The following is a 105,709-nucleotide window of genomic DNA, read 5'->3' as shown; positions in this document are numbered from 1 at the left end:
TCATAACTAAAAGGCAGATTTTGTTCTTCTTCTTCTCAGGTAGTTCTCTGAAAGGCCGTGTACTGCTGCATCAACTCTGAGTTTCATCATGGCACCTTTTAGCAAAAAAAACATGGCCAGGGGGCAGAAAAAAAAAATGTTGCTTGGTGTTTTATATTGATCTAGTCTGGATTTTCTGGGGTGGGGAATAAAAAAATAGAAACAGTGAAAAGGTTAAAAGCACGTTAAATGAAGTTACACTATCAAGCCTTAACTTTTCACCTAATGAGCCATGTGACAGCAGCTACATCAACTCCTGCTACATCAAAGGTAATTCTCCTAATTAACCCCAGACACATGCAGGGGGAATGCAAAGTTGCGTTTACAGGCTGCTGCAGCGATCAGGCAGAGCTCATCAAAAACACTAATGAATCTGTTAAGACTTAATAATGTGAGTGACAGCCATGGAGTCAAAAATAAGCAGAGACGCACACTTTTTTTTCTTTTGTTTTTCACTTTAAACATTTTATTACAGACAAAAGAAAACGAAAAGAAGTAATTGTGACACAAAAAAAGAAAAGAAAAAAGAATCTAATGCTGGTACATTAGCACCAACAGCAGTTTTTGAAAAAATATTATTCTAATAATCATGTAGTTTGATCATTAATAATAATAATAATAATAATAATAATATTAATAATAATAATAATGATAATAATGCACCCTGATGAAAATAAGCCAAAATGTTACTTCATTTCATTTATAAATAGATGTGGAACCTGCAACCAAATTAAATAGAATGACCATATGATATTTAACAAAAACATAATGGGTTCTCTCATCACTGGCTTTAAAACTTTAAAAGTATGTTTGGCAGGTTTATACACAAAATTAAAATATCTGTCCTGACGAGCGATCCTCTGAAACAAAATCCTGCTACAGTGAAAAAAAAGAAAATCTTAAAGAATTATTTTTCTTTACAGAAAAAAAGATAAAGATGAGTTCAACACAATTCTAAAACACCTAATAAAACTAGTCAAAAACTTTAAAACCCACTGTTATGTTTTTTTTTTTTCTTTTTTTAACCTTTAGTAACATTTCACATTTAGCAACTTTTTTTTTGTTTTTTTTGTTATTCACCTGTACAAGTGGTGCTGGGACTAAGGGGTGGCTGGGCGGGGTCACAGGTGTAGGGGAGGAGGGTGTGGTCTTTACTGACCTAGTAAGTAGGAGGAGCTAAAAGGAGAGGTTTCAATCTTTGACCTCTACAGTTCTGCAGCGTCCTGAGGCCATGTGAAGAGAGTGCGACGCTCTCTACCGGAGCTCTGCCAGCTGTGGAGGAAATTGAGCATTTTGCAGTCTTTGCATTTCCCTCTTTATTTTGGAGAGATATGAGACTGGTGAACACAGTTTCAACACGAGTTTTAGTGTGTGTATTCCCTCACTGAATCCGCCTGCACAGAAAAAGAACAATTTGAAAAAAAAAAAAAAAAAAAGAAAAAGGCAAGGGACTGCAGCTAAATACACACATAAGAGGAATCCATTTTGGTGATATTTACAATCACGCTGTGATAAATAAAGGAAAGGATGAAGTCCTCTATTGAGGGCAAGGATGATTTACAAATGCGTTTGTGACTATACCTTCATTTTAAATGTCGCTTTGCTTTCACTCACTTCGGGTGTTTCAGTCTGTCCCGAAGAACATCCACCCCGATGAGGTGACTATATTCTATTTTCCTGCATTAGCTTTTCTATCCAAGACCCTACTTGGAGTATGCTTTGAGCATTTTAACTCCCCAAAACAAGGGCAGTCCATGGCAAACAGAGTAATGGAGCAAAAAGGAGTGGAATCATCTTTAAAAAAAAATCTAGACAAAATGAGAAGATGTTTTTTTCTTTCTTTTTCTTTTCTTTTTTTTTTTGGTCTTCATTTCCAGTATGTTGGCATGAGCTTAAAACTCGCTGCCCCCTCAAAAAATGGAAAGTTCACTGATAAGGAAAAAAAAAAAAAGCAAGAGAAGTGCCTCGGGCTTCTGGCCGATCTAAGTGCTTGGCAAATAGGTGAAGTTACTGTAGCAGTCTTTGGGATTTTCGAAATCCATCAGAAAAGAAAAAAAAAAAAAACGAGAGAGAGAAAGAGAAAAAATAAATGGTGTAGAAGCAGATACATCGATGATGTTGTTGTTATGTTAGAAAGCTCCCTGGAGTCTGACATTTGGAGGTCTTTCAACTTCAAGTGAGGTAGAGAGGCTTGTCTCGAGCTCCCATGCCGCTGCTGCTGAGGAAAGAAAGAAAAACAGCGTTAATGTATGGCTGGATATACGTGTGAATACGGGGGTGTTTATCCTATATTTCACTGGGAAAACGCTGCAGGATTGTTAAACGTTTGTCACGGAGGGACTGGCATTAGAGAGCGGCTTCAGAACAAACATAAAAGCTGACGATGAAGCGCGCACATCAATAAGCGTGAAGCCAAAATTTGAAGATCACTTGTTACTTGAAATGTCAAACACAAAGTCTGTTCTCCAGTTATCTCTACTGACATACTGGAGACAACTTAGCTCCCTCCAAAACTACAAACTACAATGACTTGACACTGAGAGTAAAGGTTTAAGCAAACACCCAATATTACTTCAAAGACTGTCAAACATGATTTGACCTAGGCGTGATCCCGTTTGACATCCAGATGAATCAGCTCTAAATACAGGAGGCGCCAACTTCTAGCTCAGCTGCCTCTCAAAGTAGCGACGCAGCGTTTCAGGTGTGAGACAAAACATTCTTCTCGTGCCCGCTCGGATATCTTGATTCAATAAGGCAACGTGTGCTGAGCGAAACACGGGGAAACTTAATTGGATGTCACACTTTTTTCCAAGCTTGGTAATAGCATTGTTCTACTGCTGCATTACTCATTTCAATTTCAAGGAGATGCTTTGCTTTAGCAGGGAAATTGCAGTTTATGATTAATACTGTCTGAGTCTCTGAGTGTGAAAGTGAAGTGGTTTAGAGTAACTCATTTGGAAAATGAGTAACTGTCAGACAGCTGCTTAGTATTCTCAACAATCAAATGTCTTGGATTGCACTCACAGAGGGACAGAGCTTTTTGTGTGTGTGTGTCTGACTCTGTAATCCCCGTAAGGAAAGAACTAATATCGCTAACAGCATAATATTGTAAGCGGTGCGAAGAGCTCACCTGCAATGGTTGGGTCCGCAGTCCCTGTTGCAGTACTCGCTATCCCAGTCGGGGTTCTGGCCGTGCACTGGATTGGGGGCCCCGGGAGACTGTGAGCCCCCAACACTGTTCTGGTAATCAGCTTGAATATGGGAGAAACCCTGCAGATAGCAGGAGAGGCGAGATGAGCACAGGATGTTACACGACTTCAGCTTTATGATGGCCAGCCATCAGAGTTTGCTGAGCCATGATACTGTATAAGGCTAAATATTGCCACTGGTCTATATGAGTTGCTACGCATTCACATTTGGTCCCATTGCATTGACGAAATCACCCTTCTTAGTTTGGCAAGACACCCTGCTGCTGGAATGGAAACATTATGGACTCAGAGGGAAAGGAGAAAACAGTTTGATTGCCACTAAATGGGTCTTTTATGCGTTAAAAGAGGAATTGAGAACTCTTTATTAGAGAGCGAGGCTTTACTGGAAGTTTTTCCTCTTTAGAAAACAGCAGTAACCGATGAGTAACTGTTGTTGATTTTATATTAAATCACAACGGGAAAAGCATTAGACGCTGAATATCTATGGAAGATAATTAGGAAGTAAATAAAGGTGATGATATTTGTATATTTGTATGTGAAGTGAGTCTAGAGGAGACACAAATCCCTTTGGGGTTATATATGGAAAGGGCATCTGGTGGAAAATATCTGCCAAATGAAACACATGCAGAGCTACTCGAGTGGCGACCCGGTGTAAACAATTGAGTAGCTGAAAGTAGCTCATGATGTCTGTTAGCATGTGTGTTGTTGATCATCTGCAGAAGAAGCATGCATGGTGGATTTTAATAACAGCTAGACCAACCTGTTGGCTGAGAGGAGGGGAATGCAGAGATGCCTGGAGCCCCATTTGGTGCGAGATGATTGGTTGCGACTGCTGCATTCGGATTGGCTGGTTGAGCAGGGAGCTCTGATGCAGGGAGAGCTGAGCGTGCGGATGCAGAGGTGGGCTGATTTGGAAGGGTGCTGGGGGAGAGGCACTCATGTTGGGTGGGAGCATCTGGGACTGGCCGAGGGTCTGCGCCAGTGTGTGGCGGGGTGGCCCGCCATAGCTCTGGAGGTCTGACAGGGGAAAGGAGCCCGGCGGGCCCAGGTACGGTGAGGAGGGCTGAGGGGGCACGCTGTACAGGGGCTGCTTGGGGGGCATCATGTGGGAGGACTGGCTGGTCTGCTGGGCACTTTTTGGTTCAGGGTCATTGTATGTCTGTGGATGAAAATACATCATATTAAGACAAGAAAGGCCCCATTAATGACACTGCACTCATCAGCCAATATTCATCTGATACTAACGCGTCTCCCTCATTCCTTTTAAAGGGAAACTTCTTTTTTTCGTCATGCTCTGTATTGTTGAATGGGTTTTATTTTTTTTAAACTGCATGCATTGTTATGCTACAGGAAAGTGCCAGCAAGCAAACCAGGTCGTATCTGTTTCCTAACACAGCCACAGGGATATCCTGCTATTTTCCATCATACATTTTTGTTGGACTCACAGAGAATTATTTTTTAAAGCAATAGTTTGAGATCTTTGCTTCTTTGCTTTCTTTCTAAGATTTCGATGAGAAAAATCAACAGATCCATGCAGCTGTTTCCCCTGATCTAGTATTTATGCAAAGCTGAGCTAGCTTTCTTATTAAGCATGTAGGTATGTAATAAAGGCTTTTTCATCTAATTAACCTAAACAGGCTATCTCCTAAAGCGTTACATTTACTGCTGAATTTTTTTGGGAAAGCTTGCACCCTTGCACAAATTACTTTCTTTATTGACTGAGGCTTTGTTTACTAAATCTCTACAAGGCTGCAGGCTGTGCGTAAAATATAATCTATATCAATATTCATACTGCGCAAAATATGAGAATAAACCCCTGCGGGATTTTTTCTTTTAAGCATGTGACAGTTGTCACCTCTACACTCATGTAGAGGAGCTGACAGATGGGCAAAGATTGTACAGATTAAAAACAAAAAAATCTTAAACTTCACCAAAAAAACCCTCCGAATTTGACCTTTCTCAAGCTGGACAGTACCACTCTGAGCAGGTGCAACACCCGTAAAACACCCCACCTCTATCTTCACCCCACCCTCTCCAGGCTCCTGTGATGAGCTGTCAGATTGCTCATCTCCAGCCATCAGTGTTGATTAGAAGGTAATGGAGCCCATTTGTATGAATAGAGCAAGGGGCCGAGGTAATGATCAATACACACCTTGACAGATAGATGGGAAAAGGAGAGGGACACACACCCACACATACACACCCACACACACACACCCACACACACATACATATATGCAGGACCCCGGGCAGAGAAATGAGACTGTTTGCCTGCAGAACAAATGGAATGACAAAAGGAATCTTCACCACACTACATTGTGTGTTGTTAATACAAGACGGCACTAAACAATGCAATTCGCAGCCCTCCTCCTTGCCTTTCTTTATTCCCTGTGCTGCGTTGCTGGTTTATACAAACCGGCATCATTCACGGGGCAAAAAGGATGTCATAGATCTGAATTAGCGGGAAAGTGTCAGAGGTGGGAATAGCAGCAAAGCCCACGATTGCCTCTGTTGATTTGGATGTGCTTCCAGCTCTAGATGACGAGAGGAGGAGCTAATGCAGGACAGAGGTAAATTAATGATTGCTTATTTCCAAAGATACATACAGTGCAGAGTATCTGATAGCCCACATAGCACATTAGAGTGTAATTATATTGTCCTCTCTAAGCCACATACACATTATGGCCATTATGGATGTGTGCTTTGACTGGCCGACCCCTCCCCCAACCCTTCACCCTATATCACCATACCAACTACAAACCCCTACCCCCACTGTGCACCCTATGGAAATCAAGTATTGTTCCAAATATGGCCTGCACTTTTAGCATCAGATGCCCCCCCCCCCCAACCACACTCTTTTCCACCACCACTAGCTCATGCGAAAGAAGGTCCTCCCAGCCCATTAGCAACTATTTTACATCCAATCCATCATCAGTCTTAGCCAGGGCCTGTGTGTCATAAGCGTTACCTTGGAAACCAGACTGGCTCGGTACGCGGCCAAGGCTTTCAGGTACTCTTTCTTAGCCGCCTCGGTTTTCCTCTTGTACCCCTGTGAAGAAATAAAATAAAAACAAGAGGCTTCAGGTGAGAGCAGAGTTTGACTCGCTCATAAACGTGCAGACACACACAGACACGCACATCTGTCAATAAACACACACACACACACACACACACACGACTTTTTTTAAGGCTACTTTAACACTCTCTTAAACACATCCTGCGCACATGAACATGCACACACACACACAAACATACACACACATACACATAAAAAGATGCTTAATGTTTCCCTTTCCATCAGAGCCAATGGTACAGAACACCTCTATTTCCTCATCACAGCGCTAATACTCCCTCATCTCAATGTGTCTCTCTCTATTGTAGCGACACATCATTTCCATTCCAATCCACCTAGAGAAATGAACTGGAACTTCTCTCTCTCTGTCCCTTTAGCTCCACAATAACACTATCAGTACATTAGTGATAAACCAGAATGGTTGTTGTCATTTGGCACATTACGATGTGAGTTTTGTTTGAAACTGCCTTTCATATTGTCAGAGGGATGTACAAGCCTCTGATGTCATGCAACTCCCTGCTGCTGTGTTTTCCGACGGACTGAAGTGTGTTTGCATGAAGAATGTGAGTTTGTGAGCGCACATGGACTTCCGCGTGTGTGCTGTTGCACAGGTATTTTCTGCCAGCATATATAGGTATATATATATATATATATATGTGTAATGATGAGTGTCTGTGTAGGATGCAACAGCATGATGGAAAATGGTGCTATTAACTATAAGGGCTATGAGGCAAAATGAGGCAAAATTATGTCTATTATGCAAAACAAAAAGAAAAAATAGAGAAAAATCCTTCTTAGTAGGAAAAAAATGTGTTTATATACTGTACTGTTGTTGCAGTACTGGAGCCGGTATGAACACATTTGCTGATATCAAAATGATAGTTTTCTAAATGTTTTTCCACAAGCACGTCTATTCATTTAGCAAAGGACCTGAAACTTAAATAATCTTAAAAGTTTTCTGAAAACAAGCCACAATGCAGGAACTTGAAATCTTTTTATGTGATTGATGTGCACCGGTAAAGCACTAAGCTAATCTAGAAGCTATACAGGAGCTTCGCAGAGCCCTGTCTGAACTCTTTTACATCCTTTCTTAAAATTACACTTTGTTCATCCCATGAAACAGCCTAATTAATTAACAGCTAACAACTGCGCTTTCTCTTGCAGGTGAAAACCCACAAAGACTAAAGTGATGGCCGTCTATATCTGTCATCAGTATTATTTCCCACCTATTACTGCTGAACTGAAACTAGAGATCATGTCGAATAGAGAAAAAAAACAATAGATTGCTCCTCCTGGATAGCCAAGATGCCCTTCAGCTCAATCCAAGGATGAGTCGATAGTGGAGGGAGCTCACTAATTCTGTATTCTAGGCAGGATCAAAATAGAAGGCGAGAGATATAAATAAAGAGAGTGGAAATGAGAACTTCACACATTCCAGCTTGTCAGAGGGCCAATGAAGATACATATTGTGGAGGCTGGTGGGACAGAGGAAACGGGACACTACCTTGGCCTAGCGCTTTGTGGGAGTTTTTTTTTTTTTCCTGGCAAAGACGATTTTCACTTTTTCTGTTTTATTTCTGGAAAAGCTGTTTTCACTTTCTATGGACACTACACTGCTAAGATAGATGCCTTTGATAGTTAACAGCAGAGCTGCATTCACATGTGATTGCTTGCTTTTGCAGGGGTGCGCGAGCGCGTGAGTATGTGTGTATTTACCTCCTGCATAACATTATCAGTCCTAGACTCTTTAAATCTCCCCAGGCATGTTTATATTTTTCCCATACTGACCATTTCCTGCCTATAAAATGTCCTACTTTGTTAGTCTCAGACTGTTTTATGGCTATTGTTGCAGAGAACACTCCCCCTCCCTCCGTTTCCTTCCCTTTGGTAGAATTAAATTTAGAAAGAAAATCATTTTAATGAGAGTCAGGGGAGTGGGGATAAACGGATGGATTATCTTTGGAAAGAGAAGAACTAGCTCATTAAGGTGAGCTGTATCTCACAGCAATGTTCTGGTAATTACACGGCAGATAATGCCAACGAAAGGCTGCCCGCCTCTGCCGCAGCACACGCGCCATCTACTGGAGCGACCGCAATCAAAATGTGTACGCGTGTTTGCATCATTGCACGCTGTGCCTGCTCCCATCTGGAAAGCTCATTTTGGTGCCTAGACTTTTGCACAGCATGTTGTTTTAAACCTTCCGCACCTACACAAAATAGTTTTTTACCTGCTTCTGTTCTTCGCCTAGGCTGTCCCACATGGAGGCCACGATCTTGGACACGTCCCCGAAGGTAGCATTCGGGTTTTGGCCCTTGATGGCTGCTTGGGTGTCTCTGAAGAAGAGCGCGTATGCGGACACGGGTTTCTGTGGCTCGTTGGGGTCCTTCTTCTTCTTCTTCTTTTGAGGTTTGGGTTTGGGCTTCATCATTTCTGCTGAGGGTCGCTTCTCACTGCTTATCTGAAGACAGAAGAAATGGATGGGGAGAAAGAGAGACAAGAAAACCGTCATAAATCACTTCATAATATCAGCTACCGCAGAAAGACGTTTTATGTGCCTGATGCATTGGTTGGACAAGATACTCGAGTTTTTCCAGGGCATCATGTACAGTATATGTAGGTTATGCACAACATACAATTTTGTACAATTTTAGAGAAAGTTACACTGAATTTCAGTAGCAACCAAAACATGTGCCAAAAACAGCGGTACTTTTAGTGCCCAAACTGATCTACACAGATTCTTGTGGGCAGCACAGTCAGGTGGTTAGCAGCACTGTTGCCTCACAGCATGGTCCTGGATTTGGATGCACCAACCAGCTGGGGCCTTTCTGTGTGGGGTTTGCATGTCTTCTCTCCAGGTAGACGTGGGTTAGGCTAATGAACAATTCTAGATTGGCCATAGCTGTGAATATGAGCGTCTCTTTGTGTTAACCCTGCACCTGACTGGTGACCTGCTCAGGGTGTACCCTGCTTTTCACCCTATGACAGCTGAAGTGACCCCAGATTGGATACATGAAAGAAAATGGCTGGTTAGATTCCTGTGTTATTTACTTTTCAGCATAAATAAAATACTGCCAGTGATACCTATTGATAGAAATGTGAAAATCCCATGTGACTTCCTTCTTAAACTATTAAGTCGAGCCTTTGGCCTGTCTGGCAACCCGGATGCCAGCCTACCTAATAGTGTGACGACAACACCACATCAGCTTTTTACCTCTGAGGGGTAAACAGCTGTAAAAAGATGGTTTTAGTCTCTATAGCTAATTAGCTGAGTGGGAGGATTTACAGTTCCACTCAACCTTGTAAACGTTAAGGTGTAAAGTTCAGGGTGTGTCCACTTTGACTGACAGGTGGAGGAAGGCAGACAACTTCACCTCCACTAGAGTCACTGAACTTGACCTCTTGCCTTGTTTTTTGGTGCCTTTAGGCTTTTAGATTTAAATGCAGCTATGTGATAAATACAGTAATCTTAGTTCCAGGTTTGGGAGTTTTATTTAAGCAGGTTTGGGTTATAGGGACATTTCCCAGTAAGTTTGCAAAATGTCACTAGTTGCTTAAATTAATGGCTGCAGAATTAATAGATATTTAATATTTTCCTTTTTTCCTCCTTTTAAAAAAATGCTTCTTTCAAGTATACCAGAAATAATGGCATGTTTTCAGGAAACCAGCAGAGAGGGAATTTTCCACACACTCAGTTTGTCAACAATAATACACTGCAATCTCTCGACATTTTCAGGAGGCAAAACTGTTCACATCTGTGTGATGTACTTGATCCAATACACATGAATACATTCTCATTTTCCATGCAGGGCTTTGACTGGGAGTCAAATCCAGGTCACCTGATGCTGGATGTGATTCTATATGGAAATTGCCTTCTTTACGGAGATGAACGGAGAAGGGAGAGGGAGCCAGGAGGGAGAGGGAGGGAGAGACGGTGAAGAAAAAGTGATGGCTTGATGTTGCCATTAGTAGCAGTGGAACATCAGTTAACCTGATTTCCTGGTTGCTATAAAGGCAGAAAAAAACAATCTAATTTCCATCCATATCATAGAAATAATGACATGCGGAATATATGATGATATACATTGGTATTAAGTCAAATGAAGGATGTTTATGTGCACTCTCTGCGGTTGTGGGGTTACGCCGAGTTACTCAAACGTTGTTAAGAGCTCTGAGGGAAGTGACAGCGAATTCTTCTCTATTTTGGCGAACGCACATCATCTCCAAGGCCAAGTTCCTGTTTCATCATGTTGCTTTTTAAAAAAAAATTCTAACCACCTTTGAATGTTTGCTTTCATAATCTACTCATCCAGGGGTTTCAGTGGTAAAGCTCAGTGGGGGTGCAAACCGTGAAAAAAGATTTGTCCCTGCGTGAGTATCAAACAGCAACTTTAGGACATTTAAAGACGTTCATTTCCATCCAATGCATACTTATCACTAGATTAAGCAAAGGCCGTGTTTTCCCCTTTCACCGTCGATTGGAAAACAAGAAACGACTGCCTTTGAAAACTGCATTGTTTTTAGCGAGGCATTTGCCAAACAACACACTGTATTCCACACAGCATGAAATTAACTAATCAAAATTCAAGGTCCAGGAGCACATTTGGCAGCTAAGGAAAACTTCAAAATGGCCTTTGTGGTGTGAAATGAATGAATGTTCCCCATTCAGGCTGATGTGAAAGTATTGCTTGTCTATTTCACAGCTTACAGGTAATATTCTTTTTTTTTTTCGTGCGAGTGTGTGCGGTTTCATTAAAAAATAATCATCCCTCACTTTTAGGCAATGAGGCAGAAGACAGGCATTTGAAACGACATCTGTTCCACCCAAGCCTTTGAAGTGAAAATAGAATAAACTGAAGGTAGAGCTAATGGAATGACAAAACAGAAAAAAAAGAAGAAGAAGGCTAAATAATCGCCAGGAAAATTCACATGTATTCATACAGAGGAAAGAATGATGACACACAACAGCCCACAGCAGAATGCAATCAACCAGGAGAATAAAGGGCGTATTCTTTCATTTCTTTCTTTATTTCCACGTCTTATAATCGGAGATTCATGTTCTCAGCTCAAGTATATACAGTAAAAAGCTGACAGTGACTCTGAAAGATTAATAAAGATGGCTCACATACTTCTAAAGAGACAACAGTAAGTGAAAACTGCTCACTCTGCACAGTATTAATAATTTTCTCCCAGAAAAATAAGCAGGAAAAAAAAATCACCCCCTCAGATGATTAATTTGTTCTCATCTTTCTTCAGCATGTTTCATCTAAATCTAATTGTGAAAGTGGTTTCCTTCATTTATGAGATTACCTTTATATATAAATATATATGTATTAAAAAAAACCCAACTTAATGTAAACTTCTCTGCAAAAAAGACAATTTAACATTGGATCTTTTTTCTTCCTTAACAAAGTACCACAGAGAAACACTTTGTATTAGAATATTAAACTAGGCCCACTGGCCTGTGATTTTGCCTGCTAAATAATCTTTTTGTTTTAATGCGCTCTGCCTGGTTTCTCACACTTCTGAACACCTATTAAGAGAAAACTCCACAGCTTTGACTTTATATTTAAGAAGACCATTCTCTGGTAGAGCATTAACCGACACAGCCTTCTGTAAAACTAAATATCTTTCAAATGAGAAAGTGAAAAAAGTGATCACAGCCATATTCATCACTTACTGGCCTTACAAACTATTGACGCTGGATAAACACTTACCCACCACACAGCCAACTACACAATATCAAGCTTATTTTGCCGCGTTCTCTCGTGCAGGTGCAGTGAACAGTAATGATTATGACAGCTGTTGTTGTCAGTTGAGAAAAAGAGACAGTCACATCCCTTATTCATAATGCAACATCTCGTGGCTCCAGTGCATTCTGGTCTATTTTCTGATACTGTTACTGCAAAGACTGGTATCTTGTGCTCTTGCGAGATGGACTTGTCTCCATGCAAAATGTCAAAACTTGAAACTCTTTTTATTATATGCTCACAACAGACAGATTTGAACCTGACTGATATTTGTTTCTTGTCTTGCATCACTGTTATTGTGCTAAAGCTAGCTTAACATATGATACCATGTTATTTACCAGTTTATTTAGCCATTATTTTAATTTTTTATCATTTTGAAACACAACAGGAAATTCGAGGGAAAACTCAACCCCTCATAATCTGGAGCTGTAACTTTAGTTTAAACACAGGCCTCCTTGTTTAATAAGTATTCACATTTACAGTGCTGGATGGATTCAGTGCAGCCACAACAGTTAAATTCATTGCAAAAAGTAAATCACTCACATGTTTTACATAAAAATGTACCAGGAGTAAAACTGTCAAGGATCATGTAGCCTGATGAGATTAGTACCTAAATTAAAGTCAGTAAAAAAAAGGATAAATTTCAAAAGTAAATAACAAACTGTGGAAAAAAGTACCAAAGCAAATCCACCTGTAACAATTTACCATGATGTCTTTGGCATTTACATATAAAATCAGGCATTCACATTACAGACAGGCCAGGCCAGACAGGTTTATTTAAGTATTTCAGAAACTGTTGATCTACTGGGATTTTCCCACACAACCATCTCTAACGTTCACGGTAAATAGTCCAAAAAAATATCCGGTGGGCGAAAATGCCTCGTTGATGTCAGAGGTCAGAGGAGAACGGCCAGACTGCTTCAAGCTGATAGGAAAACAACAGTAATTCAAAACAACCACTCTTTGCAACCAAGGTATGCAAAATCTCTGAAAGCACAACACAGTGAATCTTGAAGCAGACGAGACCAAACCTGGACAGCAGAAGATTGGAAGACATCTCTTGGTCTGACGAGTCTTGATTTCTGCCTTGTATCAACAGTTCAGTATGGTGGTGGTGGTGGTGTTGGGGATATTGTCTCAGCATGCTCTGGGCCTCTTAAAATCAAATGAGCATCACCTAAATGTCACTGTCAAGTATTGTTGCTGACTATGTTCTTCCCTTTATGACCACAGTGTACCCATCTGATGGCTGCTTCCAGCAGGATAATGGACAATGTCACAAAACTGGTTTGTTGAACATGAGAGTGAATTCACTGCCTTCAAGAGGCCACCACAGTCACCAGATTTCAATCCAACAGAGCATCCTTGGGATAAGGAATAAAGGTAGGCAAAGGGAAGTTCAACCTGCAGGGTGTACCTAACAGATTGGCTGATGAGTGCATTTAATAACATTTTCTAAAGTTAAGTAATTGCCTGCCAATTTTCTCCATGCAAGAGGACACAATGCACATTCACAGAGCAGACGTACACTGATGCTAACAAAAAAAAAAAAAGCTTTTAAAGACTGCAATTAGGAGGTCGACCAGAAACAGCACACGGATGTCGTAGGTAAAGACCATCGTGTCCTGTACACAGCAGCAGAGTCTAAATTTATTTCCAACACAGCTTTCTAGTTTACCAGGAAAAGATTGAACTATAGAGTCAGCCTTAGCTTGCTCATCCCATCAGCATTTCTGTTGTCTGAGAGCGAGCGAGATAGTGATGGAGAGAGAGAGAGAGATGGAAGGGGTGGTAGGTGAAGAGAGAGAGATAAGAAAAGGAGGGGTAGCTGTAATTCTGAATGGACAGCACTGCACTGGCAAGACAAGATTAGAATTGACAGCCTGGTAACTGCGTCACTATCAAAACAGCAAAGAGAGAGAGATAGACAGAGAGGGAGAGAGAGGGGGGTGGAGGTGGATTTGGGGAAGAGTGAAGAAAGTGAGATGCAAAAAAAAAGAAGAGTCGATCTAAAGAAAACAGGAGTGGAAAGATACAGAAAGAAGAGGACTCGCACCGAGGATTGTGTGCACGCGCGGTGACTGACAAAGCTTAAGACACATGAAAATTAGACAATAAAATCCGATAATAGCATGAGAGTGTATAAAAGTCTTTCTCCAATCACAGTCTTCTTATCATAGTCATTATCATATACAGTGAACAGCAAAGTGGAGAGTGCTGCATAATGTATCAGCTTTGAAAGGCCATAAAAACAAACAGGAACTACTCTAAGGTGATGCATATCCTTTCTCCTTACAATGATGACTGTTACACGAAAGCAAATACTGGGCACAACGCTAAATCAAAATGAATGCCATCCACTTCCAAAATCTACACACCTTGTTTCATAGATGCACACACACACTTGGTTTTGAGTGTGTTACACAGTTTGATCTACACAGTAGCTCAAAAAAAAGAAGAAGAAGATAAAACCTTATTTTTACATGCTTTTTTTTGCAGTGAGTGTGCAGTGGCCCGGAGAATGAGCAACAGACTATGAGAGGGTTTTTAAATCTGCAGTTTAAGAACATCAATCGAAAGCTGGTAGTGAAATAAGCTTTGGCCGAGGACTGTAAAAGCAGATTTAACAAGCCGACGTCTCAATAACAAATCATCTAACACTGTTTTCCCGATACAGATTAGCACCTTAATGTTATCTCCAGAATAAAGTACACTTTGAAAGAGGCAAGAAGTGCCGGATGAAGTGAATCTGCGGATGTGGCTATTTACTGGAAATCTGAACGTAAACTGTTTCTTCACCTATCTGCATCGCAAATTCCCACAATGGAAAGAAATGCGACATCCCTGATGTGCGCACTACTTTCTGTCGCATTTTAAAGGTTCTCCAACACTTACGCTCCACACTTCTCAGTGATGATGCAGAATGATGACATATAAATGGCTGCAATCCCCAATTCACTTTTCATTTCACAATCAACTGCTGCGTTTTTGATACACAGGGAAGGAGCAAATGATGAAGCGATTGCAGATGCAATTTGCGTAACCTGTCTGTGACTGTTGTTCAAAGTGGTTGATTGCAGAGTAATAGCAGATTAAACCCAACCTGCACTAACTATTTTTTTTTTCTTTTTTTTTGATCACATGGGGGCAGCGGACACAAGCTGTAAACACAGCGAGTCTGAAGCAAAAACGCTTTCCTCTTTCACACTTACAGGAAATGTGGCGCAGCAACATTTTTCATTACTGGTGTTGCTCTAATGTCCACCTGATGAATCTGAATCCAGCATTTCCTTGTTTTCCTCTCAGTTTGGCTCCTCACCAACTGCTATCTGGCTTTTTATTGGCTAACCTTGAATGTCTGGCTTTTGGTTTTGTGTAGGAAATGTGTGTTTTTGTTTTTTTTGATTGTTTGTTTTGGAAAACACCTGAAATATGATTCACAGACCTGATGGGAGTAGAATGTGTAGATAATTCTCATTGAGTTCATTACCATGACCGACCACTATTACACACAAGTGCTCGTAGGATCCACTGTTAATAACCACCGCCTTAAATTTAATAAACAATGAAGGAAATTCAATAATATATTTAGATTGCACTACAGTGGAATACATCTTTCAGCAAAACAAACGCGGACCTCTTCACAGCAGCTCAGTGAAGAGCAGCACAGCTTAGTGTGGTTGTTGCAGACACTTAAGCCTTTCTGGGTTAATAAATAGATAAATGGTCACAGTTAAAGCACCAGCAGTGAGAATAATGCGATTTCAAGATGCTATATATAATTTCTTTTCCTGTAATCTTCACCACAAGCTGGAACTCAGGGCAATAAGACAAAAATGAGCTCTTATAGGTGCTGTAGAAGTACAAAAATCTATTGTGCCAAACATCTGTAACAGCAATTGTGTAAAACGTACGTAAAACATAAGCAAGTCTTTGTTAAGTTTCTGTAATTTTGCTGTTTTTTTTTAAAGTTTATAACATGCTCTTAGTCATTATTTAGATATCATTTTCAGCTAGCATTTGAAAATGCACCTGTACGTGATGCAGTCAGGCCTGTTGCCTCAGAAAATGCTGGCAGGCAACATGAGAATGTAAACACATCTGAACGTTTCGGTCCTCTTTAAATTAAAAGTGACTGTAAATACCAGGACTGGCATCCAAAATTCCAGATGATCGTTAAACATTTTTTTTTTTTTTTCCCACACAGGTTGAATGATACACAACATGTCATAGTCAACTTTGGATACAGGTTAACACAAATTCCTCTTATCTTATGCTACCAAACGCCGCGTTAGCCTGGTTTCTCTGTATTCACATCCAGCTCAGGATGAAGACTTGATAGGTTAAAATATGTCTTAAAATATATGCAGTGCCCTCCTCATCTGGAAGCAATTACAGCTCCATGTCAGACTGCCCATCTGTAAGCAATGAGCAGGACTGCATGTCAAAGCCGCTGCAAAGATCTCTGAGTGGAACCAGGCACTCGTCCAGAGAGAAGCACTCATCAAATAAAAAATACAGCCCGGCCTAAACAATAATGAACCGGAAGTGCACATTCGTGATCTTGATCTAGAAGACATGAAAGGATGTTAGCAGAATCGTATAGACCTGATATATAGATATATACATATATCTATATATACATAAAGAAGCCATTATGGAATTTGTATCCAGTTTTGGTACCATGCCATTACAAATACACAGGGTCATTATGATGGAGTATTTCTACAGTTTTGGGCTGCAATGTGGATTTGAATTCAACTAACATTCCTATTGCTGATACTTTAAATCCAAAGCCATTGCTGAACTAAGCTGCATGATTTATCTGACTCGGGAGAATGACTGACAGCTCTGAGGAGCTCCTCCCTACAAGCTCTGCCTAACAGCACTGGACCTACTTAATCAGCCTAAATTGCAAAGTCGAGGCCCTTGTATTTGGTAATGTGGTGAAAACAGTGGCAAGTGAGAGCTAATTAGATTAACGGTAGTTTAACGAGCTGTTGGAGGGGCCCCCGCAGATTGGATTTTAATAAATAGTGGCAAAAGCATCTGCTATGCACTTCCTGGCTCTGCTGGCATCCTAATTGGCCCCAGTGGGTTGCTGTAGCTCAGCGCTACACAGTGCAATTTAAGAGGAGAAAAAGGCAAAAGAAAAAAAAGCTTATCTTCTGTCCAGGTAAGTCTGGGGAACGAAATAAAAAATATATCTGTATGATTGCGTGGCTTCACAAGCGAGGCTTTATCAGTGTTAATACAATGCTAATGCAGCTGCTCGACTTTTATCACCACATCCACAAAATGTCAAAGCAGGAAGAGAGTGTATCTGCAAGTCCAAATAGAGCAGATTTGAACATATTCATCTTTTCCTATTGTTTGTTTTCGAGATGATATGTTCCCATGATGAGGTCTTTGTAGAGGCAACAGCACAGAAAGGAAAAAACAATTAATCAAACATGAATGAGCGACCGTAGCAGGGTTATTTCCATAGCAACAGCCTGAGGGGACAACTTGAACCCTTTAATGTGAGCTGGTGATGTCTCTTTGTAAACATCTGCGCAGCGGGGGGAGAAAGCCAATGAGAGAGCCTGGCAACAGAGGCATCACAGGGCAGCAACCTCTTGGTATCAATCGAAGTTTCCATTATCTAGAGCTGAAAGGACCGAAAAGTGCTCTAAAACATTGCATTTGGAAGCATTTGGAGTTGATAAGTGTCTTTGTACTTGTGCTGTTAAATGCACAAAAACACCTAGGTGTTTGTTTCAGAAAAGCGTCTGGCTGATTAAAAGAAAATATCTTATGCAAATGACAAGAAAAGAGTGATGTTACAAGGAATGAGTTAATTCTTGTAGACATAATTCACCTGGTTTAGCTGCTTGAAGAATCACTTGGATGGTTATCAAAGCCATTTATACAAACAGACTTTCTCAAAGTTGTGCCTCTTACACCAGCCAGAAATCACAGTCATAATCTCTCTCATAATCTCTCTTTGCACCCTGTAAGTGGTGGCCTCCAGCTGTGACCAACAACAGGCACCGTACAAGTGCACAAACAGCTTTTATCAAGGGTTTGCTTTTTGGTGGCCGCAAAGGCACCAGACTAATTGTCATTTCACAATTCCCATTTAGAGCAGTGGGGAATTATCAAAGCAATCTGCCTTCTTTGTCCACTGGTGGAATTAAAATGCACGAACGCAGTCTTTGAATTTACAAAAGTAACAAGACTAACAAGAGTAATGCATGAAATGGAAAGAAAAAGAGAGCCTCGTGTTCTGAAAGTAACTTGATTGCAGTCTAAAAATGACTTGAGGACCATAAGTATACAGTAGCAGAATAGTAATTCAGTCAACCACAAAGCTCTCAGCTTGTAAAGGGGGTACGTGAACAGCCTATAGTTTTCAGCGGTTTATGCTTAAGTCAACAATCCTTCAACAAATCTTCAATCAGTTCTCAGTCAAATGCACAGAAGCAAAAATCACACGTTTTCAGAAGCAGCATAGTCAGTAACAGTGTTTAAAAGCTCTAGAAAAAGATATGAATAAGGAGTTTTTTCCACTCTCCCAGGGCTCAAACAACTCATCAGAGACCGGGCTAAATGCGGCGCACGACAGCGCGACTGCTGGCAGCGGCAGGTATCCGTAACCTTCTTACAAACACTCTCGTCCCAGACCTCATTGGTTCCCTGGGCGAGAGTAATGGCTTCTTTGCGCTGGGCTGCGCAGTGCTATTGTAGAATCACAGAGCGGTTAATTGAAACAAATGACTCTAATAATGGGACATTATCCCCACAGGCTGGCTTTGCGGTGGGCCTAATTAGCGTCGCGGTGGTGGCGGAGAGGACGAGTCACCACACTGATCCCCTCATAGGAAGGCCCTCTTTTAAGTGGCCAGCATGGGATTCTCTGACTTGCAACATGTAAGGGCGCCAGGCGGTAAACATAAACATGTTTAGTCAACCCTCGGGTCGCCCGAGGGCCCCACTGTGCCAGGTGCAGCTTTTTTCCCTGCGCTCTGCTAACTCTACCTTCCTGACTGAGCAAGCTCAAAAGGTTTATGATCATTTTTATTTATTTTATGACGATTAAACCCCCCAAAACACCGACTTTTCTCTCTTTATGATACACATCTAAATTAATATATCACTTTTTTTCTCTTTAGACTGGATCGTTGACCGATTAATACATCGAACCTATTCGATTCCCAAGCACAACAGGTGAAAATCAACACAATCTCACATTTGCAGCATTTTTGCGTGATAACTGATTACGATTTCATAATTGCTCCACTTAATAATTTGTTGATTACGCTCCCCGATTAATCAACGAATCATTTCAGCAATTATTATGATTATTTACAATTTTTCACACCGTCGCATGGCATCGCGCTCGCCTTCAGAGTGCCAACGGCCTGTAACTAATGTGACAACACGGGACACTGTTTCCCAGACGTATTTTCATCACCGCCGAAATCTGTTTTTGCCATTACTAATTGTTTACTCTTGTACATGATGATCCTAGAAAGTCAGATATAATGCAGTGTTCAAATCTCTGTGACCAAGCTGTTTTAAATATTCATTAGTTGTAACAGTTGCCTAAGGTTATTTGAATTAGCGGCATGAATATTCATGAGCCCCGATGAATGTGCATTTGTTTTTAAAGCTCAATCCGTTAATGCCCGTCTTCATTACTCCATTTTGAACCCTGCATAATGAGCAGCGCAAAACAAAGCTTTACTTTTTTAAAAAGCCCGATTCTATTTTGAAGCCTACTTGTCTCGGTTTAAACGAAACGGGAATGCCCCACCAATTATCTTGCCGTCATTTCTTTTGACAGCTACAAGACACATTGTTCACCCCTGTTGTGGCGTGTAGCACTGAAGGGCATCTGTCTTTTTTTCTTTCTTTTTTCCTCTCTCATTTTTTTTTTGTGAAATAGAAAGCCGCAACAGAAAATATTTCTACTGTTCCAAAAGTGATTTATCTGGGAACGTCACCAAGATGTCATATCTATTCCAGTGAAAGGCAGCAGAGCAAGCGGGTCATATGAGATATGTCTTAAAAAAAACCTACGGTGGAAAAAAAAAGATGGCTGTTTCAATTTAAAAGGAAAAAAAATCCAGCTTCACTGAGCATGTCATGTCAAACCCAACTCCAAATACTGAGAAAATATTTTAGATAAATCTACTTAAATAACAGACAAAAGAAAGACTGACACCTTGCACTTCACCCTAAGTACTCAACAAACAGATTCTGCTATGAACACTTTCTGTAAACTCACCATCTCTGAATATCCTAAATATCTCAAACATGACCGTGTGCACAGTAGATTAACTCACTTTGATGTCTTCGATATCTCGATCGGTTCATCTTACATCCACGCGCTCTCGATAACCACAGCTGTCAATACGGTTTTTATGTCACTGCCTTAAAACAGTCGTGGCCTTTTCCGCAGCCATCCTTGTCACAAATGCCAAGCGGTGTAAGTAAATTTCTTTCTCCAGATTAAACAAAATCAAATTAAGCCAAGCCAACCTAACCTTAGCTTACTTTTTTAATGTTTCTGGAAACAAAGGCAAACAAAGACACACGCACATATATCTATATATACACGCACATGGTCAACACACATATATACCGAGCACCCACATGCTGCACAAATAGTAGCAGGGTGCAAACACGATCTACTTATGATGTGAAGATACCTTCAACTGCATTCAAGTAAGACCTTTTATTGGATGCAATGCAACTTTAAATTAGTGCTTATGTTCCTTCAAGATTGGTGCATATGAACGTGAATGCTGAACTTGCTGTAGTTTTCTATGCACAAGTCACCAAAAACCAAGCGACCAACCAACCAGAACAACTCCGACTGACAACTTGTCCGTGATATCAACATCAACCTGTCAGCAGAGGGTTAAAACTGGCCTGTTAGTCACACATCGCTGTGCCAGAGATATTAAACTAGAACCACATATTTATCAAAGCTCTACACAATTCCTGGCTGGAGTCATGTGGCTGGATGTGTGTAAAAAACTTGTGAAATTGGCCACTGTTTTTTGGGGGTTTTTTTTTTTGGGTGGCAGGGGTTTTCCTGCTCTGTAACTGGCCTCATTACACTGGTAATGAGACAGGGCCTCATGCTCTGTTTGAATATTTAAACACAGTGGCCCCCCCTCAAGGCTCCACGTTGGGGCCGCTGTGCAAACTCCTCCTCGACCTCTCATTACCGCCTCCCAGCGAGGGTCCCTCTTGCTTTTATTTTTTTATTTTTTTTTTAAAGAGACTGACCTTGCCTGCAACCCCCCCGCCTCCCCAGCCCCTCCTTCTCCCCCTGCACCACTGTGCCATCAGCCAGACCTGAATGATCAGGGCGCTTGTTGAACACGAGACCCCTGGGTGCCACCTCTTCACCAAGTGCCGGGATGGCAGAAATGCTGGCAGCTGAGGATGAGACAGGGATTCTCCCTCAGCAATGAGCATTCGCACGACAGCATGTTACATTTCACAGTATCCAGTCATCCAAGACTTGGCTCGGTTCAGAGAAGCTGACAGACTAGGTCAGCGGTGTGAGGAGGAGTTTTGAGAATGTAGGAGCTTCGCTGATAGACAGCTCTGTCTTTTATAACAGCAGTGTTGATGCTGCTTCTTGTTGGAGTTCCTGTAAAAGGTGTAATTTTAAGTCTAAGAAATGGGTCAAAACTGGCAGTTGAGAACTGCTATGATGAACAACACGCAACCGCAGCAGAAAGGATCAACTTCTGGATTTCAACTAAGTGCTGGATTTGACAGATGAAAATAAAAATGGAAAAAAAACCCAAAACAAAACAAAAACATACATCAGTGTGTCACATGCACAAGCTCTGAAATATGAAACATTCAATGCATCTATTTGACAGATTTTTTTGTTCCCCCCATCCACTACGCATCTCTTTGATTCACCAGCTACTGTAATAGTTCAGCTGCCTGTGGAATCACAATTAGATGGAAAAAAGAAATTTGTCTGACTAAAGGAAAAAAAAAAAAAAACAGGGCTTTGGAAGAGAAATGACTTCCGCGCGGTCAGAAAGCTCAAGATTATTAATACAGACTACAGCTACAAGGACAAACTGATGCAAAATTACTGTATGTGCCCATGCAGCACGGTGATGGTCAATCCACTGCTCTCAATCCTGTAATGATTTAACTCTGTTTGCTGTAGGATCGATGTGAGCTGAAAAAGAGAATCCCAAAGCAGCGAGAAGTTTACAGAGCTTTAGCCTTAGGCTAAATGTTGTACAAAAAACAGCAACAACATCCCTCGAGATGAAGCGTATCTGTTGCTCCAGCTGAGCTTGTACTTGTAGGAGGTTTTAAATGTGCAGTGAAGGATAGCTGTTACTGAAGAGAAGCGTATCCTTAAGGTAATGCTGTCGACTTTTTATTTGCTTCGGCGGCGGTGGTGAAAGAAGGCTGTTGAATGATTAGCGTTTTGGTTTTTCCCACTTATCGCCTTCAATTTTGTGAGTTTATTGTAAGGCTTTTGTCAATACAATACAACAAAGGTAAAGGCTTGTCTCTTCATTGCTGCCCCTGGTTACACTGAGAGCTTATTTCTATCCACCCTTATTATTCTTTAAGCATGCAGCAGACATAAATTCAATCTTCCTTATTATACCTTTATCAGTATGAAATTAAGGTTAATTGACTTTGCTGGGGAAACATCAAATGAAACATCCCTAATGGAAGCAAAATGAAAATAACGTCATCTCCAATTGCGTTAAAATATTTCTCATATACAGCCTACTTTCCTATTCCTCAGCCTCAGAAATAAGCTCCTCTTGTCCCAGGAGATAATAAATGAATTGAATCCCCCCCCCCCGCCCTTCCCATTCCAACCCCACCACCACCACCACCCCTCCTCCTTCTTCCTTATCGGTCATCTATTTTTCCAGAGTAAGCTATTACTTGCTGGGGTTGCTAGGCAACAAGAAATATTAATAGCAGCTATTATTAGCCAGCCTCTGCTAGAGTAGTACTAAAATGTGGAAGTGGGAAACATGAATGTGTTACATAAATCTCTGGACCTTTCACAGTGTGTGCAAGTCTCTGTTTGTGGGGTGATTTATTACAATGACGGTTCATTTATGAGAAAAGGGGGTGTGAAATAAGAAAATGGAACATTACCCTGAAGGGCTATTTGAAAATAAATAATTGCAAAGGTGAAACAAAAGCTGTTTAAGAGGCAGGTACTCCCTCTTTGTTTGTTTCGAAATTGTTGCTGGCCAAAAAAAAAAAAAAAAAAAAAAAAACGGGGGGTGGAGGCTTTATTGAACATACATGTGCACGGACGTAACATAAACTTTAAACGTGCTGTGCACACGCATTAGACGCAGGGTATGCGTTCTCACGTTAAAAGCTTAATCAACACTTTGTTTCGAGCGTTCACTCGCGCTAAAAAGCAGACAGACGTACGAGCCGGCGGCATCGTCCTCCTGCACCCGAGCACATTCAGCAAAGTAGCCAGTGGATTGTGACCTAATCCTGAAGACTGGCTTTAATGGAGGCCTTAGCTACCACCCACGGAAAAAAAATAAGAGTCTGCATCTTATGCGGTTTGATTCTGAAAATCACATAAGACCTGATTAACGGGGGATAAATGCCACGGATGCTCACATTAAAGCATAAATATTCATGACGGAGGCCACGGAGAAAAAAAAAGTAATATTTATGTCAGATGAAAGTATATAACGCTGAATAATTCACCACGCGGGCCATCTATAATTCATTTGATTCGATCCTATGATTAAAGCATTTGAATGTGTTCGCCGGGGGTGTTTACATGTTCAGTCTGAAGCATGTTTAACACGGGAGAAAGTCCCTTTAACTGAGGGGAAGAATGGAGGTCCTCGGCGTCCTTTTGAAATAAAAAAGTAGCTGACAAGGGATCCCCTCCCTCCTCCCCCTCCTCCCCCACCCACTCATCCTTACCCCTCTCCTTTTTGGATTTGCTGATTGTAACGAAAGAAAACGCGCAACAATGAGTTTCTCCATCCCTTCTTGGCTCGTTTTCGAGTCAATGAAATCTTTGACTTGCGCAGCTGTGCAGATATTAAAGAAGTTCTGCTGCAGTGGTCTCGGTGTTAAGGAAGCAGCAGCTCTCTGTATTTATGCTTAGACTTTGGCCTTGCTCAGACTTCAGCGCCGCTTCCTTGGCCTCGAACCAAGTTAATTATGACTCTAATAGAAGAATGCTTTCCCATTATGAAAAAACATGAGCAGCACGCAGAAGAGTTGGTTATTTTGTGGCCTTACAGTTTATATAAGTTTATATTGTTCGATGCAGCACATAAGATCTTAAAAGGACTAGAACATGTAAAACCTTCAGACGAAATGCTCTCCATGCTGACTTGCTGGATACCTTCCAATCCTCCGACCACAAAGACTAATAGCCTGGCACAGCGCTTGACTTGCATGAGCAGAAAGGGCCGTGGCTAAAAAGGTGGACAAAAAAAAAAATGTACTCACCGAGTGCATAGGCCCAGAGAGGAGGTGAGTTTCCTGACCCAGCATGTTGGACATCATGAGCGCGGGCAGCTCGGGGTAGGAGTAGGTGTTGAGCAAGCCATTGTGTGGCAGGGAGTGAAAGGGGTAACCTGACTCGTGCTCCATGAGGTGGAGCAAAGAAGGGTCGGCGTGGTTCGGCGGTGTGATGGGGGGGATCTCGTAGTCTTCGTCCCCAGCTCCTCCTCCTCCGCCACCACTGCCGCCTCTGCCCTGACTGGAGTAGCTCTGAAAAAGCAGAAGAAAAGCAATCTGTTTTTTAGAAGAGCATGAAGAGGAAAGGGCACGACGGGATCGTTTACTTATTTTGGGAACAAAGTCGCAATAAGACTTTAGTTTCCCCCCCCAGCACACAGTCTACCAACAAACACAAAGAAAAATGCAAGGACAGGTCTTGTCTATTGGCGATCCTTCCGCCCGGAACGCTTACGTACCTGCATGTCAAAGCAGTGTCATAGTTAGTTACAATATCAATAAAACCCTTTCAGTGCTATTAGAAAGCATTTGAATGGCAAAACAAACTTGAGTAATCATCCGGGGAAGGAAACAGCTAACAAAAGACGCTCCTGAGTAAATAAAAAGCTTCATAATTAGCTTTTAAATGCACCTGCTGATTTCTGTTGTTTCCATGTTGTTTGTGCAGACACTTCCAGACACCGCTGAACTGCGGCAGTCGATTCAGTGTGTTTTGCTGAAAATAAAATTAATTAGAAATGCAAATTTTTGTCGCACTTGCAAAAGTTAAAGAAATCATTCAACGCAAATGTACGCCGCAAATTAATTAGAGTTAGACAACAGATGTTGCACAGAATAATTCAGAAATCCTGACAGCTTTGAAGAAACAAACTGTCAGCCTGCACGCCTTTAAGATACAGTTAATCAAATTCATTACGTTGAAAAACGCCACTGACAGACAGTCACTTAGAGGCTATTTTATAAGCTTGTAATTATAATGCCAATCATATTTTTAGAAATGGAAGGAAAAAAACTGGACTAGTCAAACCTCAGAGTCATTGTGAAATGTATGCAGAATATACCAAATGACCCCAGCAGTTAAAACAGCACAGATTTTACGGCACTAATAAGGTGATACATGAGAAATGTCTTTTCCAGGGCCTATCTTGACATAATATTGCGCTGAGAAATATGGTTTTGTGCTCTCAAAAAGCATACAGAGGGTATTCACCAGGGAGTGAAAAGCAATTTTGTCAGAGGCAATCTGATGCCAACTCCCCTTTATAATGACTGAAGAAAATTAATCATCACAAATAATATTCCACTGTCAGCCATTCAAGAGCTTTTTAATAGAATTTTTATTATTCATGTCTCGTGGTACACATCAACTAGTCCGTTCTGCAACATTTCAGAAATCAATTCAATATCATCTTCGTGTAGGCTGTCATCTCGCCTGCCAGTGCAGCAATTCATCTTGCAAACAAATACTTTTAGCAAACAAATGGCAAGAAATGTTGAGGAACAGCTACAATGTCCCCACTAGCAGAACTGGTGCTTGAAGATAGGATAAAAGTCTCATAATGTGAACTATCATTAGGGAGAAAATAATAATAATAAAAGGGAGTATGTTTACCATCAGGGGATGATGTGCTATTTTCTCTTTCTCACAACACTCGCTCGCATTGTTTGGTGCTTGCTTAGAAATATTATCGCTGACAATTTCTTTTCCCATGATAAAAGTTGTGCAAATGTCTGTTCCTTGTCTAACATTTATTATTGTTGTCATTTTTTATTACGGTTAACAGACAAATGCTGCAGATTTAATTTACTAACAATACAAACAAAACTCACTTGAATACACACTGATCAGCGACAGCATTAAAGCTACAGACAGGTAAAGTGAATAAAACTGACCGTCTTGTTTCAATGCAATGCTCTGCTAAGAAACCTTGGGTCTTGGCATTCATGTGGATGTTACTGTGACATATATCACCCACCTCTAAGATTAAAAAAAAAAAAAAAAAACACACCTAAGCTCAGCACCCCAGGGTAAAAGCCCTCCCTGCACAACAATCCCCAAAGTGTTGATCCAGCCTGCTCAGGACCCAACGCTGTGAGGATATGTGCAAACAAGCCCGATTCATGAGACCCCAGTGAGTCACAGCTGTTTCTGTTATTGCGCTAACCTTTATTTCACTGAAATTCCAGGATCTTTTTTTTGGCTTTTGAAGTACAGTGTTCAAGAAGAACTTTGAGAACAACAAGAGTGCATCAAGAGATCAAACAGCAGTTTTTAGTGGACGAGCCGAACCCTTTGGTGGTCTATCAGGCCAAGGGCATGACCGAGAGCGTTCTTGTTGGTTTTCTGGTTTTCAACATTCATGAAGCTGAGCAGTGCGAATTCAACTCCCAGGGTCAGACTGCCAGTGTAGCCCCCACTTCTAAAATGACTCTAGCACCTTCCACCAGAGCCTAATGCATATGGAAGTTTTAATACTGATACCGATATCTGGTGATTTAAAAAGTCGATATTCTGATACATCAGCCGATATTTTTTTCTTTCTGATACACGAAACACAAACAGATTTACCTAATATTTATTACGCATAGTTATTTATTTACTTGTTTATGCTCTGGCCAACTCTACTCGGGGCAGCTGTATATACAGTAGTCTACAAGTTGGAAGATTGGTGGATCGATTTCTCAACTCCTCTGGTTCGCAGGCCAAAGTATCCTTGAGCAAGATACCGAATCCCAAGTTTCTCCTTATGTATGCATCGGAGTGTGTGAAAATGTTAGAAAGATATTAGGCATAGATAAAAGCGCTGTGTGGATGAATATGTGACTGGAACACTGACACTTCCAGTAGAAAGACACTATATGAGTACCTCTACATTTAACAACATGCAATGGTTTGTCCAACCATAACATGGTTGAAGGGTGTTTCTCCTGTGTCTTCATTATAATGTTTAATTTTTAATTTAACAGCTGTTATAAATACAATAATCTGCAAAATAGCTAATAGCAGCACACAAATAAATCAGTTAGCCTCCATTTTGTACTCCATATAGGATAATAATCTTTTGACTTATCGGTACATATACAGCACAATGGCAATGGTCTGAGCATCCAAGCACAAAACTAAGGCTGGAGAGGTCACTAGAGAACAGGTTCTGACATGATGTGACATCTAAGAAAGAGCAGCATGGTGTTGTGGTCATTACCGTTGTTGTCTCACATAAAGAAAGTCCTGGGTTCAAATCCAGGAGGCCTTTCTGTTTGGAGTTTGCAAGTTTCCACTAAGCTTGGATTCTCTCCAGGTACTCACAGTCCAAAAACATGGGTTTGGTTGATCAGTGATTCTAAATTGTCCATGGATATTAATGCCAGCATGAATGACCTTCTACCTTTGTGTCTAAACCCTGTGACAGACTGTCCAGGGTGTATGAGAGTTGAGACTGGCACCAGCCCCACCTCCGACCCTGAGCTGGGTAAGCAGAAGAAAATAGGTGGATGAACACCAAAGTAAGTACCAGTAGCGACATTCTAATGCAAAAAGTGCAAAAACCAAACAAAGTGTCATTAACCTGTTTACTGTTGTTATTGTCCAGCCCTACCAATGTATCATTAAAGTGTCTTCATGCAAGGATGGAATTTGAGGCTTGTTTGGTATTAATGAGTAGCTGTCATCCTCAAGCACCCCCCTAAAAGGTACATAAGAGGCATAGAGGTTAAACTATCCCCAATTAATTAAGTTTTAGAAAGAAATTCAATTTACTTTACCTCATCAGTAACAAAAATATCTACTGTATGATTGTCCATATCAGGATGAGTAATACTGAATAGCCCGAATGATGCTGAATAGTTAATGCTGCTACTATACGATCTTGCATTTGGAACATTTCTTCTTCGTAAGAAGAAACATTGCTGTTGTCATTTATACTGTACGCCTGTACCAAGATTTGAATTCTGTCAGGGCTATTTTATGACTGTGCCTTCCATTGCTTTTTAAATGTTTTTTTTTTCTTTACAGCTTCTTATGATGCCCTTGGAGATAAGACACAGGACAAGGACATCACAAGTTTAACATTTTCCAACATGGATAAATAATTCATAAATATACTGTCTTTCAGGACAAGGAGAGGAGTGGATAAAAGAGAGACGGGTCAAAAAGAAACACCAAATGTTGATTCAGCCATCTCTCTCTCTAACCTTCACCCTCCTCTGTAGAGGTGAAATTTCAGCAAATCCGTCATTTTTGAAGACAAGGACATTACTTTGGATTCTATTGGTTCTTTTCTAATCTAACTTTATTCTTTGAGTTAAACATGATGGTACCAAATCTCTTTTGTACATCACTTGTGACTTGACATCAAAACACCTATTTTTCACATTCTATAACTAAGTTCACAGATGCGACTTGTGGCTCTGAAGTGCCTATCATCATGCTTAAACCACTCCTTGTTTTTTTTGGAAAACAACTAGAATTACTGCCTTGTGGTTGTATGCCTTCTCCAACCAGTTAAGTTGCAGTTTCCATTCATGTCGGTCCAGACTCTTATAATATATGTAGTGAACAGAGGCAGAATGAAACAATAATTCAAGCCAGCCATTTGACTCTATCCGTGGCCACTCTGTTCACACAAACCACCAGACCGCTAATGTTGGAGGTTAAACCTATCTGTTGATGTAACGGGTACCGGACTAGTTATAAATCTGGCCTCTACATTCATCTGGGAGGAAACTTATCCAGAATACAAAATGCAAAAAACTTAGAGTGACCATCAAGCCTAACTGATGGTAGGTTTTATGGTCTGACTTTGAAAAGGTTTGCTATGGTTATGGGTACACCCACAGAAACTCACTAGGAATACAGCAGTCGTCCAGCACACACTCATAAACAGGGTGCGATTTATGAAAAAAATGGGGGGTTTTTCCCGTTACTAAAATAATTCAGGAACCAGAATGATTCTCTATATTCTGAAGCCTGTTAGAGTGTTTATTATTGCTGCCAGTGTAACATTAACAAAGTATTTAGGAGTTCAGATCTTAAATATTTATCCACAGCATTTATAAAATGTTGTAATGTAGTTTTTAAAAAATGAAATTAATTTGTACAGTGTTACATTTTCTTCTTTAGACATATGTGATCCAATTAAACATAACAATACAAACAGTTTAGCATGCCAGTATTAAATCTTTCTTCTACTTATCTTTTTCTGGACACTTGCTGCTTAAATTCAATATTTAATACAAGATAATATGATCCATTTCTATTTTTAATAGGAAAAAAATGTTGCCAGTTGCAAATATTAAATAAATATTCCGCTATAGTAGATTCATACATATCAGCGTTAGAAAACAATGTGCTTTATTGCATTTACTGAGATCAGGAGCAGACTTTTGGATTTGGAGAGGTAATGAATATATGAAAATGGCTTGTCTTTGTAACCTGCTCTACGGCATTTTGGACCTCAGGTTCTAATCCGTGAATGATGGTCAGGTTAAGATGAATCTTTTCACTCTAAAGTGCGGCTGATACCCTCTATTAGCTCATCCCAGGAGCTGCACCACTGCGAAGACAACAAACCATGCATGTAATATCTTCAGAGATAGCCTTCATAACTGCAAGTTGTCACAGACAACAACACCTTCCCATAGCTGCAAGCTGCACAACTCAAATTTGTATGGAGTTCTGATGGAGATTTGATTTGATTTGATATACCTTTATTAATCCCACAAGGGGAAATTTCATGTTAAGGCTGCCGACCTATTGCACGCAATGGCGGCGCTATCTTACCCATCCGACCATACATACATTACACAAACATCACATGGGGAAGACAGGTCAGAGGGGTATAACATGGAAAAGCACAACATGAGGAAAGATAAGGAGAAAAAAAAATAACTCTCCCCAGACTGAGCTCCAACAGGGAGATCAGGCAAGTGGCTGACAGTACAAAAGGAATACGTCTAAAGGGTTTTTTTGTGAGTCTACGCATGCTCTGAGAATTCGGCTAACTTCTCTTTTAGTTAGCTTATGGTAGTTTTTATACTGAAACAACAGTGCTGAAGGGGCTCAATGGAAAGCTATAATCTAACAGATCCCTCCCTACAACAGCTCTCAAGGTCAAAGTGTTTTTTTTAATTTAATTTGATTCTTGCTTGTGCTGCAGACTGTTTCAAGATATCGCACTTCCCCCTTTAGAGTTAGTTGAACAGTAATGAATTATTTTTTTCAGCATAACAGTCACTACCTTATGCAATGTTTTTGAGTTTGCTCAGTTTATGCACACAGCAGATGCTGTTAAATTCTCAGTAGACTGGCACACAATCTCAACACTGAAAATTTCACTTTTATGTGTAAACTTGCAGGTTAAAAATTACGCAGCCAAACACAGTTCCAGTTTGTCAAGCAATCTTCAGTAATTAACTTATCGTTAAACATAAATGTGTTAGTTGGCTTAACTAAAAGTTTTCTTTACCCAAATGGCTGAGAAGAGGAGATGAAGTCATTAGCTCGGCGATGGAATCATTTGTAGGTGTTTAGTGGAAGACAGCTCTTGCGGGAACAATAACATGTTGATCAAAAACTGGAAAATGAAAATGTTGCACAGTATGCAGAGAGCCTGTCATGGCTGACAAGAGGTGAACTGTCCAAAGACAAGAGCGGCTTGTCTTGGATGGACTTTGCTGTTAGCATTTTAGATGTCTTTCTTTTAATATTATCCACTTTCGGCAATTGAATGAATGACATATCCAAGTTTAAGATCTTAACTGACAATGGTCAGTGGAAACCTTAATCATCAACACTTTGAGACTTGGATTCAAAATAACACCAAAAGTAAAAGTTAAAAATTGTGCGAGTGTTCCTTTATTTTTATTTTTAACAGTACATACATACATTACAAAACTCGATAACTTTGAATGAGTATAAAGCGTCCTATGGAAAGTCATTCAGCCATATGCTTCTTTGTTAAAAATGACAGAGCAGCACGGTTTTGGTGACAAACAACAGCTGGCCATGCATATATAACGGCTTTCACGTCCACCCTGTGTGGTCGAGATAGACGGGTGGCAATGCTAAATCTTTAAAATTCACCTTCAAAGATGAAACTTGCAGCACTGAGAAAGGGCAGAAATCAAACTCATCATCAATGTGTGTTTGAGCTAAAGCGTGCCACACAAGTGAACATTACAGCGGCAGTCTGCGGGGTCTACAGAGGCTATCTGACCTGGCTTTTAAACGCCAAGGAACTCCATTTGGGTGATGTATCAAGAAAAGCAGACAGCGAAGTACAATAGAAGGAGAATGGAATAGCAGACCCACCAGGTTGACTGACAGAAAGAAAGAACTGGGATAAGTGAAGTGTGTGTGTGGGGGGCTATTTCACCGCGTCCAATAGTAGCTCAGGGTCATAGGCAACGTCCGTCACTAAAGGACAGGTGGGCTGTGGTAAGCTTCAACCAATCGCTAAAGAGTGAGCTAACCTCCTCCCTGCTCCCCTATGCACTGGTAATTCTCTCAAATGTCACATCAAAATGGATCTCATTTAGGTGGGTAAAAAGGACCTGACTCTCCATTGCAGATGTGGGTGGACCTGTACTAGATTGTACGTGAACTCTAAAAACACGGCCGCAAAGGAAGTATTTTGAAAAGGTGTGAAAAAGGGCCATGCGCTGCACATTTATGTCAGTTCGATTTAAGGGAAAAAACAACTCAGTTAAAGATGAAGGGTGATCTTTGTACTGCAACAGAGAGAAGCAGAAAATTCTTTAATGTTTGGACCAGGGCTGCAGTTCTTTTTCTTCATTTTTTTTTTTCCTGACAAAGGGCACAATACAGTGGTCTCAGCCACATTTCCTATTCTTATTCATTAGAGCGAATTGTATAAATAAATAAAATATGTTGTCTCGTAGTCACTCATCTTCCCCTAGGGAACATGGAAGCCCCAGTAATCACATATGGCACAATAGCTTGCCCATAATCCCCTTTATTTTTATTTTCATGATGTCACTCTCTTTAAGCCCCTTGCTTTATGAGTCGCAAACGGAGTGGAGAGGGGAGAAGAGGAGGAGCACAGAGGAGAGGAAAAAGCAAGGGAGGGGTGAAAACAAATGATGTGGATCCCTCATTGTTCTTTCTCTATGCCCTCATTCCAGTCAGGGCAATAAGAGAACATTGTGATTTACTGTCAGTGAAGCGCAAGAGTGCATCAGAGAGAATCCACTGCGGCAGGGGCCATTAAAATAGATTTAACTTCCCACAGTATTAGGCCAGATGTCTACACTTCTATTATATTTCAATCAGCCATGACCTTGGTCTCCATATGATGAGAAAGATCACTAGGAGAAAAGGGAAGAGAGAGTGGAAATACATGCAGAAAACCAATAGAAATATCAAACTACTTAGTCCCACTAAATCCCTGTGCTCCGTTGTGCTGCATATACAGAGAGAGAGAGAGGGAGAGAGGCCGGGACCAAAATAGAGCCAAGGTTTCAAGTTCTCTTAAAAGAGTGTATGAATCATTGAGTGCACTCTTGCTGCTGATAAGTTGCTGTTTTCGGGGAGTGCTGCCTTTCTGCGGGGTATGTACTGTACTATTTGAGGGAGTACACTAAAAAGAGTGTGACAGTGGATCGTTTAGATGTGCTTTAAAGCCTCCGATATCAAAAGATGATAGATTAAACTCTTCATATTCCAACAATGAAAATGTTGACTTTCTCACATCACTTTGGACTCCTTTTCTGGAACCATTTGTCATCCTGTCATCTACTCTAGACTCTGTTTATCTTTTTTTATTATTATTCTGAATGAAAATATATATCACTTATATCCGAGGCATCCTTCCATCCATTTCAGTCCTATGACAGCAGAGTAGAGGTCACTGCCCATTCTATTTCAGAGAGCAATGGTAATTGGACTTATTGGCTGACATGTACTGACCTACATAGAGAACTAACAATTCCTGGTTCCAACTGTATCTTACAATCCCTCCTAGCATGGGTGTGGATGTTGTGAGGATGTTCCTCTGATGTTTCTCCAGCATTGTTTTCAGATATCGACGCCTCAGCGCTGGTTCATAGCTGTTTTCCGCCTGAATTCAGGATACTGAAATTGCACGCTCTCTTGAAATTTAAATACACGCCGCGCAATATGTATCTCTACTTCGTTCTGCCGACCTTGCCGGCGGCTCTGTGCAGCTTTTAAAGAAGAAGTGAGATGCGTGTTGGCGTTTCCAGACCCTCAATTTTTATTTTTTCATCCTTTGTCTCAAATGTCCCCCTGTTTTTCATCTTGCTGGGGAAGAACGCAAGGATGGACGATAGAAAGACTGAAGTATAAGGGGAAGCTTGGTGGGGAGAGTGAGCGTTGCGAAGTGAGAAGAGTTTGCAGTCATGGTGGTGGGGGTATAATGGTGCACTGTGAGTCACTATTAAGTAACGGTGCCTTTTCACATCAGCATCGCCCACATTGGGTGTTCGGTGCCAGGGTGTACTGAGGTATCTCTGACTCAGAGAGAAAGAAGGAGAGAGAGAGAGAGAGAAATATAGAGGTAGAGAAAATAGAGCGAGGGAGCGCTGGTTCTATACAGAGCAAACAACATCTGGAGCTCGACTGACTGATTGACAAAATATCATCATGTTAGATGTTTTTAAGAGAGCTATCCCCTTTTTTAATTTGGGAGAATACCGGAAATAAAATCTGGCAGCACCTCAGACTCAAAGCTCAATTAACTAATTGTTAAGATATAGTTCATTTATTTAACGTGATAATTAAAGTTATTTTAAAAAAATGTTGTTAATGGGGGTTATGTGCCAGACTACTTTTGATTTCATTTGAAAAAGCTAGACTTAGTGTCTGGCTTCACATTTACTCAGCAGAAGTTATAACGGTATCAATCTTCCCATCTGACTCTAGCCAAGAAAGTGAATGAGCACATTTGCTAAAATGTTAATCCTTTAAGCTCTCTCAGAGAAGCGATATGCATACTTCCTAGCAAGCAATGCATTTGGACTAATTTCACTCAGAAAGCCTTCCTTTGTTACTTGATGAGGTTTTGCTATTCATCATTTATACATTTATCTCAGATAATTTCCATCTTCTCCCTGATCAAAATGAAGAAATGTCCACTTTAACCGTTCCCCACACTCTGTCCTTTTACGGTACTTCAAATACTTCTTTTATTGGTCAGCGCTGATCCTGATGTGAATGTAGCTGCTGGCAATACAGCAAAAACTGCAAGTGTGCATTTTATGAGTAAGGCTAAAATGTATCCGCAAGAATAAAATCCACATATCAGACACCAAACCTCATATACATTAATATGAAAGAGAAGGTTTTAAACGGGACTATAAGTGGTCCTGTAAAAAACTAGGTACACCCCACGATTCAGTGGGTTGTAGAAAGACGTTTAGCAGCAATAACTTGAACTAATTGTTTTCTGTAAGACTTTATCACAGTCACACCTTTGTGGAGGAATTTTGGCCCACTGCTCTTTACACCGTATCTTAGTTGTATTGAGGTTTACAGGTGTTAGTTTATGCACAGCTTTCTTTATCTATTCAGTCATTCTGTTGCAGATTTGCTGCTGCGCTTGCTATCATTGTCCTATTGCATGACCCAGTTTCAGCAAAGCCTCAGGTGTCAGACAGATGGCCTCACATTTGACTTGAGAATAATTTGGTATACAGAGCAATTCATGGTTGACACATTAACTGTAAAATGCCCCAGTCCAATGACTGCAATGCAAGCCCAAATCATCACCCCTCCATCACCATGCTTGACAGTTTGCATGAGGTATTTGTGCTAATACGGTGTCTTTCGTTTTTGCCAAACGGGGAGCTGTGAACTCTGGTCAAACACCTTGACTTTGGTCTCTTCTGCCAAAAGGGTGTTGTTCCATAAGTCTCGTGATTTGTTCGGATTCAAATCTAAGCCATGCTGTGATTTTTTTTTTTACAGACAAGACGCTTTCTCCTGGCAAACCTTCCAAACAAGCCATACCTGTTCTGTTTTTTTCCAAATGTATTGAATTTTATTGTTTAACATGATAACTGCAGCATTGCTTGCTGATTATCAATTAATCAAGTGAATTTGATTTCAACATCTGGCTGCTACTTACTTTCTCACTTTAGATGAAAGCAGTAAGGGTGTACTTAGTCATCAACAGGATTGCATAGAGTCCTGTCAAAACGTTCTTTTTCACATAACTGTTAAAGTTATTCATGCACTAAACTTATGTTCTGTGCTTAGTTAAATTTACTCATTTGATTGACTTTTGCATTACAAGTAATAAACAAATGTAGCATTTAACTTAAGTTTTAAGGTAGACAAAGCACTTTTATTTTTTAAAGAAAATTCATTTCTCTAAAAAAGAAAAGTGGTTTGAAATGCGATGTATAATAACTCTGCCAAAGTGCTTTAACAAAATCCTTATTGACCAAACCATAAAGCCAACAAATCTTCACGGAGCTGAACTGAAGTGAATCCAAAGCGACTGTGGACATACCAGTTTGTGCATATGAAGCTTAGTCAAGTCCACATGTGTGAAAGCAATACAGTTTCAGGAGAAAGGCGCTGGGTGGAGTGGCAGACTTAAGAAATATACAAAAATAAACAGACTGAACTATAGCCTGAAAAAGAAGGATGAAGAGGAAAAAGAGCGAGTCTGCATCCAACAAGTTAGATTTCTATTCTGATCTCGACCATCAGCCACTGTTCTCTTAAAGTCAGCTAAATCAATAGAGACGCGCAGCTCAGCGAGACACCTTGAAGCCAAAAACGCAGTGGCATAAACAGGCTGAAACTTGCTGCTTCTCCAAGGACTAGTGGCCCCAAAGCTTTGTCTTTTGCAATGGGATACAATGCAACAAGTATGCCCCCCCCCATTCAACCCCATGCCACTGGCTCATTTTTTCCTTCTCTAATATTTCTCTAAATAAATTTTCCTTCCTTATCTTTAGATTTTGGCTTCATCTTCAGCATGCACGTATACACACATGGACTTCTTCACACAGACTCTTATTACACTTTAGGGCGAGGGGAGGTGTGCAAAAAATCTAGAGAAATATACATGAACGTAAAAGTCAGTGAAATCCTGCAGACTGATCCGGCTGATATGAATCCAAATCAAGAGCACTTCTCTTTATACAAAATTAGAATTTGTGTTGGCGTGGGTGAAGGAAGCCATTTTGGTTTGGCTGTGATCGTTCCCATGCCGCTGTTACAGTGCTGCAAAAATATACAGTGCAACCAGCATTATTTTACATATACACGGCTGATATTAGCACGCTGCCATTTTCATTATATTATTAAGACTGAAATTCGACAGTTTTTCTTTCTGAGTTGGGGTTTATTTTGCCTCCAGCAGAGATTGTCATATTTTTGTCACTTTCAGTTAACACAGAAGTTGCAGTAATTATTGTTCAAAGCAACACTTTCACATTTCTGGGAAGGAAAAAAAGTGCTGATTTAGGAATTTCTGTAAACAATATTAACTTTTTCTTTTTTTTTTTTAACCCCAGTCAGAAAATTGGCTGATTGGCTCATTGTTTTTATAGCTGGGGAGTTAGCAGTCAATAAGCGCCCACTAGATGTCCGTATGTTTAACTAAAAGAAAAAAAAAAGAAGAAATGTGACATATGGCACGCTGGAGGTCTGGAGCCAGGAAAGTGATTTAAAACTCCTTATTGCTTACACAAACATGTTTTAGTTAATTGGTATAATTGAGATATTTCATAATCTTTATTTCTACAAACTATCGACTTAGCTTTGTGTGTGTGGGCAGATACAAGCAAAGCCAGTAAACATAATAACCCACCCACACTTTTGCTTTTAAGCTGAAATCGCAACAGGAAAAACCACATGGAAAATATTAATGTCATCAAACTGCCCATGTGTGCAGTATGCATGCATATTTTGTACAGAGCGCATACAGTATTTAAAGCCTTGAAAACATCTTGCTTGAGTGGACTGTGTCCAGGCATACAGTGAGCTGCCCCATCATAACTGTTTCTGATTTGTGGTTTTCACTTTTAAAAAAGCACAGAGATGTTATATGTAATGCAATCGTCTGGCCGTGTTGGACTTTTACCTCAGTGTGTACGCCGTGGAAGACCCCAGACATGCAAACAAAGGAGTCTCTGTTCTGGCTACATGCACCTTTTTCACAGGCGCACATCATGTAAAGGCTTGGCTGGGTATCTTACTGCAGTGTTAAAACCTGCATTAAAGCTTATGGGCTTCTTTCACAAAAAGCTTTACCAATTGTTAGGGTAGAGTATTTCTGAGCATTGTCCACAAGACCAAAGAATATCAGTCTCTACTGTGCTATTCACACAGAATAAATAGAAAAGAAGTAACAGGAAGCCCATATTTTTTTTACACTCACAGCTGGGGATTGCTTAAATCTTAGAAAGTAGGGAAAGCATTTTAAAAAGTTATATACTCCTTATGATTGGTGATTATTGTTTACGAATATACTGAATATATTTATTCTGGGTTTCTTTATTACACAGTAATCACCGCTACAACCCGACGCAGAAAATCATATATATTTATCATATATATACTTGAATCTTTAATTTGCCTGATTTCACTTCAAAAGAAAACCACATGTAACAAACCGCCGCACAGCTAATGCATAAGCGTCAATTGGGAAATGATTGACTTGTATACACAGCGAGCGGTTAGAACGAATTTTGCAAAAAGAAAATGCAGACACATTCCCTGCATGTTATGGCTTTGAAGAAATACATGGGTTAACCTCTTCTGAAATGTCAGTGTACGAATAAAATACTACACAACTCAGCTAAAATATAATGATTTGGACAGCCCTCGCAAAATTGTTAAGGGAAGCTTTTATGTAGTTAGACTAAAGAAAACTTCCCTATTGAAAAATGCCAGTCAGGTAGTTCTCAGCAGGGGTTCATTTTTATCATTATTTTTGTTATTAGTAAGAAAATAGCCCCTAAAAAAGCTCAATGTATCATGTTTTTAGTGCTTGTATTACTTGATCATCAATCCAAGACCTAAAGATATTAGCTATTAGGTGACAAAAGCAGCAAATATTTAACACTAATACGGGAGTTAAGTAGTGGATGGTTGTTTAAAAAAAAAGAGAGAGTGCAAGGGAGAGAGAAAATTCACACAATGGTCACACCTTTATTGTTTTTTTAGCATAATATAGTATATTAAATGTGCTAAAAACCCCTTGCAACCATTAGCTCCTGAGCAAAAGGTGCACATCCTCTTTGAAATCTCACGTTTAATGTTCTCTATTAAAGGATCAGGCACCAAACAGTGAACTCTGTGTTCAGAGTGCTATTCAGAACTGGTGTGTAAGAGTCTATTTGACAGCACCGACAGAGCTGCAACTGACATGTTTTGAAAAGCCCAAATTGCCTTATCCACTAAGAAGGTATTTGTTGACACAACACTGCAGACCTGGAGTGGGTGTTGGTGATTGACATATGACCGCTGCAGCTGGGAAACTACAAAGCTGGACATTTATCCCAATTAGCACAAGCAAATGCATATAAGTGACATAATTAGGGCAGATTTGGAAATGCAGCTAACAGCGATGGACGTCGTGGTCTCCGATGTGTGCTGTAAGTAGACAATAAGCTGTTAAAGCTCCTGCTCGACCTCTCACTATAGTCACTCAATCCCAACATCAAAGGAAAGACAATCTTAGGGCTATAGGATGATGGCGTGTGAATGCATGTGTGAGGGGTTTTTATGGGAACATGTGTGTACGGGTTTATGGGTATATATGTGGGTGTGTTTAAGAGCACGTACATATGTTCTTCTTCATCAAAAGGCCCAATTTAAATGTTACATCGTGAGACTAAGCACATTTTTAGAAAGTGAGGGCATTTTGCTGGATCTTTACTTCTTCAAAGCGCTGTCAGAATAGAGGCATGTTTTGAGAGGGGTTGGTGTATAATTAGATTAACTTTTAAAGGGTCAGTTACACAATTTACAAAACAAGATTAGAAAAAAATTAAAAGCAAACTTTGAAAAACAGATTAAAGCACCAATCTTAGATGATCTGGAATACCCAGGAAAAAGTTTTTATATCTATCTTGAACATTTAGGCAAAGAAAGATCTGCATTCACTCATCTGTCCGTTTTCCCAGGTGTTTGGCTGCTAGTCTGTTCTTCACATCGCTTCCCCTTTCCCGTGTTGTAAAACTCAATGCTGACATCACTGCTCTAGTCCAATCATCTTTTCGCCCGCCTTCTCCAAATCAATCTGCCTCCACTCTGCGTACTATAAATCGCACTGCTCATCTTTATTATCCCATGTGGACTCTTTTGTGCACCCACTCCTCCACCTCAAGCAAGTCAGTCAGTCAGTGCTCCATTTGTATCTTCAACACCACCATCAGCTAGACTCTGGTGGGGTCCTGTCCAAGTTTCTATTGCTGGATTCCATTCTGCTGTGATGGGCCATCAGAGACTAATTGCCAAATTTGATAGTTGTATATCTTCTAGTGATCTCTCCTTATTGAATTATGTATTTTTTATCAACTTTGTTTTTGGGAGGAGGATGTAGGTTACATCTCAAAGTCTGAACAGAGAAATCATAAATCATGTCCATGGGCATGCTGCATCATGAGCTTGGCAAAAATGGGCGGGTCTCCCCTGAAATAATTGCAGACAAGCTGGTTTTTATTTCTGATGGAATTTTCAGATTTTCAATTATTAGACCTCATTGTGCCTTCCTCTTTTTAAAAATCTGGGAAAATGCCTCTCTGCATCATACAGGAATAGGCAAAAAGTTATGCTTTGCAAAGTGGGTGAACTGACCCTTAATCTTGGGATAGTGGTTTAATAGTTATGATTGTTACGCTGATACTTATGGGGGCAACGCATTATGTCAGTGTGCTTTCACAGTTACCGGCGCTATGCCCATATTAGAAAGTGCACGATTTTCACACGGCTGAAACTACACAGCTTCTTGCACGTGAGCTTATAACTTGTGAATTTGTGTCAGAAAACGTGTTACTTCCTTTTACAGTAAATGAGTATGTTTATATGAAACAGTGTGTGCCTGTGCGTGTCTACGTCTGTGTGTGATTGAAGGTGTGTATGGCTCCTGCTGTCCTTGGCCTGACTTATTTGGAAAAGCGCTAATTGACGTGGAGCTTCCACCTCATCGTGTTTTGTCAGGACATGAAGACCTTGCTGCTGGATCAACAAATCCTGGAGCTCTGACTTCTGCCATATGTCCAAGCCATGTGTTCCCATCTACCAGCTGGGAGCACTCAGCACCGATCCTGTCTTATTCACTGAGTCTATGTGCGACTGGGACCAGAGATCCAACTAGCTTGCAATTGTAAACTATTACTGCTGGTTTAGCCATAATTGTCTGGTTCAGTGGGCTGAAACTGTGAGGACAGATGGATTAATCCATCTGACGTTAAATAGATATAAAAATTTGAACTTTTAACTAGAATCAAACCTTCCGATCATATATTTAACATTTAAATCTGATCTGAAACCTTGTGAAACACACTGACTGTCACATCAAATGATGAAAACATTTCTGATGCAGGCCTATGAGAAAGAAACTGGTGGACATAATCATTTTTTTATTAATGTTCAGAATTTCCACAGAGACAAAAGCATAACTTGGAAATGTGCCCACATCAGTGGCGGTAAAAAGGCGACACATCACTTTTGACTGGTGTTTTCCTCTCATGCTAACCACATGGTTTGTTTGTCCATTTTCCACTTTTCTTCACTGAGAAATGTGTACATTTCACATTTTCCAGTCTACACCCAAACATAACAATCCATAAACTCTTCTTGTTAAAGGGTGACATCAGCTTACTCAGACATTTATTTATTTAAGTCTGCAGGGCTTACAGGAAAAGACGTGGGCGATCTTACCTGGTTTGGTGACCGAAACTCTTGGTTATTGTCATTCATGTACATGTTGTCACCATCAAACTGTGAACAGAAAAAAGAAATAAACATTGTATGTAAGAAGAGGCTTTTTTTTAAAAAGAAGGGTGGTGGGTCTGTGAAAGAGGTACTAAAGAGGAAAAGCTCTTTACGGGTGGCCTGAAGTGTGAGACTAATGACTTTGTCACTTTGGTTAAACCTCGTGGTGGCATGGCAGCATGGGTAATTACTGTTTCGTCAGCGGGCCGGTAATTAGGCTACATGAGCAAAGTGACGAGAGATGGGCTTTTCCCTCTGGGCTGTGCTGTGTGTGTGCGAGAAAGAATGAGTGCGGGTGAATCTGTGAGTGCTTAGTAAAGTGTGCCTGGCTTAGAGGGTTGCACATGTGTGTCGGTGCGTGTGTGTGTGTAGCACAATGAGGGCATGCTTCGTCTTTAGATTTGAGCTAATCAGGCAATGAAGGATCGCTTGCTGCAGGTGCCAAAACATTGCTTGTCATGGGGTTAGGACTCACATAACAACAAATTACTTTTGACCCACGGGGGTGCTGGGAAGCAACACTGGGTCACCAGTTGTTTCATGCAACATGCTAGCCTAGCCTTCATGTCTAGCATGTTACTGAGCTAAATCCCTTAAGAATTCCCCATCGAGATCAACTGCGAGTGCGCTACGAATAAAGAAAAAAACCACAGACGGATTCTGTTTTTAGCTCAAGCGGAAATGAGATTCAGCCGCCACAAACGACTCGGTAACGAACCTGTGTGGTGCCAAGGTGACTGAGAAGCTGTGACCACGTTAAGAGCAGCGTTGGTAAATGTTCTTGGCTTCCAAAGGCATCAAGGTTTGTCACCACGCACTTGCGGCAAATAGAAAAAACCTTGACTGGAGCGGGTAATGTTGCACGTGAACACATACACGTAGAAACTCAATGTGTCAAATAAAGCTCCCTCTATTTTGTTTGTTGATGGAGGTCGTTCTTGGCGATATGACTGCGCAGTCGACTCGGGAACAGACAGGAGAAAAAACACGATCAAACTACACAGCACTCCATGTCAAATTCCTCAGATGTGAAGATATGGGAGGCCCTTTTCATTTCGGGTGGTCTGCTTTGTGTCGGCAAAGAAAGCGACCAAAGCCTTGAAAAATAGACACGCACTGGATATGAGTGGACGCAAATGGATCATAACATATACCTGCTCAAAAACAGTGACCAAATAAGTAGACTAATGGACGGAAATGGGCAGAATTCCTGAGGGGGAAATCTAATATCTGCGCTGGTAGACAGGAAAAAGTCGAAGCAAATGAGCGTGTGAGTGGTGAGAAAGAGAAATTACTGTACATTATTGTAGGAGAAAGGACGGGGGAATGAGTTCCTGCCTCGGGGCAATGCTTGGCTAACGATGCATACTGTGGAAACCCTGGTGAGGATTCACTTGGTTATTCTAATGATTCAATTCATACGAAAACATGAAACTGACACAAGAGGTGCATTTAAGCCTCGTTCACACCTGACATGATTAATCCAACATCACTGCAGCAGCAGCTGGAAAAAAAACCTGACATCTCATCTTCACATTAAACTGATAATTGTTCAATGCCACACGCCAAAGCTGCTAATTTGCTTAATCAAGCATGCCGGTGTCGATCATCTGACCCAACTGCGGCGGGAAGTGACTGCAGCTCGCTGAGAGGGCCAAACTAATGTTGACCTTGGTGACATAGCTGCAATAAACTCTTCACTCCGCACATGAAAGCCTCCTGTCATCGCCTAACTGAGCAATTTCATTCCATTGAAATCCACTTTGATATCGCTGGTGACATAAAGCCATTCCGAGAGCTTCTTCAGAATAAGATTCTCTCGGGTGAAAAGCGACTGTAGTCGCCGAACAATGGCATTTTCAACCCCGCCAACGCCGCCACGGCTCTCATTACAGCTAATTCTGCCACGTGAATTCTTCGAGAGCGAATCCTCGACGGCGTTTGTTTCTGCCCCGCTCTGAAGGAACAAATGAAGTGAGATAATGTTTATTTTCACCAATTACATCCGTAATGCAATATTCACCAAAAAAAGGCTCAAACTGCCCAGAAAGGTCAACCATTTTGTGCTTCAACATGGCTGCCCACAGACTGCAATGTAAAGCTCTTTCCTCTTGCTCCTTTTGATAGCTCTCCTTAGCAGTTCCTCACTCTCCCACTTAATATGCCAATTTATCCTCGGCTCAATGCTATCAACTCTGCCATTACTGCACATATACACCGCAGAAATTCTCTCGTTCTCCTTTCTCTTCATCTTTCCCCTTTCCCCTCAGTCTCTCCATCTTTCTTTCCACCTCCTTTCTTTTTTCACAGTTTCTCATGTTCCCCTTGCTCCCTTTTTTCCCCCGTGTTTCTCATCCTCGACACCCTTTTCTCCATGTTGCAACCTCCTTACTTCCACTTCTCTGTCTCCCTGCCTACTCCTCTTTGCCCCATCTTTTCTCTCTTTCTTCACCGGGCCTTGGCATCACTTTCTCATCGGCAGTCTAATTGGGCATTCTGCCTGAGACAAGGGCCTCATTAAGCAGTAATTACACACATGTTGTTTTCGGCAAACATCTCTATTTGGATTGCTTTGCATGGTAATTGTTCAGCAGGGACCACTGCTCGCGATGTTTCCCTCCGTGGCACACGTGGTGCTGGTAGAGAGGAATAAAAACATGGAGAAGAAGGGAGGGGTAGAGAGAGCAAGAGAGAGGGGGGAAGGAGAGGGGGTGAGAACAGAGAAAAATAATAATAGGCTGTGGAAGAGAGACAAATTGAGAAATAAAGAATGCATACATGGGAGAGAAGGAGGATGAGTAACACAGAGGCAGAACAGAGGCAGCCTAAAAGGATGAAGGCAATGCTGAGGCAGTAAATGGAGAAAGACAATGAATAAATGACAAAAAAAGGAGGTAGACAGATTCAGTGTGAAAAGAAAATGAGGTGGAGCTGTAGAGAGGGCATAAAAAAAAGAGAGACACATAGAATGAGTAAATTAAGTAGAGAAGTGAGAAAGTAAAGACAGTGACAGAGACAGAGTCCCAGAACTAGGTCATGCCGTGCAATCATCGAGCGTTTCAAAAATAATGAAGCCACAAGGTGGAAGTAATGCTAACTAGCATATCCAGGGAAAACATGTAATATTTACACAGTGGTAATGGGGCAATACAATGCTGGGATCTTTTCATCTTGGGAGTATATTTTTGAGACAGCTGATGACGGGATTGGAGGCAGAATTACAGGATCGCGTTTGATTGACGGACAACACGAGCCTTCTAGGAAACATCTGTTTGTGAAGAGGGTGGGGTGGAGTTCAACTGCTCTGGGTGTCTGTGTAACGCCCAAACTGCGCGGTGATTAGAGAGACAAATCACCTTGTAGTGATGAAAAATGTCGAAAGCTACAAAGCATCATGACAATATGGCCGAATTTACACAACTGGACGTAATTATCTCAAGTACACAAACACATGCCTGCTAATATTAGCGGCCGCGTTTAATTCAGGTTTTGTTCATAAAGCATTTTATTACAAGCCTGTCTCTAAGGGCTGCAGGAATTGTGAAAAGTACATAAGTACATTTATTTTACTACTGGGCTGCAGGGCTGCCCCATGAGCACGGGCTCTTGCTTTTCTGCCGCAGGCACAACTCTTTGCGCTCGCTGAGTGGCACTAGCACATTCAGCTGTCCGCACCGCAGCTGAGCCATTTTACTTTCTTTCAAGTGATCACTTTGCATGTAAATATATCCAAATTGGCATTATCTGTAACATAAGTATATGGTAATTTTTGTCAGAGGATGTCAAGGTTATAAAACTCAGGATTTCAGCAGTGCAGAAGTGCATCTTGGAATTAGCTGCCTGTTAACGAGGGAGTCTTAATTGGTCACATTCCTGTCATTATTTCACACTTGTTCCATTGTCTCATAAGCAGAAATATGTAAATGAGAAGAGCTTTATTGGAAATTTGCCTGTATGAAAATACAGTATATGTCAGCACAGAGAGTAGGAGAGACGCAAACAGCTGGCTGAACTAGCTAGAATGCAAATACAGTGCAGTGATGTCATGGATATGCTAAATAGCATATGGCATTATCTGAACTGGCTTCCCACTGAAAGTTAATGACACTTCCAGAAAATGGTGTGAGGCAGTGAGCAAAGTGTCAAAAAGAGTAGGAAACCCCTGTCACAGTGTCTGTGACATCTCGTGTTTAACTTTTATTTACAAGTAAACATTTAGCCCACATAGTAGAAATGAGCAACATATATAGGTCATGTGTCACCGGTCAGCCACAAGAATATAAATAAATAAATAAATAAATACTGGGATACGATTAGTTTGAGGAATTTGATGCTACTTGTCTCTTTTTCCAGCTACACCTTAAAGGGAAAATGTCTCATTCAGCTGACATACTAGGCTTTCATATGCAATGCATTATATCAAATTATACATTACTAACCATGGGTACAGAATAAACTGCTCAAAACCTTATAAACTTATAGGTTTACAACATTAGAACGATCTATGTCTAAAGTTTTAATGTTGCTAAAACATGTATATGTATAGATAACGACAAACCAATTATACAGTATAGACAAACATGAGAGATTTCCCTATTATTTCTTTCATTATGACAGCAGAACTGCATTATCATAGAACATTACCCCCACTGGGGTTTACCGCCTTATTAAATATCACAGTACAATGCCAGTGGCCGCAGATACAATCAGATATCTGCTGCAATTTTGCACTTTTATGCAATCAACACCCTACAGACCTTTGTAATGTATGTAAAAGCATTCAAAAAATAAGTATTAGAACCCTCTCCATACATTATCATGTTAAAGAACCCGAAACAACTTTTCGTTTTTTTTTTACTTTTCCAGTTAATAAAAGAGAATCTATAAGCAGAATATGTAATATTTGTGACTTTAAAAGCCTTTGCCAGTACACCAAGTCTCTAAAAATAATTCTCTCACCGAGCGGAATTAATAAGCCCAGAACAGTACACAGCTATTCTGTGAAGAAAGGGGTGTGGTGGTGGTGGTGGTGAGGGCTCATGCAATATGTATGCCTGTTTGAGCACCCTTCTTCCTCATCTTCCCCCTCTTCTCTTTATTTCTTTTTTACATCCCTCTCCCCCCCTCTCTCTCCCCCTCTCTCTCTCTCTCTTCCTCTCTCTCTCTCCCTCTCCCTCTCTCTCACCAGTCCTCTGTTCAATTAAGCCGTAGGAACCTGAACCTGAGACAATGTGGCTCTGGATTTGATGTTGCCCGACTTGTCAGTGCTGGTTCAAAGCCACAAAGGATGACAGACAGAAAGACTAAAAAAGTAGAGGGAAACAGATGCAGAGGAAAGAAAGACAGAAAGAAAGAAATAAAGTGCTGTAGATTTTCAGAGTTACATAGGAGGAGGAGAGAGAAACAGCGAAGAGAAAAGACACTATAGTAACAATTCTGGTGTTGCGCCACGCCCCAAGCAAACAATGAACATAGGCAAACAATGAACATGGCACACACACACACACACACACACACACACACACACACACACACACACACACACACACACACACACACACACACACACACACACACACAAAGACACACACAAAGCCCATAAAAAGCACAGCCTGTGGCCATGGCGACACATGCTCTGTTGTCGTTAGATAAGGGAAACAGGGCCTCTTCCTGGGTGTGAGAGTTTGATCCTGCGCACACAGACACACACACTAAACACACTACACCCACACGTGCATGTGCAGAGTGAGCTGCAGCAGCACTAGGGTCACATCCACAACGCCACGCATCTTATGTACCCTCACCTTTATCACCTGCATGGTTCATTTTCATATGCAAAGCTCAGGCTATGTTTATCTGAACACACTGTGCTCCGGTCAGTGGACCACACAGAGCATGGTCAGATATTGACACATCACACGGAGCAGCTTCTTGTATATCTCAGCTGATTTTGATGGAATTTTTGTTGGAGTTATATCTGGCTTGGTGCCATCTTACATAGTATTTGTTTATAGGACTGGAGAGCACGAATTGTTCTAGTGTTGCATTCCTCAAAGGAGAGTTTCAGGAGCATCACAAGACATATTTGCTTACCTCTCCCACGGCTGCCGTTTAAGAAATATTTGGCTTTATTGTTACTGATTAAGCAATCCATCAACTCATAACTAGTCAAACAACATGTGCTAGTGAAAAACAATGAACTCTTCCCACCAGAAGCAACTTAAGCACTCGCACACGTACAAACACACACACGCGCACACAGACACACACAAAGCTCCCATTCATCTACTCTGCAGTTGCACTGGAGCAACCACAAAACAGAAATAACAGTTAGCAGCAAAGGTGGTGAGAGGTGGGAAGGGAGATTGAGACTGCGCGGGGAGGAAGGGGTGTGGGGAGGGTGGGGTGGGGTGGGGAGACAGGTCGGTTGATGCTAAATAAGGTTTTGTTTCCACCCTGAACTTGGGTTCGCTGTGACTTGGTGAGTTTACGGCACGATAAAAATCTCAACGGCGATGATAACGTAGTTCACACCTTTTAATGGAAATATCAGGTTGACAGATTTCGAGAATGTAATGAAATTTTATGTTTTGCTTCTTTTTTTTCCTGTTTTCTGTTTTCAAAAGTCAGATAAGATCATTTTTTTTGTTCCAAATGCAGGTACACAAGGCAAAACCAAACATAAGATAACCATGCTGTGTCAAATAGAAGCTTACAGTACCTCGTGCTTGCATTTCCACTGTTGTATCTTAAAAAAGCCTATAATGAGCACTGGGGAATTTCCTATTTTTAAGATGTTTTACTCATTTTATACATACAGGAAGCTTAATTTATCTGGTTATCTCATTAGGGTCATTGCAAATGCTTTTTTTTAATGTTTCACAGCGTTAGCAAAACTATAAAGTAGTTTTTTTTTTAAGGTTAGAACGACAAATAGGTTACGTCTAATTACCATTGTGCATTCAGCTATTCAGCTTATGCTCACTGTTAGAGAAAGCTAACTCATCCTTACTGTATGGGAAATGAGGTTAACCATGATTCAGCGTTCTCTTCGGTATATCCTACGTTACCATACGTTCGTGCTAACACCCCAGCCTCTGCGTCTCTCTCTCTCTGTGCACCAGCCGCAGAGTTTCAGTGTCACGGAATCAGCGAGATCTACACCTATGCAGCTGATCCGTCCTGGCCAAAAGGTATCCATCATGAGTGTGTCACTGCTTTTAAGTGGAAAATTTCATTTTAGTTCACGCTTATCTGAGAACGCGTCAGTTCTCAGAAAAAGCTTTTTTTTTTTCTTTCAACTTATTGTTTTGGTTTTCTGCTCATTCTCTCTCACGCCTCTCATCTGTGGTGTTTTCTTTCAGAGAAAATCTTTCCTCCAGGAGTCAAGGAAGAACAAAATAGAGATAATGTTGCTACATACACTCAGCCACCACACCTGTTCAGCTGCTCATTAACACAAATATCCTATCAGCCGATCACACGGCAGCAACTCAAAGCATTTAGTCAGGTAGATGTGGTCAAAATGACCAGTTGAAGTTCAAACTGAGCATCAGAATTGGGATGAAAGGTGATTTAAGTGACTTTGAACGTGGCATGGTCTGAGTATTTCAGAAACCTACTGAACTTTGAAGCAGATGGCCTACAGCAGCAGACGACCACATGGTCACCTAAGAACGGGAAACTGAACAGAATTTGGTGTGATCATGAAAGCATGGCTCCATCCTTCTTTTAATCAACTGTCCAGGCACTTTCTGGGTCTTAGTACCCACTCAGCATCATTTCACTTCCCAGTCTACATGAGTATTATTGTTTACTATGTCCTTTGGTGCAAGTTTGTAGCTCAAAAGCCAACTGATTTTCTGTATAAACAAACCCACAAGCATTAGGTCAAAGGACCACCTTGTTCGAGGAAGCATGTTTGTACTGTGTCAAAGATATGTCAACGTATGGTTTGTTTGTGCACAGTTGTGGTTTGCATACACTCATTGCGAGCATGAGTGTCATGGCAAGTTTGGGCTTTGAATGATGTCTTTGAACTATTCTTTTTCTAGAACGGTATGATTGTACAGTACATGTCTTTAATGACATGCATGACATAAAAATTCCTTCTGGATTTTCTCTTAATTTTACAAGATCAAAAGTACACATGCAGGCTCACATACATACATACACCCCTACTAATATTTGCTCAAATGTCTCTTAGCAAGTTGTACCTCGACCGTATGCTTTTGGTATACATCAACAAGCTTCTGTCATAATTCTGACTGGAAATTCGACCGCTCTTCTTGGCAGAGTTCATTTAAATTAGTTGGTTTCCTGTCACAGACCCAGTCTACAAATCTTCAACAGGGTTGATTTGGAGCCTTGGGAAGATTTAACCATATAGTATGGGGGCTATATGTGTACATTAACCCTCTGTGGTTTAGAAAAAAATCTAATTTATAGTCAATAAAGATGTATACTGTCCACAATTATTCTGTACTGTACAATCAAAGGAACAGTTAGAAATAATCAAGAACTCATTAAAAGCCAAAAATTACCAGGACGTTTGTCCTGATGATGAGTGTATGTAAACCACAGCTGTATTATCAGTCGGGGGACGGCGAGTGTACAACAAGTCAAGCAGTTAGCAAGTCAACTACCTGGCTAACTAATGTTTGCTATCCTTTTCAGTTGCTGAAGAAGCTAGCGGTCTCTCCTGTAAAAAACAAACAAACAAAAGAAACATTTTTTTAGCAGACTTTACAGGAGCTACTCAAAAATGTGGTCCTTATTTCAACCATGATGTTTAGTAGTTGTTTTTTGACCTAAGGCTCATTAAAACAGAAGACTTCCAGCACGTTGTCATGTCCCACTAAATGCTCCATCAGAGGGTAAACATGAAAAAGACTGGCAGATCAAACTGCAACAACATGCTCAGACTCGGAGTGGCAGTTCCAACTCCAGCAGACTTCATTTTAGCTGAAAGACAAAATTATTTAGGCTCTCACGAGTTATTTATATGATTTCTCTACCTAGAAAAGTACGCGGTCAGTATTCATACATTTCTTATGCAAGCAGTTCAACTGCGGTTCCAACCAGTTTTGAGAAAAATAACCTTAAAACAACACGTTAAACATCTATCCTTTTCAAGGATTTCCACCCCCTGTATGAACCTTGATTAGTATCTGTCTGTCTGTTCAGTATATGTATCAGAGTGCAAAAGAGGTCACAGTCATGAAACGAGCCACGTGCAAGCGCATGTGCAGAGGTATAACAGAAGAATTCAAATGTCAGACCAAGGTGCCACCCACACGGCCTCCCTCAGCTTGCTGTGGTAGCCTTCAACGGCCTGTCGGCTAACCAGTCCTGGGAAACACCTTCCTAGCATCAAGCACAACAGCATCACATGCAACTAGCAGCTAGCAGGTGCTGTAGTACTGTACTGCTATACTTAACAACAAGAGGAAAGTAGTTATCCCACCAGACTACCTGACATTCGCTGTCTGTGGTGGTGTGAATGTGTATTTGCACGTTTGTGCATGTGTGTGTGCACAGTATGCGTGTCCGTACAGTATGTGCATGTCACTAGGTGAGTCTTTGTCAGTGAGGTTTCTCTGGCAGCAGGAGAGGATGCAGAGCACAAGCCACTTTTAACTGACTGGGGTAAACAGTGATGAGAGAAGATAAAGGGCAGAGTGAATGTCACATTACCCCAGCCCTTTGCTTCTGCTCACCACAACATCAGATAACTGCTGCAGGAAAAAAAAAGTCTGGTTTCCTCTAGCATATAATTGGTTATCTCATTGCGATCTACTGTTCTCTTGCCTCTGCACAGAATGAAGTATAAAGAGCAAAGGGAGAAAAAAAAAAGTCTAAAGTTTGACTGTTCAGTCAGTGACTAAAATAAATCATTACAAGCGTAGGAAAGGCACCAATCTATTTTCATGGTGGTTGCCACAGATTTAAGCATTTAGCAGAAAAAACAAATAAACAAAGAGAACACCTGATAACGAGGTCGTGTTGTTTTCGCTTTCAAACAACCTATTAGAATAGCACTAGCAACGCAACATAGATGGGTTAACACACAACACGTTGACTTGACTAGATAGGGAAGTAATATTGATTATCAGCAACAATATCTAACAGGTCAATCAATTATTAGCTCAGAGTTAAGTAAACAGATAACATTTCATATGAAATGAAGCTATGCATTAAAAAAAACAAGGTCTGTTCAAAAGAACTTTGGTATATTCTGTCTAAAAGACAGTTTTTGTTATAAAGAGCCTCATGAGATCTTTAAATAAAAAGTAAAGTTAAACTCTAAACATGTCAAAGGTACTTTATTCAGAGTTAATTTGTCTCCCTGGATGCAACCTGATCATAACATAGCACATCACCATGTGACCTGATCATAACAACTACAGAGGCGTATTTCGCACCTTCTTCATGTTTTCACACATACCGTAATTAAGAAACTCCTGACATGATTTGTAAATTCCAGTAAAACGGTTGCCTTTGAATAGAGACACTATAAATGATATAGATGATGTGTTCACACATTTGTGTATAAAACATTTATGTGAAGGTTCTTATAGGGAGCTCGACATAAATACGGAGAGCAATTTCATCTCAGCATGAAGCCTCCAGAATTGACCAGGGCCCAGGATAGTACCTTGAGGTACACTTTTCCAAATCAACCGGCTAGTGAAAAAAATAAGGGGGCTTGGCTATCTCACCACAGCAGTGGGTAGTCTTTTCCTAGATGGATTGATGGCCGGAGAGGGGGCAGTGTGGAGCCTAACGCCTCGCTCACCCACACTGTACCGGGCCTGTGGTTAGAGAGAGCGAGAGAGAAAGAGAGAGACAGCGAACAGGAAAAAAGAAAAGAAAGAGAAGACAAAAGCAGAGAAGGAAAGGAGACGGCAGGGCTTTAGATTGCAAGGTACAAGCAGGGCATTTGTAAAGGGAACATGTCAAGCCCTCCCGCCCTCTGTCGTGAACCTTTCTCTCCTTCTCCCTTTCTCCGGTTGCCCTGCTCTTCCTCTCGTACGCCGCGCACGCGTGGAGGGGGAGGAGTAACGACATGAGAATTACACAGTGACATGCAGCGCTGTGCTACGGGAAGAATGGAGGTTAATGAGCTGACATACCCTCCACCTCGAACACGCCTCCTCCCCATGCCAGCCTCCCTGCTCTCTTTCACACGCTGACAAGCATGTACACAAAAACCCCGGCAAGACAGTGAGGAGTGAAAGCTGGCAGCGAGACAAGGTTTGGTGCACCAAAGGAACATCATGTGGCAAGAGCGCAGTTTACACTCTCTTCACATACAGTGCACACAGCTCACAGCTGTAGCTGGGTTATGAACAACTGTGAACGTGAGCTAATGTAATTTACATTAGAAATATGGCCTCAGCTAATGCAATCAAGAACTGGGAAGATGCAAGACTCGTTATGCATCAGAAATCAGAGGCTTAAAAATATCTGGCAGAAAGTCGCTGTTAAAATTCCTGAATTTGATGATACTTGTTCTTCTACTGTACTATAGGCGAAGGTACGCTAACAGCAGAATGGAGGCAGCAAGTGAAGCAACAGGTCCACTGTGACTTGCAAAATAATGCGAAATTTAAAAAAAAGAAGTGGAGAAATTTAGCAGCACTGGGACTCACATATATCTGGTATTATGAGGATTCATCCTCTCCTGGCTGTGAAAGTATCTACCAGCGTGTCAAGAGCATTTATTTCTTCATTCATAACCCATAAAAAGTTACGCTGCTCGTATAGCTAAAAGAAACATTCAACCACTAGTTTTACCAACTTGCTAAACACTATAAAATACAAATAGATAAAACAGCCGATTTATTAAGGGACAATTGTATTTCGTGTCCAGACCACAAACCAAAGGCTATACATATCATTCTCTTACTGCAAAGAGTATAGAGTTCTGTGAATAACTGATTAGGCCTTCAGATTCTCAACCATTTCTTGGTTGTCACGTGGTGACGTGTGGGTGTATAATATGTTAAATAAAACCTCAGTGGCCTTTAAGTTGCATCACCAGAAAACCAACACGCAAAGGTGACAATTTTTACCAGATAAGAGTCCATGGGTGCTCAAGTATGCACAGACACAAATAACACAGAGGGGTAAAAAAAAACAACCCCAAAAAACAGCCGGCTTCAAAGGAACGTTTCAGAAAAACTTTCAGTAGAGAACAACTTGAACACCAAGTTCATACGAGCACGAGTGAAATTCACACGACCACATCTAAAGATAGGTGCAGGTGCACTAAAACACTGAAATTGTGCCATTTTTTTCATTTTTCAAATCTGCAGTTGTCTAAACTGAGTATAGCCTATTCATATGGCTCAGTTTCATCCATCTATTGATTGGTTATAGGATGCTACCATTTAGGGATAGAGACAAAATGTCTCTGCATGTATCCTGCTGCAGTTGATGTGCCTTAATTACCTGAAACTAAATGAGTGAAAAGCACAAGAGTAAGAAAACAGCGTCTAAGAAATAAAAGAACTTTAGCAAAAGCAGAAATAGAATTGATAATGATGCGGCGACACAGCTCCGCAGAGCTTGAAAACAATGGAAGATGGATGGTTAGTCATTAGCACCCATTGTGAATCTTTCGAGTGAGTAATTTGTGGGAAGGCTTGTGCATTTTTAATAGTCTTAAACTGAAGAGCCCTAAGAACACAAACTCCATGAAATAATAACAGGCATTTCACCTTAGCACTATCCGAGCCTCTCAATTATTTACCACTAATGAATTGCCTTGGGCAACATTCTTCCTAAGTACAATATCAACCATCCCAGAGAGCCTGAATCAGCTCACTCAAATACTTAAATACATTTACTCAATTATGCTCACTGTCCCCGCAATTAAAGAGCCAGGAATGTCAAGCTGTTTTCTGCTTGCTGTCTCGTATGCTCTGATTCAGCCTTGATATTTCAGCAAAACTCTTCCCCCGGATAGCAATGATTAATTGATAAAAACATTTTCACAGAAATTGCAACAACCAGGTTCGTGGCCTTTTCTCTGTTTTTGCATCTGTGGTGTGGGTGATGCTAAAAAAAGCATGTTAGCTGTTAGCAGCGACATATCAGAAAAGCAGGCTAGCAGACACCATCTAAAACACCAGTTGCAATGGCGTACGTATATGTGAGTGTTCGCAAGTGTTTATAAATGGTTTACATCAGTTCACGTGGAGTGACAAACCGTGTTACGCTCTATTATTGCATTCAACATTTTTATCACCGCACGATCGGAGAAAAATCACACCCATGTTATTTCCACTATGTAACAGATCAGGTCAGGCCTGACTAGCTTTAGTCAATTCCATGCTATCCAGCTGTAAGTCTCTGGCTGTAACTACACCAGAGAAATTAATGCGCTAGGATCCCGTTCCTAGACAGCTGGTAGTTGTAAATTCCTATTAGGGAATTAAAAAAATGTCCAAAAACAAAAAAAACACCAAAAAAAAAAAAGCAGGGAGCGAGAGAGTTTGAAAGAAAACATATACAATTTTCATTTCAACTGCTTTAGGGATTAAGGCTCAGGGCTCTAGAAAAAAAACTGCATTAAAATAATCCACCATTTGCATGTTTTATCTCACAAAGGAGGCTCACATAGACACACATATGCAACAACCCCCACTCTCCCTCCCTGCCTCCCTTTTCCTCCTCCCCCATTCTGTTTGAGCACACACACACACACACACACACACACACACACACACAGCCATCATTAAACACACTCACACACACACACATCGAGATCAACCTGCTGCCATCTGCTCCACGCGCTCTGTACAATCCTTGCAGAATACATTATTCACTACAATACATCACATCACATTCCCTCAATGTCATAGCCTTGTGCTTGAGGAAGACTCTGCGTGTGTGTGTGTGTGTGTGTGTGTGTGTGTGTGTGTGTGTGTGTGTGTGTGTGTGTGTGTGTGTGTGTGTGTGTGTGTGTGTGTGTGTGTGTGTGTGTGTGTGTGCATGCGCGTGTGAGAGAGAGAGAAGATTTGCTCCGTTATACGGTAGAGTGGTAGAGAAAATTAAAGACAGTTTTATTTGGCTTTTAGGTGAAACAAGACTGTCAGCAAAACTCGTGTCTGTTACTAGGCCAGATTAAAAATCCAGACAAGGATGTCAGTGTATGAAAGTGAAGGATAACAGCTACTGAGAAAGTGAGAGGAACTGACACATACAGAAAGCAGGAGAGAGAGACAGACAGAAGGCAGGAGTTTTGCTTTTTGTTACACACTAAGGTCTGCTTTCGTGAAGGACATTCCTCTCACAGAATTATCAGGTGTCAAAAGTATGATTTAGCATTTCTCCAAATATAAGCACATTTTTCACAGTTCATTAATGTGTTGACATTATGCTTTATATCCCTGTTTTTACTGAAGGGGAAGTCGGGGTCGTACTGCAGGGTTTTATTCGATGTGGAGCAACTTTTGGTTTCTGAACTTAGTGGAGAGGAAGAGAGCGAACACTGGAATAAAGCGGCATTTATCTAATGGTCCACCAGTGGAAAATTACGGCACACACACACACACGCACAGTAGCTTGGACTTCAAGTCTCAGAGATGATCTAGTTGCATTTCACTTTGAGCAAAGACCTGGAAGAATGAATTCTTGTTGGGTTTAGTCTGTTTTTGTTATTTGTTAATAAGAAAAATCGCAGTTTTATGACTTTTTAATGCAGCGACTTTGCATTTGTATTAATACTTTACTGCAATTGCTTCACTTGATTTCATTTGAAAGATAAATACAGAAACATCGATTGCTTTTTTTTTTGCTTGTTTACATTTTTATCTTTTCTCCCTATCGTTTCTTACGCGCAAACCATGAACATGTTAATGCATGTGTGTCGCTATGTGCGGTGGCACAGCGGAGGGAGGGAACAGCTGGCAGGCCCACACTCGACCACGTATTGACCTGTTTTGCATTCACCTGTTATTCAACCTAATGTTTCCACTTGGCTCCGCTGCAGCTGAGCTACAATTAACCTCGCTGTGCGCGCAAGGGAAGGAAGTCTTGAGTAATTTTTTTTTCAAAGCAGTTTGTCAAACTTCCCCAAATGTCATTCTGCCCACTGTCTTAAAATTAATATTTTTTACTTTAACTTTCCCACTCTGAAGAGAAGAGAGGCGAGACATCTAACCCTTCGGAGATCTACAGTAGCTATAAATGTGGCCTATATTCACACAGCGCTAAATTCTTTTCACTTGATGCACGTAATCTGAATGCAGATAATTAGCCTCTGAAAATGTTACTTGCCTCTCTAAACCTCATGAATGACAGAAAACGCTGCTGCATCCAACCCTTCCCTTATCTGCTCTTCACTCGGCTACTCCGCCTCCTCTCGCTTTTTTCCCACCCTCCATTTCCCCCTCCCTCCTCTTTTCCCAGATGCCCTCTCAGCTCTTGCTTGTGTTTGGGCTGCAACTGCGAGGGGTCACTGCCTGCCTTGTCTCACACGTGGAGCACTGAGAATGGGCGTGTGTGTGTGTGTGTGTGTGTGTGTGTGTAAAAGAAAGACAGCACACACTTGTCTATGGATAATTATATGAATGAGAGCGTAAGAACATCAAAAAAAAGAAAGGAAGAATAAGAAGTGTGTAAGTGTGTGAATTTAGCCTGATGTGTGTGCAGTTGAGCCTGAGTGCCTTTCCCACTGTGTGTGTTTCAAAGTGTTTCAATGTGTGTGTGTGTGTGTGTGTGTGTGTGAGTGCGTGCGCCTTGCGAGCTCAGTGCCAGGTCTCTCTAATGAGTCTGTCAGGCGCTGTTAGCGACGGCGTGCTCCCCTGGCTCAGCGCACTCCTACAGACACACTGTGATTAGCCGGGCCAACGGCACGCCACCGGGCCAGATTAAACACTCACCACGCCGCCAGGGAACACACACACACGCAAACACACACACACATACACTCAGCACAGTACACATTAGAGCAAAGCATTACAGTTGCTCTCATAGACACCACACACAGACGTACTTAGATACACAGCTTCATCATCGTTGTTCCTATTAGTCTGCAACATGTACTTGCCCTCTAGAGCCAGGTGTGGATGCCACTGGAATTGAAAATTAATGTGAAATATAAACATAATACAAGCCACCTATGGCACAGGCAAGAACATGCTAGCATTTCATTAATCTCCGTGCCTCTATTGAATTCCTGTCTGCTGCTAATCTTGAACATCACTCAGAATTAAGGCCAACCCTTCTGGCTCCAGCAGCTTTCAACATCTTCATTAAAGCGACATAATTCACTAATTACAGGTAATTACCCTTTAATGAACAGTCCAGATGAATGAGCAGATATGCAGAGGAGGAGCAACCACGAGGACATATCCTTTTTCATTCCTCGAGGCCAAGAGCGGACTCTGAATGACCGGGTCCTACGACTTCCATCAGACACAGTGGCCTAGTAAGAACAGGCTCGGCTGACACATGTACACACTACGACCACTCGTAGAAATGTAGACACACCTGCACTTGGCAACGTCTGCTGGTCAAAGGTTGCAGATGAACTGTGAGCAGATGTCTCAATTTGAATACATTTTTTCCAGTTTTCGTGTCTGTCCCTCAGTCTGCACGTATACCTATGGAAATTTACCCCTACGAGTAGTTTAGCGGTTGTTTATCTGAAGCAAATGTCATCTCCGATCTACTATTTAATGTAACAAATTTTAAAGGACTGCTGTGCTGTTGCTAAGTTGATTTTAGAAAATCATTGGTTCTTATCCCATGGCGTCAAATACTGCTGCTCTGTTAGATGCTGAACAGATAAACACAAGGTGTCCTTGGAGTGGAAATATTAGACACTGGGAGATAAGGGTCCTCTTTTAAAGAGTGATAAAATCTGCACTAGGATGTCAGAGTCACCCAAAAGGCTCACTTCATTTTTACTCAATGATTTGCTTCATTTTCCCTCTTTGCATCTATTTCTAACTAAAAACTACTCGGCTAGGTTTGGGCAGGTTAGGTTTAGGAGGACAGGGTTTTAGCTGAATTATCCACTTTCCCAATTTCAACCCTCTGCATTGAAAAATGACCATGCAATTGTTATGCCAAGGGCTCTTTTACAAGCGTGGCCTGATCTCAGTACCAGCATAACCTGAGGGGTTCGTTGCTCCGAAGCCAAAGGACAACCTTGTGTGTATCTGTAAGTCGCCGGCAACGTATAATAGAGCAGAGTTCTGAATGGGCCGATTCAAGACAGTAAAAGTGGCTGTTGGGTGACCTTATTAACAACTCTTGTAAAATCGTACACTTTATAGTCACTTTACCCTTAAAGGATCTTTAAATTCACGAAGCAAAGCTATTTTCTTCCAGTGTCAAGCTCTACGTCAGCGTGCAACTATGTTTGTGACAACTGAATCACTGCAGACTAACCCTGTCATCGACCTGAGAGCGAAAAGCAGTGTTGAACCCAACATGAAATGTGGGTTTTCCCTGTGTCAATATTTAGCAGGACTATTACTGACACTGTTAAGAAGTGAGATGTATGACATATTTGAGGCTGTAATGTGTTTAAGTGGGCAGCTTTTCGAACTGTGAAGGTGTAGGAGGTGTAGACTGTAAAGTCAGAACAGAGCACTGCTCAATGTTCCTTTGTTGTTTAACTAGAGGAAACAAAATCATTTTTTTTTTTCTTTCTGCCTCTCTCTCTCTCTCTCTCTCTCTCTCTCTGAAAAGGAACAAGCGAAAAATGAGATTGATCTAACAACTTGCCAACAGTGAAGTTTCTTATCTCAGGCTTGCAGAAGAAAGTCCCTACAAGAAGAATGTGCACCAATTTTCCTCTCTTTCTGATTCTTCTCCTCCCCCTCTTTTACCGTCTCTCGTGCCAAGTGGCCTATTTTTACCCCTCCATGTGGCATCTCAGGGTTTTCCTTGTCACCGCCACGTTTCCTGTCATCGTGTGTAGGTACAGTTGAACAGTGCAGTTACTGAAAAGGCCCTGACACTGACTGTTTCTCTGTCTTCTTAGATGTGGTCACAGATCTTTGTCTTCACATCCAATGCACTGCTGCCTTTTTTGTCTTTCACACCCTATAGTTTATTCATTTTGAAAAATCACCTCTGTGCTGTGCTAGACTGTTCAGTTAAAGCAGGAATATTGGTCTTTATCCTCTATTTGTTTGCCATACATTCATTTTTCTATCGTTTATCTGAGTTTGGGTCATGGGGGCAGCAGTCTAGGCAAAGATGTTCAGACCTACCTCGCCCTCCTCCATCATCTGGGGGTACACCGAGGCCAAATCAGCCGAGAGATATAATCTCTCCAGTGTGTCCTGGGTCTGCCCTAGGCCTACTCCCAGTAGGAAATCCTTTAAAACCCCTCACCTAGGAGGCATCCAGCAGGCACCCTAGTCAGAAAAATGAACTACCTCAGCTGGCTACTTTTAGTGTGAAGGTGTAGTGTTTCTGCTATGAGACCCACCCGAATGTCTCTAAGGGAGTGCCCAGCCATCCTTTGGAGGAACCTCATTTTTAACGCTTGTATCCGAAATCTCATTTTTTAGTCTGTACCCAGAGCTCGTGGACATAGGCGATCTTACGGCTGTAGATTGACTAGTAAATCAATAACTTTGCCTTCACACTCAGCTCTCTATTTACCACAACAGACCGCCAATCCATTTGTCCACTCCTCTCACTCAAGACACTTAAACTCCCCCACTTGCAGAAGCAACTCCTCCCTCCCTGACCCGGATTGAGCACTCCCCTTTTCCAGCTAAAGATCGTGATCTCAGACGTGGAAGTACTCGAGAACCTAAATCCTTCGGTCACAGGATTAGGATTAAAATATTTATATCACACAATGTATAGCCCACTTTGTTTACAATATAATCCAATCATTTGTGCTCAGACTATGAGGGCCTTCTATCCTCATAGTCTAAAGCATGGGCCTATTTATCATATTGCCATATGCAACAACACAACACTGTGTGCTTCCTCTAGCAGAAATGTGCAGCATGTGATATACTGTACTGCGTGGCACAAAGGAATAATTGTGTTCTGGTCCTAGGAGAGTTGCAAGAGGACAAATATCAACACAGGATGTATGGCTCCCAGCCTTATAAGACAATCCAGTTATGAGTGAGACCAGCTCATGGAGATTACAGCCATGTCCCAAAATACACAATATCCAGTGATTTGTAGACATTTACAGTGTACAAACTGTCTAAACTGTTGGAAATTGCAGTCTCAAGAGTCGACCGGTCAGATATTTGGTTGATATGGTCTTATCCGAATGAGCAGTGGTTAGTCAACGGTCAGTGTTACTCTCACAAGGAGAAAAGTACTACATCAACAGCCTTTCAGGGTTGATCCATTGTTTTTGGAAGCAAGTGACTATGAGAAACTGGGTGTTTGTTTTTTAAATTGTTTTTTAACTAATTGAAACCAGGTCAATGAAGCTGTTTTGTGTGTCTGCATTATGTTAATGGAGATCACCAAAAAGTAGAGCTGGGCGATATAAGATTTTTTCATATCACGATATGTTTTTTTCATTTCAGGCGATAACAATATATATCATGATATAAGCCAAATAACTACATTTGTAAGATTTAAATGTGCCGTTGCTCACAAGTAAAATGTGAAATAATCAGCAGCTTGTTTTGATTTAAATATTTATTTTCCATAATAAGTTCAACAGGGTAGATGTACTTAAGGAACATGAGACTTCAGTTTCAGATAAATAAAGGCAAATATTGCAAACTACACAAAAGGCAGCCGCTAAAGCGTTTAAGTTCCAAAATAGAACAAACAAAACAGACCACTAAATTGTCAATTCCACTTAGAAACAAAATATTAATTCTAAAAATAAATCTTAGTTTGTTTTACAGAAGAACAGACAAAATTGACTAACTTTTGTCAATATCAAATAAACTGAGAACTAAAAGGAAATTCTCAATCTCTCCTTGTTGTATAGCTTAGCTTTTCAAACAGTTTTAACAGTTACTTTAGTCTGACAAAAGCCGAATGACGAATTAGCGCTTTCAGTCAGAGACTGAGCATGCACCGCTTTATTGTATTTCCTGCTTTCGGCACAATTTACAGTGCGCGCTACTCTGTTTTTTGTCAGACTTGAAATAGCCGAAATACCTTCACACTACGGAACTTCTGTGGCCCTTCCATTCGACAATCTCTCCGGCATTGGAACCATCATCTGTTTTTTCTTCGGTAACCTTCGCTCACGCTCTCGGTTGATTTTTCTCTAGTCGGCACACTCATTTCCTCCATTACCTGGGCAGCCCAGCTGGCTGCTTCCCAAACAAATACACATGTGCGCCTTGGCACTTGTGCTGTACGTAATAAGTCACGTGACATGACGCTGCGGCTGTGATTGGTTCGGCTCTGCGCTACTTAATTTGGATTGGCTGTTCTTTTTTTTCTTTTAAGAGGCCAAGAGAGATGAGGCCTATCGCAATAGTTACATTTTTCTATCGAGAAAAAGTTATTTCGCAATACATATCGTTATCGTTCTATCGCCCAGCTCTAGCAAAAAGTCAAACGTAAACTTTGTGACAGCTCAGATCACAGGAGCATCAGTTACAGCAAGACTAAGCTGGAAAATTTACAGTGTATCACGATGGGCATTCTGAAATGAAAGGCCCATTCTTTTAATATAGGCTATCTGTGTTTTCTGTACATCTTATCCATATGGGCATGTGGTTTCAGTGTGCTGTTAGACAAGCAGGCTGCAATGATGACTTTGACACCAACAACAAATGCGCCTTGGGATAACATTTTGAAAGAATATAACTGATGCTGTGAATAACATTTAAGTTGCAATGAATTAAGGTGAGCAGCTTTTTTGAACTGTGAAAGTGTAGGAGGTGTTTGTTATTAAGCAATGTGATTTTCAGGATGTAAACTGCGCCGCCTGACCTTTATCGCAGCAGTCTTTTTTTGGCTTTCTTCTGTATTTTCTTAAGTCAGCCCATATCATGTCATACTTTTTGAAGCATTTTGATACCACCCACCTCAATAACTTTTCTCTCCGCGAGGCAATTAAATTTCAGACCATTCAAAATCAGATCCAGATGCACGTGAGCGACTAAAATTCCTCCACGAAATACAAATATATGTTATATACCGGTCAGACTCAAGATGGTAAACAATGAAATGCCAACAGACAGCCTGAAGTTAGCGGCCTTCTTTGTACTTCACATCTCCTCTTGTGTGACACACACAGTGCCTCTTTTGTTCTGCCACTCACTGCTCGTGTTACAGTAGAGCTCTAATGCACACAGATCGATAGCATACTTTCCATTTCAACACGCTGAGCTGATGTTCGGACACACAGTTGGAATTGATCCTGTTCTGTCAACACGAAGTTTTAGGTCTGTATGTCTTCTTACAGAAAGTCTTTAAACGAAAAAAAAATTAGCTACAATTCACAATTTCACATCTGCTTGCAGCTTAATGTTGACATCTACATTAGGCATTCAATAACGGCATTGCTGATGACATTTGGCAAGGTCGGTGGGGAAACAGAGCTGTGGAAACAACTCTACCCATCAACATCAAAACTGAACATGTGGCCCCCTCATATGAATAACATTTCAAAAAAAAAAAACCTTCTTTCCCACTCACAGAAATTTTATTATTGGAAGAAAAACACACTGAATCAAATAAAACTTTTCCATAACAGCTGTGAATTGATATGACTATAAATACCCTAATAACACCCTCGGTAAAGGCGTGTACACAAATCAGCCACAACATTAAAACCATGTGCCTTTTTAGTGGTTTAGGTGATTTGCATCCAAACAGAAAAAAAAAAGAGTTGCTTTCAGAGGATCCCCTCTCACAAAGCAACTCTAACCCATATGGGCATGGTGGTTGGAGGTTGGATGCAACTCTTTTTTCTGGTGCATTCTGTGGAGGCTTGATCCATTGGAAGACAGATCTGAATACCGGGGCAACACCTTGGCTGGGATTAAACCAAGTCTAAAGTCAGGATTAAACAGTGCTGTTAAATTCTGACTTTAGGTGGGTGGTACCGATCAAAAGTAGTATCCACATGAATGCCAGGGCGCAGTGTTTCACAACCAAAAAAATTTATTCACTTCACTCGTTGGTGGTTTTAAGTGTATGTATATTTTTTTTTTAAAACACACAAAAAACGCAACATTAACAACAAAAACCCTGGTTTCAGGTAACCTGTCTGAAAAAGAAAACAAAAACCAAACCAGCAAAGAAAAAGTCAATTTCCTTCCCCTACAATACGTCCAACCCATGCTAGCAAGGTTTTTTTGTTTTTTTTTTAAACCACAAGTGAAAGGTGCAAAAACACCAAGCATATTTCAAGTAAGCTAAACTATTAACCTGTACCGGTAGTGTGCAAACTGCACACAGTCTGAAAATAGTGTCTTCTGAAACCTTTACTGGCAAGAAGGTAGATGTCAGGCTTGCTGCTTACACTCCATCATGTACACCCTGACAGCCGGACTGCAAGATTATCAATATCGAGATCACGATTATTTGTTATTCACTGATTTCTACTGACAAAAGTGTTTTTATTGTGTCATGTAAACGCCACGTTGCTTTTTAAATCCTTATGCAACAAAATTCGATGCATCTTGGAAGAAAAAAAAATTGCACCAAAACATAACAAGAAATCAACAGGGAACTGCCTTCACCTTTACTTGTACTAAATTAATAAATTAATCTTTAAAGAGAAATAAGGTGTTTGTCAGGCCTAAATGAACCTCTTTATTCACCTTCATGTGTACCTGCATGATGGACGTGAGCAAAACTTCTAAAGCCACTTTAACAAAATAAGTGCATGAGTGGATAAAATATCTTTTATCCATTCAGTTGACCATTTTCTCAAAGCCTTTGTTGCTCTCTGAGCATTTATTTCTGGCCACATGCGATTGGTTAGTGGTCATTTGGTATTTCTGAAATGGATCGATACGCTGACGCGCTGTACAGGCTTTTATGAACATCTCAGCTCACGTTTGATGATTCACCTTGGCAACCACCGCATTGTTTTTCTTGGCCTTGCACGCATTCATTATACAGTTTGTGGTGTAACTTCAGGTAGTTGAATGAGTTAGATGTGTTGCTTTGCAGTTCACACAAAGACCTGTGGACTCTGCATGTCATTTGCTCTCGGCTGACATCACTTGCGACGAATCTAAAGTATTTCCAAACAGCGGCTGATGATCCACTTCGAGGGACGAGCTGTTCACCTTCTGCTCCAGACTAGTCAAGAAAACTTGCAGGGAAAGGTTATGATTGGCTCAGCCACCGATTTGCCTTTTCTTTGTGTTTTATTGTCAAATCTTCAACATTGCCCGATCATGTTCAGTTAATTTTCTATCACACTCAAAATTGTTCACGAGATAAAAAATCTATTAATTTGAATAACTGTAGAATCAATACATACCATAGTACTGTACAGAAACAGAGGTGTTTATCCTAAGGTTTTGGGATAAATTAGTATGTTTCCTGTCTTTACATGTTATGTTACGAATAATTATTTGGGGGAAACACCTTCCTGGAATCAAAACTTAAATGTCAAAGCATGCCACGTACATTAACAAGTCGCCACAGGCTGTACAGCATGTCATTACATCTTAGACTATTAAAATCTGTCTTTGAAGATCTCAGGTGGCTAATCTACACTGCTGTTTATTAAAAAAATAGCATCAGGAAACAAAAGAATGCGTGTCACTTCTTGGCTATAAATCATATAGTGGTCTTTTAAAATGATGCATTGTAGGAGGAAACACTTTAAATTTTTGAAGGTCTCTGCCCACACAACACAGTAGGTGCTTCTAAGACAAAGATAAAATGTTTTCGGTGATAACAATAAAGCAGCTTTTCTTGGTTCGATGAACCAAACCAGCAGTTTCTGAAAGGCAGAGATGGAGACAGAAACAGAGAAACAGAGAGCACTAATCTCATTACCTTCTCTTCCTGGCATGAGAGAATATTCAACCAAAAAAGAAAGAAGGAAAGAACGAAAATCAATCGCACATCCCACCATTTCATTTTCCATGTAATTAAATCATTTAAATGTTATAAACAACATGTAAACTCCATCAATGACTTTGAGCCATTTGCATTTTTAATCAGGCCAGATTAATTCTAATAAGCGTGCTGGGCTAAGGCGATGACAGAGCAGGCCTATTGTGTGTCTGTCACACTCATTTAATTCTGTCATTATGTCCCATATCCTATTATGATAATTGGCTTTTTATTCTCAATCAACAACCAGCCAAGGCTATTAAGTAATAATCTCTGACTAGAGCACATTTAACCTTAACCATGTTAGAAGTTTGCTACCTTAAAAACAAGTGGCTGATAAAAGCGAAACACAAAAACAGCGCAATGCCTTAGGTTATTCAACCTGGCTAGTTGCTGTAAATGAAAAATGACTGTCAAGAAGCTAGATGTTGACACTTGGCATATGGTGTAAAGCAAACACATTAGACAGAGGAAATAGGTATCACCATCTTCCCCCTAGAAAGTAACTAAGCAGAGAAGACGAATGTGTCTGATGTGTTCAGCCATTTCCTTTGCTGTCTCTCTGGGGAGTCACTTGAAAACCAAATCTCTTAAAAAAACCTGCACTTTAATTGAACAACACCACTGCAAACAAACAGGGGGAGACTTTAGCCACGGAGGGAACCAGAAAGCCAAATATCCCGGATCTAAACCTTGAAACGAGCTCCAGAAAAATAAGCAAAGGCAAAATTTATGTCTTAATTATTCACCGCTGACAGACTGATAGCAGCTGTAAGGCAGAGCAGTGGGATTTCTTTTACTCTTGAACTTCATTCATTATTCATTTAGTTCTGAGTGGTTCCTTAGTCCCCTTAAAAGGAGAACCAAATAAAAATTAAGTGTAATTTCTGGCACTTGTTGCTGGTAGAAGAAAAGCTCTCAAATTTTCTCAACCGTCTTAGAACTGTGAATTCATTTTGCCCTCATGACCAAATGCCGGATACGGTACTATAGCTGTTCAATAACATGTCTAGCACCACGCTCTCCTGAAAGTACATGTTCTATACATTAGCATTGCCTTGCAAAGCAAAGAACTTTAAAGGCCACAAATAATGTGGGGCATTCATGCAAATATGTAGGACAGAAAGTGCCAGTCACTTATAGTCACTACTCAGGACTTGTAGCAACCCACTTGTGGTCAGGTACATTTTCAGCCTAGTCACAATACTTCCTTGGTTAAGTTATGCTGCATTTCTTTGAAACAGTCAAACAGGAAATGTGCTTTTCAGCTGTCATTGACAGTTATCTGGTGGCCACAATATAATTGTAGAGTAATTAACTGCAATCTACCATTCTGGGAAATGGCGAACATGTAAACCATGGATATGATTTCCAGTCATCAAGGTTAACTCTTGCTTAAGATGGAAATTCATCTAAACCTGCTTAAATGACAAAAGCCTATTCATAATGTTTTTTTAAAGCTTGAAATTTCGGAAATACACATGCGTTTGTCATATTTTAGAACTCAGGTGTAATATTTACATTTACATACATAAATATTAATGCTACAACTCATTATTCTTTATAATGTTATTACCCCTTTGCGGGACTGTTTTTAGGTAAGCTACCTCTCAGTTATTTCCTGTGTTCTTGTAATGTGATGTGTACCTGAGGTTGACTAACAAGCTTGGCTGAGCTTAAAAAAAAGTCAATTTATCATACTTACCCATATAGTATTGAACATTTTTATTTATCTGTGATATTGTCATTGGTTTTGTCAGGGGGCCAGTGTAACAATGGAAAAAGCTGCCGTCCAATCAGTGACTAAAAAATGCACAGCAAACAATGCCAGGAAAGTGGTGGTGGTGGGGGGCTGGAAGGGCTTTGGTTCAACAAAAGCTGTGATGCAATTGACGGTTGGAACTTCAATGTTCACAGTGGCTTCTCTTTTCTTAACAAAATGCTTGTGCAGTCATCTCACTCATGTTCTTAATTCTAAAATTAGCCCTGGAGTACAGCAAGCTGTCGGTGCTGATTTAGTTAGACAGGTACAGCGAGAATGTATTAATTTTTTTCACAGGGGAGAAAAGTGCTTTTTGAGGTTTCAGTATGCCCCACTTTGCCTATATCCCTGCATTAGCGTCTTTTTGAGAAGCCACTTGACACCAGAAGAGATTTTTGAGAGATTTTCTCTAGTCCTGAAAGACAGATGCAAAAAAAAAAAGCATGGCTCTTTTCAACAGTCCAATAACATGTGCTCTGCTTTATTAAACAATGAAAGTCACACTTTCCCAACTCTCACTCGTTACTACTGTGAGCTATAACGAGCCTAAACTCTCTGCACAGCCGTTTCACACTCCCACAAGCAAATTCACTTTTACCGCCCTAATGACTTAATAGACCATTGCATTTCACAGCCAGACCTCATGAAAGTGCCGTATGGGCTCATCATTTACATTTTACTCACTATTTATCTGTAAAGAAGACTTCATAAGTTGACTTTTGAGTAAACATAAGGTGAGTGTTACTATGGGGACGCGGCGTGTTCCTCTGTGCTCCGTGGGACTGTGGTCTGTTCCATTGTGGCAAGAGACAACAGCTGTCTTTACCTTTGGCAGGCAAACAGACTCATTAAGGGCAGCCATGTTTGTTTTTGTGCCCGATACCTAGCCCTAAGCAAACACTGCCATATCTCCACTCCACAGCCCTTGCAGTCTCAACATTTCCTTCCCTATTGTGAAGGGAGGCCCTGGCATGTTGAGCTTGCTCTACGTTTTTCTTTTTTTTCTTTTTTCCCCCCCTACAAGCTTTAGCCAAGCTGCCAATTGCTCTCAAAGAATGCATGCTTAATTGAGAAATTTAGTCGAGGTTCGAGCTGATGAAATGCAGAAATGTAAGTTGCACACTGCAGAGATGCTATGAATGTTGTGTATGCGTTATATACATAATGTATGTCATTATACTGCCTGATATCATATCTTCTGGTATGTCACAAGAAAGCTTTCTTTGTTTGTTGTGCCGTAGACGTGATAAAGGCGTCATTATTTGGTCTGCTCACAGCTAACAGTAAAATCTGCAGTGAAAGGTTTCATTCGCATATTTTCTCCCCTCTCAGCAATGTCTGCGGCTTGAGTGACAAGGCAGGTTGAATTCATAACGCTTTGACAAAAATTCCATTTAAGAGGGAAAATGGCATTGAATGTCATTCCATTACTGCAGATGGCAAACATGGGAACACTTTAACCCAGAAGGCATTCACATTAACTTATACAAAACAGCAGAGAGACTTTTTTTGGGGGCGCTCTCTCCTAATATATGTACAGTACTGGCGTATTTCCAGCCAGAGCATTTCAAGAGTAGTCCTCCAAAATGTACTCACTTATTTGATTTCATCCCTTTTCACCATTTGTCAAGCCCAAAGTCACAATGCATTGTGAAATGACTTCTTAATGTGGAGTAATGAGGCTGTCATGGCAAAGCAGTCTCTGCTTGTTTGAGTTTGACTCATGTCGTAGATTCAATTAAATCAGCTGAAGTCAAGCTGGCCCCAGGCCAGATCGGTAATGCTTGACCTCATTCAAACAATGCTCAGACATATTGAAACAATAAGAGGAAGGGCCTTGAGTCAGCTGCAAAAGCAAACCCCACTAAAAAGCGATAAGGTAGAAAAATTACTGTGAAGTCACCAAAGTGTTCGAAAATGAAATAATCATGTAGGCATGCATCCTCGGGCCAGATCTGATGTATATTTTTGGATGTTGTTGGTGACAGACTTTTCACTTGTGTAAAATCTTACAGGACATGACGGCTGTTTTTGTATTTGGAGGCATGTGCTGTCATCAGAATCACAGATATAATGGATAAACGTCCATATGAAGCATATTTAAAACAGAACAAACATACAAATGTGGTAAACGCAATCTTAAGTCATAAATAAAAGATAGAATATCTTTATCACCAAGTGCTCTGGTACTTCCTCCACCTGTAACTGAAAAGAAGATTGCTTTAGAGATAAACCCACCTAATAGGTTTTAAACACAGCTGGCCCATTTCTTCTTTTGGAGGTTTACTTGTCCTCAGAAGGCTAAACTGATTTATTTGGATGTTGAAATGCCTGGAATCTAAATCATGACACAAACACTCCCAAGGCTATGTAAACAACCTTTCCAGTTCCAATGCACACCCATGCTTTCTGAGCAATAACTTGAATGCCAAGGCAAGAAAGCATTTCTCACTTTTAGAGGGGTCTCCACTGTTACAGCTGCTAAGAAGGGCGCTCCTCAATTTGTGCGGCTATCTTAGCCTCTGCTGTGAAAGTACACTCAATAATGTCACATTTAGCATTCCTCACATACAAAAGTAAAGCACAGAACTGACAGTGATATCCTGAGGGCTATGTAGAATAAACGGCAAAATGAGACAACAAAATCAAAAGGAAACATCTTGCTTTTCTCACTCTTGTTCCTCTATTTACTAGAGCAATAGCAGTTACAGTAAACAGAGCGCACAGTCTCACACACGCGCGCGCGCACACATTAACTGCGTCTCGTTAAGCGTCATTCCCTCTGGCCTTTATTCCATTAGAAATTAAAACTCGGGACAATTAGTGGCAGATTGGTCTCAGCTCAGTACGCCATAGTCGCACTCTCAAGGCTTCAAGATGACTTAATTACCGGTGTGTCTGAAAACTGTGAGATGGCAGCACACAGTGAATACCTGGAGCAACTGTCAGCCACAACAAGGTTCAATATGTGAAGAATTAACTTCTGCTATACACCTGAGAGAAAAAAAAGAAAGGAAAATCATCCCAGAGACAGAAGAGATCATTGTGAGCTTAACGGAATACAGACACTTTTTTGTTTTGCTACAATTTGAGACTTACTTTAGTTTAACATGACGTGAGTTACTGAAAAATTACAATCTACATAGAAAATGCACAACCCCGATAGTCTTTGATTATTTCTTGGGATGCCTCATAAGGGAGGGAAAAGGTCAAATGTTGGTGAGTTTATATTTCTCTAGGCACTCATTTCCTTATATAGGACATTTGGTATTTCACTCTTGAGTATTAGTTTGTCCTTTCCTCTGGATGGAAAGCTTTACTCACTGACAGGAATTACCATTTGTGCACATATTCCTTATACTCTGAATATCAGCTGGTCACTCTTTAAGGTAGCAGTGCAGGTGTGTTTCCATGCAGATACTTCAGTAGTGCAGGCAAACCTAAATGAAGTACATGTGTCTCCATACTGTACGATTCTGTCGATGTGAATATAGAAAGTGAGGTATTTTTCCAAAACCATGAAGGAACATCAACAATAAACTGGGTTTTTTTATGTGCTTCATCACTCTCCTTATGACAAGGACACAAAGCACATTTTTCTGTAATTGAACCAACCCTAGTTTATGTAACGACTGACCGTTCTGCCCTTCAAGCTAGAGTGAGACTGAAAGAGCGATTTGATCGCTACATGTACTTGCTCTTGTCATGTGACACCATGTCCCATTATATTGTGATGTTGTCTCAGGAGGAGAGGAAATGAAATGCCTTGAAGCTATGTGGGAAACGTGCGTGTGTGTGTCCACGAGCATGCACGTGGGCACGTGTGTGTAAATGGTGGGGCTTCAGAAGAAAAGTGAGCAAGTACGAGTCTATCTGACCCCGTGCATGTATTTGTGTGTGGTCCTGGTATCAACTTGGCCTTAAGTGTCTTAATTTTGGAACCTATCAATTCCTAATCATTGCCCATGTTGGAAGCATTTGTGAACAGTTTCATCCAAAATGTATCAAATCTGTGAGACTGGCATCACGATCCCACACTTTAGGCATCAAACACCATGTTAGCCTTTAAATAAATAATACTGACAAACAGAAGAATAATCTGATGCTTTGAGGCTCATGGGAGGATACTAAAAATATTAAAGAATTATCACTAGCACGGGGTGTATTGCTGTTAAAACTCCAGCAAGACTGAAAACCAGTACAATCTCTAACTTCGCCCATAGCACAGGTTAGAAAATTAAAACGATTTGAAATGGATGTGTTTGTATAGTCAGGGAATATCTAAATGATCCTGTCACTGAGTCTCAAGTCAAGGTCAAAGTTCTTTCAGACCCAAACGTGCTTTGGTTTGACCCCTGGCTTCAAAAGTCTAGATTCAATGTATCTCATGCTTATTCACTTTCACAGTTAAATAGCATTTCTTCTTCATTCACCTCTTTTCACTCACTTTGTGTTTATAAATCACTTTGCATTTAATCATTAGTTATCATAAATCTCTTTCTCTCTTCCAGACGTTGTCTTTTGTCCCGTCTCCTTTCCCTCGAATGCCGGAGGTTTCTTCCTGTTAAAAGGGAGGTTTGGTACGGTTTTATCGTGCTTTGGCACAATATAAATTGAATTGAATAAGGTGTCCTTTAACGTGTCTTGACACACTGGACTGCAGGGAGATTACGGTCCTGTTTTAGAGTGTTGGTTTCTCAGTTTCTCCGATTTGCGTTTACGCGTTCTTTCGCTTTGTTTTCACTAGATTTTTTTCTTTTGCTTTCACTCCCGGGTAGGGTTTAGGCACTAAAAGTACTTGTTTGGGCTTTGCAAAGAGACTGTGGTTTCAGTTAAAATATGCAATGTTAACCCTGATGTTTGAAAATTTAAGCTTAAGCCTAAATAGTGCCTTGAATGTGATGCCAAGGGTCCTGAAAAGTTGGAAGTAACCCGGTGCACCAGAGCACTAACACAAAGAATACCTTGTGTATATCTGTGAGATGCAGAAAGCTGTGACAAAACAGCAGTATTTGACACCCCAGCGTCTGTGTGTGTGTGAATGGACTGGCCTGACCTGGATAAATGATTATTAGTGAGCCCTCTTATTGTGGCTGTGCATATTAATAACTCGAGTGTAACACATGTGGGTAACCACACATTACTAAAGTACTGTAACTAATTTGGGGGTGATTATACTGTCATTTCTACTCACAGGGAAAAGATTTGACAAGTTTTTAGCACACTTTCTTTAGTCATTCATTGAGCGCATACTGTAGGATGAGGTTTTGCGAAGTGCCTGAGATACAGAGGCGATAAATGCATTTAGTTTCTATACAGTGGGTTTTATTTTGTTACTTTCATATATTCTTAAATGTAATGGGGATTTTGAGCTCAAACCACAAGGCGTGAAAAAAAATTGCAGGGGAAACACTGCATGAATTCATCTCAGAGTTTATAGTTTAAAGCTGCTGTTCTTCCTGTCTTTACCCCTGTACGGTTTCTTGAGTCTACGGTGGGGGCAGTAGATGCTTTTGATCTACACCAATAACAGAATCCGCGACTTTCTACCTGAAATATGTACAGCGTTTAATGACGGCTCTGTCAAGCTCTGTGTAAGACCAGCAATTATTTAACTGTGCGCTTATCAAAACCCTGTTTCAGTTCTACAAATGACAATAAATAGATCTAGATAGTGGGGGAAAAAACACTTGTGAGTTTTTAACAATGAGAAAACTGGGCACAACAAGTGAAAAGAAATTTGTGGGGTTTTTTTCCAACAAGCCACCGTGCCCGTTGAGAATTTCCTTGGTGTGCGTCTCCATGTTCAAGGGATGTTGCATGAATGGGCATTCAGCATTTAGGATTCAAAAGAAAACAGCAGCTCCTGTCTGCATGAAAACCAGGGCTACGGTGCTCTGTATCAAGTGCCATTGTTTTGGTAATAGTAAACCTGGGGCACTTGCCAGGAGGCATTAGTCATTCATCTAACAAGTTCCACAAAGCAAACCACAAAGTGCTCTACTGTTGACTTCCTCCTATTGAATTCTAAGCACATAAGCACATTTTCAAGTCTCTTACAGCAAGGTAACTTTCGGATGACTAGCTACCTGAAATACGGCTGCTATGTTTGCTTATTTGTGCATTTCCTTGACAAGACGGCAGCTCTTATGGAAGCATGAAGGATTCTAGGAGCATGAGGGAGAGAATGAAGGGAGAGAAACAGCGAGGTGCCGGGTGAAAGGCGGATAGGAGGGGATTAGGGCGGAGTGCAATTATTCAGCAGGCCAGGCATACGACATGATCTCTAATTACCCACAAAGCAATGTGTAACCCAAGCCAAAGATTAGGCTGCATTATCAGGCTTAATAAAACATGACCATCTCTCAGTTTCACTTGCTTTTCCTGCCCCGCTGCCACAAACACTTGTTTCTCGTTGTGACACTCGCTTTGCAAAGTTCGTAACCACACTGCACTTGTTGCTTTTTAAGTGCAGCAACAAATATATTAAAGTGCAAAAGCCCAACCAAGGCACGTGATATCTCAGGGTTTAAAAAAAGAAATCAATTAGAGCTAAAAGGTCCTTTACCCAAAGAAAAACACTTATTTATTGTGTTAGACGCAAGACACTAAAATACAATACTCACAAAATTACTAAACAAAATAATGAGGAAAGGCATTTCATTAAGAAAAGCATGTGGCAAAGAGGTTTTTATTAACATTTAGATTGACCCACAATTTAAATCATCTATAAAAATCCACATTAACGGCCCTGCTTCCCCATCATTAGTGTAAAACTATTACACCATCCCTTGTAGGCCTTTTCACTTGGTTTTGAATAAGTGAACTGGCTTTTTCTTTTTAACTTTAAAGGAAGTAGCTTTATGAGTTAAAAAAAATTATATACTCTTAGGCATCAAACTACCCACGAATATATAAAGTGGTTAAAATTAGCACCCCTGAGCCAACAACACTTAAATCCCTATCCCAGCTGCCATAGAAGGAGAGGCGGGGTTCACCCTGGATGGGTCACCAGTCTATTGCACGGCTAGCACACTCACATTTACACCAACATGCATGTCTTTGGACTGCGGGAGGAAGCCGAAACACCTGGAGAGAACCCGTGCACGTACAGAGAGCATATGCAAACTCGAAACAGAAAGACCGCAGCAGGACAGTGTATTCAAACCCAGCACCTTCATGCTGTGAGGCCGCAGTGCTTACCACTGCACCACTGTGCTGACCCTGCTTGTATTTCACTAGTAATGATCTGATAATAAGGTAAGATAACATTGACTGGCTAGCATTCAGTGCAAAATGAGCTTAAGTTTATGTAGTTTAAGTAGCAGGTACACCACCCCTACTACTTTTGGGCAAAATGTTGAATTCTTTACTTATATGTGAAAAACCCTGACTACATCTTGCACCAACAATGTACATAAAAGCATGCAGGCATATGCATACACATATTCTTGCTTGGTTCACGTGGGTTGTGCCAGTAAGTGCTGCTTTAGGCTATGGTTTTTCACTACTGTCTACTGTGTTATTAACAATTCTATAAAAAGATCCGCTCAAGTTTCCCTTTCCTGTGTGTTAACATGTTTGCTGAGCTGCTATGAGGTTGCTGAAGCCTAGCGAACATGCAGACAGTCCCCAATAGCAGTAACACCACTGACCATATGTCATAATTTCCAAAATCCTACTTTTCTATCCTCTGTTTGTTTTTCTTAGCGACATCACTCATCAGCATGGCTCACGGCCAGCATGAGACTAAATAGGTCGACAACACAAAGACAGGGCCTCTTTCTTTAGCCTTCCCTCCCTTTTCACAATCCACAAGCTTCCTCTGATCTGCCTACTCTCTTATTTCTTAAACATCTATCTCTAGCCATTTCTTTTTCCATCACTCTATAGCAACTTTTCCCTTTTTCTCTGTTTTAGGAAAATCCCATTACCTAAACGAAAAGAGCTGAAAAAAAGCCACTAAAAAAACTATTACCTCTGTACTTTCTGTTGAGCTTCGTTTTCTGTCCATTGTAAACGATCGTGGAGCTCATCATTAGCTCTCGAAGAGGAAGAATGAGCCACAGTTTGATTACCTCGGTGGCTCTGTGGGCTCCCGCAGTCTGCTTACTGAATTGGACGCAGACGATTACAGCCTTGCACGGGCAATTATATCTGCCTGCTAAATATGTCACACATAATAAACACATGCTTCTGACAGACAAGGGACAAGAAGAAGTAGTCACAGTCGGGGGAAAAGAGGAAAGAAAGTAAAGACATGATCACATGGGTTTGTCAACCCTGTCTTCCTCAAGTGGAAACCTCTAACAGTCCAAATGACTGGACGCCAGTGAATTCAGGAAAGACAACAGTCGCTCAAATTATGTAAGCCAAAGATCTGCTAGTGAATGGCAACCCTGGAAGAACAAACATTCTTACAGATGATTTTTCCTCCCATGAGTGAGATAAATCCACACAGATGAGCCCCGCATTGAGGTCGAAATATCTCAAAATTCAAGCTTTACTTTAGAGAGTTTCTGATCATTTCAGTCTGCATGTACAATAATCTGAGGTAATCTGAGTTTGGACACTCTCCCTTCAGACCACAATAAAATCATGGTACTGACACCAGGCTGGTAATATTTGTAAAGGATACTGAGTCAAAACAAGGGAGGGAAAGAGCCTTAAACCCCTGGCAAGGCACTTATATCATGGCCTATGCTGTTTGCACAGGACATACCTCAGGAAGCTGAGACAACTGAGAGTGTTTGTCCAGCTTTCAGCCTCCTCTATGCATACATACGCAGAGCACATACATGCAGCACATACAGCACAGTACATATATAAATCACATAATGTACATTTTGTTTATATGACCGTGCATATTAACAGTAAACGGATCCAAGACTGTAGATCTGTACATTACATACACACAGTACATATGTAGAGTGTTTACATATGCACTTAGATGCAATGATTAAGTAAATACACACAAGCTTTAAATTGTGGTTAATCAAGCTATTACTTCACTATTTCAGCCAATTACGTATTGGCGAGAACACGGGGAACAACAAAGATTTAAATGCCTTGCCCAAAAACACTTAGATATAAAGACAGGAGGAGCGGGAAATTGAACTGCCAACCCTGTGATTAGTGCGAGACCCACTCCACAGCCAGCCAAAGTCAAAAAGCCACATTTACACAACATCACATTTACAGTGATGTAAAAGCAGGAAGACAAGTACATTTTCACACAACCAGAGAACAGAGGGCTTTTTTTCTGGATGCACGACTTAACTGATTAAATACGTAACTCTTTAATCATTTCAAGGCACATTTTTGCACTCCTTTACATTTTTTTCAGTGTAGCTTTTCCAGCTGAAACAGCTGCAAGTTTATTAAATATAAACCCACAATGAACTCTGTCACCAATACAGATAGACAGACAAATAGAGCACTCCCCCACCCTACACATCTTCTAAATGTGTTTTCAGCCATTAACAAACATAATCAACATTTAACTAAACACCCAGGGGCCTACTCTGCAGCAGGTGCTGGCTCTGTTTCTTTTTCTTTCTCCTTCTTCTGCCATAAGAATAAGAATAAGAATGCCATCGCATTGCCCCATGGGAAGGCCCGGGCAGACAAATGTAAGCACACTGCAGCGGGGCGGCTGGTCTTAATTATTGTAACAGACGCTGAGGGGGATGCACTGGTGCCCACCAACGAGAAAGTAGCTTAGTGCTGCCATTGCCAATAATTAGCACAGGGAACCCCCCCACCTCCACCCTCACCACTCACACAATCATACTGTGACTCTCATAACCTAGATCAAACACAACGACTACATTTTAAGGGGCAAACCAAGAAACACGAGGCAATTTAAAGCCGTGTATCATCGTGTGTCTCATTTCCTTAATCTGTCAAAATCCATCCAAAACACAGCTGGCAAAAAAAAGCATAAAACAACCGATGCAGGCATCTTGCGTTTATTCGGGAAGAAGACTTGTCCAGCAAAGTCTCTTATGAAACAAAAAGATCATATGGCAAGAAATATCTGTGCCATACACTGGGCCCTGTGACTCAGCCACTGTCAGAGCCAATTCCAGTTTTATTGAAATGATTTCAGATGGTTGGAATCCCTATTAAAACCTCCTCTGTGTGTCGGGGCAGGGAGAATATGATTTAGAGCTGTTTTTGCTCTGCCCCTGTTCACTGTGTGTCACCGGCCCTTACTGTGGTATGCATGGCCTTCCTCTGCACAGGGCTATGAAAGCAATTGTGATTGTGATTCCGTAGTCAGCAAAACGCTTGAATGGCCCCGAGTTAGCATGCACGGGCACACACACACACACACACACACACACACACACACACACACACACACACACACACACACACACACACACTCACAGTGTCCCCACACTGGGCCACTGATTACTTCAACCCATTTGACTCACGCTCATCCTTTGATTCTCCCTTTCTGCCTCTCTGTCACATACCACAGAGTTTATTACAACAGTGAAAACACTGCTCAACATGAGCAGGCACTACAGCCAGCATTACAGGCACTGGCTAATTTGTCAGCCATCTTTAAGTACTTAAGTTATTAAAAATAGCCCCCGGTAGATTGAGGCAAAATGAACCGTAAATTCAGGAACACTGTTTATTCAAGAGCTTGTTTCAATTGAGGATGATCAGTTGATGGAAGCTCGCTGACTATGTTAATGCAAAGTAATCAAACCTTTGCACAGCACAGACAAGGTAGTCCTATAATAAAAAATAAAACTGAGATAAGGCATTCAAATGGAGCGCATCATTCCCCAGCTTATCTGAGGCAGGGGAGACCACCAACTAACAAAGCCTGCTCTTCAGTTCTGCTCTATCTAACCAGATATCAGTTGTTGGGAGGATATATGAGCTGGGTGGGGCCTGAGTGTATAAACACAGGCCTTACTATCTCTGCACTCTATTGCTATATTGTAGGCAGCACCTCACTCCAGCTACAGCAGCAGCAGCGGCAGCAGCAGAAGCAGCAGCAGTCAGCAATGTTTGATTAAGGTATTCAAATAAAGGAGCAGACACTGTGTTCCCATTTCACAGAGCAAACCAAAAGTGCTGGACAAACGAATAGCCGCAGTACAATTACAGTTGGACATGTTGTATACGACAAGATGTATCTGTTTACTTTCGGTGCTTACTACACTGCAAATTTGTGCAGCATTTGCACAGCATATATGAGTAATGTCTGTGCCATGCAGTCTGTCAGGAAGCTGACAGCATTAAAAACACGGTACAGTTTCATATCACCATCAGAGCACAAAGCTTTTGTAATGGTATTATTTTGTGTGATTTCTCCCTGGCTGTGGGAGTTCACCCCAGTAATAACACAGACTCTCACAGTGAAATAAAGGGAGTATTGAAAGTACTGAGCTAGATATCTTCAAGGTTATTTATAGACCTTTGTGAATCACCTCAATCTGCACTTAAAGTACCTTCTCTGCGCTTTTTTTTTTTTTTTTGCTTTTATACCCTCTTTTTTTTCCCACTGAACAATGGATCAGTAAACACAGCCTTACCACAAACTGATTTGGTTAGCAGATGATTCATGGTATTTAATGGATAACTAAAGACAACCCACCGCTCCAAAACCTTGGAAAACTTTCACATTTCCTACCTGCAAAATGCTTTAGTTGGTTATGGACAACACTACCAATTTAACAGAAGTGATTTATGCACTGTCATATTCAAAGATGTTACCGAAAGACTAAGAAACACCCGACCTAGAACATGCACGGAAACATGAATGAAACCAACGACGGCTCCAAATGAGCAACGTCACAAAGGTCGAAAGCATGACAGGAGCACGTGTGCCCTGGAAGTCACAGAAAGTTGCTAATTACTCAAACTCAGCTTGTGTCCGCACACAGTATCCAAATTGAGTCAGCAGCAACAGCAGCACACAAAAAAGAGGTTTGCAAATAAACAGACTAAAGCTAAAATACAAACACATGCTCATTTTATCCAATTAAACTCGTGTGTGACTCAGATTAACACCATTAATTTCACAGCGATAAAAGGAGAAATGTTTTCTCAGACTGTAAATTGCTTTAAAAAAAAAAGGGAAAAAAAGCAGCCGTAGAAGAATAATGCTAAATCGCATCTGGTGTTTCTTTTTATTCAAATTATTTTGAATCTTTTCCAATAATAATAATCCCAACTGAATATATTTGAGCTAAACTGAAAGCCAACAAATCCACCAACAAATTCAACTACAAACCAAAATACCCGCGTGAATATGCAAAGTAAGCCCTTCAAAACAATTGACCTCAATGCTATGATTAGCCTTTTTTTTGGCTCTGTGCGTAGCTTAAGAAAGAGACACGGGATGGGATTTGAAACTGGCCAACCAATTTTTGTCAGAGATGCTTAGCAGCAGGCAGATGTGATCTGTAGATAAAGTACCTACACAACAAATCCGATGTCTTTTTTATGCCACAGTCGCTTTGACAAGTGCTTGAGGAAAGGAACTTGACCTTGTGCACTGTGTCAACAGGACACCAAATGATCCCTGCTGGGGCCTGCCTCATTTGCATTGCTAGTGAAGGTAGTTAGTGTTACACATGTGATGATAACAAATTATTCCTCCCCTGGTGGAAAGAAACCCAAGTAAAGGCAGTGAGGGGGATTTCAATAATTCAAATGAACACTTGTATTTTCGAGGGCCGCCACACTTTATGTCTAAGTGACAGTAGTTGGTTTCTCCTCTGCGAAAGCTCTTTATATCGTTTAATATCTACTGGCTTTGTTTCCGGGATTCATGCAGCGCCTGGATATCAGCATATTCTTAGGATTATCCGCATGGTGGATGATCCCAATTCATTTGACCTACAAAAAAAGATAGCCTGTGCAGAGGAGACAGTTATATGGGCCCGTTTGTGTGTCACAGGTGTATCGATAAAAGCTTTATATGGACCTTATTTGTGATCAAATGGGAGGCGCTTAAGAAAACCAAGTCCAGTTTGTTTTACCTGTCTTCGACACTTGAGCTTTGTGTGATCAATCCTTAACAAGGATTACTATGGTGCTTTTTTTTGTTTGGTTTTTATATCTATGTACCTACACTTGATTACTGGAATGTCCCTGTCAGTTACAAAGATTTTCCATTGCCCACACAGTGAAAGTAAAACATCCCCAACTGTCTTTTGCACGATTTCCCTCATTGTCATACCTGAAAGCCGTGTTTTATTTGAGAAAGCCAAAGAGCTCCAAAGCACCGTTGCCTTATAAGAAGTATACAGCAGCAGGTCAGCATCCTGAGCCTGGTGATTTGTAATATTCCAAGCACGGTGAGTGAAAACAACAAACTCTTATTCAGTGATTGCAGATGGCTGAGATGCTGTTAACACTAGTGAAAGCTGTAAATTAGGCAGTTTAAAAATTGTTTTGCTAGTATTTCAACAGGCCATATGTTCACTTTGCGGTACTTATTAGTACGTCACCTGTAATCTCTTCTTCCTTTGTGGTGTTTTTATCTTTCATGGCAGCTTTTCAGTTGAATACATTTGGAGTTCTAGTGTTTTTCCAGCTTCTGGATTTATTTGTTTTTTTGTTTAGTCTTTTTTTGTTGTTGTTTTTACACTGCTCAGTCTTTCTTTCATGGGCTGATTTAGTTATCTGCTTCGTAGTTTTGGAAAATGTCAAACAGCAAAATATTCATAATGTTGTTTTAAATGCCACCTGCTCCTTCAGTCGGGTCAGTGCAGTTCACAAGGCTAAAGGCGCGGGTGTCAAAACTGAAGGAGAGAAGAGGGATACTTGTACAAGCCAGACTGTGGTTTCTCGTTGCAAAGTAATTAACAGTACATTACTGGCACGGATCCATTTAATCGCTGAACTCCCAGCGGAAAACCATGTAAGCCATAAGAAATCATTGAGAGGGAAGATAATGTTGGATTCACAGAGCAGAGCGGGGCAGTATGGATTCTATACAGTCCCTGGTATTCCACATCGGGTGGGACACTTAATGTTAGCTTTGCGCAAAATTCAACTGCAGTTTCACCGAGAAAACAACATAATAAGCATGCTTGCAAAAGAAAAAAGAAAAGTTGTGCTGCACATTTAAAAAAAAAAAAAAAAAAAAAACCCAGGGAAACAGAAAAGATTACAGGTTTAACTCTAAAGTAAGTAATATAAATGGTGACAGTTACTAGATTAAAACCAGTGCACCCTGACCCAGGTGCGTTCGGAGCAAGTGGGCGCCTCTGTATAAAACGCCTCCAAAACACGCGTTTTTATTGCGTGAACGTGCAGACAGACAGGTGAGACATCGTTTCAGTGCACGAGACTACACAAATAGTTATTTACCTTGTTCGTGTGATAATAGTCCAACGAGCTCAGGCAACTTGGATCAGTCGGTAGGGAGCATGAACCCACATTTGCCGGGGGCGCAGGATAAAATCTCACGTCCATCTCAGACTGTGCGAGACTGAAGGCATGAAATCACTTTCAGCGTCTTTGACGTACTATTGTCCTGGCAAACACAGCGCCAAAGCGGGAGAGACGAAAAGAAGTGAGGGAGTTTTACTCGGCGCACTCTTCCCTCACATCCGTTCGCGGCCGAACTTCGGCACCAACTCTAAGTGATGCGCAGTCCTCCTCAGAGCCCCGCGCCGGGATGCGAAACACTCACTCACTCAGTCACTCACTCAAAAGCGAGAGTACAAATTCACTGATAACGCACGTGCTGGCAAAACAATGCAAACATCCAACTTAGATCCTGTCTTACTGGGTATTTCTAAAAGCTGAACAGCAGCCCGCAAAACTGCAGCCTGTCCTGTCCCGCCGCTCTCAGGACTCCATACAGGCTTTGTTATGGAGGTGCATATTCTTGCATTGGTTCCAGTACAGAAGTGGTTGGACTTCCCTCTGCCATGCGACCTCTGCCGATAATAAACGGGAAAGAGGAACGGAGGGAGAAGGGGGAGGGGAGATTGGTGGCTGCCTTGGCAACCGCTCTCCTTTCTGCAACTGCGCGCTTCTGATTAGCTGGAAATGTAGTAGTGTGCACGAACGGGCATTATAAAGCGCACTCTGCTTCCATCAGAGCTTCATAAAGGCTTCCATTTGGGTTATTGTGCCAAGGCGGATGGGAGGAGATTGCACAGTCTTTCTGTAGTTCGATCATGTTTTTTGTGTATTTTCATTTTTCATCTGCTTTAGACATTGTAAAGCTCCTTGAGCAACTTCATATATATGTATATCTATATATATATATAGATATAGATATATATATGCTGCGTGCATTTAAGTCGCGATCACTCGATTATAGCCTATACAAAGACCCATCACCGTCCAAAGCAGTACGAATGTACATGTATGCCCATCTTCTGATTTACTGTATTCGTTTTTTATTAAAGTTTTATAGAGTTTTCGGTGTTGAAACAGGGATTAAAAGGTTTATCTATGTAGGGTCTATATAGTGTTTTGCAAAAATATACCCAGAAACATTAAAAAGTAGACACCAATGCAATACAAAGATGCTGCCTTGTAAGTGTATAAGATATGGTGTGCTGAGAGTGGAATAAGTACAAGGAGGTTTAATCTTGTATTGCCACACAGTTGCAAATGTGTATGGAGACTAGCTAGGCTTGTGAGAGCTGTATCTGACAGCTCACTGAATGTGATGGATAGCACACCCTTGCCCTGTGATGTGCATGCACATTTGATGTTGAAATGGCCTATCCATGGGACCATTGTCTTTCAATCATGTCAAGGCAAAGTACAGAACAGAGCACATTTTCTGCTGCCTGGCGTTATTACTATGCCACAGTTTACAGCACAATCCATACACCGTGCCTGCACAGAAATGTTCTTCAGTCCTTCTGCTATGCTGTTCACTTTAAAGATACCTAATTTGATCCATTTTGGGATGCATCTGCATTAAAACAGTGATAATCTGGACTCTTTATCAGTCTTTATAGTGCTGCAGACAGGCTTTCATTAGGTGAACCTGCATGTGAATAAGGGCGCATGTAACGCAGAGGAAGGGTGTAATTGTTTTCACACAAACCGTGACAGCAGCATCTGCCCACTGCTGCAGTTCTTATGTTCCCAACCTTCTGAAATTCAAAAAGCCGGTCATTATTTCAGCAGGTCTATTATGCTGCAGTGCAACCTCTTTATTTAACAGTGAGGGCCCTACACTGGTAGGCACGTCCTGCCACGGCCCGGCACACAAAGGGTTAACCACATGGCTCTGTGCCATGGCTTCATGGGAATGGAATGTGGAGTGCTGTGTGTGCAGGGCTCCTTTCCCAGCATCCCTCACTGCCCAGGCGCATGCTAATGATCAGTATTATTGAAGCACAATTGATGGGCTAGCAACCAAACAAGAGAAACTAATTACTACTAAGGCTTTATTGTCCTTTAATTACCGAAGCTCTATGGCAATTAGTGCTGCACAAAGACACAGCCCTACTTTAATCTCAAATAAAATGTGATGCAGATGAAAAAATTTGGAAGATGAAAGGTAGATAAGATAATTTGGCTTTCGGTTCGTTCTGCAGAAATGATGCCTGATTTGGGTAAAGCGTGGAACAACAAAAGAACTGCTGAGGACCGTGCTAATTTAAACTGAAAATCATCTCAAAACAGATTCAGCGTGTGATATTTCAGTGACCTTGGACAGCTAAATAGCCAAAAAATGTGGATGCTGAAAACCTGTTTCCAAGTTACTGTAGAAAATATTCAGGCAAGCCTCCAACACTTGAAGTCATTAAAATATGACTTACAAAGTTGCCATTATGAAAAAGAACAGTGTCTTTGCAAAGCCACTCTTTAGCTGCGTTACACCTTTCTGAGCTTCTTCTTTACTGAAAGAACTGTTCAGACCCAGCATGGGCAGGGGAAAGTGAACCTGTGTAATATTTATAGTGGCTAGGCCAGTATATGTAGCTATGCTCAATATCAGTTTATTCTCAAGGAGACTGTGACAAGATTTCAACTTGGGACAAGATAACTTCAAATTTGAAATTCTTCTCTTCGCTTTCACTTTGAGCAGTTGCTGAATACCCTCCCTCCCCCCTTCTGCATCAGACTTTTCACAGTTTCGAATGTATCATATCCATTTTAAACATCTAAGCAGGTTCATGCATTGTTAAAGGAGTTTCAAAATTAGTGTAAAACATACAGTGAAGTGAAGCTACACGTGTCAGTGATAGCCTCTACTAATTAAATAAACATTCATAAATAAAGTCACAGATTCGAGCAATATGCAATTTATCTGGAATTTGGCAATCTAGCTTCTCTGTCAACAATCATGCATACACAGCTGCTGATGAATTTCAGTTACAAAACTCTTAGCACACTACAGAGTGCAACAAAACTTGGCAAAGAAAACGATAAATAGTTGAGATATGCACTAACAAGAAAATAATATATAAAGAAGCAGGCAGTATAGTAGTTAGGAAGTAAGTCAGAGGTAAAGCTGGAATAAAAGGCACAGAAAAGTTATGGGAATGGTTATAGAGTGTGTGTTTTTCACCTCTTCAGCCTCATTGTGTTAGCAAAACAAATAATCTATCTGTTGTTACTTATTACATTCTGATTCTTAACTAGCCCTTTAGTATTATTGAATTATCTCATTTTTTATTATCATTTGTTTATTTTTTACATTGACTTGCTTCATAACTGCTACATAAAACGACGCACAAAAGAAGGAAATTGCACAATGTTTTTGTCAAGCAGAAAGCCGTGTGGGGGTAAATGTAGGTGATCTGAAAGAAGTGTGTTTAAAAAAAATTTTTCCAGTGATTATTTTGCATTGAATCTAAAAAAAATGTACATGATGTAAACTCACACGATTCTTAGCAGGTAGCCCTTCACCTCATTTTAAATAAAGCAGCACATTAGCACTTCGGCCGTGTGACTACATGTATTTTTCAGGGGAATTTAAATTATCATAATTCTTTTAAGTAATAAGATTAGAAATAAACATTCATTTGCATGCAGCTGAATGAATTATACCACATGAGAGCATGATTTCTAATTTCTTTTTTTTTCTTTTTCTTTTAAAAAAGTTAATTTGAGGTTGTTGGATTTTGTTTTGTTTTTTTGTTTTTGTTTTTTAAAAATCATTTAGATATAAGGAAACTGAAATAACAAGGAATGACCTACATGCCATTTTGTGTAGGAAAGATTGTTCTGATTTTGGTTTCATATGAACTTGTGTATATATGACAAACCCAGAGTAGTGCATGTTTCACTTGTACTAGTTAGTTCTGTTCATGAAAACTACGTACCTAATGGCAGATTTGTTAAGATATGTATCTATGTTACTGACACAAACAATATTAAAACAACTTCCTCCACATTAACCAGGAAGGATTAGTCTGCCATTTATGAGCATTAAATAAACCTTACAGTATATACAGCTTCTTCCAAACAACACATTACCTACTCCCATACCTGCCTTGCCATCACTCCATAATAAATAACAGCAAATTCATGAATGCCTTCAAGGCACGTCCAGTTAAATTCATCGCAGGGCTGAGGGATACATTCGAAAGGTTGTTAGTTTACTGAGAATCAGTTCATAAATTGTTAATGGACCTATGTCATTACTCTTCTTTCAAAAGAAAGGAGTAGGAATATAAACAATTAATTTCCCTGGTGCCGTGAGTTTAACTATTATTTGCAACTCTCAGTCACCTAAGGAAAACCTAAGGGGAAACAGTTTGTCCAGGAGTGCTGACCTTTGACCCCTTTGTCAGGTTGCACCGACCTGGATTATTATAGTAGGGCATGGGAACCAGCAGTGTGTCTCGAGTGTGTCAACAACCTGATCTAAGTGTACAAACATTAGATAAAGTAATATGTTAATAATTCATTTACAAAAGAATGATGGGTAATTTTCCATCTGTCGTGAATATAACTTTAACCATGCATTATGAAACAGAAGAGATTAGAGGTGGTGGTATATTGTCCTCAGTGCAGCTCTGCAGACAAGGAGGTCATGACCTAGTTTCCCCAGAGGTCAGCTCCCACAGTCTGTTGCTGGACTTTAAGCCTTTAAAATCCGAACCACTAAAAGATTAAGTCCATGTGTGGTTTTTCCTGACTTACTTCATACAAGGAAAATGCTCCCTCAATAACAGACACAGTGCCTGTAAATCTGAACTAGCAGCGAGGAAAATGCTGAGATATTACTTGACTGACATCATGTCCTCATTGTGTCATCCACCTTGCAAATCAGCCTGAAGCATAATTAAGGAAAATCACCACAGGGCTTACATGCATTGACTCTTGATTTGGTAAAAGAGACATGTATACCTTTTTCCCCTCTGCATGAATGGCTGCAGGAAGACAGAGAAGCTCAGTGAGAAAGAGAGCAGACTTGTCAGTCTGACCACGTTTCATTTAGCACTTAATTTCAAGGAAATTTAAGAGTCTTCTAATTGCCTATAGCATTTCAGCTCTCATTCTGGGTAAGAACATACTGTAAGTCTGCAGGAGCTTACTTCACTGTGTTTTCACATCATTAAAAATGGCCAACAGTGTCTGAATAAAAACAAAAAAGTGTGTTATTTTGATTGCATGTGTTTAGTATGCGCGATCACAACAAGTTGGCGACATTCGATCAAGATTTTTATTTTTATGGACATATCTTATCTGATACCTATGAGCGAGTGCATGTTTTGTGCACACGTAGGAAAACAGGACCTATTCTTACTTCTAATCAACGTGGCACACGGCATCATTTGACAGTGAAAATTGTTTGTCATTCAGGCGGAGATATTATGAGTCATTTCTATATAAAGAAATTCAAGCATCCAATCATGGTCCCTTTCAGATGAGCAATTAGGACTCTTTTTGAGTGCTCAAATTACATATGGTTTTTATCAAGTGGGAGAAAATAAGAGAAAGAAAAAATAGGCTAATTTGGATTCATGCATCTTTTCATGCAGAAATAATAACTGATAAACACTTTGTATTTTTCTGTCAATGCATTTTTTTGGAATTTACACAGAGTGTGTTAACATGTTATATTTGTATCATTTCATATCATATAACAGATCCTGGTATTCTTAATTTATTTAGATCTGTATATGTATAATATGGAACAACCATAAATTTCTATAGAAGTAAGTAAGTAAAGCAATAAATAACTATATGAATTTTTAATGCAGATTCTAGGTAATCTCTATCGTGCACGGTAGTGAAGGAGTTCTTTTGTTTCCATGTTCCAGCCACTGATTAAATGAAGCATACTTGATCTTTATCTGGGTTGAAGTATGATGGCTGCACTGGCCTTATCCAGGTCCTGTAAGCGCTGAAATAAGAAAAACACCACAAATTTATAGGACACGTCGAAATAGTTTCAGATTTTTATTTTATTTCGTGTACTTATTTTTTTGTAAGCAAGTAAGTATTTTTTTTTATGTATAAAACATTTTCCAAACTCAAGTGCTTTTTAATAAAAACAGTGGTAGAAGTGACAATTTCAATTAGAGTATATTGGTTTTAAGGTACTGTTTACTGGATGATCAGGAAATATTACAAATAATCAAAAAGAGATTCTGTTATTCACTGGATAATTGGAAAGTATTTCACTTATTTAGCCTACATTATACAAGCTCTTCTTGTATGTTTTAGCTTTTAGATTGGGAAAAACTAGTATATCCAGTATGTCTTTGTAACTTTGCAGACTTAAAACACTAGAGTGGGAGGACTGCTTTAGCATCAAGCAGGATATGTTTTTGTTAGCAGGAGTTAAAATTTTCCTAGTGATTAAAATGATCATACAAGTGTCCGTAAAGCAATTTAACTACAAAGCTATTTGTACTATAGCAGCTCATAGCAATCCTGTATTTTGTAGGTAACATATTTCTTCACTATGAAACACTGACTACTCTAAATGTGGCCTTGTTTGTTTTTATAGACAAAACATTTTGTCCAAAGGAAAATTTTAAATCCACAGCTAAATTTTGCCAAGAACTTGAATGAAAGAAGCTCAAATTATTATTCTACCCAACACACAAAACAGTTAGTCAGTTTAGCTCACAGTTCAAGGCTATGTTCCCAAAGCCTTCTCACGTCAGCCTTTTTAAAGGGACAATAATATTATAGTGCAACTCTGCAAGAAGATTCACGTAGAGAGAAATGACTGTGATTACAAAATATGCAGAAAAAAAGTGGTAAAATGGTTAAATTCCTGAAAAGGTTACTGCTCATTGCCTCATTGCAATTATGCATCACTGTACAATGCTTTAAGTCAAACCAAGGTTTTATTGCAGTGGACACACAATGGTGTGCTTTGTGTTGGCTAGCAAGCCAATCAGGACTATATTCTCGCTGAGTGTTGATGTGCTATTAAACCCCACCATAGCTTTTTGACAGCATTAAACACCTGGGTGATTTGAAAGAATCTGTTATGTAATTTTGACCTATTGTAGCAAAGGTGCCTGTAGGGAGGCCTGAGTGCCTTATCATGTCTAAACACACTTAGTAATGACAGAATGGAGCTCTGTCAGCCTGGTAGGAGTGGCATTGTTGGACACTGGAAAGCAGAATGGAGAACATAGTTTGTCGGTGGATCCCTTGAGAGATTGTAGATTAGAGTTTTATCGACGCTACCTCGCAACAGGATGAAGATTTTCTTCCAAAGACAGACAGAGTTGAGTCAAAGTACGTGTACTGTATGGGTCTCTCTGTTGGACTTGACTGCTCGCATGAATAAAATATGGCCGTTGAACACACTGTTCAACACTCAGGGAACAACAATATCCTTTTAAGAGTAATTTCATTGGTGTGTATCCTCACCAGCCTCACCCCTTCTTTATTTCCCCCCCTCTTTTTTTTTTACAGACACAAACAAACACAGAGACTCATATTTTCAAGGGTGAGAGAATGCTACATTGCCATTACCAGTGAACAGAGAGGCTAGGAGGAGGGAGAAGAAAGAGGGAGGGGGAGCAGGGTGGAGGGGTGGGATGGGATAAAATCCATCAGATTTGATGGCATGGTGATGTAGATAATGTTTTTTCTTTTTAGCTCAGCTCACAGAAAAGAAGGCAGAACACAAGCACTTTCACTCTCTCACACTCTGTGTTTTGAATGAAAGGGAGCACAGTGTACCGAGTTTGTGCGTCTAACATGTCTCTTTGTGCACAAACACCGTGCCCTTATACCTATCCGAATGATTGCCCCACCATTATGTGATTTAATGGTGAAAAACCCCCCACAAAAAACAAAACAACATATACTCTTAATCCTGCTACAGCACTCTGGCAGAGGAGCTGGGCTTATTCTCTATGGTTTAAAAAAAGGAAAAAAAAAAGAAACACAATTATCCAGTTTCTCATCTGTTTGCACAAATAGGGCAGAAAAGCCTTAAAAACTGCTCAACGCTACGGTAATTTGCTGCAGAGAAACATTGGAAAACAAATGTGTTCAGGAAATGTAGATGGGTTTTTAAGGTCTGAAAGCCACAGCTGCTTGGCAAGCAGGAACTGGCTCCTTTTGTCTTTTATCTTCTTCTGTAATGTGCACAGGTGCTGCTTAATTCAATTGGAGAACGTTGCCATGGTTTTACATTAATATATTTCCATGTTACCATTACGACTGTTGTCATGGAGATGATAGGACCTATTTGAACTGAAAGCAGTGATGGTTTTATGGGGGTTCTGCTCTCTCCCTCCTCTCTCTCTCTCTCTCTCTCTCTCTCTCTCTCTCTCTCTCTTTCACTTTTTTTTTCCCTCTTTCTCTCAGTCTCTCTCTTTCATTTGGTTGCTCCATGTCAGGTCACATGGTATGCAGCCAGATTTAAGGCTTGACTTCACTGTTCATTTCCCCCCTTTTTTACTGCTTCTAACTTAGCATTGCTGGAAGAGAAGATGCATTGCAATCGTACCTGGCAACCAACACACCGAGGGATAAAACACAGCTCTCATTTGCTCATACGAGACTTTCACAGCACAGTGTGCTTCTGCTGTGATGCAAAAATCATATCCAGTATTGTACTTATATGACAATGATAAGAATTTTCACTTATGTTCCCACCGACTTTCATTACCACTGAACTCATGTTGACTGAATATCTTTTGAATCCCAAGAAAAATGCTTATATGTAAAAATAACCAGGCTAATCAGGCACAAAGGCTGGATTGCACTGGAAATGGAATTTGCTCAAAATCAAAACAACTATATGCAATGCAGACATTTTTTTGAACATAGTCTACTACAAACATCTAATCGAGACACGGTTATTCCAATTAAAGTAATTGCACACTTTCATAAAATCAATACTGCTCCCTGGAACCGTAATTGCTTCTTTCAATCAATTTGATGCATTTTCTAGAACAAAAGGCAAAGCAGGGGTATTCAATTTACTCAAGCATACCAAAGTTGATGGAATGCTTGTATTGGCTATTAAGGCATTGCTTGTTTTCTTCTTCTTCTTAAGGATGCCAGTGGAATATCTTCAGAGGCAAGTTCAAAGTCACCTTGTTATCTCTGGATTTTGTCTTCGATACCACTGTAACTCATTATATCCGCAAGCACAAGAGGAGAAACATATTAGTACCCTGGTACCTTTCTGAAATGAGATGCAAAATGTGCCACAATATGCAGTAACTTTGTTGAAATCGACCTTAGTTTCAGTTAATGAACGTACTCACGCATAAACACACACACGGACACATGCACACAGGCTAACTCACACCTTGAAGGTCCAAATGAATACAGAAGAAATCTAACAAAAGCACCCATGAGAAACTGGGCTATACTGACAGCTTTGATCCATCAGCAAACCATGATGCAAAGCAAAGTCAAATGTGCCCTACTTTTCTTTGCATTGACTGAGCTCAAAACATTTTTCAGAATTTTTACACATACAGTATTTTAGGCTGCTCCTCCCTCAGCACTGTTTCGAAATGAAGCAAGTTAGAATTAGAAATGGGTTACAGTCTGTCTCTTCTTCTCACTCTATCTCGGTCTCGCACACAGACACACGCACGCACGTATACACACGTGCACGCGTGCACATACACGCACACACAGAGGGAAAAAGACAGAAAAACCCATGTTTAAGGCACTGCAGTTTTTTTTTTTTCCTTTTTCTGCATTTCATTCCCTCTTTTTTTCAGATAATGAAAAATGTCGGATATGAAACTCTGGACTCGCAGCGCAGCACCCAGCTTTCTGCTATTCTTATACAAACACAAAGTGACAAGATGGTTACTCTCTCTGCACACTGACAGTTCATTCCAGACTAGGAAAAATGTCAAAAATGTTTAGTCACGGCTGAGTGGACTTAATTACCATCCTCTAGGCTGCCTCAGAACTCAGTGCCACTAATGGTCCCGAGCTACAGATAAAATTCCATTTACAAGAATGTTTCAGCCACAAGATCTGATTTGGCCAATATGAAATATTTACTTTGATGTAATTAAAGTGACAATGCTTATCACCCATCCTGGCCCCCAAAAGAAGGGACTACCCCATTTAGATAAATATGAAAACAATGATTATTGGCCTTTTAGATCAAGTTGAGATTAAATTTAGCTTTTGTTGTGTCTGGAGATAATAACTGGAACAGCGTGAACTTTAATGAATTATTTGCATACACTGACAATCTTGGTCTTAACGAGGTTACTTACAGAGATAAAGCTGGCAATGTTTCGAGGAACCCTAAAGATAACTTATTTAAATTAACTATTCATGAGAAAAATGTTTCTATAAAGTTTTATTTAACTTTATGTGCGTAACAATCTTATAGCTTAAAGGTACATTACATATTTTAGAGTTACTCCTGTCACGTTGATTGACTTTAACATTCAAAACTAAAATATTAATATCTTCTGGTGATCTTCAGCAATACTCTTGGACACAATTTTACAAATTTCCTTGGCTTTTAGAAAACTATGTGTACTTTAAAGTGTAATCTTTATGACATGCTGCTCAGTCAAGTATTAAGGTGCTACCTCATCACTGACAGAAAATGTGTGACTTGATTTATTCATTGCAACAGGAAATCTCAATCAAACAACATCAAATGTTTATGTAAGTCTTAACCATAGGCTGAATGTAAAAGATAGATGTAGACACAATGACCTCCCTGTTAGTTTGAGTCTCTTTTTGAGATTTCAAGTTTAGCTTTATGGTCAATGGCAGCAGTAGTGACCACATTTGGACATTTGGAGTGGGGACCGCTAAGCTGTTAGCTAAGGTTGATAAGATAAGATTAGCAAGCATATACATAGAACGTATGGATGCACTGCACACATACAGAGATACCTGCTCTTTAGTGATTAAAGTAACATAAAACCAAAATACTTTAAAGTAAAGCTGAGCATTACTGCCTAAAATCTGCATCATCTCTGAAGGCCACCAGATGGCGATAGCTTTTGCTGCACAAAGAGTTTTGCTCCCCAGAAAACTATAAACTGCAAACAGTTTTGTGATGAGTATTTGGGCTCAAATATTATATTCGTATTAACTAGTAAATTAAGTCTATTTTGTAAAATTTGGTTTTGCGATGGTTTAATCAATTGTTACAGTTGTTACTCAAAAAACAGTTATAAGTTTTTTCTTCTGTGTGCCTAGCATACAGACAACTGAAGAACGTTTGTAACGCAAGTAACGGGAATTTGTAACTGGAATGTTATTACTGAATTTGGTTTAGTGTATTACTCAAAAATGTAATGTGATTACAGTAATGAGATACTTGTGTTCAACCCAGCACTGCTCGTGACATCTGTTTTTTTGCAACCAAGACGTCAACCGTGGAAATGCTCATCCAAAGGCTTCAAGCGGGACTTCAGAAACCAGTGGGCAACGTCACAGAAGTCCATCTTTTATTCTGTCCGTGCAGTTTGCCTCAAGTGGCCACTGAAGGAACTGCAGTTTTTTGCACTTCATTTTGGATTTGTTATTCAGTTTTTGATTTTGCATGGTTGTAATCCAAGCAAGACCTTGAGTACAACACTGTGGCCTGATTTTATGTGGTCAAAACCACACACTCTCGCAAAGCTAGAATTATTATTTTTTTTTAAATAAGATAAAATACATTTTCTGTAGTATTAAAATGCACACTTCACATATAGTTTCCCTTGTGGTAGCAAGGCTAGCCTACTCATGACCCCATGTGGACATTGTGCCTATCTTTGTAATAACATTCATTTACAGTCATTTTCCGTACTCTCTAATTTACCTATAATGCTGTCTAGACAAAAAAATAATTTATTTAGTTTTAATTTGTTTATGAGATATCTATCTCTGAGACTCTTGCCAACACAGCGGTAACATTGTGGAATAATTATTAATAGATTAATATGCATATTTGAATCTACTCACACTGTAGTGCACTGCTTTGGAAAGTTTGATATTTTTAAGCTGAGACCTCTGCAAATTAGACTGCATCCCTCACATCAGTCCAATAAATAAACAACTAAATAATTTTCACTGAGATTCAGTCTCAACCAAAGTGTTGTGTTTGGCTGACTGTCAAACACAACACTATGTTTAATGCTAAAAACCACACGAAGCTCCTGTTGTGACGCTCAAGCCTGAGCTGCTGTATGGGCCATTCTACCTCTCCTCATCCTTCCCATCCATCATGAGAAAATGAGTTCATGTGCATTGCTGCTAACATAATGTTCTTAAAAGGCTGGGAGAATGGCTCACCTAACATGCAAGATGGCACAATAAAGAAGAACCCACTGACATTAATGAAAATGTATACCATTTAAAACCAGTGGAGGCAATGGCTAAGTGGAAGACAGAGCATTATTTATTATTAATAAATGCCTGAGTGACTGGCTGTTGATGGCATGAGCTATTTTAATACCATCCCCGTATAGCCGATGGGCTTTGTTGCCATGTTTTTCTTCAGTTCCGTTGCTTGTTGGATATCTGGTATTTTTGGATAATTCATGTAACATGTCTGTGGCCAAAAATGAAGTCTTTTCATTGAAGATTACAGCGACAGATATTTTAAGATCTCTGAGTATCAAGAGCTACATCAATTTATTAGATAAATTCAAGTTGAAACTTTTTTCTTTTTTTTTTTTTAATTTAAGGCCATTTAAAAGGAACCAGTTAAAGGAGGCTCCAAGGTTGAAACTGACTGTGCGTATTAAAACTGCCATTGTAAGGTTTCTGGCAAAAGACTTAATAACGCATTGATTTTTACATACAAATGTGCAGAATTTATGGTTTTTATTCAGTAATAATATATAATATTATTTATAAAAATACAAAATACTAAATGCCTTCTTATAAATCTTATACACTGCAGTATTTCAGGTTTTCCCCAGTCCTAGTTTTATAGCCCATATTTACATCAGTAAGACTAATATGCAAACCTCCCTCCTTACACCATCTTCATCCTCCCTTCATCCCTTCCACCCTGCTCTCCCCCCTCCCTCATCTCCCTCAGTTTGTAACCTGAATACAGTAGCGCAGTGGACCAATCGATCACAGGGAGTCCTTTTTTTTTTCTTCCCAGCAATTTTCCTCTGAGGAAAGGGGGAATAATGTGAGCTAACAGTGTGGAAAATCAATGCTCCACTGGCATAGAATAACTTGGAGTCTGGCTGGCAGAGAGTACCGGGCTCCATGAGGCCAGTTTGAGTGATAAAGCCACCCCACGTCCCTCCTCTCATCCTGCATGATATGCAGCTGCCCCTGCAGAGCTACACTCACTCTCAACAGTAGGTTAACAATTTTATTCCCCAAATCCTGTGGATTTATAAGGTGTACACTTACGCCATAGGGCTTTGAGTGCATAATGGATGTGCGAGTGTGGCTGTTGTTTTCTAGTGTTTTCTTATATGCTTTCTACACACCAGAGCTCTATGTAACCTCTAACATGTAAATCACTTTGACCCGTTGGTGGCCCAGTCATTTCAAACCAGTGCTGTGCAGCTATACTTTGCTCAAAGCCAGAGAGCTTGAAAAAAAAAAAAAAAATTATAAAGATGAAAAAGTACCGTAACGCCAAATTACGATACTGTTTATGCCAACAAATTTTAATTAGCATGCCAAATAAGTCAGGCTGATTTGCATAAATGATGGAGACATAAAAGAAACTTTTAAGATTTAGTGGTTTAACAATATCTTTTATTCTAAACTTGAATAAAGAGCTGAATCACACTAGAACTGTCAGACAGTTTGAAATATGAAGATATTTTTCAGTCAGAAAAACTGATTTTTTTTTAAAGTAACCCCAACACTGGAAGAAAAATGAAAACATTTCAAACCAAATCAATATGCAGTGCTTGTGTAGAGACATTCACTGACATTCAGCACTCACTGTGTATGTACAAAGTTTGGGCACATGCAGAACTGCAGGATGCCATTGTTTCAGTTTTTGAAAAGGTTTCATAATCAACAAGAAACTGTTTGACACCCTGTCATTTTTCATAACAGTACTGCCACAGGTACACCGCAAAGTGTGCTTGTCTGCCTATATGTGTGTGTGTCCTTTCAGTGGTATGCAATCCTTTCTTAAGCAACCACCCACACTGACCCAGGCAGTCTCAAACCTGCTGATGTTGCTTTTAGTAAAGTTAGATAAGCTCAGAGAGAGAGAAAAAAAAGATGAAATGTGACCTAAAACCAGATAGATGGGTCTATCTATCTATCTATCTATCTATCTATCTATCTATCTATCTATCTATCTATCTATCTATCTATCTATCTATCTATCTATCTATCTATCTATCTATCTATCTATCTATCTATCTATCTATCTATCTAAATTGATTGCCAGGTAACAACACAAGTTTTAGTTCCACATGAAAGCTCATGCATATGATTTCCTTCAACACAACATAATTAAGAAAGTTGCTGGTCTCTTCATTAGGAACTGCATGTTGTAACAAAGCATGGATCCGCATGGGAGACACCAGTCACATCTCGTCTTGCCAATTACACTTTGCATGATTCCTCCCCCAAATTAGGATGAGCCAAGATGGAAAATGATTCTTGGCATGTCGTGGGCCCTAATTATCCATTGAACAAATGGAAATATCACTGATGTTGTGTTCTCAATCCAACCGTAGACAGAGAGCAACAAAGCACTCTGACAGTTTTTTGGCTTGCGGAATAAAAATGTAAGACTGCCGAGAGCAGCATGTTGCGATGAACAGCCTGGGAGCTTAAATACATACCTTGTCATTAAAATTGTATATGTGGTCGATGCAGATTTCTAACTTCATTTTTTGTCTGATTGGATAACTTGGTCTGATGATCACATGACAAGGATGTAATGAATGCTAAGCTCCTTGGAGCTCAGAAGAGACAGCAACCTTGAAAAACAAATGGCATTGTATTGCAAGAAGTTTTTAATTGTGCTATTGTATCTGAAGAGCATAACTTGAATCTAGAATGTACTCCTGTGTGAACAGAGGGGAAAAAATCCCCCACACATACACACACAACCTCTCAAACACAGACTGGGAGAAGAAAATATCACCCATCGAATTTCCAAGCATCACTTCTATAGCAAGATGCGAGCAGATCTCAGCAGCTACCTCCAAACACTTGTTATTCACAAATACACACCGCAATGAGACAAATATTATTTTAAAAGAAACTTTAGATATGTGGTGCATCTGCAAATTTGACTTTATAGGAATAGCAGTGAAATAACATTACCATAAGCTTGGTGCAATGCATGCATAATAGATTGTTGTTTTCACTCTGCATATGGTAGGAGCTGGATTCGCTTCAAAGTGCACCAAATTTGCATGATTCGATGTGAGGGATTCTGGGATTAGAGAACACCACTTCCTCCCCCCACCCTTCTTTCACTCAGCTATAGAAAGGTATCACATTCCCACAGATGGTGGGGAACATTGTGAAAATGCAGCCATTATGATACAAAAGAGCAAGCACAGGAAACTAAGAAAATAAAACAAAAAAAAGCTTTTTTTTCTTTGTCATTTTTTATTTTGTGATGCATGTTTTTAATGAATATTAACAGGTTCCAGCGTCAACTTTGTAATTTCTTTTTGTTCAGATTTGAAGTAACATTTTGCAAAGATTTCTGAAAACTCTGGTCAGAGATGAGATTTTTTTTACCTCTTCCTGCAAGTTTGGAAACTTTTAAGATGTTGTGATTGAAAAGGAAAGTGACAGCTCTTACATGTGCCAGAACAGACCAGCATCAACACATGACACACACACACACACACACACTTCTGTGCGGGTGCTTGTTGCTGACATTCCTCACCCTTGTCTACAATCACTTAAAAATGACAGAAAACAGAGAAAGCGAAAGAAAAGCCTGTTTGACTGTAGACAAGCCCCAGAGGCTGTTTCTGAACACTGTCTGGCAAACAAGAACAAAGTGATTCACAAAGCATTAACAGCACTCAGAGCTGTGGTATTTATGAAAAAGCAAATGGCACAAGAGAAGCGAACTGCTTCCTTACAACACTTGTGAATTATTTTCTCTCTCTTCCTCTCTCTGCGTCTCTCTCTTTTCCACCTGCCTGTTGTCTTGTCTTGTGTGATTTTGGCGATACGCTTTCCTAAAAAACACAAGGTGAAGGCGTATGTCAAAGGCGATGGGGGTGTTTAAGGTAGTGTGCACTTTTATGCAAATTGCATGTCCATCAGTGATGAGCAGTTCATCTTCTCACTGGATAACCTGATTATAATTTAGATCAGGGTGTCCATCTGTTAGGTGAACACCCACGCAAGGCATTATGCATATAGGATGAATGAAACCATGCATTGCCCCCCCCCCCCCCACCAGTTTCTTCCTTAGAGACAGTGTGAGTGAAGGTAGGCAGAAGGAAGGGTTTGTCTTTACTGGTCTCCTGCAGTTTTACCATCAATTCCTGTTCACTTTTGGTGATAACTGGATAGATTTGAGGGTCTAGTGTCCAAGATTGAATAACTGTAATAAGTTTACAACATGATCCTGACAGTGAAATCAACCATTTGCAGCAGATTTCTGTGCTGATGAATCCAAGCCAGGTGAGAGATATCGTAAATATGTTCACCAGTATGAGGACCGAAACATTTCTATATAAGACAAAGGTTTGTAGATGGTATTTTACAGCTCCTGAAATTTGCCACTGGTGAGTATCATGTTACAGTGACTGCAAAACACAGCAGAAAGATTGTTTTGAAATTGAAAAGTAATCTACCAGAATTTTGTGCTTGCATGTATTTGACTGGTTGATGGAATTACACCACACTGGTAAGATCTTAGCATGTTTTAGTAGAGCTGGAACGCAACAACATGACAACACAGGTGCCTAATAAATGAGAGGGCTGTCACTGGTCTAAACAGTGCACCAATGGCTCGGTGAGGCTGAGCAGGGGTGTAGCACAACATTCTGGGCCATATTTATAACTAGTCTCTGTGGGCACCCTTCCTATTATAATCAATAGCTCTCACGCATTTTTGAAGCAATATTAAAAATAACTGAGCAAAGCTATAGCGCTTACCAAGGTCACACCACATAAACAACAACACCCTGTGATGTCAGTGCAGTCTCACCAGTAGTCTACAATTATAGTGTGATTCTGTTTGTAGCGGTGGGAATCACACAGTACTCTTACTATACCCAGGACACCTTAACAATGGCATCACTGTATAGTGATTCTGCTATTCTGTAATACTTTAAATGTAGTTACATCATGAAATATGTGAAAGTGAAGAAGAAAAACAACTAAAAAGGCATTCATTTACTGCATTATGGTGTCAGTGCGAGTGTATTATTATTATTATTATTGTCATTAGCCAAGTCAATTCAGCTCAGTTTAATTCAGTTTTCATTTTTATTTGACTAAATATTATTCCCTAGATATGAAATAATGTTAAAAATAAATTCCCCTTTAGTTTGGTAACACCTGCACTGGAAAACTGCTTATAGTATTTAATGGAAGACCACTTAACCAGACTTCCCTATGTTTTGTTTGCAGTCTGTTTCTTTTAAATACAATTATCCTGTTTGAATAGTTCAAAAATATTTCTGCCAAAAATAAATATTATATATAAAAAAAATAAAAATGTTCCATTTGAATTGAATTGCTCTCCTCCTCAGTTCTCGACTCATCTGCCCTACTTTGAGCCCTTTGAAAATGAAGGTCCTCAAAAGAAGTAGAAAAAAAATCCCACAGGTCGCTTGACCAAGCAGCTTATTAAAACCTATTGTTGTATTAATAATTTCTGCTGCCCTTTTTTTTTTTCACCTGATCTCTCTTGAAAAGGAGATTTTTAATATCAATCAGACTTTTTTTTACCTGGGTAAATAAAGGATGATATTTCAAAATTAAATGGCCTATAGCGGTTGTGTGAATGACTGTATGTAAAATGTGATTTTCACTCCTAGAAAATAGAGATTCTTAACATGCATTTAATGTTGTAAAATACTTCATTTTAACCGATCCTTGCCTAAACCTAAGCAGTTTTATTACAGTGTCTGTAATATAATATAACATTTTCAGACACAAGACTCTAACCCCAGTAAATGGTAGAAAGTTATGTGTGGTTGTGCCTTATTAGATCACAAATAAAATCACTCAATTCATACCAAACTGGCTACCCTGCTGGTAAAAGTGATAAAAAGTGAGAAGTGTGCTCCAAAGCTGAATAGTTTCTACCACAAGGTCGGCGGCACCTCAGGCAGTTTGTTAATAACCTTTAGTTGCCATTTCATGAGCTCACTTTGACTGCATGCTTGGTAACATTCTTGATGGCTGAAACTCAGGGCCGAGTGTTTCATGATGTTAAGCTTTGCTGTGTTGCCAGATATAATGAATCTAGCTATCATGCAGGATTTCTGGCTGACTGCCTAGCTCACTCCATCGTTAAACAATGTTTGTATGGTCACCTTTTTGTTTTCCATTAGTTTACTTCTTTCTCTCTGTCTCTGTTGTTTTTTGGTCTTCTGATTTCCCACTCTTGGGAAGAGACGCCGCTCTGTCACAGCGCACATCTGCAGTTACTCAGCCTGATCGGCTACATTCAGGAAGGAGTGCCAGTTTCCAGTGTAGGCGTGAACTAATTGAATTGATGTTTGTGGTGTCTTTAAAACAGTGCATTGTAAAAATTCAACAGTAAAGGACCTGTCCCAGCAACACTGAATAATTCACTGAGTGCTCTCAGCAGGGACTACTTCTTTGGAAGAAAGAGGCTCAGATCAAAACTGCACCACATGTTGCTTGAATCTCAGTCATAAATCTCAAAACCTGATTACCACTTGAAGTAAGTGTTTTTAATGCAACTTTGGAGACCTGACCTTTAAAAATCCAATTAACATCTGCGGTATAACGCGTCCCTTTTCAACCACCGTGTGTCCACTGTTAGGCTGAAATGTCTTTTTCCTGCTTTACTGATAGAACTTAGGCAGAGTTATTATCTGTAGTGCTTTGGATTAAAATTTGTTTGATCAGCAAACCAAGGATTTCTTTCTTTTTTCTTTTTTTTTTTTTTTTTTGCAAATCTACAGGTGACATATCTTCCATCAGTTTCAGAGATAATCTGGTTCTGTGCAGAAAAAAAAAGTTTAATAAAAAATAAAATCTCCTCCCTGCAGGTGTACCTGAGTAGCTGACAGAAAAAGAGAGGAGCTGTTGAAGTGTGTCCTTCTGGCAGCTGGTGGAGGATCAAGTCTTGTGATGCCCCTGACCTAATATGGCTAGGTCTGGACTATCAGCTGAGAATCAGGTGCTTACTAAATATTTAGGAGGATAAAGACTTCCTGCTGGGCGTAAGCAGTCATCATAAGGCTTGGATCAGGCCTTCTTTTCCATCGCTGTTTCTCACTCACACTCTGCATACAGCTCACTCGTGTGTCCTTGTTCTCTACCAGCGTTGTCTTCTTTTCCGCATATGATCACATCTACTGTCGGCATCCAAGAGATTTTGTGTGGGAAGTCTGGATTTTGTGTGGGAAGAAACATTTAAAAAACAAACAAAAAAAAAGGGTTTCAGTTCTCTGAGAGGACTTTGAGTTTTCTTTGAATGCTTTAAACACGATTGGTATGAACCATGTTGATCATTTCTAGCAGTTAAATTTTCGTTGTCATTAAATAATATTAACAAAGGCAATTCAGTATTTTGGTGCTGAAGAATATTGATTTCACACACTTTATCGCCGATGGATGTCTTTGGCATGTAAACCGAATTTTTTTATGTTAAATTAATAAAATAAACCAAAAACTAACAATGAGGAGATCTAAAATTTCACAGGCCCTGTTGTATGATTACTGTTGTTTCAAAAAATGAATAATATTTTTAAGTATCCACCATCAAAAGTCATGACATTTCGCATGTTTTCTGTCTCTTACAAAAGTATGGCAAAATGACTAATTACTTTCTCCTTCTAATTTCAAAAAATGATTCCTTGCACTATGTTTCTGCTACATGAACAAAACGGGCGCCTCCAGAATTTTTTCATAGGGGTGGCCATATGGGGGCCACCCCTGAAAATATTGGGGTGGCGCATCAAAAACAGAATTTCCAGGTTTATGATGCTTTTGTCAAATATAGGTTACTTAAAAATATGGCAAAAATGAGAGAAAGAAAAGAATTATATACATAGTTAATTTCCTGCTATTAAAGTTAACATCACTGAAAATGAGTACATATGAAAAACAAATAACATTTTGAATTTATAATTATCTTTTATAAATAATAAGTTAATGCTTGAACTAATTGCAGGGTGTCTTCTGTTTCGTTCATGTTTATTAAAATTATTACCAGCATGAGACAGTCTTGCCAGGGTGGGCCACTGGGGGTTTCATAAATGCACGAATGGCTTGGCGCGCCAAAGAATAACGTCACAACAATGTGATTGGTCACTTGCAATGTTGAACCTGGAACAACATTTTCATGATGATCTGGGAACAACACGACGATATCAGATCATCCATGGACAGATACAGAGCGGAGAGAAACAGGCAAAGCCGGTGAGAGACTGTGGATGACATGCCTCAAAGGACCCAGCCACAATTGAATCTTGGCCGAGCAGGGACATTGCCTTGATTCGCTCATTCGATCAGCTGACTTAGTAGGCAAACATATTACACCTCTGTGTAACATTGATAAAAGCCCAAGCCTGAAGACATCTACATGACCGTAATTACCCCCCCACCCTGCCTGCTTCTAGCTGTGTTGCACCCTCGCACAAAAGGTAAAAGGGCCCGATCATGGCTGCGTGCCATTTTCAACTTTTCTCTGAGCATGTAGCTGAATCCTCGCTGATTAAATTCTACCGTAAATGCTTCTGCTCAACGAAATGCAAGCAATTAAAGTAAAAGCCTGATCAAATGGTGGCTCACCGTCAGTCAAATAAGGTGACATGTAATTGAAAATGCTGCCGTTCTCTTGCTCTCTGCTGCCCCTGTAATATGAATCCGTTTAAAAACAGATCAAGTTTCCCTACTGCAGGGGAGTAGATGATACTTAATCAACTAATTGACACAACAAAGACCTTTTCAAATGTGTGCATTCAGTAACATCTGGTCCTTCTCATGTTTAAGGCTAAATTATTTACCAGCCATAGCATTCAGTGTTTGGCATCCAAACTAGTAACAACTCAACATTTCAGCTACTGATGTAAGTGTCAGGCAGCAAAGGTTAAAAGGTTAAACTGAAGTAAACCAAAGTAAAGACCCTGGCAGTACAGCTGATGTAAAATACAACTTCACTTTGTAAATGTGATAATAAACATACTGGCACCTTCTGCAAAACTGATCTTTGCGACAAAAAGAAGAAAAGGCCAAAGACTTAGTTTCATTGATCAGCTATAGTATTAAACGTTATTACTCGTCAGGCTTTGCAGATCAAAGGTAATTATTCATAATTCACCTTTCCAAAATCCGGTGGTGTCGCTCTGCACTACAACAGGAGCAAAGAACACAGAATACAATTTAATGGATTACCATTTTTCCTGTGCTTTATGACACAATGACACAATTACCTTAAAGCTTATTTTCAAGGCGGGCAAAAGAGGATTGGGTGACAGAAAAATAAGGCGAGTAATACTCCCAGCTGCATTTAACTCTGACAAACTTACAGGCTCAAGGCATTAACTGTTACCTACTCGTTTGTGTCGTGCTGCAGAGAGTGGGAAGGGCCTTGCATGATGTAGCTACAGGTCATTGTTGGCCCACAGATGAACTAAGTGACAATAATTGAGTTAAGAGGGGAAACAAATGATGTCACGAGCGCATGAAGTGGAACGAGTTGACTGATTTATTTTTCAAAACAATACATGCCAAAGCAAATCAGTTTTATTAGGAGGTATACGGGGGTGGGGAGTCAAACTGTAGCTTTAATTCACTCAGCTTCAGTGTAGCTCCAGCATAAGCAAAGTTTCTTTATGTGTGATTGTAGGAGGGCAAAGATTGCAAAATGAGAGAGTGAATACTTAAGAGGCAGGAATACGATTATCTGTGATTTTTACTTAAGCATGACCGTATTATCTGCACATCTTTTCTATTAATTAATCAATAAATCAATAAATACGCCTTTCTTGACATTTGTTAAAGTGTTCCTTTGGACATGCTTTTTCACTCTTTTTCAGTCCAGTCCTTTAACGTGACCATTTCAAGAGGAATGTTTTTTGAATGAATCACTCAAGTATGAAAAAGCACCTAACTTAAGGGATAAACCTGTGTTGTGTCAACACATAATAGACAAATTAGCATAAAATCAACTTGAACTTTTTTAGGCTGTTACTACCAGCCATTTGTAAAACACATTATTTGTTCCCCCACAGAAAGTGCCAAAGATTACACCGTTTGACAAGCATCAATAGTATTTTTGGAACAACAGGATGAATCCCAAAGAGAACTTAGATGAAAACCTGGCATATCTCAGCAAGTGTATCCCTAAAAAATACGAGGAAACTGGACAAATGGAAGACAATAGAACATGTTGCAGGCTGTCAAGAAGCCATTCTTAAGGAAGGAAACAATGAGAAACGGTTGTGGTACTGGATGATAAATTATGCAAGACAATCAGTAGCAACAGGTCTTATGGTGATAAATCCAAATTAGTATGTATATGGAGGAGGTCAGGAGAGAAATACAACAGTGAGTGTCTACAACCATCATCATTGTAAAACATGGCAGAAGCTCTGTCATGGTTTGTAGTTGCATTTCAGCCAGTGGTGTTGAGGATCTTGTCAAAAATAAAGAGATTGCGAATGCAGAAAAGTAAAGTTAGATTTTGATCCACCATGCAGTACCACCTGGAACGCATCTGATTGGCAATGGCTTAATTTTTCAGCATGTCACTGTTCCCAAACACACTACCATATATCTGGATTGAAAAAAAAGAAAACCCCAAACATAATGGTAGACTGTCTCTATCAGTCATAGATTGGACTCATGACAGAAATCATCTTGACAGAGAACAGAACAAAAGGCAGTAAATATCCAAAGAAGAGCTTTGAATGTCTTTCAGGAAGCCTGAAGAACTATTCCTGAAGAAATTACAAGAAAGTTTACCTAAGACAGTTCAGGCTGTGTTGAAGAATGAAGGTGGTTTTGCCACATACTGACTTCTAAGCTTATTAAAATGTTTCCATGTATTTATTTATTTATGTAATTCCATTTATGTTTGCACATGTTTCAAAAAATTGCTGCACCTATTTCCAGTTTTCCTTTGCTCAAGACTTTTGCACAGTGTGGTATATTATCCTATAATTCCCTGCGTCACTAAGTCTGATTCTGGTAACTGTGCTGAGACTAACTTAGTTTGCTTCATATACTGTGTGTTTTCATGGTGATCAGACAACGTGGCCGCTGTTTCCAGAAATACAACAGACACAGTGCACACTCTTTCTAAATACACTAATATACGGCACAGGTTGATGGTGTCACAGCATCATCTGAAAGAAGAGCACTAATGATGTAAAATAGGACTGAAGGACATGTTGAGTTGTTGACATTCAGCTGCAGGAAACTCAGTCCACTCCAGCGCTGGGGGAAAAAAAAACAGAGGAATGATTAAAGTGATAAAGGTTCTGTCTGCTCTTGTGCTTTATCTGACTGATAACTTCACAGAAGAGATACTAATTGCGCTCAGGATGAAAGTGGCCACAATTATATCCATATAATGGCACAGATGCATCCATTTCAAAGAGAGGTTGCAACTTCAGATGAAGTTTGGCTGATGAAGCGCGAGTGGAGGGCTTTTTGTTCCTGCATGTTTACATTTGACTGTTTGAGATTTCACATGCAACTATTTTGGTTTTATGAATTTGTATGCAACAATAATTTAATGTAGGTCATTGACGCTGTTTCTATATATGCCTGTAATGATCTAAAAAGCCTATCAACTTTTGGGATTATGCACATCTGGGATTTCAAAAACAATGAAAAGATTTTGAAATACATTTTGAAAGGTCAACTGCTACACGTCAGTCATGGTTGTTTTCACAGCTGAGGGGGATGTTTACCTTCCAACATCA

At 40.2% G+C, this 105,709-nt stretch overlaps 1 protein-coding gene and 1 long non-coding RNA gene across 6 annotated transcripts; one reads left to right on the top strand and one right to left on the bottom strand.

Moving 5' to 3' along the window:
* Positions 1–495: 495 nt before the first annotated feature.
* Positions 496–82,229, bottom strand: LOC116309790 (TOX high mobility group box family member 2-like). Of its 5 annotated transcripts, none has more exons than XM_039605003.1 (9): positions 81,630–82,229; positions 52,237–52,329; positions 41,462–41,521; positions 24,568–24,831; positions 8,550–8,780; positions 6,217–6,297; positions 4,009–4,407; positions 3,170–3,309; positions 496–2,257 (listed from the first exon to the last, which is right to left on the bottom strand). In XM_039605003.1, exons 1-9 carry the CDS (start codon positions 81,732–81,734, stop codon positions 2,212–2,214), a joined length of 1,419 nt encoding a protein of 472 aa, XP_039460937.1. In that variant the 5' UTR covers positions 81,735–82,229; the 3' UTR covers positions 496–2,211. The 5 variants fall into 5 exon arrangements, with proteins under 5 accessions (XP_039460937.1, XP_039460938.1, XP_031582353.2 ...); XM_039605004.1 differs by having other exon boundaries at positions 496–2,254; positions 81,630–82,226; XM_031726493.2 differs by lacking the exon at positions 81,630–82,229 and adding an exon at positions 52,502–52,595.
* LOC120435416 lies at positions 47,938–50,317 on the top strand. The gene is made up of 3 exons (XR_005609713.1): positions 47,938–47,996; positions 48,640–48,708; positions 48,880–50,317. It is a non-coding gene; the product is annotated as an uncharacterized LOC120435416 (long non-coding RNA).
* Positions 82,230–105,709: the final 23,480 nt, after the last annotated feature.

This window comes from Oreochromis aureus, linkage group 20 (assembly GCF_013358895.1).
Source record: "Oreochromis aureus strain Israel breed Guangdong linkage group 20, ZZ_aureus, whole genome shotgun sequence".
In the NCBI taxonomy this organism is placed as follows: Eukaryota; Metazoa; Chordata; class Actinopteri; order Cichliformes; family Cichlidae; genus Oreochromis; species Oreochromis aureus.
The sequence above is the reverse complement of the archived record's forward strand: the minus strand, read 5'-3'. Positions and strand labels throughout refer to the sequence as shown.

Excerpts from the sequence above, each read along its gene's own strand:
- LOC116309790 (XM_039605003.1), bottom strand. The coding sequence starts at position 81,734 with ATGGACGTGAGATTTTATCCTGCGCCCCCGGCAAATGTGGGTTCATGC. Across the intron at positions 52,330-81,629 it reads ACTATTATCACACGAACAAG|GCCCGGTACAGTGTGGGTGA; the intron begins GTAAATAACTAT and ends CTCTAACCACAG. Across the intron at positions 3,310-4,008 it reads CCCCTCCTCTCAGCCAACAG|GGTTTCTCCCATATTCAAGC; the intron begins GTTGGTCTAGCT and ends TGCTATCTGCAG.